General features: G+C 34.3%; 4 protein-coding genes, 2 long non-coding RNA genes, 2 other non-coding genes and 1 pseudogene across 12 annotated transcripts in view; 3 read left to right on the top strand and 6 right to left on the bottom strand.

The window, feature by feature from the left end:
- The first annotated feature begins 1,300 nt into the window (after positions 1-1,300).
- Positions 1,301-4,617, top strand: LOC128034081 (uncharacterized). Its single transcript, XR_008190151.1, has 2 exons — positions 1,301-2,379; positions 2,557-4,617. It is a non-coding gene; the product is annotated as an uncharacterized LOC128034081 (long non-coding RNA).
- Positions 4,618-17,163: 12,546 nt separating this feature from the next.
- On the bottom strand, positions 17,164-24,210 carry LOC105777501 (probable sucrose-phosphate synthase 3). 2 transcript variants are annotated; one of them, XM_052622327.1, is made up of 13 exons: positions 23,493-24,210; positions 22,304-22,536; positions 21,631-21,694; positions 20,842-21,540; positions 20,362-20,496; positions 20,147-20,278; positions 19,896-20,072; positions 19,763-19,816; positions 19,605-19,667; positions 18,439-19,374; positions 18,238-18,365; positions 17,442-17,746; positions 17,164-17,300 (listed from the first exon to the last, which is right to left on the bottom strand). In XM_052622327.1, exons 1-12 carry the CDS (start codon positions 23,766-23,768, stop codon positions 17,470-17,472), a joined length of 3,174 nt encoding a protein of 1,057 aa, XP_052478287.1. In that variant the 5' UTR covers positions 23,769-24,210; the 3' UTR covers positions 17,164-17,300; positions 17,442-17,469. The 2 variants fall into 2 exon arrangements, with proteins under 2 accessions (XP_052478287.1, XP_012456267.2); XM_012600813.2 differs by having other exon boundaries at positions 17,164-17,746; positions 23,493-24,209.
- Positions 24,211-58,822: 34,612 nt separating this feature from the next.
- Positions 58,823-61,046, bottom strand: LOC105776129 (WD repeat-containing protein LWD1). Its single transcript, XM_012598626.2, has 2 exons — positions 59,863-61,046; positions 58,823-59,588 (listed from the first exon to the last, which is right to left on the bottom strand). Exons 1-2 carry the CDS (start codon positions 60,895-60,897, stop codon positions 59,583-59,585), a joined length of 1,041 nt encoding a protein of 346 aa, XP_012454080.2. The 5' UTR covers positions 60,898-61,046; the 3' UTR covers positions 58,823-59,582.
- Positions 61,047-67,270: 6,224 nt separating this feature from the next.
- LOC128034229 (small nucleolar RNA R71) lies at positions 67,271-67,381 on the bottom strand. Its single transcript, XR_008190359.1, has one exon. It is a non-coding gene; the product is annotated as a small nucleolar RNA R71 (small nucleolar RNA).
- Positions 67,382-85,483: 18,102 nt separating this feature from the next.
- LOC128033615 (uncharacterized) lies at positions 85,484-94,312 on the bottom strand. 4 transcript variants are annotated; one of them, XR_008189594.1, is made up of 3 exons: positions 94,107-94,312; positions 93,662-93,944; positions 85,484-92,592 (listed from the first exon to the last, which is right to left on the bottom strand). It is a non-coding gene; the product is annotated as an uncharacterized LOC128033615 (long non-coding RNA). The 4 variants fall into 4 exon arrangements; XR_008189592.1 differs by having other exon boundaries at positions 93,662-93,847; XR_008189593.1 differs by having other exon boundaries at positions 85,484-86,074; positions 86,208-92,592; positions 93,662-94,309.
- On the top strand, positions 91,971-92,077 carry LOC128034329 (small nucleolar RNA R71). Its single transcript, XR_008190457.1, has one exon. It is a non-coding gene; the product is annotated as a small nucleolar RNA R71 (small nucleolar RNA).
- Positions 94,313-94,499: 187 nt separating the features above from the next.
- Positions 94,500-100,716, top strand: LOC128033926 (pentatricopeptide repeat-containing protein At1g63080, mitochondrial-like; annotated as a pseudogene).
- An 879-nt stretch (positions 100,717-101,595) lies between these two features.
- LOC105776128 (beta-galactosidase 9) lies at positions 101,596-119,136 on the bottom strand. The gene is made up of 19 exons (XM_012598622.2): positions 118,742-119,136; positions 118,234-118,329; positions 117,998-118,110; positions 117,808-117,874; positions 116,866-116,958; positions 115,710-115,853; positions 115,417-115,505; positions 114,163-114,268; positions 113,885-113,972; positions 113,617-113,738; positions 112,563-112,766; positions 110,802-111,028; positions 110,027-110,142; positions 109,715-109,812; positions 107,212-107,322; positions 105,694-105,804; positions 104,230-104,438; positions 103,704-104,052; positions 101,596-102,009 (listed from the first exon to the last, which is right to left on the bottom strand). The coding sequence occupies exons 1-19, from the start codon at positions 118,928-118,930 to the stop codon at positions 101,869-101,871; spliced, it is 2,673 nt and encodes an 890-aa protein (XP_012454076.2). The 5' UTR covers positions 118,931-119,136; the 3' UTR covers positions 101,596-101,868.
- A 22,886-nt stretch (positions 119,137-142,022) lies between these two features.
- Positions 142,023-144,179, bottom strand: part of LOC105775394 (uncharacterized) — a 7,727-nt gene continuing 5,570 nt past the window's right edge. The window contains exon 4 of the mRNA XM_052622426.1: positions 142,023-142,238. Coding sequence (XP_052478386.1) covers positions 142,023-142,238 — 216 coding nt within the window. The remainder of the gene's footprint in view (positions 142,239-144,179) is intronic.

The raw sequence follows: 144,179 nt of genomic DNA, 5'->3' as shown, positions 1-144,179 counted from the left end.
AGTAACCAGGTAAGCCAGGAAATCTGATCGACACCATCACAACGCTTGGGTAAGCTTGTGTAGGGTCAAAAGTTAACGTCCATGGCTGAACCGTCAAGTATTGACCAAAAATGGTCCAAGGACCTTCAGAAAGAGCCTTTTCACAATCCAGCTTGTTTTGAAATTTAACCAGAAAATATCCATTTTCAATATCATCATATGTAGGGGCGCTGAGGATCTCCACAGATTATATATTTTATTCTGCAAAATCGAAAACTCAATATTACGACCAAGAAGTTTTAAAATTACGGTATTCTCCATACCTTGAATGAGGATTTGATGAATCCTATCCAAGAAAGTTATAGAAGACACTCCATTCACAAATGATTTCTGAATATCCCCGTCCAGGATATCAAAATCTTCTTTTCCTTCCGATCCATTAGAGGCATCCTTTGATGATTGACCGACGAGCTTCTTTCTCCACGAGATATGTTACTCCGAAGCCAGATCGATCATCATGTCATTATTCGAATCACCATTTTCCCCTCTGAAGCGAACCTTTTTAGGAATCAACTCATCCGCAATAGATTTTTCAGCACCAGAATTTTCACAGAGAGAAGACATACTTTACGTACTGTTTTAACCACATTTTTATTACATGTTATTCTTCAAAATTATTGATAAATTTTTATGGATTCAATTATGGTTTTCTGTTAAATTGGTTGATGGATGGTCATTGAACTTATTTCTTTTTATATGGATATATATTTAATTTTATGGGAGTTTTATGTAAATTCATGCTAAATTTATGCATGTTTAAGGAATTTAATTTTAAGTTTAGTTCTATAATATTAGGTTTTGACATCTTATTGTTCTAAATATTTGATTAAATTATGATGATATGGTTTATTGTATGAATTGTGGAATATATAAACTATTATGATATTGTTTTTGAGATTTATTAGCTTGAAAATATTTTCAATTATTCATGCGAATCTCTGTTTAATCATAAATATAATTTTGGATTTACATGGTATATGAATGGTAAGTTTTTCTATTTGATTATGAATACACGTATAAGCATGAATTATTTTGGTGTTTTGTCTATGCCAAAATTATGAATACATGTGCTTGTTAATTATTTGGTCTTGTACCACTGTTTGGTTTTGACATATATGGTTTTAAAAATAGGTTAAAGATTAAGGTTTTTGATTTTATTGCACTATTTAGACAACCTTATTTTGGGTTATTTTGGAAATTATAAATCAATAAAAATTTTAGTTTTGACCATTAATTGTTATGAGAATTTTAAATTTGAATATTGATATATTGATATATATATATATTTTAAAATGACTTAATTGAAATAATAAGTTGTCAAGTGACCTTTGTTATTGAAATTATATTGTTTTAAAATATAAAAGGTTGTGTGCATGTAACTTAAGCTACGTTAATATTGATCGACTCAAAGTAAGGTTAATATTGAACAAAATTACATGTACAACTACGGTAATAAACATGTGATGATTATTTGGTTTTACATGTGATTAATAAATTGGCCCAAAGGAAGATTTATTATTCGATATGTTTTATTGTTAATGTTTGATTACTACAATAAGATATCACTTACAATTTAATATTTTTGTCCAAAGATGAAATATTAATGGAGTGTCCGATATCTTGAGATGAGATTTACCTTTATTCAAATTATTTTGGTTTAAATTTGAAATATTTTGAAACAAATAAATTGATTTTGGCTTTATGGTTTAATTAAGGATTTCTAATATTTTAAATAAATTAGTTGAAGCAAAATGTCACCAAAGTGACCTTTTGTGTAGATTAGTTTAATTAAAATATCAAGATTATTATATGTTTTTGGATTCATGCGTTTATTAATGGACCCAAAGGTAAGTTAATATTTGGTAAAATTTCAACATCTATGGTGATAAATGTGTGACAAATATAAAGTACTTTATGTGAGCAATAAGTTAGTCCAAAGATTGATTCATTTGTTTGACATGATTTATTGATAATGTTTGATTGCTATAATAAAAGTATCGCTTACAGTTAATATTATTGTTCAAAAACTTGATATTAATGTTGTGTTTGGCATCTTGAGATGGGATTAGCCACTATTTTAAATTTATTGTTTACTTATTAATATTGATGTGAGCTTGTTTTTATCTATTTTGTTTTATATTCAGCTAGTTCATCTTCTGTTGTCACAATATCTGCTAATATAAATTCTATACTTATGCTTATTAAGACTAATTTCAAGGAATGGAAAAGACATTTACTTATAGTGTTTAACTTTATAAACATAGACATTTCACAAAGGGAAGAACAACTTGCACCTCTCACTGCAGAAAGCTACCCTGAAGCTAAAAGGGATTTTGAGAGGTAAGATCGTTTAAATTGTATGAGTATAATGATAATTAAGCACAAACATTCCAGAAGCCTTTAGGGGCACAAAATATGTAGAGATTACTCAGGCCAAGAGTTTCCTTGACGAAATTGAGAAACGTTTTGCTAAAAACGATAAGGTTAAGATGACATCACTTCTGAAATCTTTGATAGCCTGGTCGAGGGTGACTTTATTGCTGATCAAGAGTCGCCTACTGTTGAAGAGGATGTTGATGTGAGAGAGGAGGAAGTCCGTGTTGTAGTTGTGAACTAGAAGACGAGGAAGAAAATACTGAGAAAGAAGTTGCAGAGAAAGAATCTGCTGAGAACATTGTCAATACATCCGAGTTTGTGGGTGCAACTACTGATAATCTAGAGCAGATAGAGCTAGGCCGGCGGAAGCTATAGAGGTAACCAGTGAGTAACATTACAATTCATTGGCAATAGTGGTCTATACCGGACCACTCAAGGTGACCCCTCCTACATAAGAAGCAGCCGATGATGCCGAGGCAGCGCTGAAAACTGAGGAGCTATCCGAGGACCGTGTGAAGCCCAAAGAAAAGAAAAGAAAGTGCTCCAAAGATAAAAAACGCAATGAGGAGAAAAAGATGAGGAAGAAGAAACATCATGCAACCATATTGATGGCCAAGGAAAACTGAGTTAGTTTATTTTAAGTTTTACCTGTAGTATTCATGCATTGCATGTAGCTGTAATTTTCATTTTGTTAGTGCAGATTGTCGTTGCATTTTTTTTGTCAGTGCATTTTAATGTTAGTGTATTGGGGGCAATGCAAACTTTAAGTTTGGGGAAATGCATATGGGTTTTCGAAATACACCCACATATATATATTTTGCATTTAATGAAGCATGCAAGGTTTATTTTTGGTTAATGCAAATGTGTTTGAAAATTTTTGTTACATTCGATACTTAATTCTTGAATCATGTGAATTATCGATGAATGAGTTGGATAAATTTGACTGAATGTTATATCTTTAATTCTTTGATGAATGATTTAGGTTGCATTAATAATGGATGACTAGTAGCATTCGTTGAATCTTGAATGAATCTGCCTTTTACAACTGTTTATATATATAGTTATGAATAAGAGACACTCCAAAGTGGGTGTATTGTGAAATGTTAAAGAGGGAACACTCCAATGCAAGCATTAGAAAAATGAATATGGCCAAAGGCTGTCACTGCATGAGTGTGTGTCGGCACAATTACGTACTCCCTAGGGGTTTGTTTCACTCCATCGTTACTTCTCAGGAGCAAGGGTACAGTAATGCAACGATATCCCTTATTCACAAAAAAAAAGAGACGTATATTATATAATAAATGTTGTATTGGTAACTAGAATTTAGGATTTAAAGCATGATACTAGTTTTGATGAAGTTGCAATCTTATTCATTCATACTTATGTATTGTCAATGCAATATTCTATCATCTAAATGTGACTCATTCATTGGGATTTTAGGTAATTTAAGTTGCTAGAATGATCATTTGCCTTAATGAATTCTTGTGTAGCCTTGCCAGTTTCTGTTTTACTTGAGAACTAGTAAAAACTCAAGTTTGGAGGTGTGATAGTACTAGAAAGAACATATATTTTCTCCCTACTTATTGGTTAATTTGTCCCCATTTAGTTATCTTTAGCACATATTTAAGAATTTTCAGTTCAGTAAATTGCATTTTATAACTCAGTGGATCTTAGCCTATTTATCCTTAATTTTGTCATGTTTTGGTACCAATGTCGCTGCATGAATATTTTCAGATTGTGCCCAGAATTGTCGCAGCATCTGACAGTTGTCCGGATAAGAAAAAAATGTGTGTTGTCTAGTCTAGTATAACCAACTTTGTACGTACAGAGGCAGCATGATTATGATGAAATGTTTGGGAAGAATATAAATATTCACGTGAAAAGAAAAAAAAGAGGCTTTTTGGGAGAGTATTTTTGTCAACTTATCTTTTGAAGCTTTTCAGTTATGGCGGCTTAAGCTTCCTATGGGTGAACTGACGTGAAAGGGATGCAGATCAACTCCTGACGAGGAGCCTAATGTGCAACACAGGAGGGATTTGAGAGATCAAGTCGAGATTTTCTAGAAATAGTACTTTCCACTTGTTTCTTTTATATTTCTTTTCTAAACGCTGGTGATTACTTTCTATTTTATGTTTGTACGGAAGTATACATGATTTCTGGGTTAAATGTTATTTTATTTAATATTACTTCTACTATTTAATCTTTGGGTTTCAATGTTTTTAGCATAGAAGTGTTATTGCGGTCATTGACACTGGAAAGTACAGCGACAATTCAAGCTAACATGCATGACAACAGAAGTTGATTGAGGATTAGAGGAATTTAATCCCCTTGTTCTTAATAGTGTTCCATTACCATCATCGGGAGATGTGATTAATGTGCATGTTTAAATCTTAGACTAAATATAGAAGTTAAGCTTGATAAGATATTAATTGCAATTTAATGCATCAACAATCATCTATATTTTTATAACTTGTGAGCACTTAGTATTTTGTTGAATATTCACGTTGAGGATCCCAATTTATCATTATCATATTTATCTTATTGTTTTCAAGTTATTGCTTCGACAAATACTCTCACAATTTATCTTATTTCTATTTATTTTTTGGACTGACATTGATAGACAAAAGACAACCATCCTCATGGGATCGATATCTGACAGACTCATATTTGTCTACTATACTTGCATCGACAGTGTACACTTGCACATTGTTGCTGTGATGTTAAACAGTCGATCAATGGTCAATGTGTCTGAATTTCCCGTGTTGAGAACTTTACTGTTGGGGCCGCAAGAGTGTAGTTGGTGCCACATCTAGAGGGATACATTTTTAAGTATTAAATGCATGGTAATATTCAGTCGACAAAGGGTCGTACCATTAATGGTTCCTCAAGGTTGTAACCTGATGATTATATGTTGTGGCATTGGGTCCAAGTGTTCAATGGAGGAATGACCATAAATAAGACTACACCAACGACTGAGATGAGACCAAGTTCAAGTTTATGTCTGATGCGCATTGGATGGATCATAACCTTAGGCCTTGAAGGCCCAAGAGGGACTTGAGACTGAATTGTTGACTCGACACAACAAGTTTACTAAAAGTGTGGCTTTATGTCAATGAGGACATCGACATAGTAAGTGGGGAAAAGTGTCATGGTTCACAAGTTACTATGCTATCAAGGTTAAACTTTTCCCAAATGATTTTGAGTGAAATTAAATTACAATAACTTGGAAGTTGGAATTTGTTAGATACTTTGCAGTCCTAAAGAGATATTGTGATGCAAATTAGGTAATTGATAAAGTTAGCTCTACAAGTGGGTATGTCTTTATTTTAGATGGAGTAACTATTTCTTGGAAGTATTCTAAACATACATGTATTGCTCACTCCATGATGGAATCAGAGTTTATAACTCTTGACTACGTTAGGCAAAAAGTCGAGTAGCATAGGAATCTGATTGCAAAGATTCCTTTATGGGGGAAACCTACACCTCCTGTGTCCTTATTAAATGATTCACAAGCTGTAATTTTTGTTGCTCAAAACCATGGTTACAATCGTAAGAAAAGACATATACGAATAATACATGAATATGTGAGACACTTAATAAAGAATGGAGTACTCGCCATGGAGTACATAAAATCTGAAAGGAACTTAGCTGATCCACTAACCAAAGGGTTATGTAGGCAAATGGTTATTAATCCGTCGAGGGGGATGGATCTTAAGCCCACTGGTTTAGGAATTCATGGAGGATACCCAACTTAGTCTTCTAAGTTCAATGTGGTCAAACAAAACCATGGAAAGAGTCATAGTGTATATCTTTACCAATCCCTGTGGCGTTCAATGTACATGCATAAAGATGAGATCCTTGCTCTTAATGAGTTCATAGCCCAAAGTTTGTTTGGCCCTAGTGAGACGGACTTGATGAATTCACCGACGTGTGAGGTTGAGTTTCTTACTCTTAATGAATTCATCTCCTAGAGTTTGGGTGGTTTTATTGAGACGTACTTGATAAATTCATCAAATTATAAAACTAAGAGGTTGAGCTTCTTAAATGCTCTTAATGATTTCATAACCTTGGTCTGAGTAATCTATATTGAGATAGACTTGATGAAATCACCTACACAAGTGTGAAGGATTAGCCACATTCTATGAAAAACATTGGGCCATTTTTTTAGAGCACTTACCAGCATTCCAATGTATATTGGCTAAATTGTTGATCTATCGTGGAAGGACCTAAGATTAGTCGTGTGTCATGAGTTAACCCCTATCTTAACAAGTTCAAGATTCGTTCACTTGTTAAGTAGAAGAATCACTTATTTCACTACGTACTAGTTCAAATCCACAAGATACTAGTGCTTAAGCGGCTAATTTCGCTATTATTCTTCTCACATTTTACCTTTTCGTATGTTTACAAAAATTTTCAATTCTTTTGCATTAGTGGGGGAATTCTGGTAATGCAAAGTCAGAAATATTTTTTCAAAATATTTTTTGTTGTAGAATATTTTTTGTTGAGGAAAATCCTCTACTATTTTTGAAAATTGACACTGTTATTTTACCATTTTGCCCATTCTAAAAAAAACATAAATAGCAGACTATTCCACTCATTTTTCACAACACAAAAAAAATCAATTCTTTCTTTTCTCTCCCGTTCTTGCTCTCTAAAAATTATGGTGTTTTATTAGATTACATTAGTGCAATATTTTGTATAAGAGATCGGGTTTTAAGTGGAATTGTTTATGACCCCTCCAATCTTTCTTTGAAATTGAACCTAGTGTGGTTTACCGAGTTTCTTCCAGTTTATTTCCTGGCTTTTACAATAAGAGCAATCCTTTTTAGTTCCATCTTCCTCATTCGGGTGTACGAATTTGGAAGTGCTTTGTTAACCTTAGGGGTGTTAACCTTGGGGGGTGATGTCCATTTCCGATTATACCAATCAAGTCAAAATCGCTTCTAAGATAGTAGTTCTTCCATGTCACAATGATTGCTTTGTTTATTTACACTTAGTTTGATTTCCTGTCAGTACTAATGATTTTGTTTGTAGTAGCATATTTCCAACACCAATAATTCATAAAATGCTGATATTTGATCTATTGTCATTTTCAGAGAGATTATTAAGACAAAATTGAAGTTGATGTATTGCATTCTTTATATATAAATCAATCATATAAAATTTTGAGATCTATCTTTTATTTTATAAAATCATAATAATTTCCTTTTTTTTTAGATTAATGATTCTCACTTATATTTTTTCAATTAGGACAAGACAAATTATTTTCACTTTAAAAATTCAACTGCATAAGTTTTAATCCTTGAACTTCAAAATTATGCTTTCATTTAAACTAACAAATTTTTGTTTAATAATCCCTAGACATAAGTTCTGTACTTTTTTAGTAATTGAAAAATAATATAACCTCAACCATTAAGGATGTTTTATCTTTTAAAATAGATTAAAATATGTCATGAGTCTTCGTGTTCTTTATAAATTTGAAATTTAGGTTTTGTATTTTTATTTTTAAAGAGTCATTAACTTGCTTTTAGATTCAAAATTCAGGTTCAATTGTTAAAACATATAAAATTATTTTGTCAAATTAAGGTTTATTATAACGTCATTTTTAGTTACGTTATTACTAGCGATTACTTTTTTTTTAAATTTCAAAATTTCACACCAACCAATTTGACAAAATAAATTTAATAGTGCTAACAATCGAACTTGAATATTAAATTTTAAAAATAGAAGAACTAAATTTTAATTTATGAAGAGTACGAAATTTACGACAAATTTAAACCTTTAAAATAAGTTTATAATATTTTTCCAACTATTAAATAAAATAAAACATAAAAAATATTATATCTTCATCATCAATCAAGCTAAATATAACTCAAACTAATTAAATTATATAATAATCTAATCTAAGTTAAATATGTACGAGATCATAAATAAATAAAAAAACAGTATATGAAAAATATAAATGAAATTCAATAGCAAAACAAATTAAAATAAAGACAGGTTAAATTAAATAAATTAAAACCAAATTAGTATAAAGTATGGAAGGACGTAATAATAAACTTTACAAATAAAAATAATCTTAAAAGTAATTATTCACAAAATAAAATATTCAATCCCTGCACATGGAACATGACGAGAGTGAATTCAACTTTATTTTCTTTTTCTTTTATTATATTTAAGGTTTAAGGTGTAAAAGCTTTTAAATTTTTAAAAAATAATTAAACCCTTGCTTTTCTTTTTAAAGTCATTTAGGTACTTGAACTTCTAAACTATATTAAAAGATCCTCAAATCTTTTAAAAAAGCAATTAAGCCCCTACCTTTTTTTGCACTCAATTAGGTACTTGAACTTTTAAAATGTATCAAAAAACTCTCAAACTTTTTTCAAAAAAGCAATTAAACCACTGCTTTTATTAAAAATTTAAAAAATTATAAAATTTAAAATCAATAAAATCTATAAATATTATTAAATTTTAATAAAAATTCAAATATTAAAATTTATTAATAATTAGAAAAATATAAAATTGTAAAAAATAAAAATTGTAAAATTTCCTAAATTGTAAGAAAATTATACAAAATATAAAGAAATATAAATTTAGTAAAAGAATTATAAAATTATAGTACCAAAAGAAGTAATTTTATAATTTTTCTATAACTTTTATTAATTTTATTTTTATCATTTTTCGCCACATGTCACTTATTGTGTTATGATACATGATGACTTTAATTGAAAAAAAACTAGAGGTCGTTAATTTTTAATGATTTTTATAAAATTTTACAATTTTATTTTTATTTTTACGACTTTTATAAAAAAATTCTATTTTATATTTTTATTAAAATTCAATAATTTTTCTAAAATTTATTATTTATTATATTATATTTTTCTAATTTTTAATAAGAGTAGGACTTAATTGTTTTATTAAAAGTTTTTAGAGTTTTTTTGATGTATTTTGAAAGTTAAGAATTCAATTGAGTAAAAAAATAAAAATTTAATTGTTTTTTTTAAAAGTTTGAAATCCTTTTGACACATTTTAAAAGTTTAAATGCTTATTTTAAAAAGTTTTTTTAATAAAATTGTACTTTTACCTTTATTTATTTTCTTTCCTTTGCTTGTGATAACCAGTTTAATGGGTTGAGCAAAATTTTCTGACATGTTTAAGGATCGAAACATATGATTTCAACCCTTAATCTGCTTTTGGGCTTTTAGATCCCACTATAATGAATATTTCTGTAGACACCAACATGAAGAAAAAAAAACAATTTTAAACAATCTCTTATATGATGGCTTTTTTACTAAAATGTTACAAAAGAAATAAAAAAAATACCAAAATAATATACAAAAAAATTATTTACCAAAATATTATAATTTTTTATTTATTTATCAAAATATACAAAAAAAAAACAAAAAATAGAAAAAAAAAGCCTGCACCGATTGAATAGGACCCTAGTGGAGGGTTCTTGATTGGCGGCACTGATGGTGCCAAGGAGATTGGCAGCACCGATGGTGCCATACTAAGTGGCGGCACTACTCGTGTTATAAACACGAGCTCTGTCCAGCTGAAGGGAGAAAAATAAGAAGAAAAAGAAAGGAAGAAGAGGTGCTGCGGAAAAAAAAGAGAAAAAGAGAGAAAGAGAAGAGAAAAAGAAGTCTTTTTTTAAAAATAATTGATTATGTTGTTGTTATTGTTTTGTATAATTTGTATTATTTTTTGTTTTAGTTTAGTTATTAAGATTAATAAAACTCAAATTGATAGTTTTAGTTAGGGTTTTTTTACCAAAATATTACAAAATAAAAATAAAAAATACCAAAATATTATAAATTTTTATTTACCAAAATACCAAAATAATTTTTTATAATATTTTGGTATTTTTATTTTTTGTAATATTTTGGTAAAAACCCTTTAGTTAGTATTATTTTAGTAAAACCCTAATTAATAATTTTAGTTAGTATTATTTTGAGTATAAAATTATTAATATTATTATTGTGTTAGTTATTAGGATTAGTGGTTAAACGGTTTTCATGTACAAAATTACATATTGAAACATTAATTTTTTTATTTAATTTATTTATTTACCGTTCGAGATTTTTTATGAGATTTTGTTTATTTTTTGACAGATTAAATATTGAAGATGGATGCTAAGTTTTTTGTATGCGTTTATTTCGATGGAGTCATCTTGACAACAAGTGTTGGATGTATATTTGAATGTCGGCAACAAATAGCAATGAGATTTAATAGAAATGTCTCGTTCGATGAAATGAAGGCAATGATTAATGCAAAAATTCTTAGGCGTTGTGGGAGAAGGATAGCAAAAATTTTCTACAAGTTTCCGGTTTGACAAATCCACCAAATTAAATGAAATGGAACTTGCGATTTACAAAAACGTGGAGACAATGGTCGATCTCTACTGTGGGAATGGGAGTGACAAGAATGCACCGATTCACTTATTTGCTGAGTTAGCCGGTATGGAGCAAAATAAAGATGTCAATGCATCTGATGAAGAATACGGAGCTCAAGAATCGTGGATGGTGGCTCCAATATCATACGTTGATAGTGAATCGACTATGGGTGGGATCGGTATCGACCTGAATATTACACCGGATGTTGATATGGTTGGTGGTGAAGAAGAAGGTGGTGGCGATCATTGGGATGAAGAGGTCGATAGTGACGGTGATCCCGATGTGGACGATGTACCTGATGATATTGACGATGAAGACATTAACGCTTCTTCGATTGAGGAGCAGATGCGACGTATTTTGATACACAATAATCCTTGGCCACACATGTCACTCATAGACCCCGACACAGCGTATGTAGCTGAGTTCCCAGAGTACCTTGAAATAGTTCATCGTCACGGGCTGGCCGTAACATCTGATGATGAGGAGTTATTCATAGGCCAGAGATTCAGCTGTAAAGAATAGTGCATATATGGCATCAAACGGTACAGCATGAACATATAGGTTGATTATAAAGTCGCAGTGTCTACTCCGACAATATATGTTGGGGAGTGTTGGAAGGCAGCGGAAGGCTGCAATTGGCAGGTGCGAGCTGCATTCATTAAAAGTTCTCAGATATGGGAGATACGAAAATTTTTTGGTCCTCATACATGCACATCAACACGTATGACAGAAGATCATGGAAAACTTGATTCCAAAACAATCTGTACGTGTATCATGCCAATGGTAAAGGATATGCCGACCATTAAAGTTTCGGTATTGATTGCTGAAATGCAAGCACGATTCCAGTATCGAGTCTCATATCGGAAGGCATGGATTACTAAACAGATAACGATAGAGCAACTGTATGGGGATTAGGATTCGTTGTATAACGAGCTTCAAGGTTGGATAGCTACTATGCGGGAGTACGTACCGGGGACTGTGATTGAGTTGCAGACAAGGCCATATTACGGCCCGGACGACCAGTTACAGCCAGCAAAAAGGATTTTCCATCGGATGTTCTGAACGTTCGATCTATATGTGCGGGCATTTCCCTACTGCAAGCCACTTATGCAGGTAGATGGGACCTAGCTGTATGGAAAATATACAGAGATCTTACTTATTGCGGTTGCTCAAGATGGCAACAGAAACGTGCTCCCGATAGCATTTGCTATCGTAGATAAAGAGAACATGGAGTCATGGGAATTCTTCCTCACAAACCTGCAGAGGTATGTTATTAGCAACGACAACATTTGCATCATCTCTGATAGAGGGAAGGGTTTAATTGCAGCAATCAGGCGTTCTGGTGTGCCGTGGAGATCCGTTTACTGCATCCGTCACATTGCGGCTAACTTCTACAAAGATTACAAGAATGCAGACTGGAAGAGACAAGTCGTGGCAATGGGTAAACGATAACCTTATATTTTCAATATAAGTTGTAATGTTTTATGTTATCGAGTTACTAAAACTTATTTTTTCTTAATACGTATGCAGCGTACGAGTTAGGGCCACAAATGATCCGACTTGAAAGTGATATGGAGGGGCAGACAAACACATCTTTCCGACAATGGTTAGGCACAATGGACCCGTGGCAATGGGCTCAAAGTTTTGACGAGGGCTTTCGTTATGGCCAAATGACCACAAACTTAGTCGAGGGGATCAACGTTGTCTTGTTGAAAACACGTCATCTTCCAATTGCATCTATATTTTCTGCTACTTTCTACAGTCTGGCTACTTTGATGCCAAGAATGGGTCAGCAGCAAGTCGACCAGATTGAGGTGGGACACCTGTTTGTCAAATATGTCAGGGATGCAATGGTCGCAAACTGTCGGTTGGCGAGGTCAATAAATGTAGAAATATATTCACGATGACTGGAAACGTTTCGAGTTACTGAGACCATCAATCGTCGACCTGGTATACCAACTAAGTCCTATGGAGTTGATCTCCGGAATCGACGGTGCGAGTGCAAGAGGTTTGAAACACTTCATTATCCCTGTGCGTATGTCGTGGCAGCGTGTGCTAAAATCAACCTTAATGTTGAACAATATGTCGATGATGTGTACACGCTGAAGCGCACATTACGTGTCTGGGAAAATAAGTTCCCCGTCTTGCCTAACCTATCTACGTGGGAGGTGCCTCCGACGACTTTCGAGCTTCTCCCAGATAGAGGGCTGCGGAGGAATCCAAGAGATCGTCCGCAGTCAAACAGAATCCGTAATGAAATGGACATCAGGGAGAAGTTTGACGAAAAGCGTTGTGGAATATGTAGGTTAATTGGTCATAGTCGGAATAAATGCCCTAACCGAAACTTTCATGTTGGACAGTCATCCGGATCAGGTCGTAATTGACCTAATACTGTAAAATTTATATGTGTAATGATAAAAAAAGTATAAAATAAGTATACCTCTTCAGCTTATGATTATGATTACATTGTATCCAAATTAAGTTATAAAATAGTATATGACGTTTGGAATTATTAAAATTATATCGAAAATGGAGGCATATAACCTTAAATTAAGCTTTAATATAATGCAAATTTAAAATAATTAAATTGGTAAAATGAAGTTGAACAATAAGCATAATAACTAAAACTAGAATAATTAAATTAGAATAATTAAATTGGAATAATTAAATTTATACAAAAAAGTACAAACGTGTTAATGTACAAAAAATGTGCCATGCACCCCTAAAATTAATGGTTCGATGGTGTAGTCCTAGGGGTATACCTATTCGGAGGTCGACGGTCACGTTCTGGGTGTCCGCGATGACCAACATTATTATTTGGCACAGGTGGAGATGTAGTAAAAATAGGGAGGAAATCATTTAGAGCAGGTCCCTCGTTCGGCATCGACGAACTTGATGCTGCGGAGGGAGTCCCATAATGCTGTGGATATGGGCCGGGTGAGTAGGATCCGAAGAGTTCAAAGTTGTATGCGTATTCTACCCCTGAGATGCTCGGTAAATAGTCAGTGCCCGACAAATCCGGATGATAGCTATCTGAACCGACATGTGAACATGATTGTTCCGGATCTGGCTGGGGCACTGGCTGTGGCTCTGGCTGGGGCTCTTGCTTGGGCTCTGGTGGTTCCGGAGAATAATATGCCGTAGGATCCGGATCTATCGGGGCCACTTTGGCCGATCCCAGTGTCGTTTGCGACGTCGAGGGACTACAATGATCGCCTCCAAGTATATATGGCTTCCCGCAACTATAGTACCATTGTATATACTCTAATGATGGTTGCGAATCGGTAGCCATAACCATCTGAGGTCTTCGACGCAATCGATCATTCCACAGCGCCACAAATTTTCGGTGTTTAATTCCCCAATCCAACATCGATTTTCCTCTCTTATTCATGCCGTGAACTTCCCCCTCCTCACACGGCAGATCCGGGATAGGTTGGATGCAGTCAAACTGTCGTAGCACCCGATTTTCGTGATACCACTCGACCATATTGAAATTTATAATTGGTGCATTAGTGCACAATATGTAGGAATGCACGTATGCAGACGAGGGTACCACATCTGTAATTTCCGGTGTACGTTATGGCGTTCATATAAACTGCATGATTAATAACATGGTTATAATTAGCCATAACATGTGAGTAAGATATAGAAAGTAAGATGTCATGAATATTAGAATAGCAGCTTACCCCTTCCCGAGCATACTGTTCGATCATGAGGTGGTATATCGGGACAATGTACGACTTCTCGATACCCGGACGAACACTCCACCTACAAAACACAAATATAGGGTTTAGGGTTGGTAACATTAGTCAATATATTATGACTACAAATAATGAGAAGTTATATTTTATCACCTGTTCAGCAGTGGATAAACATACGGTTGGTGACTAATCGATGCCAAAAATGGCATCCGATACAGCGCCCAGGACTGCAGCAATGTGAGGCATCCGTCGATGTCTACAACATCCTGGTTTGTCGCCCGACAAAACTCCCGATACAACACTGCTAGCACGGCAGAGCCCCAGCTATAGGAGATAACACTGGACAAATCAACTAATAGGGGCAAGTACATCAAATGCACCTTGTCGAGCAGCGCACATCAACTCACCTTTAGTGGCAGTCGCTGATAATTGTCCAAATTTGGCTTTCAGCCATGTAAATTTTAAGCCCGAAAAATATAACTCACCGTCCTCTGGCGAGTCTCCTAGGAGCTGATAACAAAGTGCAGCCGGATCGGTAAATGAAGATACTCCTGTTACGGGACTCCCGTCAATTGGGAGCCCAAGCTGCAATGCAACATCCTCCAAGGTCACCGTGCATTCCCCGCACGGAAAATGAAAAGTGTGGGTCTCCGGGCGCCACTGCTCCACTAGCGCAGATAATAAATCAAAGCGCAAGTCGGAGGACCGGATCAATGCTACTGACCCAAATCTGGCTTGCTCCAAGTACGACATCAATCGTGCATCCGGAGCTTTCTTTAAAACACTCACACGGTCGCTTAATACTCGGTACGAGTCCTGATAGTGTTAAATTACAGAAAAAATATTACGATAACATGATTTATTTGTATATACTACGTATATCCTTTTTAAATAAATAGAACCCGTGATTAACAAATAATAAATCATACCGAGCTATTAGCCGCGTCAGATATGTGTTTATCGGTTCGAATCAATGGAGCCATTGCGATGCCTGCAAGTTGAAATTTATTAATTTAGTGTGTTTTTTAAATTAATTTGGTGTAAGAAAAAAAAACCTTATCCCTGCCCTTTGCTCGTATTATTTTCCCGATTTTTATTACTTTCAATAAAAATATATTATTTTCGTATTTTTATTATTTTATATTATTTCAGTACATTTTGTTTGAAATATTTTGTATTAATTATTTCTGAATTTTTAAAAAAGTTAGTAATACACTCTTACTTCCGCCATTTGTTCGTATTTTTCTCTACATTTTATTATTTTAAAAATATCATAATTTTTAATTTTATAATTTTACATTATTTCAGTGCATAATGTTTGAAATTTATTAATTTAGCGTGTTGAAGGGGAATAAAAGAAAATAATAAATAAGGAGGGCTTAGAAGACAATTAGCCACATTTTGGTGCCGCTTTTTTATTCCCCTCCATTGGTGCCGCCTTTTTATTCCCCTCCATCAGCCTCTTTTTTTTTTCTATTATTTTGGTAAATAAAAAAAAGTTTATAATATTTTGGTATTTTTTTTATTTTTTTGTAATATTTTGGTAAAAAACCCAAAAAAACCCTTATCCCTGCCCTTTACTCGTATTATTTTCCCGATTTTTATTACTTTCAATAAAAATATATTATTTTCATATTTTATATTATTTCAGACATTTTGTTTCAATTATTTGTATTAATTATTTTGAATTTTAAAAAGTTACTAATACACTCTTACTTGACCATTTGTTCGTATTTTTATCCGCATTTTATTATTTTAAAAATATCGTAATTTTTAATTTTATAATTTTACATTATTTCAGTGCATTATGTTTGAAATTTATTACAAATACAATTTTTTCGCATTTTATTAGTTTCGTGAATATATAATTTCCGTTTTTCTTTTCGTATTTTATGTTTTCTTAAATATATTTCTTTATCATTTTACTTTTAATGCTATTTGCCTAAAAAACTAATCTCAACATTCTAAGTAAATTTCATAAAAAAATTCCTAATCAACATACAATGTACATACCATAAATTTTTTATTCTAAATATATTTCATAAAATATATATGCTAAATACAATAATAAAATACGTATAATGTATATAACATAAATTTTAACACACAAATATTACAAAAAATTAAATTTATAATAAAAATATTTTTTTTCTTTTCTTTCCTTCCTTCCCTCTTCTTCTTTTTTTTTCTCTTCCTTTCCTTTTCTTTCCTTCTTTTTCTTTCTTTTTCTTCTCCTTTCCTTTTCTTTCCTCTTTTTCTTTCTTTTTTCTTCTCCTTTCCTTTTCTTTCATTCTTTTTCTTTCTTTCCTCTCCTCTCCTTTTCTTTCTTTTCCTTTCTTTCTTTCGCTCTCCTTCTCCCCCCCCATCGATCGGCCCCATTATAATACTGGTGCCGCCAATGACTTTGGCACCATCGGTGCCGTCAATCACATTGGCGCATTTGGTGCCGCCAATCTCTTTCCCTCCACCAGGGAGTTGTCAAATCGATGCAGACTTCTTTTTTTTTTACCTGCTTTTTTGTTTTTGGTATATTTTCGTAAATAAAAAAAATATTTTGGTTATTTTTAATTTTTTTTATAATAATTTTGTAAAAAACCCATACATACATTTATCGATGCTCATTATCAAAATTTAAATAACAGACCTTGAACTGTATTGACATGATACCATAGGTTATTAATAAATGCAAGTAACATCAACAATGGTGGTTACAATTTTATCTACATCAAATAGAAGAAATTAGATATCAGTAGTGGCCATTGTAGACCCTGTTTGCACATGTATAAACCTGAAAGACAAAAACCATATGAAACTTAATCTAGCTATACTAAAGAAATGGAAAATTACCATTCCTTCATAGCATTCCAAAAAATTAAAAAGAGGAGGAATTTAACAATAATTTTTATTAGGAATATGGAATTTAAACTACCATTTCATGCTCTAAACACCAGCAGCTGTCAGAGGCTTGCTTTAGATAATGCTTTTAAAGCTTCAGAAATCTCTTCTGGCGTTGCTCCACCTTTAATACTGGCAATCAAGAGGCTGTCAGAAGGGACAATGTCATTTCTCAAGTCGGTTGTTCGAAGCAATGCTTCGGAACCCTTTGTCACCACTTCCTTCATGATCAATGTCTTATGAGCTCCAGCTATCAACTCCTCGTAATCGGTGTCTCCGGTTTCGCCAACAATGACAAACATGTTTGCAACATTCAGTCTCCAACGCACAAAAAGGTACCTGGTTATCAGAATGAAATAAGTTATGATCTGATAGGTGATGATAATCAAGTCATGGTACAGTGATCAGTTAAATGCACATGAAATCAACAATTAATTTGTTGAATTTAATTAATTTTCTCATGCATGAAAGTCTTATAAGAAGAGAGCTTCTTACTAGATGAAATGCAACATCTCGATATCAATTGTCTTGAAGTTGACATACAATCATTTTACATGTTACAGATATGTCCATATTCACCTTTGATTTTCTCAAAAGAATGACCTTTAGAGCATTTAAACCTATGATACTTGGACCTTGGACTTGAGTGTGAGTGTCAAATATGAGTATGGGTATGTCACAGACATCGGTATGTTCTTCCATGTATTTTGAGGGTGTCAAACATATGTACCTTAATAAGAGAAATAAACAGTTGGGCAAGCATAGATTTAGACACCAAGGGTGTTTCAATTCCTGTCCAAGAATCAAGGTTCATCTTAATACAACTTTACCTGAGTGCCTGAGCTCGAGATGCAAGGAGAGGAACAACTTGCATTCTAGTTGAGTTCCTGCAATACATTGGATGACAACGGAGACCTCGCATCCTGAGCTTCTGCCTCAAATCATCAACTTTCTTGGCCTGTAAAAGCAGCCACCATAAGATTCAAACAAAAAATGCTATTAGTTCTTATGTTACCAATAGGGATATATACCTTACTCAGCTCCTTTACAAAGTATGCAACACAGTGGGCGTTGCTCGATTTCACATCTTCCTCAGCACATGGAGATTTTTGTTCACCTTCAGGGTTCATCAACTTCCAAATTGTCTTCTTTAGACCCTCATAGCCCCAATGAAAGGCAATATGAGAGGCATAATCAGGATCAGCAAAAAGCTTTCCATCTTCTGCTGTGTAAGTTCCAGGGTAATACACTTCACTGCCACTGCCACAGATCAGAGCATCAAACTCATTTACTTGAATCTTTGCTGATTTCAAGAACTCCATTGTTTCTGAGACTGGCATAGCAGTCGATATAGCAAAACCTGTGAATTTTGCATTTTGAGTGTCCAGCCGAACAGCCTTAAATATGTCTTGTATAACTTGAGCCATCTTCTTCTCAGGTAACCCGTTGCTGTCATAGCAGTCAAGTATTAAAACAACCAATCTATGCCGCCTCCTCAAAATCGGATACTTGCTTGGCACATTTTCAAGCTTTACTCCTTCATTTTCTTTCGAGTTTGTTTCTGGCTTTTTTATCTTGCTTAGGACTCGTTTTACTTGGTCTTGCACATCAGGCTCACCAGAAGATGAAGCTACAGGGTCGAGAGATCCAGTTAGAGAAGCTTTATCATCAACTGAAAGCCTAAGGGACATGTCGTGCACGTCTTTAAGTGAGTCATTTAAAGATGACACTTCAGCAGAGACTTCATCCCCCGGTGTATCTGTTTTCCACTGAGTATGTCTCATTCGACAAGCTGCCACCTTTGTCAAGTAGGTACGGCAGTGTTCCGGCCATGAGTATAGATGTATGTTCTTCCAACCATTCCTTCTGCAGTCATGCCACAAGTTTTTCTCCGATACCAACTTCAGCAGGGCATCAGCAATTGCTTGCTGATCATGGGGATCCACAAGAAGACCATTATTTAGTGCCTAAAATTCATTGAAGAAAAGGAAATATTAAGACTTGGAATTATTATACAATTTTGTATAAGAAACGTATCTAGACAATTGGAATATTCAGAATTTTAACATTTTCAACAGTCTCTATGATGTTTTGTGTCCATTGTGCTCAACCTTCCTGGTGAAAGTTTATAATTGAAAACTTGGGAAGTCCCACCAGGCAATATCTTACGATTGAGAGAGACATTCATTTTTCTTACCCGCTGGATGTCAACTGGTCCACCATTTTTGGTTGCCACCATTGGCAGGCCATGAGCTGCTGCCTGAATTATATAAAAAAAAAATAGAGATCAAGATTCTATCTCGTGGAACTTAATAAAGATGGAATCAAGATAAACCTCAACCAATAGAAACCAACCTCTATCAACGTAAGTCCAAAAGGCTCGACCAGAGCAGGATTTATGAAAACTCCCTGAGTAATTACATCCAGTTGGTTAATTTAAAAACAGAAGCACATGAACTAGCTTCAACAATTATGCACTCTAACTAACCTTTGTTTTTGCTGCAAGTCGATAAATATCAGGAACATCAGTCTGTTTGTGATGCTTTGGATAGGCAACTAGTCCATAGAGGTCATACTTATCAATGAGTTTCAATACTGTTATGAGGACACTAGCATTCCCACTAGTCATTTCATCAATATCATCCCTGTTCCCCATTATAAGTGTCTGCACGAAAAACAATCAGTATTAGTAGTCTTTCTTCCACTCTGTAAATCAAAATTGTCGCACAAATAACTTACAAGATTAGCAAGCTCTCGTAAAGGACGACATTCTCCAAAGGCTTTCAAAAGAGTGGTAATGTTCTTCTTTGGATCAGGTCTAGATAAGGCCAAGATCATTGGCTTGTGGGGATTTGTAAGAAACCTCATTACCTGCCAAGCATAATAGGAAGAATCAATAACAGATATCTCAGGATTTCTGAACCATGAGTGCATAACATAGCCGACCTACTTACTTCTGACCATATTGTTGGAATTGCTTTTGGAGATGACCCATCAGTACCTCCAATAACTGTGGGAAGTTCTCCATCAACCTCAGAGGCATCTTCTTGAACTACAACACTGCTGAAGTCCATGCCAGGAGGAATAACCTGCATATAAATTGTACTTCAAAGCCAAAAGAAGAGGTGCAAACAAAATGATTCATAGTCTTTTCAAACTTTTTACAAAATGTGAATTCATTGCAGTAGCCCCTAGTTAATCAGATCCTTAGGTTAGTTTGCTTAAAACATCAAGTTCCATGTGGAGTTAACAATATATTTCAGCACAGGAGGAATGAAGGACATGGATTATGTTTCAGAGTGAGGAGCACGGACAAATACACTTCTTTCTTCTCTTTTCACATTACCCCTAAAACCCATATCAAGAAAGCAGTTATCAATACAACAACTTGAAATAGGGGAAAAGACGGAGCAAAAGGGGAGAAATATTCTTACCACCATCCTTGGCATATACCGACCATGACAGTTTACCCCTCGTCTAGCACGGGCACGTAAAATTTTTTCGAGCTTGACATCAAACCCATCATAAAGCCCCCACTGCTCTTCAATCTCTTGCTGGGTACTAGTGATAACTAGTTCTGCAACATCAAGGGAAAGTTCTTCTGCTTCAATTCTTCTCATAATCTTGTACATCGAATTGATGTCTTCTTTTGATTGTCGTCCTTGTTTAAGCAGTTGCTCAAGTTTGTTTCTCCCAAGAGAGTGTCCTGTTAAAACCATGGGGACATTTAAAGCACCTGAGAGAAGAGCAGCACTGTCCCCTGCATCAGCATAATGACCATGGATAACATATGGCCACACAGGTTGGCCCCCACCAACTTGTTCACCGAGAACTTTTGACATGTTAAGAATGTGAGCCAGAGCACCATCTACAAATTCCTGAATATATGGCCATAATAATTCTTTATGAAGGTACTTATCACGTGGACCAAAAGGGATCCTTATAATGTATGCCCCACTACTCTCTCCAACATCATTTCCATCTGCATCTTCACTGGCAGTTGTTAGCATTTCTGTAGGCTCGCCATAGCTCCAATCAACTTCAGGTGATAAGACTTGTCGAGTAAAAAGATCTACTCTATACACTCCCGGCATCTTAGCAAGAGCCCTAGAAAGCTCTACCACATATTTGACCTGAGGATCATTTTATCTTTCATGAAAACAGAAAATAATTGGAGGCCAAAATATGAGAAATATATATATGTTTAGTAATACAACATTTACCTGTCCACCAGTGTCAGAATCTCGACCAAGCTCCATGTTTTCTCCTCGGACTAAACCATGCAAACTGGTTTACAGAGAAGAAATGAAACAGTGCTTCAATTGAACTGTTAATGGAGAATTCCTTACAGAATTTCTGAAGTTGCTTTTCCATTATAATGCATGGAAGTCATGCCACTTGGAGTAAAATCATGATGGTAACTTTCAGGGATGTTCATGTCACTTTACATTCTTTTTTAATTCTATGGACAATGAAATGAAGAAATTCAAGAACTACATACATAAAAATTTTCCCTTAATGAAAGATGTAAATCATTGGGAAGATGAAAAATACACATGTAAGTTGAAAAGATTTTTGCCATCTCTTCCAATCACAAATCATTAGTTTAACCGAATAACTAAATAGAGTAGATAAGTCCTTTGTCTTCATCTCAGTTCAATGGATGTTCTCAACTAGAGGATGGGGTTAACCATTTTAAATTGCAATGGCTATCATTAGGCAAGTAGGCACTTCCTTTCTCTTCTAAAGTTTTAAACGAAATACGACACAAAAAATGGTTTTACCAAACTGTACATTGAATCTATGCACAAAAACTAACTTATGAAGTAGGCTTAAATTGATGGACTAATCTAAGATGAACTCAAGATTGATGTATACTAGGAGGGAAAATGATACCTGATAAGGATAATGTAAAGTTTTTTTTCCTTCTTGTCATCTGACCACAGTTCCAAGCTGGAAGCGTTACTATGGAAAGATACCCTTGGGGTCTCAGCATGTATCAACTCGCTCACAGTATCTCCCTTCTCTCCTTCTGACAGGTCTTCGGCCAAGTCCTCAGTGGCATCCTTGCGCACTAGTTCACGTTCCCACCTCCGCTTTGCCAATCTTTGCAGTTCTTCCCATTCCAACTATTTACATAACAAGATTGAGATTTGAGTCCTCTACTCATTTTCAGTAAGTAAAAGCTTATTTCAGGTTTCTTGGCTCTCAAAATATATTATTGTACTTAAAAGGGGAAATGTCAGACCCTAGAACTATTCTAGCAAAACTCTCATTTAGTCGAATTAAACAGGAAGAAGCACTTACAGAATTGTCCATTTTACAGAGTTAAGTATCTTCAACAAGGAATTTCTTCAAACTCAAGGTACCATATAGTAAAATGAGCAGATATAAATATTCAAGCTGTTAACCGGACTGGATAATCGAGAAAGACAACCTAACTAGTCCTCACATACGTACATGGACATCCAAAGACACATGCCTATACAATTATACACGTATTCATTACTAATATTTTTCATGGTTTCTTGCTAACTTCAGTCAGGCTTATCATACATACTTGTAGATTTATGCTGCATTAAAAGGAATCAAGGGCTATTCAGGCTGATCAACAAAGTACCGAATCTAGATTAATCATAAACGCATAAGGAAAAAAATAAAAATAAAAGAAGAGCCAATACAATTCAAGAATGCCAATTGCTCAAAATGATTCATAATTTTTCTCTCTTTACCAAAGGGTGTAATTGCAGTCACCTACTTCTTGTGGAAAAGGCCTAAAAAAGCCTACTAACTTTTAACATCCATCCACAAAAGGTCAAATAAGTATGCTTATTATACATGTACTTTTTCCTTCACATGAATCACTAAGGTCAGGTACTTTTTACTACAAACAGAATACATGTAACATGTCCTTGGAAATTTGCATTTTAAAACTAAGAACTGGAAGCCATAATTTCAACAGCTTTTCATGGTGATGTGTGTATACACGCACATACATACATACATATACATATATGTGTGTATATATATATATATATAAATGAAAAAGAATAGAAAGGTAACAATGATAGAAGGATAGAGGGACCTGCTTCTTTTTACGGGTAAGGTGCCAAATGCGCCAGCACATGTTCTCGAGCCTGGAACTACGTTCTCTGGCATTCCGGGTGGCGACAACCTTGATCCATGTCCTATGTAGATCGGTTTCATCAACACCTGTCACCACCTCTTCAACAAAGTACTTTGTGGGATTGAAATGACCTCTTTCTCTCAAATCCACCATTGGCTTTTGTTCCTCGATAGCTGCTGCTCCACTGTCCAATATTGCCTCCAAGTACCCATTTATCCACTCGTTCCCTGCCATTCTTTTTCCTTCACTTTCTCCCAGAAAACAAAACCAGTTCTACAGCTTTCTTGGCCTAAGAAAGCATCCTGATTTTTCAATAACAAAGCAATTCTGTGAAAAAAACTTGTCAACACAACATAAGGCTGCCTTGTGTTTAGGGCTCCAGGTACAAGGGAAGTGTTTTTATGTTTTTTCACTTAGAACTCAAAAACAAAGTATGAATACACAATTGTTGAATTTGGAAATAGAAACAAAACAATAATGATAGGAAAAGAAAAAGAAAAAGAAATATACAGGGGAGTGTCTTGGTTTCTACATTGAATTAGTAATGAAAACGTTAAAAGAACTTGGGAAGAAAGTTTTGAAAAAAAAAGGTTTGAAAAAGGTAGAGTTCGTTTAGGGTGGAAAGAGTCCTAGGAGAGAAGGAAAGGCATTAATAAACAAGGAGAAAGTGAAGGGAGAACAACTTAATAAGAGAAGCGAAGAGAAAGGGAGAGAGGTCCATGCAAAAAGGAACACATGGCTACAGAATGGTGGGTTAACTAGATGACGACACGTATACATAAAATAAAAGAATTGCATGTAAAGCTTTTGGTTTCACACAGTTCGGATATGGAATGCAAGGTGTGGGGTGTGGATTTGGGTGTATTTGTTTTCCTTTCTTTTCCTTTCCATGGATTGTCCGCTTCTCGTTCCTGTTTTTCCTTTTAAACTCCACAGATTTGGGTGTTTGTGTTTTTATTAAATACCATGATTATTATAAATTGATTGTTAAATTATTTAAATATTATAAAAGTCACTGATAGGCATTAAATGTGGGGAATTATTAAATTTACAATTTAATCACTCTCAACATAATTAGAACAATTAAATAAATGATACTATTAAGTAATTTTATATTCTCTCATCCAAATAAAACATCAACTAAACCAAAAATAAATCTATCATTCTCAATTGTGTATTAACGAATATAAAATAGCCTAAATATTATATACAAAATTTGAAGCAAATTAACAAATTTGACTTAACAATATAAGTTTTGTCTTGATTGATTTGATTCTAGCCATTAATTTTAAAAAAAACTTATTCACAGTGACTAATTTCCTTCTTGTTTACCAACTTATTATCTATACATCACTTTTATCATAATAACTAAAGAATTGTGCTACTTGATTGTCGCGTAAATAAAGACATTATTTTATTACATAATTCATCAACTCTTCTTTTCGCATTTGATTTATTGGCTACTTAAAAGAAAAATTAAGAGAAAAAATTTGGTTGAGAGAATATGAAATAACTTAATACCACATTATTAAATTGTTTCAATGAAAAAATTTATTAGATTACGTTCAAAGTGACTAAATTATAACTTTATTAATAGTTGAGTGATAAAATTATAATTTTACCCATTCTCATAGCTAATCTCAATTAAGAACTTAACGGATCAATGATCAATTTGTAATTTTAAATAATTTAGTGACCAATTTTTAATTTTAAAATTCAGTAACCAAAATATAAATTTACTAATAATTTAATGATGTTGGGTGTAGTTTTTCTTATTTTTATTTATTATTTTACAAACATTTTATTCCTTCCCATATCAATATTTTTCCTAAAAATCAGATCATTCATTAAATTTTTTAGACATTCAATTGAATAAATTTAAAATTATTTTATTAAATAAAATTTAAAGATACCCTTTTATTAAATAAGGAGAGTCATTTATCTACACCAATGTAAAATTAATTTGGTTTTATATTTTTTATAACTTTTCTATGATTGATATTTTAACAATCCAACATTCGTTGGATTTATCAATATAATTGTATTTATCATTATGTAAAATTTCAAATCAATTCAATATCTCTATTATTTCGATCTAAAACATTGTCTATATTATTATTTAAGGGTTAACAGTTTTTTATATAAAATATGTATGAATATTTGGTACACCAAAGAATACACTTTTTAACTCCACACCTAGAGTTATAAATTTCTCACGTGTCTCATTTTTTATAATTTTTACTATATTTTATATACACTTGTCATCAACCCAACTCTAGATATACCAAATATTTTCTCATTAAATAAATAGTTAACAAAATTTTCTTTACTCCAAACTTGACATGCATTATATACATGAATGAAAAATGAAAAATGATTGTTGATGTTGGGATGAAACTAAACATACAAAACACTACGCAGGCATAATTGATGTTCTTTCACTCCCCAAATACTAATTCGGTAATTATGAAAAAACTGTAACATAATATATCAACAATCAAAGTAAATTAACCACAATATAGCAAGCAAAAATAATAAAACTGAAACATACAATTTTTATGTGTAAAATCTCTTTAAACCAAAGAGTAAAAATCACGAGACTTAAAAGTACACCAAAAGCTCGAGTATATAAAAAAGTAGATTACAATACAAAGTTACAACAAGATCATATAACTCCAACAAAGGCTATCAACAACTTAAGAAAATTAAAGAGAAAAGTTGAGAATATCACCCAAACAGTGGCTAACTTTGAAAATTGAAAACCCGAAACTACAATACCCAAACAGAAATTGGACTGTACACATTAAAGATATTTGAGTCTACTAGTTGTTGTAAAAAAATCAACTTCAACAGATATCGGATGGACATCTGATCGAAGAAAATACGAAAACTGGTCTGGGTAAAAAATAAGTTGTCAAACTCGCAATTTTTGTAACACCCCTAAAATCGTTGTTATAAAAGTTGTATTAAGTGAGAATCGTGCATAATTGATTCTTCGGTAAAATAAAATAAGGAATATAAATGATAAAAGAGAAAGGTTGATGGATATCAAAGGAAGTTGAATTAAGAAGTATGTTGTGGTATATTAATTTAAGACAAGGACTAAATCGTAAAGAAGTGAAAATTTTTGGGGCCTAAGTATTATTATTCAAAATTTGAGGGGTTAAAATGTAAATATGGAAAAATTTGAAGTACCAACATTAAGAATAATTTTAAAGTTCTTGTGACACAAAATTGGTAAGTAGCAACCAAATTGAATAAGTGGAGAAAGATGAAGGACTTAATCACAATTTTATCAAAAGTGAATAGTAATTCAATGATGAAATTGTAAAGAATTTTGAAAGGCAAAATGGTCATTTCTCAATTTGGATAATTATCAATTATTGAGGTGTAATAATTAAAGATTATTGGTGTAGAAATCTTATTGGTTAAAATATTTTATTATTTTACTATTATTTTTTTTTAAGATATTTTTATATTGATTAATGATTAAGTAAAAGATGGAAAGAAAATAATTCTCTCCTTCTTTCTTTCAAGTTCACGCCACCACCATCCATGGAGAAAATGAGTTTTATTTTTATTTTTGCAATGTGGTCCTTTTTTTGAAATTCAGAGAGAAATCCTTGAAATTCCATTAAAATTTTTAGTAAAATCAAGCCTCCAACAATCTAGTGAACTTAGATTTCAAGGAGGAAAATTGTATGCTCGTGTTCGAGGAGAGAGAAAATAAAGTTAAGGCTTGAAATCAAGAGAACAAGGTATGAATGCCAATGTTTCATCATGTTTTTAAGTTTAATATTGTTAGAAAAGTAAGGGAGTGATGTTAAAGTACGGAATTCTCATGAGAAGTTTTCTGTTCTTAACATATTATTGAAAAGAGTGATAGAGGAAGTGATTCAAGTGACAAAAAAAAAAGAAGCAAAAAAAAAGTGATTTAAGGTTAAAGAGAGGTAAGTACCTTTGAATTCTTTTGTTACCTAAGGATTAAAATGTGAATTTTGTAAAAGTTGTGGTAAATTAGTAGAATAAAGTGTAAAATAATTTGATGTGTGAAATAGAAATTTTAAAATAAGACTTAATTGAAGTGAAATATGGTAATGAAATAGACATAAAGTGATGTTGAATGAAATTATAGTAAATATTGTATGTTTATGATGCTAAGGACTAAATCATGAACTTTGTGAAATTTATTATTGAAATAAAAAGTGAATTACATATAAATTCAACATGTGAAATTAGATATTGTGATGAATTAATGGATTGAAGTGCTATGTGATAACAAATATTGAATTCGTGGTAAAAGGACTAAATTGAAAAGTATGTGAAAGTTTTACGTGTTATTATTTGATAGTGAAAATGTAGAGAACACGAAATATAAGGTGTATTCTGAATTAATAATTTACTAAATAAAGTTTTGTGATTTTTATAAATGAAATTAAAATTGTTCTTTAAATCATGGAAAATTAGGACTAAATTGAAGAAGTGCAAAATGTAGTTAAATTGTGAAAATTGTGAAATATATATTAATATGAACAAAGATTGTGGTCATTCTGAAATGGAACTGAAAAGCTAATGTTTTTGAAAATCTTAATGTTTGAGATTATATGTTCATGTAATGTTAAATAATAAAGCCAATGAAATGAATAAGAAAGTGTAATGAAATTGCGATAATCCTGAAATAAAGCATTCATGATTAATTATTGTAAATATGGTATTGTAAAATGCTTGTGTAGATTATTTTTGAACTTTGTGGATATAGTTTGTAGGAAAATATCTGAATCTAAAACAGTTTTCTAGCACAGTAGAAAATTAAAATTTTGAAAACCGAGTCGATTTGTGATATTTATGAAATAAAGTTTACTCCAAATCACACCTGTGTTTTTGGCTAGAAGGATCCTTGTCGTTCCCGACTTTCAATCAAACGACCTTTGCCGCTATTCTCATACCATAAATTGCTTCGAGTGTGGGCTCAAATGAATTCGAGTCAAACACAGAACTAAAAATTATTTACTATACTTTCAGTGGGAAAACAAATGTAACATCCCAGAATAGGGCCTAGGAGTTTGGGGCCAGACGAACCGAGGTCACCAATGGGACTGGCCAATTGAGGTCGCTAGTGGACCTAGTGAACAGGAATCACCAGTGGGCCTGGCGAACTGAGATCGATGGTTTGGGTCAAGTGTGAAAGGGCAATTATACTAAAGTTAGGAAGTCAACTTACTTTCCTCTTCACAACACTACTCATGCACGTAACTGTTTCTTGCTTCTAATATGACTAGGGTATCATAAGAACACCAAAACACTTAAGTGCCTATAAAATAAACTATAATACCTTCGACCTGACCTGATCTATCGGATTTGAATCTTAGGTGTTATGTCCTTCTTATAGATGTAACTTAAAATTTTCATTTTTTTCATTGATGTAAACGTCTATTGTTGTATAATAGAATTTCCTATGGCTTACATTGTATGGTTACTTTTACATTTCGCCTATGTACAAATGACGATCTATGGATACTACGAATTTTCTTCGAAAAATACAATGTATGGCTATTATTTTGACTCAATAAAATTTCAGACTATCTTGCTTTATCTTTTAAGGCTAGTTTAGGAATGCTTCTCAAAAGTGCTTTTGGGACAAAAACATTCCTAAACAAGCTACTTTTTGAGAGAAAAATGCTTCTCTAAGCTAAAAATTGGTCCAAAAACACTTTTTTCAGAAGCTGAAAATCTAAGCTTCTCCTTAAAAGTACTTTTTCCCCAAAAGTAGTTTTGAGAAAAGCACTTTTGAGAAGCATTCTTAAACTAGGCCTTAGTCTCCTAGGTATACTTTGGGATACTATTTAATGAACTTCAGTGCATACTTTGACATACCACTTTTTTTTCCTCTATATGGATAAAAGCCCATCTCACCACTTCCTTGGAATAGCACTGGCATCGTCTCTCGGTGCATATTCTTTACAAACCTAAAAACAGAAATAACTTTTGTAAGTTCATAAGAACTTAGTGAGCTAAACCTTATAATACATTTTTCATCCATTTTGTGTTGCATATGTTATTTTGCATATCTTTGGTGTATTTCTTGACCTTACTTCTTTGAAAGGTACCATACTGAGGCTACCATATTTTTTTTAGAACCACTTTCCCTTTTCTTTGGCGTACTATACTTAACATCTTTTTACTTTCTATAACCTTTCTTAAATCTTACCTTTACATCATCTTTAACATATTCACTTATCTTATTATCAGACTTAATAGTTTATTCCATACTCATTTGTCTATCATTGCCTTTGGGCGGTGTAGACTGCGCCCAATACTTAACTCAGAATTCGCTCAGATCTTCTTTACTTCAGTGCACTCTCTATACTTAACATTTAACTTGTATATTTGTCTTGCCACGTACTCTGGTGCACACTAGCCTTTCTATTCATCCATTGTAACTATACAAGGTTCGCCATTCATTCGGTGTCCATCTAAAGGTGTTGTCTTCATATAGTCATCACGAGATCTGCTCTTCAGATTTCTCCACAAGGGCGCTCCTTTTGAAATATTGCCACAAAGGTTTTCCTTTAAGAGTCTCACCAAGAAGGTGTTCCTTTTAACAGAGTTTGCCACAAGGCATTCATTTAACTAAGATAGCCACAAAGCTATGTTTTTAACAGAGATAGCCATAAAGGCATCCTTTTAACAGAGATAGCCACAAAGGCTTCTTTATAATAGAGATCGCCACAAAGGCATTCTTTTAACAGAGATAGCCACAAATGCTTCCTTATAACAGAGATAACCACAAAGGCTTCCTTATAACAGAGATAGCCACAAATGCTCACTTATACGGAAATTGAAGTTTTTGACAATAGGGATTTGCCTAAACTCACCGTCGTGAGGTTTGCCCCTCATCGCTGGTACCACCCAATCGTCCTTTAATTCTTTTCCATATGATGCCATAGCCCAACCATGATCTTACACTATATGGTCTTTAGAGTGCCATGGACTTTTCCTTTCAGAGATTTGTGTTTTTAGTCCCAATGGACCCATTTAGACGACTCCGGAGATAGACACAGACTCACCATTTAGGCTCAGACTTATCTCTTTCGGACTTCATCATGACAAATACATTCATGCTTCTAGACATGTAACACATTCCCTTAAACTTCATGCAGTGACTCATACTTGACAAACTCATTCACATCTGAGTTACTCATGACATGCTCTTTCACAACAGACTTATTCATGTCATCAAAACACACATTTGCACACTTTACATATTCAGACACATTAACCATTAACCTTAGAGATCATATCTATATTTCATACAAATCAATCATGCAAGTTCATTAGACAGACATTTCTTATAGAATCATCACGTCATGCATTCTTAGCTTATTTCCATAGAAGGTTATAACATGCATAATACATTTGGAAGAGTCAACTTAGAGACTCACCTGACTTGCATCTTTAACAGCTCTAAACACCAGATTCAGGCTTCTATTGAGTAGATTGATAACCCCTATTTGACAGAACATGAAAACTCACCAAGATCTATACAGTTAACTCATTTTCTTTCACTTTGAGCATAAAAAATCTTTAAATAAGACTCTACCATGCTTACTTTACCCAACTAAACTGAACTGCTCCTTAACAACTTAGTATGTAAGGTTGTAGATCTTACCTTAACAAGGGGCATCTTAGAGCCTAGATCCATATCTTCAACTCAGCTTGAAGGATGATGGGGATTCTCTTACTTTCTTCCCTTTTTTATAAAAAAAGATTACTTCTTGAAGAAGAAGGAGAAAGGTCCCCCATTTCTTACCCAAGTTACCTTGATATTTTACCTTTTTACCTATGGATGTTTGACACACGTCCTAGTCTACCTGCTAAATTCTTGACAGCTGTAAAGAGACGTGTACGAGAGTACATGTATTTACATAAAATATCCTTATGCTTTAATCCATTCTCTGTCCTTATTCATTACGTTAGAGCGTATCTGGTATCTTAACTAATCACACTTGGCATGTTATCCCTTCTTGGCAATGGCCCTATTATCCGAGTTTCCTTAATACCTTACTAAACCTCTTTTTCCTAATGATTTACCCATTTCTAAAGCAGTTTCTTACCTTAGTCTAATATTAGTTACATGGCCACTTAACACACTAAGAGCATCAGTGGGGTAGACAACACTTCACCCGTTGAAGAAATACTTAGTTTACTTATTAAGTTTAGAGGTCTCCCAATTACTAGGCGTGACCCTACGTTTAAGGAAATCTTGTTCAAACATCGTGGTCTCAGACTTAGCTTAGAGGAGTACGTTACCTTTCTTCTAGTCCTATTATCTCAAGAAAAAGAAGAGAGAAGATATTTTCTGATGTGATTTCCCGAATTTGATTCGAACCTCCAAAATAAACTAACGAGACTCAAACTTGAAAGTTAGGAAAATTGCTTAAATTGGAAGGATCATCATGGAAAGGAACAAAGTGGATGGAACCTTGATCCATAGTAGTTAAAGTGTAAGGAACTGTAGCTATAGAAGACTCTGACCTGTTTAACTCACAAGTTACTAGAACCTCGGTATAGTGAAGTTGCCACACACCATGATGGGAAACGAAGTGATAAGACAATGTGAATGCCACAAAATTGAAAAGTTTTATAAGTTGAAAAGTTCAATGAAGAATCAGAGAGAAATTCTCACAAATATGTTTAATATTAGAAAAGTTATAACCTTACAAATGTCCATTTACAGACTATTTATAGGCCTTCCATATGACTAGTCACATTCGGCCTTAATGACATACATGCATGAAATTTAATCAATATTAAATACGTTCATGTATGGGTAGATTCATGGTTCAGTCGAATTTAATCACATCCTTTCCCCCTTCAACCGTGTAAGAATACTTAACCAAGAAGGAAGCTTTAAGTTACTTGAATGTTCTCTAAAAGTCCTCTCCATCCCCCTTGGCTGAATGTACATTTGCATGGGACATGCATATTCAATTAAGGGCACATTAATGAGTAGGAATGTTCATGAATTGTGAAATGAAACTTGAAGATCTATTCCCTATTTTCAGTGCATAAATGGTACAATACATTGTGCCACTTTTATGGTTGCACATTCTCCCTTGACATTCACGCATATGGCCATGCATGTAGGGAGATGACCAGTCACATTGATCCCCCTTCAAGCCACTATCCATGCATCTCCTTAATGCAATGAATCTTTCCAATTAATGACATGTATGAATACATGAATTCAGCCACTCCATGCGAACGGTCATTTGCACCAAAATGATGGCATGAATTTTAAAGATTCCTTAAACTTTCTTGTACATGTATTCGGCTTAATGAAATAGCTTGAAGAGCCATGCAAGGTTCAACCGATCAACCACCTACATATATGTAACTAGGAGTTAAACACTTGGAACAATTCATACTTGAATTCGACAAATACAGTTCTAATTGAACTTAAGCTATACGCTAGACTATTGACTTGATTCAAGACACATACGCATATAACAATCAACACGCATAAACATATGATAGAACTTAGCAACATAATATGAAAACATATACACACACACACACGCACACGCACACACAAACTCACACATATAAATAATGATATTATCAACTTAACAAATTAGACACAAGATGACATATGATAACATACATAATAAAATTTGTGAAATTAATTGAAATGCAAACTTATTAAATTAAGAAAAACTTAAAATAATTAAAGTCTTTAAAATGACCGAGTAATCAATTAGGCCTATCAGGAATTTTGTCCATCACTTGGATCACTTGGACCAGTATAGGAATTAGGTTCGACCCTATTTGGATATGATTAGCTTGGGATTGTTCCCAAAGTCCACAAGTCCACGCATAAGCCCAACAAGAGCTTCTTTGAAGAGTTTGGCTCGAGCTTTTGTGATTGGCCCAATTGACAATTCCAATGGATCAAATAAGGACTTGGGTGCTTCTTGAAAGTTTAGGCCATGAAAATCCGATCTATAAACTTCATTCTTCATTCCATTAGAACTTGAATCGATGTTGGCACTAGAAATCACATCATTTCCCTCTTAACTTATCTTAAACACTTAACTCAACCCAAGTCTTTATTGAAACTTGTTGAACGTCACATCCTTCATTGGATGGTCTTATCTAAATCTACAATTTTCAAGAAAGCTAATCGAGTACCTACCTTTGGTCCTTTACTATCTCGGTTCTCGTTTGGTTGGTTCCTGACAGTTATTCCTTCCTTCATGACTGGCTCAAAGCCAATCTTATAGGATACTCTACAGTGCTAACATAAACTCACATCATAAATATCGTTTACCTTATCTATAATAGAGTCCACCCACTCTGTGTACCATCAAAGCTTTTGCGCGAATCTTTCCTAACCAGACACATTTCTTGATCACTATGTGCCAACCTAGTGCTCACCAACATCAAGGCCTCATAGGCGCACTGAAAGGGTTCTTATACTTAGTTTAATTCTAACACAATACCTATTTAAAACTTATTTCATTTTCCTTGTTTACCAAGACGGTGTCCAGACACAAAGTCTTCGCCGGGCGGGATGTTACATAAGTTTTTTTCATTAAAATCTGTTGAACAACAAAAATTTTTCAAATTTCTTTGTTGGTTATTTCTTTCTCTTGTGGTAAAGTTTCTACTAAAACAAGAACCCAGAACTTAGCTCTTAGGATTTAAGGTAAGACTCTATTTTTTATTAGGTTAAGACACTCGCAAGAAAGGAAACTAGGTCTACTAAAAAGACTATCATGTGTGAACCTAGGATCTTTTGTATTTATGTATGTTTTCTAATGTACTATTAGTGACTTGTGTATGTTTGTGAAATTACAAACTTGACAGAACCGTTTACAAGCAAAGAAAAGGGATAAGCAAAGCTTGTTTAAAGCTTTCAGCAAATTTGTGAGTGTTTAGGGATCAACACATGTATGTACGGACCATAGCGTTAATTAGGAGCTTAGACCTTTATCCTATGTTTTGAGAGTAAGAATTCTCTATATCCCTATTTTGTGATTTGTGATTATATATGTGTTTTTATGAACAGTGATATGCGAGCTTATTATGAGCCATGTTTTGCGAGCTATGTATAAGTAAATGTTTTGGCTCAATAATCTTTTGTAATTGTTGGATATAATGGCATGCCATAGCATTGTAAGTACTTACCTTTATGTTTTCTATTTTTTGTTCTGGGCAAGAGGCCCTGGGACAGGTCTGGAGAGATAAGGGAATGTTGAGCTAGGTTCCATTTAATGGGATATGTTGGTGTGTTTGGAGAGTGTTTAGTTTTACACTACACTTATGGACATGTTAAGACTCTTTGAGTCAAAGTGAGGAGTTATAAGGAGATCGTTTATCCAATAGAAAAGAACATGCGCATAAGATTGTGTTTTCCAAAATATTATGTTTTATTGTACTAAGCTAAGTAATAGTGAGAATTTACGAACCAGGGTTTGCGTAAGTATTGTGAACCCAGTTCGCAGTATAGTAACCTTTCCAAAGCTTTGTTTAACTTATGTTTTGTGTGTGCTATGTGATTTTTCTTTCCCGTATATTCATTGTTCTCGCAATAGCTTACACACTATTTTCTAAACACTGCAGACAACTAGATTGCACGATGAGTAGTGGCAAAACGAGTGATCCAGGTGAGGCATAATCTCTGAAAATATGGTACAAATGAACTCTGGACTTAATGGCAGTGTGGGAATTTGCTTGGGCTTAGAGCGATCTCTCTATTTGTTGATTTTTGCTGATTGATTTAAGACTTAGCTATTATGTTTTTCTTCTACTTCAAAACTTGCGAACCTATGACGCTATTTTTATATCTAAATGATAAGTATGTTAATTCAATGTCAGTATGAATTTAATTCGAAACCATGTTTGATATTTTTTTAATTTATGAGCCCATATTCAAGTATAATAAATTTCTAATTATTAGTGCTCATGATAAGTTAGAGTATGAAGTATCCATGATTTTTTAAATTATATAGGGGTTACTAATGTTGCTATGAAGTGAAAAAGTTAACTAGCTACACAAGGTGTGAACACTAACTTTTACGAATTGTTTCCTGCGAACCCTTAATAAATTACAATATGCATAATAGGAGAGACCCTATGAAGCGAGTTCACAAAAATCTAAATGCAAAGAAATCATTCGCAAGACCAATCATGTTTAAGAAGACTTATTACCTTTATATGTATACGAACCCTCATATGTATGCGAACCTTTATATGTATGCGAGCCCTAGAAGTTAGTTCAAGTGTTTTGATGAAAATACTTATATGTTATTCCGCAGCATATTAGTAACTTAATCATGTCTTATGTTTTAACTTGTGGTGTGTTGGAGATTCGAATGGTTTTTAATGGAGAGTCACTTAGGTGGCTAATGTGACATTCCATAGCTCGGGTCGGGCGACCAGACTTGGTTTGGGGTGTTATATTTGTGGTATCAAAGCTAGCCTGGTTTGGTTGGTTAATTTGTTAGGACCATTAGCTTCACATGTTTTCCAAGTTTGTAAGTTATTTGAAGTGTCACGTATGATTGTTTGGGGTAGGATTGGAAAAAACACATTGCCTTTGTTAAACTGTTTGTTTTTTAGGATTATGCCTTGGATCTCTTTTCGCTACTTACATTCTTAATGGTTGTACTCATGGATATGTTTGGCGAGTTGTGCTCACAGAAGTAGTGTGCGAGCTAGGCTTGTAGATGTGTTTTGGTGACCTGTGCTCACAGATGTGTTTGGACGAACTATGTTCATAATTGAGTAGTCAAACTTAGGATGCATGGTTGTACATGCTTATTATTATTTCTTAAATTTTTGTCTTATGTATGTTTAGAGTTAGTAAAATGCCTCCCAAAAGAGTAAACGATAACGAGAACTGTGTTAATGGAGTTACGGACCCCCCAAAAGGTGACAGGACTTCGGTGTCACATGTATCACCTTGCCGAAAAAATGGTTTGGATAAGAGTGTTGAACAGTTGGTAAATGCTATGATGGGGAATTTCCAATGAATCGCTGGTGCCACTAGAGTGTTTTTGAGCTCTGGGTGGTAAGGAGTTCAGTGGGGTCAAGGGAGCTAATCCTACTAGGGCAGAGTATTGGCTTGAAGGTGTTGAAAAGATCCTTGAGTTAATGGCTTGTACTTGGGAAGAAAATTTGGAATGTGTTGTGCCTTTACTCATTGGCGAAGCCCATCGTTGGTGGAACACTGTGAAGCAGGGACTTGTTGTGAACCGATTGACTTAGGACTTTTTCCTAGAAACATTTAAGAAGAAGTTCATGGGAGAGCAGTATATGGAAGCTCGCAAGCATGAATTTATTAAACTGGTACAAGGCGAAATGTCTATAGATGAGTATGAGGCAAAATTGGTGCAACTGAACTAGTACGTAGCTGAAATGGTCTCTCTAGAAAGGGATAGCTGCAAAAGGTTTTGCTTTGGGTTGCATTGCGACATCCAAATTTATCTGGTAGCACATGACATGTGAAATTTGATGAGTTGGTAGATAAAGCGGAGGCTATCGAGGAGGTTAGAATAGTGACTCTGCAAATTATAACGGGGTCTGTGAAACGAATGACTGGACAGTCTGGATGAATATCCAAGAGGGATCATGAATCACATAACTCTAGCAAAAATGTCAGATGCTACTTAAACCTAATTATTCATTCAAATAACATAAATTGTCAAATAAAAATTTATTGTGTTACTATATTTGACTCGTAAATATTATTATATATTAAATAATAATATTTACGGACTCACTCGTCAGATTTGTGACCCCGAAACCACTGTTTCCAACACTACTGAAAAACTGACTACTACATAGTGATCCATCAACATAAACTATATAGATACGTAGAAGACATAAAAAACGAATCAAAAGCATTCATTAAGCTAATTTAAGCAAATAAAAAATGTTGTGTAAAGGAAACGTTTAGGTCACATAGGTCTTCTAGGCTTGGAACATTTAGAGGCTTAAGACGATTTGGATTTCAAACGAAACAATAGCTCAAAAGGATTTCAAGCATTAGAAACAACAAAGTACATGACATTGTTCCCTATTCATTCCCAAACTAGTCATTAAGCTGACCACCTTATTTTTCCTCCTCTCACCTTCTTTATCTCTCCAAAGAAATGGAAGAAATTATTTAATATTAGTGCATACAAAAAGCTAGCGAGTACTTGTGAATTATGAAATGAAAGATTTCTTTTAAGCTCAAAATGGGTTTTTGTTTGTAGTGTTTTTTTTTTTTAAATTTCACTCTTTCACTCACATAACTTTTATCACTAACCATGCTTTTGTTCCACTCATTTTAATTTTAACCCTCACATTGCTTTTATTCACTCAATTTTTTTATATTTGGCAAGAGTCTATGCACACCATATTAAATAATCTCTTATCTTTTCTCTCAAGAATAATGTAAAACGACCAAAATTTCTCTACCTAACCTTTAACATCCATGGCCCAACGTCCATTTCATAATGCATTTTAAGATCAAGGATAGAGAATGGTTGAGTTTTTAACTTAGTTTTGACTCAAGGTTTCAAGAATATAGGTTCATCAAGAAAGAATAATTTAAGGCTGAAATCATGATAACTAAGGATAACATAGCATCAAGGTTAGTCATTTAGGCTCTTGCCTTAGGTCATCCCTAAACATTTCACCAAATACAATTTCAATCATACTTACATTTACCCTAATGAATAACAATTTATTCAAGCATTATTTATCTACAAGTATCTATACAATCTATCTATCATTTGACACAAATCATACATATTTACATAGAGCATAATTACCACTAGTCTATTATACAATATAACTTATTGAACTAACTAATCTACTTTTAAAAGAACCAAGTCTAACATCAATCGAAATTTACATGCTCAAAATTAAAAAAATACATCATTCAATATCAACAACCAATAGTCCCAAAACCAACATATTTCAAGCACCATATAAGCATAATTAAAAAAAGAATTAGAAAAGAAAATTTCAAAATTTTTATAGATTTTTAAAATTTTTTTTAAACAAAACACATAAATTAAAATTTTTATATATCCCACCACACTTAAGTTACACATTATCCTTAATGTGTCCCTAACTAAAGATTAGTTTGAGAAAACTCACCGTGTTTAAAACTATGTGCAACCAAATGGTGGAATAGTCCTCAAACTTTGTTAAAGCTCTCAATATTGTGTAGCTCCCAATGGGTAGACCTACATAGAAAAATAAAACACACCACCAAAATAATCAAAATATACAATAAAAAGAAATAAGAAAAAATGAAACTAAAAATTAATTAGGTCCCCAATAATCAGGGTGATTCGTGTCACCACCATAGGAGAACTTGCATGAGGTCCTTGAGACTTTGAATCGAAGTTTGTTCTTTATTGTTGAGATAACGACCTCCCAGTTTGATTGAAAACATTTCTTCTGTCTTATCTTTGAACATCAAGACAGCCACACCACGAGCCATTTCTCTCTAAAGCCTAACCAACTCCAAAATTCATTCCAAGGTATTATAACTTCAAGAAATATGAACTCAACATCATATAAAGTTGTATTTTCTCTAACCATAGTTCCCACATCGAAAGAAAAATATATGTGATCATGAAGTATGTCAGTTGGATCCTCTAAAAAAATGGTTGGAAAGTGTGTCGGCTCCTCCACACCTACACTCAGTTGTAAATTTAGCTCTTCTTCTACATCTAACTCTACTTTTGCTCATATGTCAATCGGAATAAAACGCCATCTTCATTTTTCACAATCTCGTCACGATCTCCAACTCTAAACACTTGCTAAAAACCTATGTTCAACTCATCATGTTTAATAACGGTGGAGTAGCCTTCATCCTCGAGCTTGGGAACATCATGCTCAACCTCTTCCATCAGATCGCTCATAGTGGCTCGGCATTGGATGGCTTCCAATATTTGCTCCAACATCTTGGACATGGAGGACATAGTAGCTTGGCACGAAGACATGGTATCCTCCAACATTCCAACCTATGTAGCAAGGGATGGGTCTTCCTTGTACTCATCAATCTCTATATTAACTTCCAGATAGTAATGTGGAGAATATGATTCTTACTTCAGATAACTAGTCAACCACTCAAGGTTGTAGCTATTCGTACCATTTGGATGCTCATACGACTCATGAGGATGCTCATATGAATACTCATGCCATCTATGATCACCATAATAACTTCAATGGTTCATCAATTCTCTATTCGCTGAACTCGACGTCTCATCATAGTCATATCGATCTTCCGACCACCTATAACCATTATTATTAAACATGATTAAATGAAGTCTTCAACAAGGTAAACAAATAAAACAACAAGAAAATACAAAACAAGAAAGTTAATGAACTATTTAATCCCCTCGTCTTTCGACTGATATTGCTCTTTTGAAATAACTAACTTAACAACACATTTACAGTACTACAATCCTAGGCAACAGCGCCAAACACTTGACCGTCGCCCCAGCGTGCGTGCACCGAGGCGAAGAATCAACACTAACAAAAATCTAATCTATGTTGTGTACTGCAAGTGTGACAAGTTAGTTGTAATATTTATAAGTGTTACAATAGAACACTTCGAGTATTCCAAGGATCGAACCCAAGGGATTGCCAAATTCTTAAATGTGCTATCAAGTTAATTACTGGTTAAGCAATTAATAATCTAATTGAGTCAAAAACTATTAGTGAAAATTCAATTATAAATTGTTTATAAACTAAATTTAAATTGTCAATTAAACAACTAAGCTAAACTTTCTTTCTATTGTTTTAGATAATGTAAATGATAAAATAATGGTCGATTGATTAATTAATTGCTAATTAAACGAATGAACCTATCTCAATTATATTGTTTGCTACTATTAGCTAGGAATCTCATATCGGTCTTATCATAGACTAAAAGATACCACCTAAGCTCTCCTCTCGTTCTCACCTAGGCATATAGATCTCTTTTCGGTCTCACTATTCGACATAATTATATCAAACTATCTAAGGATAAACTCTCCTCTTGGTCTCGTTTATCTAGATTTTTCACTAGAGGTGTCAATTATAGCATATTAATGATTTCGATATAACCAAACAATCAATTAATCAAGAATAAACATTAACTTAAACTAACAAATAGCAATCAACCATCAAACAATTTAGCACATAATAAAGCTTAACACCCAAATAGACATTTCATCGAACAATTTATATGCACAATATAAAAATAAGGTTAAGAAATGCTAATTTAGATGTGGAAACCAATGGCACCCAATAGCTTGATCCATCTTAATTTACAAAAATCTTTAACAAGAAAGAATAAAGAAAACAACAAAAATAAAATCTATTATAAAAGAGAAGGGAAAATCTAATCTAAAAATGAAAAGAATAGAACTCTAACCTAAAACTATGAAAACTAGAGAAAAGATTATCATCCAACAACATTTTTAAATCCAAAGCTTATAATGTAATGTTTATAGTCCACTATCATTTATCCTAACAATGACATTATGCCCTTAAATGAAAAAAAAAACTTAAGCTTGTTGGACATAAAATTGTCCCTGTAGTTTTTTCACCCGTCAGGCAGTGATATTGCGATACCCAAGCTTCGGTATCGTGATACCCAAAATAGACTTGAAATTGGGGGTCTTGGGGGGGTTTCGGTATCATGATACCTATCCTTGGTATCACGATATCACTGGAGTTGGCCTTAATTCTCTTCACTTTAGGACTGTTAAGGGTATCACGACTTACATGCTTCAATATCGCAATACCCCCTTCTAAATCACAATTTCTTCAAATTTGAGCTATTATCGACTCCCTACACCACTCAATCATATCATTAGGTCTCCTATGGCACGTTTAGCCAATTTGGGTCTCAAAAAGGGTGAAAACTAAACAAAAACATTTATTAATGCTTAAAATTAAAAATCGATAAAAACATATAAAAGACATTTAAATTGCTTGGGAATCAGCTCATTTAGTGTATTGGAGAGCTTAATTTGATGTATCAAATTATGGAAAATCAATTATGAAGGGGCCTTCCTTGAGACATTTTTGCTTATTAGTTGCAAGGGAAGTGGAGTGATTGGAAGGTGAGGGAACAGATGATTGGGAAGATATAAGTGGTATGACACTTGAAGATGAAGAGTTTTCATAAAAAATTCTAGAACACTCATCATTGATGCAAGTCTAAATTGACAAAACCTACAGAATAGAGGTTATGGTGAGTAGTAGGTTGTTAGTGATAAGTATTGAGTTTCCATTGGCCCTAAAGTTAAAGGATGCAACAGTGCGCTTTGAAGAGAACTCTATATAAACTGTGTTTCTTTAGTTTTGGTACTATTTTTTCATTGTGATTCTTGAGAGTTCTTTGTGCATTATGTTTATATCGCTATTCTTGGTCATTGATTTCTGCATTTTCTGGGTTTTTTCCTGAATATGTCTCATATTTATTACTTTAGAGCACTTTGTTTAAGTTTCTTGTTATTGTGCCACCATGTTCATCTTTTTTCTCGATATTTTACAAAATATTAGATGTATTAAATGGCTAGAAAAGGTGGTAGGTCTATTAGGGCTCCACCGCAAAGAATGGTCGAAAGACGATAGTTGATTCAGAAAGATCTGTGGATGGGGGAAGATGAACCAATGGTCAATGCTTCTTATCCATACACTGCTGAAGACATGGAAATACGAAGGCTATTAAGGTGTTGCGAGATACATGGGAATCAATACAAAAATGAGTTTATTGTTCCAGATGGATCATATCCCTTAAGCTTAGTTTTTAGGCCCAACTATGGTGTTAGAATGTAACACCCCAAAACCCGGTCCAGAAGTTTTGACCCGATCCTAGAGGTCACGTTGGCCACTGAAATGGCCTTGTACAAATTACCGTTCAAATTTGTTAGTAACTTATTCAAAATCCGCTTTTGCTCACATTTTACTAAAATTGATAGTGAGCTTTACTTATGTTTTGAAAAAAAAATTTTATTGTCGCTTAAATTAACTTAAAGCCAAATTGACAACTTGTGTATCAACTTTGCAATCAAATCGTTTAGGAGTTTTTGAAACTGATGTTTCAAAAACCAGTATTGCAATGGAAAAATCTAACATTTTACTTTTGATTGGAAATCCATAAGTTTAAAAAAAAAAGTGTTAATAATCCATAATCTGCCATTTAAAACTTGACTAATTATTACAGAAAAACAACAGTCTCGATAACTAATGTCCATGCACGAAAGTGCTAAAACTAACCAAAACCAAAAAACCCATACCATAATTCACTTAAAATTTATTTACAAATCCAATTAATCTTTAATAATTTTAAATTAGGAAAACTTTATTAAGAACAAACCGAGACGTGAAACTCTAAGACCTCCGGTTTTCTAAGTCTGAGACCTAACCATGTTGATTACCTGAAAAGGTTAAACTAAGGGTGTTAGCTTTGAAGCTCAGTGTGAGTCTAAAACAAATGTAAATAGGCAGTGTCAAACAAACATTCAAACATATGAAAATCTCAAATAATTCATGATAGCAAAACACATCAAATAAGAAATTCAATTCACAAATATTACAATCATTCGTATATGTAGTATATTCTTGAATGCGTGACAAATACAAGAAAGTCTCACCCAACCATCCAATCACACCAACTCCGTCCATCCTGCACACCAAATAGGGTACATTAGACCCTTCCATCCTCTACACACCAATTTTGGGTTATGGTGGACCCATCCAACCGAAACACACCTTAAAGTGGTCATATGCCATATGAATGTTATGCAGTCAAGCCGCCTATATTGTTGGGGATGTACCACCAAATTATATCAATGCAGGTTAACTGCCAAATGAAACTTCCTTCTCTTCATAATCAAATCTCAACCATAATGCATATGCAAAACACTCAATACATATAAATATACCAGATCAGATATGCTCATATTCAATTTCCAACATTCCACAACATACTTGTAACCAAATACAAAATAGTGGAATCAACAATATACATAATTTTTTATTATCACATCCAGACAATCTCATATAAAAAAAATTATTATAATAAAGTAACATTAGCAACATATACGGATAGCTGAATTAAAACACATGTATTCATATATATAAATTTCCTTTAGGAATACACTCTTCACAGTCATTCAACAATCAATAATCGTGTTCCAATCACTCCTACAAAGGCTTAAACATGCAAGGGATCACTCAAGGACTAAAACAAATCAATTTGCGAAAAAGTGGAAAAACTACAAAAAAATAGGGCCATATGGTCGTGTGGCCAGGCTTTGTGGAAGGGTTTCGACCGTGTGTCAGGGGTACACGGCCGTGTGGCTAAGGTACACGACCGTATGGGCAGACCATGTAACACCCTGTGCCCGTGTGACAAAGTTTACAATTTAGAAGCAGGGGAGACATGACAGTTTCTTAGGCCGTGTGAAAATTCCCCAAGCCATGTACGGTTGACAAAATCCCCGATAGAGGTCACACGGCCGTGTGTCAGCCCATATGACCAGAGAATTAACCTAGTTTCTTAAATGACACATGGTCGTGTCAACCATCCATGTGTAGCACATGCCCATGTGGTCCAAAAATCACACCCAAACTTGCTGCAAAACACAAAAATTAACATCAAAATCACCCCCGATTATAGTAGTTAAGAAAACACACCTGGAAATGCAATTCGAAGCACCAAAGATTGACCAATGCGCCTATACTCTACTGATCTGAAAACTCAATTTAACAAACATACTAAACCTATAAGAATTCATGTCTAATCCATACAAAGGAATCAAAGAAATCAATTTAAATCTAAAAAAGATGGTACTTACACTAGACCCATTTCAACACCTTTGTTGAGCAAAATTACTAAAGAACAAACAAGACCAATGAGACTGCACAAGATTACTAGAACGTTGAGTATAGTAATAGGGAACAAAGAAAATAACTAAGAATAAGATAGATGGTGAGGAAAAAGAAAAAAATACAATAGCCAAAATGGGGAAAAATCTGAAATTGAAAAAAGAAACAAAATGAGAAAGAGAGGATGTGAGAACAAGTGGGGAATCATGAGAGAAATTTTATGGATCTTCTTTCTTTCTTTTTCAAAAATTAATAAAATAAACTAAATAAAATAAAATAAACAAAATCCTATCCTATCTGCAATTTACATTTGAATTCCTTTTGTATTCTCTTGCTTAGTTAATTCAATAGCCTTTTTCATTGCCTTTCGAAACGAAACTTGATTCTTTAATTGTCCGGCTATAAATTCGGCAAGAATATTAGGGTGCCCATAAGGATTTCCAAATTTTTTTTCCAGAGTTGAAACAAAAAAAAAACTTTCACTAAACAGATATGGGGATTCAAACACAAGACCTAAGGGTAAGCTAACACCTTACCACTGAACTAGTAGACTCATTCTTTCTCTAAAACGCAAATAAAAAAATAAAAGTCTTTCCGAAACCACTAACTCATCCTACAACTCGTGATCCTTCTAACCCAAATTTTGAGATGTGACATAGAAGACCAAGTTTCAACCTTCCGCTGCATGTTCTTGAAGTAGGGTTGACACTTCCTCATCTTACCTTCTTCTGTGATCTATTGAACACGTATAACATTGTACTTGAGCAACTATCCAGGGCCTCCTGGTGCGCGATTATAGGGTTTTACATCTTGTGCCAAAGGTATAACATGTTGTGGATAGCTATTTCAATATATGTATTTCTGGAAAAAAATGGATACGGATAGGTACCTAGGTTTGTTCAGCGTGGCCCTAAGGATGAACCATCCAAAAATCGAGAATATATTTTATGTTAACCTTAAAAAATATATTCTCGTTGAATTAAAGTATGGCAAGGATTTGAGTGGAAGTTACCATCCACTACTAAGTGCACCTTCTGGCCTCAATTGTCAGATGTTCATGGGGGAAAGCATCAACATTCCACTTTAAATCAAAAGAGGATACTGGTAGTTCCTCGGGATATAACTCTTCGAAGTGTATTCAAGTATTACCTCTTAAATGCCTCCAAATGTAAAAACGTTTGAAGTAAAAATCATGCAAATAAAAAATATATAATAAAAGTGTGATATCTAATATATTACGATAATTAATGCTAACAATTAAGATTATAAAGTAAAAATTAAATTACTAAAACAAAATTGACAAACGAAAAACTCTCGAATAACAGGAAGAAGATTAACTTACTTTAGTGGTTGCAATTAACTTCAAAATTCAATTTTATTAGTGAATTTGTTATTAACTAACCATTATTACCTCTCAACCTCTACTAATTAATTAACCGACCAGTACTCACTTATCTCTCGACCTCACTTTCTTGACCGAGATAAATCACAAATGACTCGGCAAACTTATCTCTCAACCTCGTTTAACCTAGATTACTTCCTAGGGTCACCAAACCTTGGGTTTAAGCACACATAAATTTATACAAACTAATTTGTATGGGAAACCCTCATTATTCTGTTAATCACTCCCAAATCTAATTTTCAATCTCCCTAAATGACTTAGCCACTCATCGATTCAATAATCATCTTCCTTAAAATTAAATTAATCATACAAGAACACAAATTAAATTAAAAGAGAGAAAGATAGTCCATTTGAGAATCTTGATGTGCTCAGATCCACAAAATCCTTTAATAGTTTTCGAGATATCGTTGTTTACAAAAGAAACGTAAAGGAAAATTATAAAAATACTTAACAATTAAGACTTGGACTCAAATCGAATCCAAGTAGAAAAACAAGAAAATAAAACTTTTTTTAAAAGAAAATAAAACTAAATTAAAATCCTAAATCTACTAACTAAACCCTAAAAATGGCTTGGCCAAAAGTCCCAAGCTTAACCTATGTTTAACTATATATAGGAAAATTTAGCTACTCAATTTAGGTCAAATATAAACCTTAATCACAGTAAATATGTGTTGTGCGGATGGAAACACCATTAATGAATTTTTGCCTTCTGTCAGACCTATGTCGCAAAACAGGCTTATATGTGTAGCGAAATACAACTTCGAATGTAAATTCTTGAGTTGTCTCGATTGTGTTGTGATTCTAGAAGCTTGTGTTGCAACTTAGCTATCGTTCCTGATGCTTTGAGGCCTAAAAATAGGTGTCATGCACACTCAATTAAGGCCGATATTGGCCTAATAGGTCAACTAGTTCGAAATATTGTGTAAAAATGCTTATTTTGTAATAATTGAACTCTAAGATAAGAAAATTGAAATTCAATAAAATACTAAAATGACTAGAAAACAAGCTTTTTAAGTGCCAAAAAGTACTTAAATTGTCACTAAGATTTGTGATAGGTCACCTCTCCAACAAGAGTTCTTGCAGCTATGCAAAAAGAGATGTTGCAGATGGTTATCGAGGTACCAAGTGTAGCATGCTAGTTGCTTATGCTTGGACTGTCATTTTGAAAGACTCTATAGCTAAGATTCTTCGGGGGCTAAAGATAGAGTTGTGGGACTGCATTACCGCTTACGCTAAGTTACTAGATCGATGGTGGAAATATTATTATGATATGTTGTGTGGGGTGCCACTTATCCTTGTGGACTGCTTTGCAACTCCCGCTTCTCTTAGGATGGATCTTTCTAACTTTGATTTAGAAGAAGATATTTCAATCATATTACCTTCTAGCACTCGTGTTAGACAATCCTCTGATGTTCATGCTAGTCTATTGTCCGATACTCTTTCTAAATTTATATCAGGTAATGACGTCTACAACATTTGGTTATGGTAGGATGTTTTGACTAAGTGTTCATCTTTGTTCTTTTTTCTAGTGCAGATGATGCGCCACATGTTGACGATAACTGATCTGATAAGAATCCTACAGGGTTGAGTAAAAGATAGAATACTTCGATGTCAATGAAAGGATGAAGGTTATCAAAGTCGAGGGTATCTCTATCTAAGATTCAAGTAGTTATCCTCTAGCCCATCGGGGTACAATTGTAGCGAATGGAGATCAAAGGAAGGATACTCCTTGTAACCATTCCATAAATGCTTCGACTATACGACCCAGGGTTAGGCCAAAATGTTTCAAATAGGCTTTTTAGGACTGCATATCAAAATCCTTCGACTAATGCTCCATAGGTTGTACCTCTTGCCTTAATAGCAGAGACCCTGATTTTCATAGTTGATCACCAGGGACCATCTGATCCTTCAAGGCATTTCTTGTGAAATTGTTCATTCATATATATCAAATGCTTACAAACTATTTATAGACTATAGTATGCCCTTTAAAACAAAAACTGAAAATATTAAAATCTAATAATAGCCATAAACCAATGACTCTTGACCTTTCATTCTCCTAAAAAAACTGCTAATTTAAACCCATTAAAAAACATAACTCTTGACCTTTCATTTAACGTTTATTCAACAAAACTCCCCCGTAAACTTAAATGCTTTTGCCATCCTTTATGCCGATTATTTTCTTGTAGTTGTCAAAAAGTACCATCGGTAGCAGTTTTGTGAAGATATCCGCGACTTGGTCCCGACTTGCGACGTGCACTAATTTCACACTTCCTTCCTTTACATGATCTTGGATGAAATGAAAGCGAATGACAATGTGTTTGCTTCTCTCATGATTCACTGGGTTCTTTGTCAACTCAATCGTTGATTTATTGTCAACTCATATCTCAGTTGCATCGAGTTGTTGTTGCTTCAACTCGCCCAACAAATTTTTGAGCCATATAGCATGACACACACACCAAGATGCTGCCACATATTCAGCTTCACATGTCGAGAGTGTCATGATTGGTTGCTTATTTGAAAGCCAAATAAACGTTGTATTACCCTCAAAGAACACATATCTCGATGTACTTTTCCGATCGTCTAAGTCTCCGCACCAATCACTGTCGGAGTACCCAATCAACTTGTAATCTTTCATATTTGAATAGAATAACTCGAGTGACACTGTTCCTTGGATGTACCGTAGGATTCGTTTCAACGCATTCTAATATGAATAAATCGGCTCTTCCATGAACCGACTTACAATGCCAACACTTAGCGAAATGTCAGGCCTTGTGCAAGTGAGATAGCGAAGGCTTCCCACTAAACTCTGGTATTTGCTCGCGTCGACTCATTCTCCTTCATCGAATTTCAAGAGTTTTACACCTGGTTCCATTGGTTTTGATACCGAGTTGCAATATGTCATCTTGTACTTCTTCAAAATTTCCTTTGCATATGCCTCCTGTGACACAAAAATACCTGTCTCTTCTTGTCTTACCTCCAAACCAAGTTAAACCCAAATCTGTCATCTCAAATTCTTGTGTCATTGTGTTCTTAAAATCTAGTATCATCTCACCATTGTTCCCCATAAAAATGAGGTCATCAATATAAAGAGCAACAAATAACATATTACCTCCATTCTTCTTCACGTAAAGGGTATGTTCATAGGGACATTGTTTGAACCTGTTCTCCTTGAAGTATGTATCGATACGAGTATTCCATGCCCTACGTGCTTGCTTCAACTCGTAAAGTGCCTTCTTCAATTTCAGCACCTTCTTCTCTTCTCTATTTTTTATGTACTCGGGTGGTTGTTCGATGTAGACTTCTTTTTCGAGCACACCATTCAAGAATGCCGACTTGACATCCATTTGAAATATCGACCATTTAAATTGAGTCACTTGTGCAAAGAGCAATCAGATTGTCTCCATTCTTGCAACAGGAGCAAATACCTCGTAATAATTGATTCCCTCCTTTTGCTTGTATCCCTTTGCAACAAGTCGCGCCTTGTACCGTTCTAACTCGCCTTAAGCATTCATCTTTCTTTTAAACACCCACTTCAAACCAATGGGCTGACTTCCTTTCGGTAATTCCGTTAACTTCCATGAATTGTTGCGGTCAATTGCTTTAATCTCCTCGTCCATGGCTGTTTGCCACTTCTTGTCTCGCTTTGCCTCTTCAAAACTTATATTCTCGGAATCTGATAAAAGAAAAACAATATGTACCTCATTTTTTGAATTATACAAATCTTGCAAACTTCGCATTTTGTGTTGTTGCAGTTCATCTTCATCATCGGTAATTTCAAGATTTGTCCGTTGAGTTATTCCAATCCTACTAGCTTGCTTCATTGAATCGTACATCAAGACTTACCACAACCTTCTTGCTTATCGGGTCGAGTAGCTTATATCCTTTTGTTTTCTCATCATACCCAATAAAAATAAACCTTTTGCTTTTATCTTCGAGCTTCGTTCTTCGTTGATCCGGCACGTGTGCGTAGGCCTCACTACCGAATACTTTGAGATGAGAAACTATTGGTTTTTTTCCACTCCATGCCTCTTGCGGTGTTTGATCATCCAACTTCGCATGTGGACATAGATTTTGCACATAGATGGCACATTGCACAGCTTTCGCCCAAAATTTCTTCGGCATCTTCTTGCTCTTGAGCATTGACCAAACCATGTCGAAAACAATTCGGTTCTTCCTCTCGACCACACCGTTTTGTTGGGGAGAGTACGGTGCAGTTCGAAATCGTTTTATACCTTGCTCCTCACAATACTCCATTAAAGTCGTCGAAGTATACTCGCCACCTCTATCGGATCATATAGATTTGATGTGTTTACCAGTTGCTTTTTCGACCATCATTTTGAACTTTTTGAATACCTCGAACGCCTCAAATTTTTCTTTCAGAAAATAAACCCAAATTTTTCGTGAGAAATCATCGATAAAAGAAATGAAATACCTTTTACCGCTAAAAGGTTCGGGGGTGATTGGTCCACATATGTCAGTATGAATCAATTCGAGAAGTTGCTTAGACCGATATTCTGCCTTCTTTTGAAACGAATTTCTCGTATGCTTGTCGAGCACACATTCTTCACAAAATTTTCCCTCGTAGTCCATGTCTGGTAGCCCGTGCACCATGTTCTTCTTCGCCAACTCGTTTAGACCACCATAATGTAGGTGGCCAAAACGGAGATGCCATAGTGACATCTTGTCTTCAACGTCGACTCGCAAACATTTTTCTCACACGCTTCTCAAATTCAACTTGTACATGCGATTTCTCCCTATTTCAACTCGAGCGACCAAACGCCATTGCTTATCTTTCAAGTGTAACACCCGGTTTTTCATAAGTACCGAATAAATTTTTTCCATGAGTTGCCCCATACTCAAAATGTTGCTCTTGAGGTCTGGTACGTAATACTCATCTTGGATTGACCTAACTAACCCATCCTTTTGTAAATAACAAAAGGTACATTGGCCTTTTACCTCAACCTTCGATGCATCTCCAAACGACACATGTCCCGTTTCAATCTGTCACATCTCTTTGAATAGGTGCTTGTGCCCACACATATGGTTGCTTGCACCCGTGTCAAGGTACTACACCATGTTGTTGTTGGTGTTGACTTTATTGTGTGTCATCACATTTTTCGTGGTTAGGTTGGTTGTCTCTTCTATCTTTTTCGAGACTCAACATTCTTTCGCGAAATGCCCCGCCTTACCACAATTGTAACACTTATCAGAGTTACAATCCTTCACATAGTGACCATATTTGCCACACTTGTAGCACTCGATGTTGGAATAATTCGACCATCCACCTCTTCCACGACCACGTCTTCTTCTACGCCAATTTTGTTGGTTTGATTGCTCCTCCTTAATGCCCTTCTTGACCGCGACCTTTTCCACAACGACCATTTCCTCGATCTCCACGACCACGACCTCTACCTCGAAAGCTTTAAGAATAGAGAACCTTTTTGTCTTTGATTGATGCCTTGGTTTGAAGTGCTTGCTCGAGTGTCTCCTCTTTCTTCTTCTTCTTACGTTGTTCATGTGCCTCGAGAGAATTGGTGAGTTCATCGACTGTGAGTATTGCTAGATCCTTTGACTCTTCTATGGCACATATGACATTCTTAAAACTGTCAGTTAACGACCTTAAAATATTCTCCATTTCGGTTGAGTTGGTTCACCACGATTTGAACACGCGTGATGTAGTCGGAGACACCTTCCGATTCCTTCATCTTTATGCCTTCCAACTCACCGCGACGAGTTTGAAGGTGGACTTGTTTAACTCGATCGACTCCTTTTTACACCTTCTCTAAAATGTCCCATGCTTCTTTTGAAGTTGTCGCACTCGTAATCTTCTCAAAGCTTGACTCCTCAACAGCTCGGAATAACATGTACAATACCACCTTATCTTTCGATCGTATTTCTTTCAACGCCTTGTTTTGAGCCGTCGTATATCCCACAGTAGTTGTCGATTCTACGAAACCTTCTTGGACTACCTCCCAACCATCTTGAGACCCGAGAAGAGCTTTCATTTGGCTGCTCCAATTCTCATAGTTCACCTTTGTTAGTTGAGGCAGCGACATATTACTGGTCACACTCTCTATAGCTCGGATACCAAATTGTGAAATTGTTCATTCATATATATCAAATGCTTACAAACTATTTATAGACTATAGTCTGTCTTTTAAAACAAAAACTAAAAATATTAAAATCTAATAATAGCCATAAACCAATGACTCTTGACCTTTCATTCTCCTAAAAAAAATGCTAATTTAAACCCATTAAAAAACATAGCTCTTGACCTTTCATTTAACGTTTATTCAACATTTCTTTCATTCAGCAAGGTAAAATGTGTTAATCCTTTTATCTAAGTCGGGCGATTATCTTTTTTACAGGTACTTGCTAGGCAATTGTTCCCTATGCTGGTCCAAATTAAGTTGTTGGTATGTCTAAGTTTCCAGAGAGTTCTTTCATGACGGATGATCGAGTCATACATGTGAGACTTTCCAATATAAGGGAACAGTATGCCTCTCTCTTGAACAAACAATAGGAACATAAGGATTTGTTGCAAAAAGCCTGGGAGAAAATTGCTCAACTGCAGCAATGGATAGAGCTTGCAGAGAATGATAAGGCATAACTCGATAAGGAAAACCAATGGTTGAGGGATGCCTTTGAGGAAAAAGAGTTAGAGATGAAGGATAATATCTTGCAACTAGAGGACGTTTTGGCTTTCTAGGACAGGGACTTGTAGAGTTTTGAAAAGGCTAAAGTGACCATTCCCACCATTACTGTGGATGGAGTTATAATGGCCATGCTTTCTATAGTAGAGCCCTAATAGACCTGTAACCTCTTTTGGCCATTGAATATAAAAAAAAATGTGTTGTAAAATATTAGAAACAAAGACGAAAATGGTGGCACAATAATAAGAAACTCAAACAAAGTGCTCTAAAGCAAGAAATATGAGACAAATCTAGCCAAAAAAACCCAAAAAATGCATAAATTGATGACCAAGAATGGAGGGTGAGCGACTATCTTCAAGTATCCACTTGGAACTCTCTAAGCATGCCATGTTTCTACTTTGGATGGTGGTATAACATGATTAAATTCTGAAAAATAAAAAAGTATTTTGAGAATAGTGATTAAAGTTTGATTCAATTTGGATGTGTACACTAATAATATATAAAATTTAATTATGATTTTAATGTATTAAAATTATCTATTCAACTATTAATTTTAAATTTAATGTTAAAATATTAGATTCATTTTGGAATAATATTTGGTACACTAAGAGTGAAAATTTTAAACTCTACAAGTAATGTCGAGGTTGCCAAATGTCTTATAGGGTATAGTAAAATATTAAAAGATTAAAAAGAGACACATGACATTTTTAAGGTTGTTTGTGGAATAAAAAAAGTACATTACCCGTGTATCAAATACTAACCCTCCGTTTTTTAAATTTTAATATTACAAACTATTTTAGCGTTTCATAATTATTTATTTATTTTCTAATTTAAGACCAAATATTATTGATATTACTTAAAACGTAAATCCAAGTTGTATCATAGTCAAATTAAATTTATGAAATTTTTCAAAATCAACTTATCTTAATATATTTTCTAATTTTCTAATATTTTATTTTCATAAGCAAAACAGACTAATTGTATGATGACAAATTAAAAATTCAACTTCCTAAAAATTAAAATAAATATTAAAAATATATTCAAATTTTGTATTTTACTCTTTTGCTTCAATCTATTATTCAGGTCATCATCTTCTCTTTTCATATTCTTTTCAATTTATAATCCACATTATCATCTTCTGTAAACATTGAACTTTTAATGTAATTAATTACTTTATAGTTGCAAATTACACAAACAATTATAAAAATTATAATAATAAGATTTTATTGTTCTAAATTGGAATTTTTATAAAATTATAATTATCAATAGTAATAGTAATTAGAAAATAATAATAATAACATATTAAGCAATACAATAATAAGGGGAAAGTAAATAATGGTGAATTGGAAAAAATTAGTATAATATGTATAATAAACTAAATAAATGTGATGAAAGAATATCATGATTTTACTTCATAATTCATTAAAATAATCTTTCATCTCTCTCAAATAACAATGTTATTTGAGTATGACTTGAAAATTTCTATTCGAATAATCATTACTTTATACTCCATTAATTTTGAGGCACTTATCTTACCAATGCCAATAATCTCCATTTTTATGATATTATTTAGATGCTATTTGTTTGAAGATATTTAAGTGTCGAATTCTATTTACATCTCCATGTTTGAAGATGTAATTAGAGTTTAACTAGGAAAAGTAATCTTGTTGAGAGTCTAATACGTAACTGCTTTAAGTTTGGAATTTGTTGAGTCGTCGCAACGTCCTAGGCTCCTTGTTGCAACATTGTCTCTGCTTTGCCCCTGTTTCGGGCGTCATCGCATCGTTACAACATCGTGTGATTCCTTGTCACGACGTTGCCTCTACTTTGTTTTTGGTTTGATAAAAAATGCGAGACACTCCACACTTGTGATTATATATATACAGATACAAGTTCTCAAGTCATGTAATGTATTTTTGTATATTTTTAAAAATATATATTTGCTAATTAAATAAGAATTTTTCTAATTCATAATAAAATTATATTACTTATGAAAATAATTGAAAGAATAAAATAGCATTATAAAAATAATGAATGTAAAAAGTAGGAAACAACCGGTAGTAAAATATTTAGTAATTAGATAAAATAAATTGTCATTTGAATATGAGTCAAAATTTCAATTACAAAACTCATTATTTTAATATTTCATTGTCATTGACATAATATTTCATAGCACGATCTTTGACATAATATTTCTTAACACAATCATAAATAACCTTCACAATTATGTAAATATTATTAAAATCAAATAATAGTAAAATTATGTAAAATTAAATAATAATTACTAAATATATCAAATAATAACCAAAAATTCTTACCTCTGTGTGATGCAAACAAAACCTATTAAATAATGTTAAAATATGATATTTTCAATGACTCTACTTGTTATTTTGAATGAAATACATTGTTAATTGCATATATTTGCAGTAATAAATATTAGTTTTAATCAATATATAGCTACAACACTAATTTAATTAATAATTTATTTAAAATAACAAATGTAATTTAATATACATTTAAAGTCTAATTATAATTATAATTATAAATTAATAATTGTTATCAACATAATTTTATATTCAAGATTTAATATAAACATTATTAATAAAATAATTATAATATTTTATAGATTCAAAACTATATAAAAATTTAGATAATATCTAATTCTTAATTCATCGATTTTTTTTAACTTAATCTTTCAAATAAATGTGAGAAAATGTAAAATAATAAAATTGTTATTTTCAATGGGTGTATTGTTTAATGGTGGTACTACTACTAAATTACGTGAAAAAAATAGATTTACAGAAGTTTTATTTTATTATTTAAATATTAACTAATTATTTTAAATTAATTTATAATTATATTTAAATTTCACTTTAATAATATGATAGAAAAGGGCAAATGTTAAATAATTATTTTAAATTAAATTATAAATATATTTAAATGTCACATTTAGTAATATTATAGAAAAACAATTTCGTCCATTTAAATTTATTGTAGATTTGATAGGTTAATTTATTTTTATATAAATTTTGTTGACTCAATCAGTTTAAATTTAATGTGAAGTATAAGAATAGCCACTCAACTATTTAATTTGTTTTATTTTGATCACTCAACTATTATTATTTTTAATTTAATCACTCAAAATTTTTAAATTAAATATTTTTGTCACTTTTGCAGTTAATTTAGTAATGGAAGTCTAACGTGGACTTTTTATTGCCCTAATAATAAATTTAGCCCCAATGTTTATATGTTCTATCAATTTGATCCCATATCTAAAAAATTCAAAACAACTAGCCCTCAATATTTATGAAATTTATCATTTAAGTTCTAATTCTAAAAATTCTAAAATATATTTAAAAGATTTTTATATTTACTTTTTGAAAATTTTAAATTTTAAATTTACATTTTCCCATCAACCATGCTCATTTTTTCATCAACCATTTAATCCCTCTTTTCTTTTGTTACATCATTCATCTCAAATGCTTAATTAAAATCCAAAGAGAAGCTCAAAATTAACAAATTTTAAAAACCTAGAAAAATGATTAGGTTGATGAGACTAATTCTAATGGCCTTACTCTTTGCTACGGAGGTAGAATCAATTTCAAGCTCTATTGTCCTCATTTATTTATCATTTCTAGCTCAAACATTGGAGAGAGATTGCAGGTCAAGACCATGTCATTTGATATTTTCAACTTTGTCTATTGAACGAATGCAAGAACAAAGTGAAAAATAATGTTAAAAGTCATTTCGACTCAGTCCGATATAGTTAATAGGGTTTAATTTAACTTTTTAAATACAACCAAAATTCAATTATCATATATGCACACATAGATATATTCATTTCAATTCAATAATCAATACATTCATAATATATATATCAATTCAATCCATTCAATTAACTTTAATTCAATTTAATGTCAAAGTGTCAAATACTCACCTCAACACTTACCATATGCATTAAATAAAAAATACAACAATTAATAACTAGCTTCGAATGATAAAAATACAAACCAAAAATTCCGAGCTATTTCATATTAACTTTTTCTTTTCTACATTTTTCAAACTTCTTGTTTTCGTGAACAGAATATATAATCCTTCGGTCATCTCAAGTTCATACTCGAATTCCCAATATCATAGCCGTCTCATTGGTGGCCTAAGTCAGAAGAGAAATCTCAACTTTCAAGCGAACGGCACCATGGGGATTTGCACATCCAGTGAAAAATTCGTACAAGAATGCCGTTACAGACATGCCGCCATGAGAAGCTTGGCGTCCTACTTGTGAATATTGTCAGCGACAATTGGCAAAGTTAATATCTATTCTTGCTCCCAAAACCAAACAACGGTATGCTGCCATTGGTGGTGGCTTACCTTTGCGTTGAATAACTGATGAACAGGTAAAAATGAAAATCCCTTAATTCTAAAAATTTGAGACGTTTACCTTGTGCCGGTGCCCGAAAATTTTGTTGCACGCAGGCAGATGCTCTTAGAACGGCTTTGGAAGCTAAGAATTTACATGCCAATGCATATGTGGGAATGCGATATTGGTACCCTTTCATGGAGGAGGCAATTCAGCAGGTTCGTAATCATATCTTTTGATGGTCGAACAAGTTTTCAATCTTCAAATGCATTTTTTTTCTATATTTCTAAGCATTGAATGGTTAAATTTATTAAATTTTTTAGATTTAAGATTAAATTGATAAATGTATAAATATTGAATGGTTAAATTTATTATTAGACCAATAAAATGAAACCCACGCTAGAGTTCCTTTAGACAACTAGCAACAACTAACAAAAGAATAACTTTCGACTAAAATAAAAAATAATAATAAGGTGACCAAAATAAAACTAATTGAATAGTTGTACTTTACCCTTAAATCTAAAACTAAGTAATATCTTTTAGGATGTAAATATAGTCATAACTAAGACTATTTGTAACACCAACATATATAAGCTATAAAATAGATTTACAACCAACATTATTATTTTCTTTGAAGAGTTCCTATTATCCCTAAACCTCACCATTCTCAGTTCAACAGCACAGCAATCCTTCAACAGGTCATTCAACATCATAAGCTATAGCCTTGCTACAAAAGCTTTAAGCAGGCAACCAAATCATGCATACACCATATTGCTTTAACTTTTCAGTTTTTTTTAACTATCTGTATGACACTCACAGACGGATATGGAAACATGACCTTTAAGGGCCCTCCAAATATATGGAAAAATTTACAAAAGACTAACTAAGCCCAAGTCGGATGCATATTCTTATTCAACACTCATACCTAAATCAGTAACATAGTACATTCGTGTATTGAACAAAAAAAAAAAAAAACATAATACATTCGTATCTTTTCACATTATATCGATCAGAAATTAGATCTCTGAAGCCAAAAAGGTGGGGGTTCCTCAATCCTCCCCACCCACATGAACCTTTGCCCACTTCTCTCTAGTTCAACAGCTATTGAACTCAGTTGCTGCATTAAAAACAATCACAAGCTACCAAACATGGAAATACTACACTTTTACTAGGTTGCAAGTGTAGCCAGTTTAAGCACTAAGGAAAACTATTACCACCAGCAAACAACTGACATAACTAACTAAACTGATTTATTTCGGTTCAATGATTTCAGTTCCTTCCAAAGAGTTCAGTTGGTTCGGTTATTTTGAAAGGTTTAAATCCATCAAATGCTCACCCCAAGCTGCAATTACACTAGTGGCGATTTTATGAAATACAGCCTACCTCATTTGAGTCTCCGAAAGAAGCATCACTCATCATCAGATTAATTAAAAATCCCAACAGTCAGCACAGATATTAAATTGAGACATTTAAAAATTTAAGTAAATCATGAAACTATTTATCATTCTTTACATATGTATGCTTCTTATATAACATGTATGGAACTGATGAATACTGAAAAAGAAACTGAAAGAGGAATTTCTCTAAGATCAAGATTATAAAAGTAATTCATGCTAACTAAATGAATGCAAGGTAATTCATTCTTCATGAAAGCGAGCTGGTTGGAGCTTGTAAGACCATACTAACTAGATTTGAATTCTTACCTGCTATTATATATATATATGCTAAACCACTGGAACAAAGACTAAAAAATGTTATCAGAAGCCTATTACCGAGTAAAGAAAAAAGAAAAAAAAAGTGAAAGGACAATTAATGGCATCCTATTTGCTATTTTATACTTGAACTGTGCATGATGACCTAGGTTGAGATACACTAATAAAGGCAAAGCAAGGATGCATGTAGTGATACTTAAATTCTGGAAACTTCCCAATTTGAACTCTAAGCAAGGATGCTGCAAACCATTAATAAGAAAATGACACTGTTAATATTAACCATATGTTCTGAATAGAAATGAAAATGATTAGCCAAAGTTTATCATGTATCTAGTTAAATGCAATCACAATGAATTCTCCAAAGTATAGACATACTAAAAGTTTTTAGATACTTTCTCTGCAACCGTCCTCAGAGTACTTAACAAAAACAGGGGACAGAAAATCAACTTGTGAAACTAAACCAACACAACTGCAAGAGGTCAAAGACGCGACATGACAACAGATATTTTATATTGCTCTACTAACGACCACTCGTCCCCATGCCGCCACCCTTTACAATGTTTCTCCCTTAACAAAGATTTCACTCCACATGAACCAATTGGTGTCCTTCAGTCATGTAGTTGGCCATTGATGCCATTGCTATATTGCCTTCTAAAGCACTCCTTTCACCTATAAGGTTATAACTGATTTGGTTTTCCATTGATCAATCAAGAACTTAGTCATTCTCATAACAATTCTATGGCTAAAGCTAGTTTAACATTATCACAACACAAGCATCTGAAAGCAGCCCAGGGTAAGCCACCCATATCTTCGTGCCCATCATTTATCACATTTATGGTAACTAATCAAACTTATCAGACAACCAAATAAACTGAAAACACACTCATCTTGTCCAACAGAACGACAAAGATTATGTTGCATAAACCAAACGGCAAAGAGTGGTCGTCTTGATCTTGTGTTTCAGTTCAGGGTCCATAAATCACTGCTTCCCATGCGTTCTAAAAAAATGAGTCTGCAGCTCTTTTGCTCTCACAACTACAATAAAACAGGGAAAGGTTTGGATGTAAAGGAATGGGAAACACTAAAATAAGTACAGAATAAAGAGATCGGTGTTCAATCAACTATCCAAACATGTTGAAGACAAACGAAACAACAGGAAAACCAAAACAGTTTTGGGATTTTTAGTCAGCTCAGACACAACGACAGCAACAATCTTGTTATTCCTATAGATCTGAGTACAATTACTAGACTATGAATTAGCAATTTAGCATTGAATACGACCCAATATACCAATCCCATTCACTCATACCCTGAGAATCTGAAGCTTGGTGGAGAAGGCGATGGCAACCCAATCAGGCTGGGAAGATGACCACTGTAACTGCTCGATTTCAGCTCCAGCGGTGTAGGCAAGGATGGGGTCAAGCCCGCCCTCCACAGGCTGACTCATGGAGGACAAGTCCCAAATCAAGGCCTGGGAATCATCCCCGGCGGTGCAAATGTGGCAAGAGCTGTGGGGTGCCCATGCGATGGCATTGACACTAGCCTGGTGCCTCTGCAGCTCAACTACCGGCAGTGTCGGGAAGCGGATATCCAAAACAACAACCTTAGCACTGTCCATAATTATAGTAGCCATATATCTCGGGTCCTGCTTGTTCCACCCCAACCGTACAAGCGGAGTATCGGGCTCCGAACTTTCATAAATGATAGTGGAGTGCTCCTTGTCGCGCAGGTCGAAAACCCTAACGGACCCATCAGCAGAGACGGAAGCAAAAACACCGACGCCGCCCCAGGCAATATCATAAACCTCCTTATCGTGGGCGATAAGCTGGGTATCCACCGTCTCCCTCTCGATATCCCATATAGTACAAGTCGTATCAATGGAGGAGGTGCCGATTCGCTTGGGCTCCGCCTCATTCCAGTCGAAGGAGGTAAGAGGACCGCAGAATTCACTGTTCTTATTGCCATTAAGGAGAGACTTGAGGTCGACGCGGGAGTGGTCATCGGAGATGCGCCAAATGCGGAGGAAGTCGGAGGAGGTGGCGAGAAGGTCGGGTTTCTGGCACTCCTTGTCGGGGATGAAGATGGTCTTGGTCGGGGGATAAGGATGATCGAAGGAGAGATTTGCGTCCGATCGGATCTCGCCATTGGAGTCATCGAGCTGGACAATCTCGAGGCGGTTGTTGTAATGCTCGAGCAAGCTGGCGATGGCGAGACGGTATTTCTTGTCGCGGCGGACACTCCAGTTCATGGCGTAGATATGCCAAGGGGCCTCGTAAGTGTATATCTCGGATCGTTTCTGCTGCTCATCGGAACCCTCCGGGTTAGGATCGCTGCTAGCGGCCATCTTCCACTGCCACTCCCTTTGGTTTCTTCTTCCAAGGCTATACCACAGATATGTTACTACCGGATCAAATGAAGATTATAGAAGATAAAGCCTGCCATTTTCGTTTTTTTTTTTCCTCTGACTTAAATAATATTTTAAAATTGTGAAGGACTGAAAATGCGTTTGAAATAATGTTATCTCCTCATTAGTATTTTCCATTCACGTGAAAAAAATATGGGTCTTGTATTTGAATATAACAGAATATTCTTTTACATAATATTATATTTGAACAGATGTAGTTTTATAAAATATTTAATGTGGTAATTGAATCATCAATACATATATTTTTATAAAATGGTTAATATTGTACTTGAATTATCAATATGTATTTTTATATTATTAAGAGGGATAAATTAGCCAAAAATGCTGAAAAAATTATTTTCAAAATACGCCGATTTTTAGAAAATTAGGAAAATAGGTTTATTTTAGAGAAAACTAGACGCGTTTTCTGTACAATTGTCAGGAAAACGCGTCCAGCTGAATGACCTTTTCTCCAATGGTAAATTCCAAACGGTCAAATTTCAAATCCTACAATAGTAAAATTATAAATAGCCCAACAGTAACTTTTTTTCCCTGTATAAACCTAGGCTAGTTTTCATTATTTTCACTCAAATTCAATTCTCTTCATTCTCTTCGTTGTATTTATTCTCTCTATTCTCTCAAGATTAGTTCCAAATTTTCCAATAAATTTCTATAAAAATATTCTAGTTTTACTTTATTATTTTGTAAATTATTCATTTTAATTAATTTCTCACGAATGACAAGTTCTCTTATTCGTTTTGATGACAAGCACACTCCTGCCATGCAATTGGCAATAATAAGGAAAAAAATTTACTTTATTAATTTTAATTAAGTTAATTTTAAAGTTTTTAAAATTTTTAAAATTATAATTTATTTTGTTGATAGAAATAGGCGGATGATTGGGTTTTGGAGGGGTTCATACACAATCTATCAAAGAGCGAACCCAATGCAGTTAATTTTCATTTGCAATAAACGAGATTCTTACATATGCCTTGTATGCTCGGGGCCTATAAATTAGATCCCACACTTATCAGCGCACTGGTGGAAAGATAGAGAGACCTAAGACACAGACATTCCACTTTCCGTGCAGTGAGTGTACGATCACACGAGAGGACGTGACTTTACAATTGGGCTTACCTGTGGATGGGCGAGTCATTACGAGGCCAGTTATCATTCTCATTAAGGAGGACCTCTGTGACGCACTATTAAGGAAGGTTCCGAATAAGTTTCAAGGTGGTTGGATAGAGATCAAATGGTTAGAAGAAAATTTCAATAAACTTGATGAGCACGCGACTGCCCTTGAAAAAGAATAATATGTTCGAGCATTCATCCTGAGGTTAATCGGGGGCCTTCAAATGCCCGATAAATCTTAAATTATGGTGCAATTAAGGTGGCTACTACATCCAGTTAACTTCAAAGAATGCGATCAACTCAATTGAGGATCAGCCGTGTTAGCCATGTTGTACCAGGTGACAGAACCGAATAAGATGTCAATCAGTGGTTGCATGCTCTTGCTACAGTTATGGGTGTGGTGGTGGCTACCATTTTTACGTCCCTAAATCGACGCCCCTTATACATTTCCACTGGTGACAAAGTAAAATTCATTTGATAATAATATATTTACCATAGTAAATGTTGTTTATTTTTTATATGTTTGAATTGACACATTGTTTGAGTAGGTGGAACTTTCGACTGAGTTATGTGGGACTACCGGAGCAGCTTGAAGATATTCGGCTATTGTTAGATCAACGTTCAAAAGTCGAGGTTAGTTGTTGAATTTTTCAAACATATAATAATTATGTAATTATTTGAAATTTAATATTTTGTAGAAAACAAAATTTAGAATTGTGTACTATAGTTTGTATAGATGTCATACGTCTATCAGGTAATCGTAGAATGCATCCCTCCCGAAAATTTCACCAATCGCAATATATGAGACGTGAATGTGCCATTGGTAACTTACATGAAGGTGGAGATACACGAATCAGATTGAGTGATGCGGTAGTTCGGGTGGAGGCAAAATATTTTGCCACCATCGCAAGACATTGAAGCACTGCACAAGCTTGATTTGTGGGGAAAATTGACGAAGATTGACGGTAATTCCATAAGGAATATATTGACATTTGGGAAAGTAAGAATGATTTCATACCTATGCACGAACCTTTTTACGCACCGAAAATGGCAACCTCTACAGAGTACATGCCATGGTTTAGATACCACAGGATGTCATATCTACTATTAGTGGAGGTAAGGAGGAGGCAAATTCATTCGAAGAGGCCAAGACAATCACCCTGGAATCATAGGTCTGGACCATGTGGCGCAACTAACTTATGCCACACTATACACTTATCTGTCGATAGTGTCGCAAACACCGCCTGTGTACTTGTTTTACCAATGTGGCTTATCTTCGTGACCACCAAGTTTTGTGTTGCAACTCATATTTCACTTTGTTAAATTCTAATGTATATTGTATACAAATTTTCCATCCATAATATTTGATATCAATAATTTAAAATAATTTTATAAAATTTTAAAGGTAAATTATTAAAATGTAAGTTTGTGAATAATTTAATTGTATTAAATAAACTATACCCAAAAGAATGAAAAAAAATCTATAAATAAATAAATAAATTTGTTAACAAGGTATTGCCCTCAATGCATCCCCTAACTGTTGACATGTTGCTTTAGTATGCCTTGGGTTCTTACAATAGTTGCATAACCTCGGTTGATTGGTCCTTTCCCAAATTTATATATTGCCACGTATCTAAGTTGAATTCAGCTAACCTTTTGGGTGACAACACAACGATATATTTGGTACCAACTCGAACAAGGCACTCGACACAAGCGGCCACATACTCTTATCTAGGATCGGTGGGAATTCAAATTTCCATACATTGTACATGCATTCTAGTTGTACACTTCATTAATATATGGTGTGTACTATATTCGTGCCTGTGGACATGCAGCAATTGCATGTGTGTATGGGAATCGAAGTGCTTGGAATTTCCTACAATCGCAGGTCCCTCGTGTTAAGGAAACATGGTACACTACCCCAACAATATCTTAGTCGGGTCTAGTGAACTCCGTGACCCAAAATGATAGGTTTGGATGCGAGTGACACACTACATACATAAATTTTAATGTCTTTGCATTTTGTTTACTTTCTTTCATCACATCCTTGCACCAAATGTGACCGCTCACTATTTGTCTGACATATTTTTACACCTGCTTTGGAAATAAGGCTACTTAGCAAAACTATGTTTCTTTGATAACCGAGGTTATTGAAAAATGATACGCCTCCTTCAATATGAAATTGATGCATTTCATTAGGTTCGTTGTCATGTGCCCATATTGTAAACCCCCATCATACGATTGTGTCCACTGATCGAAGGAGTATTTTAGCGAAGTACGTCATACTAGCACTGTTGGTGGCACACAAGTTATCCAACATTTCATGGAAACAATGTTGGACGAGCTCGTACCTTATCAAATATTAATAAATAATATACCCATGAATGCAAACACTATATATGGTATATCATGATTTGGAAATAGTGTCAACTACATACCCATGTCAATGAATTGTTGTCACTGACAATTCGAATGGTATTTTGTCTTGTAGTTAATAACAATATGTCTTATACAATACTTATAGTGGGTACGATCCCAAAGGCTACCATGTTGTTTAATTGTGGCCAGAATTTCAAGTCCCTTTTCGAAGATGATGCATATATTAGGTTGCATGACGACATAACCGGCTCGAGAAGAAATCCCAATCATCTATCTTTTCTCCCAGCGTTATTACAAATGCTATCGAAAGAAATATCTAATTACCATCTAAGGCAATAGCCAATAACAACTGATGCTCATACCTTTTATACAACCAAGTGCAATAATTTTGTACCAATGGCTTAAGTACCGAAAAGATTCTCTACGTTGGTTGAAAGTTCAAAAGAATCGATAGAAAAATCTTTTTTTGAGGGACCAAATGATCGCGAAAATACATTGGCTTCATTTCCAGATTGGTTACAGAACCTAGTACATACTGATATAGTACTTGGCACCATTGTCACAAATCATTATAGGACTTGTCCCATCCGTTATACATCTTCTCCAGCTCTAAATGTAGGGAGTAAAACATTAATTCTTTTATACCCCATGTTACGATCAAAATCTCCATCGGATTTCCAATTGGTGTAGGTTGATGGCATACTGATATAAGTGTTTTTGACCTAAGACGTCAGATAGTGGAAGTTGAAATCGAATGCACTGACTGAATGATATGCTTGAGTGTCGAAATTTTGGTTATCGGGATACCCTGATTGATGAACAGAATGGCCACCAAAGTTGAAATAGGTGCCTAAAACTGAAGAATTTCTTCTCATTCATGATTTTGAGACATCGTAATGGGAGCTTTGTAACAAAGTAGTGAACCCACCGCATGATTGTTGGATCTGGTGCCCTAAGAGTAGTATTTTCATCTAAGAACACTTGTAAATTTATAATTAGATTGGTTAATAAAACAAATTTATTGATCACAATTAATATACTTTGTATTATTGTCCTCAAATGGTTTTTGCACGCAAAGAAAAATGGAAACAAATGTTGCTCACTAGTTTTCTACTGTTTAACTAATACTAAGCAGTATTACGTAGTCGAATCGTAGTATAAAAAAACTTGTATTAGTAGACGAACCTAAACATGTCCTTAGTCTAATCGAGAATGAGCAAATCAATTGAAAAACTAATATGCCATCTATCAAGTCCAATTGGGGAGATGCCTTGTCTTAGGCATCGGAGCGGATGGCTCCCTAAAGATAAAGGCATAGATGTGACTGACTTGACTAATAGTACATTGGACACGACCTAAGTAGAATAGTTTCTGAACCCGTTTATGAATTTATTCACTTGTGATGGTCATAATGTGACATACCTAAATCCTGAGTGGATGGTGGACTATGTATGCATGACTTATACACTTTGATTTAAGTAAAAGTCCGAGTTCAAATAAATGAGGAACTGAAAACTAGTGCTTTGGGTGTACGACTACTGTAGTCTGTAGCGTCATTTACAATAGGGGAATTCATAACCTAAAACATGATTAAATGATATCCTCTCATTGGCACTACATGGTTAATGAAAATAAACGTGGTTAACGGTCGTCCGTCTTTGTGATGGATGACTTGATCTTTATTTGATAATGATTGACTTTTCATGAAGGAAGATGTAATGGTTTCCATGAGATAAAATAGGACCAGATTGGGAGAACGGATATTATCCTAAAGAGATCAAAGATATCCTATGAGGGTAACACACTTATGACAAGGTCAATGGACGAGCACTGAGTAGTTGCTTTCGTAATGGTATGTCGTTGGGGAGAGCTTAGTTACAAAACTATAGTGGAATGACTTCATGACTAAATAAGTTTATAATTAATAGGTGAAAAGCTAGAACTTAATTATAGATCATTTGAGCCTCAACCATATATGTCCAATCGGTCTCTCCGCTAACTCGTTAAAACCATAATGAATTGCATGTTTGAATAGAAATAAATGGAATGGATAGGAAAAGAGAAACGTGAAACATTCATGAAGGATTATGGTTTTCTTCGAAATGAAGAAATGGAATCATTTGGAAATTAATGTAGGTTTCCATAAATGGAAATTTCTTAGCTATAGATACGCTATTATTTTCTTTTAGTATTACTAATCTATTCTTTCTGGGTTTAGTGTATGACTCGCATTAGGGGCACAGTTATTGTAGCAGCCACAGATCCAGAGAAAATAATCTGAAAGAACCGCCGACATGAGCAACATCAGATGCAAGAACAACTACCACCTGTTGAAGTTAACGTACCACGTGACAATCCATTGTTTGGCGACGCTGAAGATAACGCCTGAAGAGATCCACCAACACAACAATTACTTGCAAACGTGCATATGGCTCAGAATGAGAGAAATTTACGGGACTATGCCTTACCAAGTCTAAAATGGTTTAGAAAAGTATATCAAGACCGACGATTACAACTAATAGTTTTGAGATCAAACCGGCGATGATACAAATGATCCAAAATAATCTGCAATTTAGGGGCACTATGATAGAGGAACCTAATCAACATTTGAAACGATTTCTTAACTTTATGATACTTTTAAGTATAACAGGGTCACTGATTATGGTATTCATCTTCGATTGTTCCCCTTTTCTCTGATTGATAATGTCTTTTCTTGGTTAGACTTGTAGGCTCTAAGATCCATCACAAATTGGGATGAACTTGCTGGAAAATTTTTACAGAAGTTTTTCTCGATTAGTAAAGTAGTCCTATTAAGAAGAGAGATTGTTGTCTTTAGACAGAATGAAGGAGAAAGCTTTTATGAGATGTGGGAATGCTTCAAAATGTTGATTCAAAAATGTCCCCACCACGGATTTCCTGAGTGGATGAGATTGCATATATTTTATAATGGGTTGGATGCAAACTCAAGATCTAGATTAGACGGAGCAGGAGGAGGAGCCCTTATGAATAGGACATATGAGGATGCGTATGAAATTATTGAAAATATGACATTAAACTCCTTTAAATGGCCAACAGAATAATTCACATATGGCTAGAAACCCGCTACGGTCAGAGCCATTCAAGAGTATGACAAGTATTAGCAAATAGTAGATAGATTCAACTGTATTGAATCTGCTTCTACAATGTCTATGCATGGAGGAGACAAGCCACTCTTCCATTATATTAATAATATTGCTGAGGATATAAATTACATTGGGAATAGGGGTGAAAACCCTTATTCGAATACAGACAATCTTGGCTAGAGAGATCACCCGAATTTGAGATAGAGAGGAAACTAAGGAGGAGGTAATAGTTCAAATAAGGTTAAAAATACTAACTACCAACCTTCTTACTTGAAGAAACCACAGGATAGAACCAACCCAAGTAAACATATTGCATGTGGATAACGTCTACATAGAAATGAGGGAGAGATGCAGTCAATGAGAACAGATGTCAAGCAGATGCAATATGAGTGCACTAACTGAACAAGAACATTGACTAAGCCTGAAGATCAAATGAGCCAATTGATAAGCATGATGGGTGACATTAAAAGACAAATTGGCACGTGTATTCCTAGCAATACAAAGGATAATCCACGAAGGGAAGGTAAAGAGCATGTGAAAGCTATAGCACACTAATCGAGCAAGGTACTGAGTAGCCCAGAAATACCTACCCAGGAGGAAACTGTGGATAATATTGATGAACCTCAAGACAATTCCCTAAAAGTGGAAGATGGACCTGAACTAGAGGAGGAAAATGCGCCAACGGCTGAGACAGGAAATGAGACACCTAAAGATGCCAAAATCACAAAAAGTCTCATTTCCATCATGATTAGAAGAAAGACAAAAGCGAGACAAGGATGAATTTGTAAGTTTTTTGAATTTTTTTAAAACCTTAAATGTTAACCTACCTTTAATTGAGTTAATTGAGAAGGTTTCCAAGTACTCCATGTTTTTAAAGGAGATGATGGAAAGGAGTAAGAAAATCAAGCTACAAGAACATGTTAATTTAAGTTTTTCCTATAGTGTAATTAGTTTTAGACAAGTATCGCGAAATTTGAAAGACCCGGGCAATTTTACTATTTCCATAGAAATAGGGAGTATTCACTTTAATAGAGCCTTATGCGATTTAGAAGCTAGTATTAATTTAATGCCCCTATCAATTTTTGAAAAACTCGTGTTAAGGAATCTTAAAGAAACTCAAATAATTTTGCAATTATCTGATAGGTCTTCAGTACACCCGAAGTGGGTACTAGAAGATGTGTTAGTCAAGGTGCGAAACTTTATTGTTCCTATGGATTTTGTAGTACTTGATTTCAAAAAAGATCATGAAATACCGATCTTATTAGGGAGACCCTTTCTAGCCACCTCTATAACCACCATTGATTTAGAGCAAAATGAATTAACTATGAAAATTAATGGTGAGACTGAAACCTTTAAATGTGGCCATCAACCGAGCGAGGAAGATAGGGGAGCAATGTAAAAAGATATTTATTCCTAATGTCCCTGAGTCAAGGGACACGCTTTCTTTTATGCATGCAGAAAAAATAAATAGGTTTAAAGAAAGCGACAAACGGGAAGGGACGAAATGGCATGACGGACGGTATACCAATACTAATAGACTAGAAAGATTGTCCATGGGTGAATTGATAATATTGTTGGATAAAACAGGCAGTATAACTTAAAATTTGTGAATTGATGCATGATATTTGTAAATTACTATATATTTAACTAACCACATAGTTTAGATTTTAACTTTTATTTGATGTAGGTTTTTCCTTAGATCAAAACATCCTTAAGATGGAGTTTTGGGTTGAAACAGAGTCGATGTCATGACATCACAACAGCAAGTCGAAATGTAGCAGATAGTCCTTGAGGATCTCTAAACTGATGAATGTGTCACGACATGGAACCATTGTATCGCGACATTGATATCCTGTGAGGGATGTTGTGACATGGAACCCTTGTGTCGCGACATTGCTGAAATTTTTTACAGGGTTGACCGGACCCATTGCGCAACCTGGTGGCTTAAACATTAATTTTACCCGATTTCTAAACCTTTAAAACCCTATTTTATGACCTAAACTCATATTTACCCCTAATTAACACTCTTTAAATCCCAGTCCCTCAAATTCTCTCAAATCTCTCAACATTTTTTAAACCTTAAACCCTTAATTTTTGTTTTCAAATTTCCTGTCACAAACTTCTCAATCCTACTTGGTGCAACAAGGAATGGGAACATCGTGAAGAAGCAAGGAATTCAAACAAACTTTGGCTATACTTTCAAGGTTAAGGGTTCTTAAGCTTAAAATTTTTACTGTTCCATGGAATCATTGATTTAGTAAGTCATTAAGATTGAAACATCATGCCTCCTAGGAAAGTTAGACGAATAATGGAAACGAAGCCATCGATGGTTCAAAATCCCTGTACGTTTCTAAATTCAAATGTTGAAAAGTATTTTAATGAACATCAAGGAAAAGCATTCATTCAAGGAAAGGGATTTGATCCATCGATGATTTTGTGTAAAGAAATTTGGCATTTAGTTAGATGTCATCAATGGGAACATTTTTGGGTGATCGTGGTCATCGTTGTCTAGGAGTTCTACGCATCTCTACAGGACCACAAATCCGAAAATAATGAAGGTCATATATGAGATACAATACTTGTGCATGGAACAGAGGTGCAAGTAAGCCCAAGAATAATTTGCGACTTGTATAATGTTCCATACTATGAGAATGATTTCATTGATGAAATTGACTTAGAATATTTTAGAGACATAGATATGGATAATATTATAAACTTTTTAACCAAAGGAAGGGGTGAATGGAAGTATCACGCAGTTACTAATATTTTAGTATCTTTTCATCAAGCTATTATGTTTTCTGAAGCTAAGATGTGGATTCAATTTGTTTGCACATGAATTGTACTTACTTTAAATGTTTCTAACGTTAATGTTTTTAGAGTAGTGTTAGTCTATGCTATTTTGCAGAAAAAGGTATGTGTTGGCAAATGGATCCACCAGAACATGAGAAGATGCATTAGTAGCCAGAAGGTGGGAGTATTCTTTCCCCATCTAGTGACAGCTTTATGCAAAAAGGCGGGTGTAATTATGACATCCACAAAGTAGTCATTGAAACCACCCCGAAGCATTATCGGGAACACCTTGTTCCAACAATACATCGAGCTACGGGCCAAAAAGATAAAAGATTGGAACAAGCGATAGCAAGAAACGAAAACTACACCCACTTCATCAAAAAGGTTGGCACGAACTCAACAAGACGTTGGTGAGAATATTCATCCAAAGTTAGACTGGATGATTCAGTGGATGAAAGAATTGGGACCAATTTTTTAAGAGTTTGCTAGGAAAAATAACATCTAAGTCCCCAATTATACACCAGATATGTTCGATCCAACGAGTATAAAACATGAAGAAGTACTGAAAAATGAAGAAGAATGAGAAGAAAAGAAGGATGAAAGGGATGAGGAGATGGACGATAAGGAGGATGATTGAACTATTTTTAATTTTATATAGATTTTATTAATTTTTGGGATAATTTTAATTTCGACCTTGTAGGAGTAAGATTAATAAGTAAATTTTAGTATGTTGCAGTCTGTTTAAATATTTTATGTAGGAACCTAACATGTAGGAGACACAAACAATTCGAGCTAACATAATCAAAGGAGGAAGCACCTACCATTAGCAATTGGAGCGACTACAGTCAATCGGGTAACTTCCTTCCATATCTATTATTGGGTTACACATTGAGGAAAATGTGTCAACTAAAATGTGGGGGGTAACATAGAAAATTTGCTTCAAATTTTTACATTTTTTTTGTTTTTCTTATCTTTTGTGTGCTTGAGCTTTTAGAAATACAAGTGATTGGTTAGGAACATGTACATAGGTTACTTGTGTTTAAGAATAAATCTGGCATGATGATAGGTGATTTTAAACCTTTGATTATTAGACTACTAAGTTCTATATGTTACACTGTAAATAGGTGTTAAGTTATCATTGGAACCAAGTGGTATAGAAAATACAAGGAAACAAGCATGCTAGTATGAATGCTAAATGGTTGAATTTGTGTTTGTTTGGTTGATTAAATTTATACATGATGAGATATTTAGAGATGACCTAAGGCATTATTTGGAACACATCCAAAGCCAAAAATCTATCCTATTTATACTTCACCTTTAGTACCAATTTTGAGTCTTTTGACACTTCTTAATGAACCGTATTACAAATTCCGAGCCTGAAAATGTTAATTTGTATATTCCCTTTTTCTTTGGTCTTGTAATGCACGATTATAAATGTCTAGCCATACATATTGAGGGTTAAGTAGAAACATCATGGCGAACATTGTAAAAATAGAGTGAAATAGGAAAGATTAGTGTTATATGGGAATTATAGGTTAGCCTGAAAGGGCAAAACAAGAAGAAAAAAATACGAGTAGAGAAAGTACCTGAAAAGCCAAAAACCATTCTTGGGTGAGAAAAAAAAATTGAAAACGAACAGTGAAAAAGTCACAACAATAGAAAAACTTGTTCATTAGTGCACTTAAACTCGTAGGCTAGTCGTAGTTACTATGTCATACTATGATTTCCTATATATGGAGAGACAAGGAAGGTGAGAGAAGGAGAAATAAGGCGGTGAGCAGGTAAAGGTCAGTAAGAGGGTAAGAATAGGGATCAATACGATGTGCCAAACAATTTTCGTTTTTGTAACCTTTTGATACTTAATTTTTTGAATTTCATACCTGTCTTAAGCCGCAGAACGTTACAAACCGAAAAGCCCTATGTGACCTAAGTATCCTCATACATGAATGAACATCATACTAAATATATGCATAAATGACTACTTGTATTCTGCTCAGATAATCAAAGTACTTATATAATTTGTTGATGGATTTCTATACGTGAGAACCTTTATATTAGTACATTTTGTAACATACTGAACTTAGATGTTTGTGATCAAAAGTGGTAAGTTGACTACTCATCATGTTGAAATTGTTAGTAAGCATGAAATGCCTAAGTCCTATGCTCCAAAATTAATACTTATACCATACTTGTTCAAGGGTTGTCACTTTTATTTTGTCATATTATTTTTTATGTTCCTTGAGGACAAACAATGACTTAAGTGTGGGAGAGTTTGATTTGTTGTGATTCGTTGTAGCAAATTAAACTAGTTTTCACATTTAAGGAGCTTTAATACAAGCATTTTTGTTATGTTTTAATTAAGTTTCTTTAGTTTTATTTACGTTCAATAAAATTACACATTGAGTTTTTTATTAACATGAAGAGTTGAATGAGGCCTAAGAGAGAGCTAACATACTTCGTAAGTTTGTATGAGACCATTAGAAGGCATTTCGGGTCAATATTGGATGCTATGTCGAAACATGGGAGATCCAATGTCGCAACATAGAGAGCAGGATAGAGAAAGTGTGAAACTGCCTTCAATGTCGCAACAGAGGCTGAGGGTGTTGCGACATACCCTTGAAGATGGCTACACATGAACATACTGGTTGCTATGCTGTGACACAGGTCTTGGTGTGTCACGACATTGACTCTGAGACGAGAATAAAACATGAAGCAGAGGCGTTTTGGTTTGCACAATCAAACTTTAAGCTCGGGAATGTCAGCTAACCTAGGGTTAAGGATGACAACCACTTGAAGGCTATAAATAGGCCCCTTTAGCCCATGTTAAAGACACCGAAGCATTAACCTAGTTTCTTTCGTCAAATTTAGACTTATTTTCTTTCTTTTTTAGGTCTTCATACTTGTAGTTATTTGTTTTCTTCAAGAGATCTGATTGTAAAGGAGATCAACTCCTGTGGATTCGCACTATTCATCAATATCAATCAAGCTTTCTTAGACTCTCTATTTCAACCCATTCCTTGTGATTAATTCTTCTATTCCTTCCATAATATTTATGAAAGCCATGAGGAACTAATCCTTGTATGGGGAATTAACAAGTGGAGACCTGATCTCTTACCTGTTTTGTAGGGTTACTAAACGGATCAACTGTTTGGAAAAGAAAGAACGTGAAACAAACCCTAGGCCTGGTAACCTTGGGAAGTCATCAAGGTGGGAATTAACCCAAAATTGGTATTGTCCATTTGTGAACACCTTTACCCTAAGCCAGACTAAACTGTGAGGTCAGAAGATAAGTAGTTCTTGTTGGTTCGTTATGTTAGTAGAAGACCGAAAGATCCTGCTAGGGTAGTGACTAGTTGGTTGATGAGGAAACCAAGACGACAGTTAATTGGAATTGTCGAAGTGAGCTAGTCACCCATCCTCAGATTTGATTTACTTTATTTATCTCTATCTCTTACAATTTTATTTCTTTTTATGATAATTTATTTCATTATTTTACAAACCATAAAAATACTTCTTATTTTACTATCTTACTATAACTAACTTAAAGTATTAGTTAATATTTAATTGTTTAGGTTGAGATTGATTTAATACTTGTCTCCCTTGGGTACGCTCGGAGTAGTCACCTATTTCGTTGTAAAATCTATATTACAACTAGACCTGTATACTTGTCGATACTACCTCATAACTTTCTATTTTGTTGCAGTATTCACACTCTAGACGTTAGTACATTCAGAGGCAGTCACTTATCTATGTTTAAACTCATTTGGATATGATTATGTTGGTTATACCTATCTAAAGCGGTAAGTTGTGATGGTATAGATGGGGATGAAATGGTCTTTTAGTATTCATGTTATATGATTGAAATTTGGTGTTGTAAATTAGTTCTTGAATGGTTTTGGTGTGTAAATTGTGGTGCATTTAAATGACATATTGGTTAGAACTTATAGGATGATTGATTTTTTATGTTTTGAATGTTTTTGGAGTGTGTTTTGGTCATAATAATCTATATGGAAATGATGTGTCTTGGTGTGCAATGATAGGTTTTGAGATGGCTTGTTTGAGGGGATAAAAGTAGAGCACACAACCTAGGGCACGAGTTGTCACACAACTGTGTGTCTTTATTATTTTAAGTGCAGGATTCATGCAGTCTGAGACACGGCCTGTGACACGGCCATGTGTCTCAAGTCAGTATGTAGCATGATTTGGCACACGGCTTGCGACACGATCGTGTGACCCAACATCGAGTTTACACATGATTTGGTACACAACTGTATGGCCCCATTTCGAATACCCACACGAGCGGACACACGAGCTGGGACACGGGCGAACACATGGGCTGGGACATGACCATGTGTCCATGTTTCAAATGTCCACACAGTCTAGGCTATGCCACACAGCCGTGTGAACCCTATTTTCCAAATTTTCATGTTTTTCCAAAATTTTCTATTTTGTTTCAATTTGTTCCCAAATTGTTCCCAAACTATTTTTAAGGCCCCATAGGCTCGATTTAAGGTCCATAAGTGGATAGTTTCCATGATTAGATTCAATTGTTATATGTTAACATTAATTTTGTATATTTGTTTCTGTTATGAAATCAAATGATCTGTTTTGCTTGGTAATACTCTGTAACCCTAATCTGACAATGAAGATGGGTTAGTGGTGTTACACACTCACATATGACGAAGTGATGCAAAGTGTTGATTCCAAGCTTTAGGAAATAGCTATGAAAGCTGAAATGGATTCTATGGATTCCAACTCAATGTAGGAACTTGTAAACTTACCAATTGGGATAAAACCCATAGGGTTGATTATAGTAGAAAGAACATATGTTTTCTATCTACTTATTATTTAAATTGTTCCCATTTAGTTACCCTTAGCATACATTTTAGCATGTTCAGTTTATTAAATTGCATTTTATAACTCAGTGAATACTAGCCTATTTTATCTTTAATTTTAATATCTTTCTACACTAATGTCGCTACATAAGTTAATTCCATATTGCGTCCAGAATTGTCACTGTAGTTGACAGTTGTCTGATTAGAGCCAACCATGAGTGAGCTGTCCAGTCTGGTGTAATTACCCTATCCGAACAAGGATAGAAGAATCCTGAAGGAAGGATACTTGTACTGTTGAGGAGAACATAAAAGGATATTTTGAGAAGAATGAAAAGGAATTTTGCTGGACCACATTTCTCTTACCCTATTTTTAAGCTTGAGGCCATGGCATCTTGAGCCTCCTTTGGGTGAGCCAACGTGAAGACTGATGCAGATCCACTCTTAACGAGGAGATCTAAGTGTAGAATAAGGGGAAATGGATAAATTCAATCGAGTAGCTTAGGAATAGTATTCTCCATTCGATTCTTTCTCATTTCTTGAAAACGCTGGCGATTACTCTATGTTTGCTACTGTATGGAAGTACAATGAATGCTTTGTTAAAATTTATCTTATTAAATCTTATTTTTGTTGTTTAATCTTGGGGGTTTGAATGTACTAAACACGGAAGTGTTATTGCAGTCACTAACAGTGGAAGGTGTAGTGACAGTTTAAGCTAATGAGCATTTCAGCGAAAGTTGAGTAAGGAATAAAGGAATTTAGTCCACTTGTTCCTAATAGTGCCATATTGCCATCACCAGAAGGTAAGGTTAATGTGCATGGTTAAGTCCCAAATTAAACAAAAGAGTGGCATTAGGTAAGATAAACATTAATTTTATTGCGTCGACAATCACCTATCTTTTATATTGTGTGAGTACTTAGTATACTACTGAAGATTCATGTTAGGGATCCCAGTTTATCCATAGCATACTTTATCTTATTATTTTCGAGTTATTGCTTTGACAACTATACTCACAATTTACCTCGTTTCTATCTAGTTATTTCACTGAAATTAATAGACAAAAGACAACCACCCCTGTGGGGTCGACATCCGACAGACTCACATTTGTCTATTATACTTGCATCGACAGTGTATGCTTGCATATTATTGCTGTGACGTTTACAGCCGATCAAGTTTTTGGTATCGTTGTCGGGGATGGCGTTTGTTTGATGTTTATTTTTGTTCTTTTGTGTCTTTGTACTTTGTTTTTCTTATATATTATTTAGTATTCACTAACTTGTTTTCTCTTTGTTGCTATTTTTCAATTTCATCTTAGGTGTTTTATGACCCGAAGTAATTTAAATTTTCTTGCCGACTTTGATCCAGAAATTGAAAGAACTATTCGGTGAATACTTCAAGAACAAATAAATATGGATTTATCAGGGACAATACAGCCATACCCTCGATACAATAACAAAAATTTCATAACCCATTGTTGCCACAAAATGCTTACATCTAGAATAGAACCATATGAGATTTGTGTACTATTTGTATGGGAAAGATGAGAAGGGTCGGCATCCCCATACGACGAGGTCACGACAACCCCCATTAAATTCAAGGACTGATCAGACGGGTCCATCATTAGCGCCCACGTAAGAACCAACACTGATGGTCGTAGCATCGATGCTCATACCATTCACCAATCCAAATAATTTTTCTTATTCTAATGCGTATTCTAACCCTATCATCTTCACACAAGCACCATATATTAGACCATATTTTTTTGCTTCTAGTCTTATGTCAGGTTGGACTTTTGGACATCTGTCCCCAATGTATTACATGCCCAGGTCATCTATGTTTCAAGCACCGATGAAGAGTTCACTCATTATGCCATCGGTGTATGGGGCTCAACATAGTTATAATCATTCGCGGTTTGTGATACAAACACCTCCGGGACTTTTGTTTTACCAAGGTGGGTCATCTTTCCAGCCAACTATTCTTAGACCAGAGGATGCACGATGGAAGCCGATGATGCATAGATTGTAATTGACTGAAGGCGGAGAAGGTGACCTACCAAGACCACAACCCCAACCAGACGCTTAACCAAGAAGGAATTTAGCGCGCAACTGTCGACCACCCTGATGTGGAACAAATTCTGACTTGCATTTGAATTGATTTATTTTATCATTGTATTGAATGTTTATATTGTATCAATGATTTTTATTATTATGTTATCATTTGACAAGATTAAAATTGTAATTTGTTATCATTCCACAAAATGAAAGCTGATATTTCCAAGTGTTGATTGCTACTAGCTGCAATTGCATGAGAGCATGGAAAATAAAGTGTGTCAAATCTCCCACAATCGCAATTCATTTTCATCAGGTGTAGACTGTACATTCTCCCTGTAATTTCTTGGTCCAATCTATCAAATTTTGTTGCCCAAAACCATAGGTCTTCACGCGAGTGACACACTAGATGCATACAGTTTGCTCATGTTGTACCCTTCATAATTTCTTTTAGTACATTAAGGCTCTACACGTGGCCTCCCTATAATTTCCTAAAATAACTCGCCACTCACCTTGAGGAAAGTTTAGCCAAACAGAAGTATGTTTCTTTCACAATAAAGGTTATCGGCAAATGACATGCTCCCTTTAAAATGAAATTAATGCATTCTGCAAGGTTTGTCTTCATGTGGCCATATCATAGACCCCTGTCATAAGATTGTGTCCACTAATCGAAGGGTATGTTAGAGAGGTATCGTGCTGCTGCATCGTTAGTTGACTGTAATATTTCCAGCATCTCATGAAAATGACCTTCCACGAGCTCGTACCTTGTCGATAAAACTAGATAGTGACAATTACATACCAAAGAATATAAAATTACCATAGAATATTTAATTGTTGCGATTGCATACCCATGTTGTAAACTTGTGCTTGCTTAGCGGTAGAGGGATATTTTCCTTAGTAGTTGGACGCAACATGCTTTAGATAGTACCAATGGTGTGTGCAGTCCTAAAAGCTTCCCTATCGTTCAATTGCGAACAGTATTCCAGTTCCCTAATCAGAGATGACACATATATCGGGTTGAGGTTAGACATGCCTCCTTAAACTAGATAGAAAGAAATCCCAGTCGTCTATTTACTCCCCCAGTATTATTGCAAACCCAACTGCAAGGATTCTCGGATTGCCATCCTATGCCACAGCCAACAACAACAGATAGGTGTATATCTAACATACATAAAGGTACTGTCTATTTGTACTAATAACTTGCAATATTAGAATGCTTGTGAGCATTGATTGAAGGTCCAAAACAAACTATGGAACACTCTGCATCCGCGGAGCAAGTAGTCGTTGTAGTACGCGGGCCCTATTTCCAAGTCAGTTCTATAATCTAGGACGTACCTTTTCAGCATCCGACACCACTGCCATACCTCGTTGTATGACGTGCCCCACCCGTTATGCATATTCTCTAATGCCTTCTGTTTTTCTATCCACACCTTGCGATACAAAAACGTGTAATCGAATTGGCTACGAATGTTTACAATTAAAATGACACAACAATCCTGGGACTCACTGTCACCATCAGTAGTATTATGGTCATGATCATCTCTGAATCCAACTTCGAATGATCCCAAGAAATACCTACAACGGTATGAGTATGTTAAATTTAGGAATTCAACTATGTCATAATATATATCGGTATTGATATAGTACCCGTGACAACACACGTATATCGAGTGGTAAACTTTTTTATCATCTACAACCCTGTCTTCTTAATAGAAGCCATGATTTTCCATGCGCATCTACTATCTTGCATTGCACACTTGGCCTCAAACTTCTCAGATCAGGATTTAGCCACGTGGAAGTTAACCCCGTTCTTGATGTTATATCGCTTCACTACAATGACAAAACCATCTTTACTGAAAAACTCCTTGCCCACTTCCAAGTCACCCGATTCCAACGAGGAACTTGTGCTGTCTGGCCTCCTGTGTGGTATTTCTACAAACTCCAACCCATCCTCTATTGATAGGTCGACATTATGCATGTGGGTTGGAGGCGAGTACACCGTGAACCATGGATCCTCTTCTACATCTTCACCCTCTTTACCATATTTTGGTTCAATTGGAACATGCTCCAGTTTAGAAATTAATGCAATTTCTAAATCGTCAGCATCGGGCTCTCAGACTGGATCGACATCAGATTTATTTCCATCTTTATTCTCAAACCCACCAACATCTATCGTGTTGGATGTCCCCTCGTCGGTGGATGTTGTAAGGAGTACATTATCCTTTCTTGTGTGGTTTTTGAAACGCCCAGAATCATTTGTCGATTCCCAATAGCTAGAAGTTGATGCCATTCCCACGTAAGTATTCCCAGTGTTGAACACTCACTGGCCGAAGTTCATGTCAAACATGCTAATTGAGTATCATGTAGGGGTCGTGTATTCTGTTTTACCACCAACACCCAATTGTTCTGTGTCTTGCCTCCCACAGTTGAAATCTAAGGCCGAGACGGATGAATGTCTTCCCATTGATAATTCCAAGATATCATAATAGGAACTTCCTAATAAAGTGGTGAACCCACCACACAACTGTGTCATTCGACTATCGACATTTTCAACCGTTCTGGTCTTTCGAACAATAATAGTTGACGTCTAAGGGCCTTCATCTGGCCTTGAAAATTCCACATATAACTTGAGAAACGGTGATCCACTGTCAATATGTGTTTGCACCATCACCTCCAAGCCCTTACACCTTTGATATCGAAAGTGTCATACCTGACGGGGTCGACCAAAGCATAAAATCGATACTTAAGAGACGATACTCTCATCTGGTTGGATCCGATGATTTTTCGCCTAATTCTTATTCAGAGTTCTAGAAACTGTATGTTCTGGTTAAATGCCAACCGCTCTATGTTCTCCGATAAAAAAACCATCCCGTTCTCAGTGTCATACACCTCACCATCATAATAAATAATAGCATTAATCCTTCCACTCATTTTGAACCAAATAATCTATCGAAAGAAGTTCAAAACAAAAACAATATGCGAAAAGAATGTGTCATTGCTCTAACTTATACCTTCCCTACGAACTTCTATTCTTTTGAACTTCTTAAAATTTTATTTCCTTGTAAAGGTCTTATGCCACCGGAGGCTGAAATATGTTACATTTATAGCCCAGGGGATGACCTCCTATTTGATTATGAAAAAATTCCCCGATTAGTGGGGGGTTGAAATTTGTAGAGATAAAATGCTCCAAGTAAGACACTGTCAGCAAAAGTACTAAAAACGTATTCAACTTGAAGCATTTTCAGTGCCAAGTCAGCTAAAAACGCTTCCCAACTGGATGTACTTTCAGTACTTTTGCTGACAGTACATCCTTTTTAGAGCATTTTGTCTCTACAAATTTCAATCCCCCACTAACCGAGGAATTTCACTTCATATTTCAGATATCCCGGGATTCTCGGGATATATTTTCAGAACCCATCTCATCAAAAATAATGCACTGGATAAATATTTTAATGAAATATCGAATCAAAATAAGATTAAAAAAATGAAAAAAAATTAAAACTAGTTTTACATCCAAATCGAGTACTCCGAGTTTCAATTATAAATCATTATGCATAATGAAATTCGAATATATGATTGGTGTAAATATGAATATTTTAATTTTCAAATTTAATAATTACAATTATTATTATTTTAAACACTTTCACAATTTAAAATTCTCAACCCTAAACCCTAGAATAACTCCAAACACAAAAACCTTACTTCAAAACCCTAATCCCAAAAAACCCTAAAAAACCAACCTTAGAAAACCCTAATTGAAAATGCTTCCAACTGGAAGCATTTTTTTACATTTCACATGAATCAACCTATTCTAGTAATTATTCAAAAAATCGGCCTAATTTGGTAAATTTAAAAAAAAATCAGCATTTATCAATATTTAAGTCGGTTTTTCAAAACAGAGGCAACATAAACTCAACAATCAAAAAATCAAACACAAATATTTTATTAAATAAATAGTCTAATTAAAATAGGAGTAAAAGTGAAATTTGTTTAGAAAAAAATAGGGAGCAAAAGGAAAAAGAAAAAAATGATGGAAGAAAGGGGTAGCTTGGAGGGAAAAAATGGGTTAGAGTAAGAACATGATAAACAATAATAGAGGTAAAAAAACTTAAAATTGATTATATGGCGTGCATAGTCAGGGGTTAGAGATTTAACGGTTGGGTAATCAAAATGATAAATTATTATAATAGTAGTGACCAAATTACAAGTTTTTTATTTAGGTGACCAAAATGAAAACGTCTAAAAAATTAGGTGACCAACTAGGTATTTACCCATCATTTAATTATATGTGTTTGAGGATCAAATTGATAAATTTATAAATATGAAAGGTTAAATTTATTGAATAATTTAGAATTAGGACCAAATTGTAGGTTGTGTACGTATCAAAACTGAATATGTTATTATACCAATTAGAAAAATGTCACAGTTAAGTTAAATATTTAACAAATAGTGACAAACAAAAATGATTTAAAACGTTAGTGATGAAATTGAAAATTTTATAGTTTTGTGTCCAAAGGAAAAACACTAATAGTTGGGTGTGTAATTGTATAATTTTCCAAATTTATTATTGATAGAATATTTAGTTGTTATTATTATTATTGGACATCCAGTGTACTTGAAAATAACATATGAAACGTATTATTCGAAATAAATTAATAATAACACATTAAATAATATTAATAAATGAATCTTGTGTATTGGCTTGATGGTTAAGGGTGTTCACTACTCTAGGTGTGACTTGGGTTTGAGTCGTGCTAATCGTTGTTTGTACTTCACAAAAAAAAATATTAGTAAATTATTATTAATTTTAATCTTATTAAATAAAAAATAATATTCCAATATTTAATTTTTATAATAAACTTTATTCTTAAAAAATATTTGGATTAAATATTTAATAAGTAAAATTATTTCAAATTTAACTTGCATATATTTTATAAATATAATAATGTATATATAAAATTAATTATATATAAATTTGTTTTGGAATAAATTTAAAAATACTTGAAATCAAGTTTTGTTTTAACTAAAGGTTAACCTATAAGAATATAAATGAAAGTTGATTTCATGTATTGCTATGGAGTAAAACTATAAATAATTTAAAGATAATAATGTAAAAAAGTTATGATTAAATCAGTGAGCTAAATCTAAATCTAATTTTTTTTCTATTTTTAATAAATATTCATGACTGTAATTGGTATATTATATAAATTTACTTAATATTTTGCCATGTTCATGGTAGACTTGTTCATGGCTTGGTCCGAATGTCCGCTCAAAAAGTGGGAGAGTTTGGGCAAAAATATAGGCTCGAAAATTAAGCTTGGACAAAAAATTAATGCCTTTTTTCTAAATGGGTCGGGTTTCGGGTAAACGTTATTTAGTCAGATTCGATCCAGCTTGAATTTGCAAAAAAAAAAAAAAGAGATTGTTCTAGCTTTTTTACCGTTTTGTCATTATTTTGCTATCATTTCACTATTATATTACTATTATTTTGTTCTTATTGTTTGAATATTGTATAATTCTTGTTTTATTATTAAATTTGCTACTATTTTAGATGTATTTGCTTGCTAAGTTTCACTTATCTTAGTGTTATTTAAGTATATTTTTTTTAAAAATTTCTCATTTGTTGGGAAACATTTATTTTAATGTTGTTAGTGTATTTGATGTATTATATTTTTAAATTTATTTTTATATAAAAAATATAAAAAAATTTTAACATAGACATGCTAGGCTGGACTCGGATTTTAACATTTTTATCCGAATTAAACATTGGTAAAATTTTAGGTCAATTTTTCGTACTAGACCAAACCTAGAAAAGGTGCCTAAATTTTTTCGTTGACTCGGCTCCAACCCGACCCTATCCTATGGGAGACAAAATTTGATTCAAAAAATGTGAATAAAACTTAGATACCAAATATTGGAATCAAAATTACTACTAAGTTTCAAAATGGTCTCTCTGATCAACCATCGAATCTGGGGAATGGATCTCAGGAAGGGATTTGTAGAGGCTCGGGAGTGCGATTGGATCCCATGTTAGTGTTGAAAAAAATGGTTTTGAAAAACGCATCAACAAAAAAATTTAGGAAAATCTAGGGTTTTATAATTTTTTCCAAAACAAGATCTTGGTTGTGATATCTAAAGTAATAAACACTTAATCAAAATTGTATCTTTTCAATTCGTCTAGAATGAGCGCTTCGACCGAATAGTCTTCTCCGCTATTCTTAAGCTCATGTTTGCCAAGTGTGGCCTCTCTTCGAATCAAAATTTTTTTTACAAAAATTACTAGTGGGGTAATTTCATAATTTCTCTAAACTTTTGGGTCAAGTTGTAAATTAGAAAAATATCTCTAGAAATTTTTTGAAATAATCTCTTCATAGAATTTTATCTATACAAATTTCTCTTGAATTCAAATGTGTGTAAAATAATGACCCAAGGTTCTCTTTGTATAGTGAGAGTTTAGAGAGTTCAACTATGATTAAATTTAATCACTTTAATATTAAATTTAATCTAATATTTATAATCTTATTAAAATAATAGAATGTTTATCTACAAGACAAACATTAAATTAAATTTAATACTAAGAAAATCACTTTAATATTAAATTAATAAAATATTATTAATATAAGTATTAAATTAAATATTAATATATTAAAATAATATTATTTTTGGAATAGTTAATCTGAAATCAAATTCTCTGGTAGAGTCTCAGTAGGAGTGTAACTCTTCCACTGCTTAACCACCAATGACCAACCTCTACTAGTCACCGGGACATCGCTGTGGCAGCCGCTGGCACCATTGTGTCCAGTGATGCAGGTGTGGCACCTTTATGGCACCCCGACCCGGTTCAGTTGTTGTCGGTGCGATCCTGGTAAGTGACAACCCAACTGGTCTAGTCTAGCCACCGTTGGGAGTGCCAGCCTAATTTCACATATAGGGCCCAGTTCGACCAGTTTTCAGATCTTAGTCTCGATTTTGGGCTCTCGAGCCCAATTTACGATCTTAGGTCCAATTTTCAAGTTCAATTACCCATTGAGCCAATTGTTTGACTTGAAAATTAATTTACAAAAATATCATATTAATTTTAATTAATTTGATTAATTTAATCTTACTTGATCAAAATTAATTTTTCAAAAGTCACTTAAAATTTTCAAATTAATTTTTCTAGAAAATTCTTTAATCAAATTATCTAGTTGAACAATTCTCATGACCACCTAATTTAATTCTAGATTAAATAAATCGACTCAATTAGATTATTTTCAAAGTCGTAGAATTTTCTTCTAATTTAAATGCAGTCCGATTGAGTTTTTGTTGAGCTAGTGGAGGGACCAATCGGACAAATACAATTATGCTCTAGTGATTGCAATTATTTCTAGAAGTATCATTTTGATAATTCACAATAACTTAATCATGGAGTCAGTCCACAAGAAGTACAATGATTGAAAACTCATTATTGTATACTTTTTACGAAAGCAATTCATCCAACTGCTTTGTCCAATGACCTATTCATGTGTGTGTTACCTTCATATGATATCCTTGATTCCTTTGAGTTAAATTCGTTCACTCAATACAATACTATTTTATCTCATTGTCACCATTATGTCTTCTTAATAATTAATATGATCACTGTCAACAAATGACTGTGATAAATTACTCGTTCGAGAAAAAGTAACCCGTGGTCACTTTCTATATTTATAAATCCACACAATGTCAATGAGAGGATATCATTAACTCTTTAATTGAGTTATGAATTCCACTGTTGCTAGTAAATGCATGCCATACACAAGTCATGTACCGAACATACCAACTATGGCCTCGATCATCTTTAGAGAACAGGCCTCTACTTATAACAAAACACAGGAGTTGCATACGTATAGTCAGCGACTAACTTAGGAATTAGATAAATCACATCATGAATGTCACAAGTGAATTAATTCACAAACGAATTAAGAATTAATTCATTTTGGGTCCAGTCCAATGTATCATTCTACCAATGAATACATTTATGTCTCTACTCGTGGAGTCAACTTCTCCGATAGCCAAGACTAGCCATCTCCCTAAATGGAATTGTAGACAACTGTAATGATTTTTTTGTGCAAGTGTACATAGTCATTCAAATAATAAGTAAACTGAGTTATCGTCTCCACAGGAACTGTGTATGTTAATCAATTATTTGCAAAATTATAAGTTAACAATTCGGTGATAAAAGCACAATAATTTGAGTGATGATGATTAAAAAAAGTTAAATTAACTAGATGCAAAATTGATCCCTAATGCAAATTAATCTAAATACAAAGTATGATAATTAACTAAAATGAATGAATGAATGAATTTAGCAGCAGAAATACAACTTCAACAATCAATAACGCGAATAGGCTAGGATAATTACATAATCAATTTCGTCAATTTCTGGTTCGGTTGGTTCATTCGGTTCAACTGGGTTCAACTCATGGACATTCTCCACTAACCTTTCAAGATCATGGGCTGTGATGCAACCTTGAACATACTAGCCCTTCAGGTTTGCTTTTGATTTAACTTGGGCCCTTAAGCAAAGTAAAGTAATCAATGATGGAAAGTGGATACTTCTTATCTTTTTTTTTAGCTCAATCATGGATCTCCATGAGAATAATTTTTCCAACATTGATAAACCTTGCTGTCATAATTGCATTAAAAAAATCATCCATTCCATCAAGATAGTAGAACTATATGAGATAGGCATGAAGTTATATTGAACAAAGTAAAGCCATACCTTAGCCACCGATTTTAGATATTCCCTTCGGCAAGAATAACTACCATACTTTCTTATAATCCATTGGGATCCTAGATTTGTGACAATATTAAGTACTTGTTAAAGAAAATCCCAATTTATATTCGTCATCATGGCAAAGTACTCATCCTCTTCAACATCAGGCAAATAAAACAAATCATTAATGGATTTAGAAGTTAAGGGTACCTTCTTTTTGTGAACAATAAATTCCATAGCATTTGGCACAGTTACGTTGGCATGAAATTCTTGAACTAACTCCTCTTCAGGAAGTGTTCGCGCATTACAGGAATAGTTCAATTGAGGACATCAATTTTTTTTCGAATTGGCAAAGGCACCACCATTTTGTCATTGCTCTCTAAATTGAAACCTTTTTCTAGCATCATATGTTGATTTTTTAAGATAGAATCAAACCTTTCTCTCGCTTCCTCATCTTGAATCACGATTAGATTTTCGGCATTGGTCTTGAAAGATCTAGTTCTTTTACTAGACATGGTATTTTTTCTGAAATATAGGCAGAATTTTGGCAAAAGGAAGGGAAAAGAAATCGACAATGGATGATAGTAAGAGGTTTGCGACGGTGGAAAAATTACTCCAGCAAGAGCTATGTGGCAGCGATAATAGGGTTTTGCAACAAGGGAAAGAAATTGGGGAGATTCTTCGGGATTTAAGACTCATGGCTAAGAGGAAAAAGAATAAGTGGCTAGGGTTTAAGCTAATTTCTTGAATGGTTATGAAAATATATAGTGGTAAAAAGGGGTTTATATAGTAATAAATCAAGGTAAAGTTGTAGCAAAATTTTAGTTACAAAGGTTACTTGGACAGTAAGGTAAGATGGAAAAGAAAGTGGCGGCAAAATTAGGGTTTTAAGAACTCTTTGGTCGGCAATATGGGGTAAATTTTCTCCTCTTTACTGTTTCAAGCATTGAGCCCAAACTGTATTTACAAATTGAACTACTTAAAAAACAAAATAAAATGATTAGTACTTGGGCCAATTTGACCCCCTTATTAAACATAAACAATTAAAATTAACATTAAAAACAAAGATTAAAATGAAAATAAAAATTTCGAAGTTAATTAGAAAATTTCTTCTCAAAAGATTACATTAAATCAATTCCCAGGAAAGGTTGGAGAGGTTACAAATGGTCCTACTTAAGTTCCAATATCCTTACACAGAATTAATTAAATGTACTAATTCAAGAAAATAATTTCTAACTAATTATTAAAAAGTAAAAACATGAAAAATTAAGGGTCTATTAATTTGAACGAGGTTTCAACTTGCTCAACTTCACCATCCTAATAGTGTTTGAGACGTTAACCATTAACTTTAAACGTACCTCCATGGTTGTCGTACAATTCTACAGCTCCATATGGATAAACTTTATAGATGGTATAAGGTCCTTTCCATCGAGACTTGAGCTTCACAGGAAATAACCTTAGCCTTGAATTAAACAACACCTTCTGACTCTGAATTCACAAGGTTGTAAACAATTTTCATGCCATCTTTTAGATTTTTCTTTACATATCTTGGCATTCTAGTCTGAAAATAACCTCAACTCTTCCAACTCATTGAGCTATAGCATTCTTCTCTCATTTGTTTGCTTAAGATCCAAATTTAATTGTTTCAAAGCCTAGTGAGTCTTATTTTCCAACTCAAGCAACAAATACTAACCGATACGGATTCATTCCTAACGACGTCTTAAAAGTAGTTCGATTGGCCCATAAAGCATCACTGGGCCTTTGAGACCAATATTTTCTATTGAGGTGCACTACCTTTTCAAGAATACCTTTTATTTCACGATTCACCCTTTTAACTTGCCCATTTGACTGTGGATGATAGGCATTAGCAACTTTTTGTTTCACATCATACTTGTCAAGTAACCACTTAAGCCAATTATTTACAAAGTGAGATCTTTCATTGCTAATTATAGCTCTTAGAGTCCCAAATTGTGTAAATACATGCTTATGTAGGAATCGCATGACTACCTTAGCACCATTTGTTGGGTATGCCTCAACTTCAACCCACTTGGATACATAATCTACAGCTACTAAAATATTTTTGTTCCCATAAGAAGAAGGAAACGGGCCTAGAAAATCAATGCCCTATACATCGAATAATTCAACCTCTAAAATATTTGCCAAGGGCATCTTGTTCCTCTATGATATATTTCAGTCTTTTGGCATCTACCCTAGTTTTTCACATATGCATATGCATCCTTGAATATTGTAGGCCAAAAGAATCTTGATTGTAAAATCTTTGCTACAGTACGAGAACCGCCAAAGTGTCCCCCACTCGGAGATGAATGGAAATGGTAAAAGATCTCTGCAATTTCACTTTTAGCTACGCACTTCCTAATTATGTTATCTGCATATTGTTTAAACAAAAATGGATCATCCCAGAAATAATACCGACTATCATGAAGGAATTTCTTCCTTTGTTGGTATGTCAATTCTCGAGGAATTATTCCACATGCTAAATAATTTGCAAAATCAACGAACCCAAGTGTTTCATGAATTCGACTTACCTCAAAGATATGTTTATTAGGGAAATTTTCATTAATAAGAAAAAGTGAAGGGGTTACCTCATTTTGTTCCAACCTTGACAGATGGTTAGCTACTTGGTTTTCAAAACGCTTTCTGTCTTGAATCTCAAGGTCAAATTCTTAGAGTAAAAGTATCCATCAACTTTGTTTCAGTTTGGCATATTTCTTTGTGAGTAAGTATTTTATGGCCGCATGATCGGTAAACACTATAACTTTGTCAAAAGAAAAAAAAATATAGCAAAGAGTTCTTTTTCAGTTGTTGTATAATTGAACCGGGCTCCTATCCAAGTTATGCTTGCATATTAGATAGGATGAAACACTTTGTTTCTTCTTTGACTTATCACAACTCCAACAGCGAAATCGCTTGCGTCACACATCAACTCAAAAGGTGAGTTCCAATCAAGAATAATAATTATTGGGGCTGAGATTAATCAATTTTTCAATTCATTGAAAGCTTCTGAACATGCTTTGTTAAATAAAAAATAATATCTTTTTACAAAAGCATACACAAAGGTTTAGAAATTTTTGAAAAATCTTTAATAAATCTACGATAAAAACTAGCATGGCCTAAGAAACTTCTAACTCCTTTCACACTAACTGGAGGTGGTAACTTTTCAATTACATCCACCTTAGCTTTATGAACTTCAATACCACTTTTGGAAATTTTATGTCCTAAGACAATTCATTCCTTAACCATAAAATGGCATTTCTCCCTGTTAAGGATAGGATTCATCACCTTGTATCTCTTTGGCACCTTAGCCAAATTACTCAAACAAACTTCATTAGTGTTACCAAAAATTAAAAAATCATCCATGAAAACTTCGACAAAATTTTCAACCATATCAGTGAAAATTCCCATCATACATCACTAAAATGTGGCAAGCGTATTACATAAGCCAAAAGGTACGCGTTTAAAAGAAAATGTATCGTACGTGCAAGTAAAAGTAGTTTTATGTTGGTCTTCTAGGGCTACAACTATTTGATTGTATCCCGAATATCCATCTAAAAGCAGTAAAATTCATTACATGCCAATCGATCTAACATTTGATCCATAAAAAACAACTGGAAATGGTCCTTCCGAGTAGTTTTGTTCAACTTTCTATAGCCAATACAGATTCTCCAACCCTTGGCAGTTCTCATCGGGATTAACTCGTTACGTTCATTCTAAAAAATCGTGATCCCACCTTTCTTTGGTACACACTATACCGGACTTACCCACGGATTATCTGATATGGGGTAGATAATTCCCGCATCTAACCATTTGATCATTACTCCCGCACTACCTCTATCGTGATAGGGTTAAGTCTCCTTTGCCCATTGATTCTACGTCTTTCACCCTCTAAAATAATTTTTTGCATACAAAAGGAAGGGCTTATACTTCGAATGTCAACTATGGTCCAACCAATAACCAATTGCTCTTCTTGATGTTCTGTTAGTTCTGCTGAAACAATCATAGGTAAAGTAAAATTGTTACCTAAATAAACGTATTTTAAATGGGAAAGGAGTACCTTTAGTTTGAGCTTAGGTGGTTCATTGATTGATAACTTGTGTTGTGTAAATTCTCGAACTTTCAACTCTAATGGTTTAAACCGCAGTGGTTGAACATAGCTTCTCAGATTGGCTTCCATCAAACCATATTTTCATTACCTTTTTCATCTTCCAATGGGTCAGACTCTAAAGTGTTCTCTAATGAGTCTTCTTCAAGATTACTTTCCCATTCCATAGAAACTAAGGTTTCTTACTCCTCCATTACTGAACATTCCTCCATTGGATTTGGATATTTCATTACTTTCAGAACATTAAATGTTACATGATCGTTTTGAACTCTCATTATGAGTTCGCCTTTTTGCACATCTATTAATGTTCTTCTCGTAGCTAGGAAAGGTCTCCCAAGGATGATCAACACTTCCTTATCTTCTTCAAAGTCTAACACAATAAAGTCAGCAGGAAAAATAAACTTATCAACTCTTACCAAAACATCTTTGATCTTTCCTTCGAAATATGCTAAAGACTGATTCACTAGTTGAAGTGTCACAGTAGTGAGTTTTACTTTACCTATTCCCAAAAACTTAAAAATAGATTTGGGCATCAAGTTGATGATTGCTCCAAGGTCGCACAAAGCTTTACCACAGTAAGATTCTCTGATGTTACAGGGTATAGTGAACTTCTAAGTTCCTTCAATTTTGGAGGTAGCTTGTTCTGTAGGAACGCATTGTACTCCTTTATTAAAGCGACAGTCTCATACTCACTAAGTCTTTTCTTCTTGGGTAGGATGTCCTTTATGAACTTCACGTAATTAGGAATTTGCTCTAAAGCTTTCACCAATGGGATGTTGATGTGAAGTTGCTTCAGAACATTCAAGAACTTCTTGAATTGCACCTCTTGTTTTTTCCTGTGCTGCTGGAGTCTTTGAGGATATGGAGGTGATGGAACTTTAGGTTGAATTGGACAACTTTTCCGAAGAGATAAATCTATAAAAGAATGTGTTAGCGTATCGGAATTCACTACTTTAGATTTTACCTCATCAGATTTCTCAATATCTGGCTTTTCCAATATAAGAACTTTAACTGTTGGTTGACTTTCCTCCTTCTCATAGGCTCATCCTCAATCACAACCTTCTTGGGTTCCAAAATCTTATCACTTCATAATGAAACTACCTTGCAATGTTCCTTACCAAAATTCCTTGGATTTTTTGTATCACTCGGCAAGGCTCCTTGCGGTCTATTACGAAGCTCGGTAGCTAACTGACCCATTTGGTTCTCTAAATTCTTTACTGTTACTGCTTGACTTTGGATTAATGCATCACTTTTCACCATGTACACCTTCAACAAGTCCTCCAAATTGTTTGATGATTCAGCTTGAGGTGGTTTTGGAGCTTGTTGGTTAAACCCTTGAGATTGGTTAGGTCTATGCTAGATGTAGGTGTTGTTCAGCCCATTTCCTTGGTTACTCCAAGAAAAATTTGGATGATTGTGCCATAAAGGATTGTAGAAGTTGGACTGTGGTCCTTGTCCACTTCTATTTTGAGACCAATTCCTTACATAATAAACAAACTCAGGGTTGGAAGGGCAATTCTCGAAAGAATGGTCATCCTCACAATATACAAAGGAAACAACATTATACTAACTTAGAGATTGAGCTACAAAATTATTAGAACTATTAATAGTAAACTGTTTCAACATTGAGGAAATAGAAGATACCTGAGCAGAGATTGATGTAAGTGCATCCACTTCGTGCACTACGGCTACTCGTCTTCCTGAAGTTGTTGTTGCTAGCGATCCTCTTGATGATCTCATAAGCCTCATTATAAGACTTAGACAAAATCGCGCCTTTCGCAGAAGCATCTACCATCAATCTTGTGTGTGCATTGAGGCCGTTATAAAACATCTCCAACTAGATGCAATGTGGAATCCCATGATGAGGACACTTATGAAGTAGCTCATTGAATCTTTCCCACGCCTCGTACAGGGGCTCATCACCTAATTGTTGGAAAGTAGTAATGTCATTTTGCAACATTACGTTCTTACTCAATGGAAAATACTTTACTAAAAACCTTTTTGCTAACTCTTGCCGAGTAGATATTGAACTTGGTGGTAATGAATTCAGCCATGCTCGTGCTTGATCTCTCAATGAGTATGAAAACAGCTTCAACCTTAACGCATCTTCAATCACACCAGCTATTTTAAACGAATCACTTATCTCCATGAATAATCAAAGGTGAAGATTAGGATCTTCCATGGGCATACCACTGAACTGGCCCATTGTTTGAAGTATTTGAAACATCACTGGTTTCAACTCAAATTGGGGTGCCTCGATATTCGACCTCCTAATTCCCGGATTTAACTCATTGAAGAATGGCACAACATATTATCTTATGGCATGATCCCTATCATTAGTAATAAGGATTGGGTTGTACACATGATTGACTCCATTACCTTGTCCATCATTCTGATTTCCAAGGTCCATCTCAGTTTATCTTTTAGCTAACCTCTCGCGTCTTCTCTGTCTAAATGTTCGCTCGATTTTAGGGTCTACAGGTAATAAATCGATAATTTAATCAATGCTTATAAACACCAGACAAATAAATCATAAAAAATAAAGAATCAAGAATAAATTAGTAAAGTTAGAGGTTAGATAAAAATAAAATAAAAACCAAACTATAAAGAATAATTTCAACAAAATGATTAAGGCAACAGTCCCCAGCAACAATGCCAAAAACTCGTAACGGTATTTTTGTGCAAGTGTACATAGTAGTTCAAGTAATAAGTAAGTAAAATGAGTTATCGTCTCCACAGGAATTGTGTATGTTAATCAATTATTTGTAAAATTACAAGTTAACAATTTGGTGTTAAAAACACAATAATTTGGGTGATGATGATTAAACTAAGTTAAATTAACTAGATGCAAAATTGATCCCTAATGCAAATTAATCTAAATGCAAAGTATGATAATTACCTAAAATGAATGAATGAATTTAGTAGCAGAAACACAACTTCAATAATCAATAACATGAATAGGCTAGGATAATTACATTAATCAATTTAACTCATTTTCATCATGCTTAATAGTGTTCGGAAAATATTCCATGGAAACTCGATCTTTCATGAGTTTGGAAATCGACTTAAGTCCTCTCGAAATATTTTACTTAGTGAAACATGTATTATATTGATCATATTAAACTAAGGGTTTCTTAGTATTTATTTATGTGAGGTAACAGGGATGGGTTAGGTTTGAAACTGTTTAATCAAATAAACCTAAAAACTATGCAAGATAATAAAGCTCGTTAAAGTTATTATGAACCTTCAATTTAGTCGAGTTAGGATAAAAATTAAGCATGCACTTTTCAATTATTATGTCCACTAGCCGTCATCTGGTTAGGATCACTCAACTAATTGTATTGCATCCAATATGAAATACATGCTTGAATTTAATTGAAAACATGATCGATTGAGGCACAAACATTTTAAACATGAATCAAACAATCTAGAGTGCAAAGAACAAAGTAATGCATGAAAGGAAAAATAGTTCTGGGAGGGAGTTAGTGGACATAATAACCATATTTGTGCAGGAAAATGATGTTATGAGTAATAGAAGCCTTACCAAACATCTTTCTTTTTTAGAGTGAAACCCCTAGAGAATGAAATCGTGCGCATCAATTTTGACGCAGTTTTTAACCATCGTCACTTCAGATCTGCTGTGGGGTTGGTGGTCAGAAACGATAGGGGGAGGTTTTGGTCTTAAAGTCAGTGGTGGAGAATCGGATTGCCTCCTCTTTTGCCGCAGAAGCTGGCATATACGCTCATGCAGTTAGGTTGGGGTAACCATGTGTGTGGACGCAGTAGAAATCGAGGGATATGTGTTAACAATTATAAAAAATGTTTGGCTGATGTTGAAGACAAGCCAGAAATAAGAGCTTATATTAGAGAAAATACACCAGAATAAGGGTCGATTTAACAAGATATGGTTTAAGCATATTCCTAGACGGGTAAATCAGACAATTCATATTATTGCCACATAGAGTTTAAAGAGAAAAGAGGAGTTTTACTTGGAACAGAGTGTGCCTTTTTACGCCGTCGCTTTGCTAGGACTGGGAAGGCAGCGGGAATGTGAACTCGATTGAGAATCTCAAAGGTCTTTCATATTATCGGAGAAGAAGATAAAGGGTTTTGATGAAAAGTAGTTTCTTTTTTCCAATTTTGATGAAAAGTAGATTTGGGGAGTGGTGGGTGGCAGTTTCATTAAATTCGACTTGACAGGGGACTTTTAGTTTCCTTTTTCTGATTTCTTTTGTGTTTTCTTTTTGCCTGGTGGGTCTCGCTGCTGGGCTTCTGTTATTTGTTGAACTTTGTTGTTGGGCTCAAGTGTCTGGGTCCAATTCATTTTCAATAAAGACCAGCCCTATTATTAAAAAAAAAGTGGTCTCTCCGAACCAAATATAGTTTTGTCTTGACTGATTCAATTGCAACTGTACAGTGATGATATGGAGACAGTCGTGAAGACGAAGAGAATAACCTCAACGATTTTTGGTTTTATTCTTCCTAATTCTCTTCTTTTTCCTTTTTCTAAACTGCCCATACGTGTTTTCTTTCCAGTTGTTCTACTACTTCTGATGAAAATGTCAAGATGGGTATGTCCAAACCCACCTCTCTCGAGAATTTAGTCATACATAAGTGTAAATCAAGATGCCTTGAGCTTGATGAAGCTCTGGGTTTTTTCAATTCCATGATTTCAATGAGACCCTTACCCTCAATTTCGGCTTTCAATTATCTGCTTGGAGCAGTCTCCAAGATGGAACACTGCATTTTTTGTTTCCATGTGTAAACAGATTATGGGTTGTAGTGACTTCCAACCTAATATCTTTACAATGAACATTTGGATCCTTTGTTTGTGCAATTTGAAGAAGGTGGACTAGAGGTGCTCATGAGCCGGGCGGCCCGGCCCGGCCCAACGGCCCACCCGAAATATGAGAGGGTTCGGGTAAAAATAGAGGCCCGAAATATGAGTTTGGGGAAAAAAATGAGGCTCGTTTAGAAAACGGGCCGGGCCTCGGGCACTACTTTTTTGGCCTGGGTCTAGCCCGAATATATAATAAATATAATTTTTTTTAATTTTAAAATATTTTTAAAATAATGGTTTTTTTATTTTTTTATTTTTAAAATAAATTTTTAGTGTTTATTAAAAAAATGGGCCAGACCGGGCCGGGCTCGAGCTTAGTAATATTTTCTCGGGCCGGCTCTGGACAAAATTTCAGGCTCATATTTCAGGCTGGGCCCGAGCCTAGGACGCAGGCCGAAATTTTTTATGGGCCCGACCTGAACCCGGCCCGGCCCATCCCATGGCCACCTCTAAGGTGGACTTAGGTTTCTCTATGTTGGCTATGATTGTAAAACTTGGTCTTCAACCTGACGATTATACCATGAATACTCTGCTTATTGGACTGAGCGATGAGGGTAAGATTAACAAGGCAATGGGAGTGTTTAGGAAAATATTGGACAATGGATATCCGCATAATCACTACACTTTTAGTATTATTATGAGGAAGCTTTGCAGATCAGGGAATTCTCGTTTTGCTGTTCTTCTTCTGTTAAAGATGAATGGAAATGGAAGCTTTCAACCTGGTGCGGAATGCTATAGTGCAATTATTGATGGAATCTGTAAAGAGAATCGCATGGACAAGGCTTTGATTATCTTTCGAGATATGTTAGATAGGTGAATTGAGCCCGATGTTGTTCATTCAATTCGTTGATTAATGGATTTTGCAGCGTTGCCCAGTGGGATGAAGCAAAAGAATTATTAGTTGACATGGTTAACAAGAGGATTTCCCCTAATGTCTATACCTTAAATACTATAATTTCTGCTCTTTGCAAGGATGGGAAGATCCAAGAAGCAATATTTGTATTTGATTTAATGAGCCAAAGAGGCACAAGGCCTGATGTTATCACTTATACTATGCTAATTCATGCCTTATGCAAGTTTGGCGAATGGAGATTGGTCAGGAATTTCTTTGCAAACATGATTGCATCTGAAATTTTACCTTCCGTATTAACGTTCAATTCCATGATATATATTTTATGCAAGGAGGGGCAGTCATCAGAGGCAATTGAAATTCTGGAACTAATGACTCGTAAAGGCGTGAAACCAGATGTTACCAATAATCCTCTTATTCAAGGACTTTGTCATTCTGGGCAATGGGAAGAAACAACAAGCTTGCTCAATAGAACGATGAATGAAGGAGTCCATCCTGATGTTGTGACTTTCAATTCTTTAATCAATGCTTTATGCAAGGAAAAGAGGACTTCAGAAGCCTTTACTGTGCTGGAATTAATGATACAGAGAAATGTAAAACCTAACGTTGTCACAAACAATTGTTCAATATATGAGTTTTGCAGTTCGGGCAAATGGACGGAAGCAACAACCGTGCTCAATAGAATGATGAATGCAGGAGTCATCTTGATGTAGTAACTTTCAATTCTTCAATCAATGCCTTGTGCAAGGAAAAGAGGACTGAAGAAGCCATTACCATGTTGGAACTAATGAGTCAGAGAGGTGTAAAACCCGACATTGTCACCTACAATTGTTTAATACGTGGATTGTGCAATTCAGATATATGTGCAGAAGCCACAAGCTTGTTTAGTAGGATGTTGAATGGAGGAGTCCAGCCTGATATGGAAACTTTAAGATCTTTAATCAATGCTTTGTACAAGGAAAACAAGAATGAAGAAGCCATTAGCATGTTGGAACTAATGAGTCAGAGAAATGTAATACCTGACATTGTCACCTACTGCTTTTTAATACTTGGATTGTGGAGTTTAGGTAGTTGTGCAGAAGTGGCTAGCTTGTTTAGTAGGATGTTGAATGGAGTCCAGCCTGATGTGGAAACCTTAAGCTCTTTAATCAATGCTTTGTGCAAAGAAAAAAAGATTGAAGAAGCCATTACCTTGTACAAATTAATGATTCAGAGAGATCTGAAACCAGACATCGTCACCTACAGTAGTTTAATACATGGATTATGCAATTCAGGACAATGTGGAGAAGCAACAAGCTTGCTTAGTAAGATGGTTGCTGAAGAAATTGTTCCTGATGTTGAAACTTTTAACATTTGTTGGATGCTATCAGCAAACAAGGAAAAATAAAAAAAACTCATGAAGTACTGAAGGTGATGGATCAAAAAGGCATGAAGCCGAATGAGTTTACTTACAGGATAATAATTGAAGAGGTGTAAATGAATTTACTTACAGGGTAATGATCGAAGAGGTGTAAAGCCATTACCTAGTTTTGTGCCATAGAAAGGCTTTCCTTCACTCTGGTTGATTTTTGTTTTCTTGTGCTTGGTTTGTAGACAGCCTTTTTTTCCCTCCTCCTCCATAACACACTTTTCATCTGGCTTTGCTTGCTTGTAGTTGTCTGGTTTACTGCCATGATAATGCTTTTCTTCTCGTTTTGATTTAACAACATAAGGCTTTTCTTTTTCCTCACAGTTTTCTTCTTGTTTAGGCTTGTAAATGTCATAGTTCGGCATATCATCTTCATCGTCTGGCTTTGCTTGAGGGCTGTCTGCTGTTATTCCATCTAAACCATGCTTAGATGAATCATCACCATAACCAGGCTTCACTTTTCATACTGGCTTCTCTTTTTATGCCATAATCAGGCTTTGCTTGAGGGCTGTCACCCCGAATTCCATCAATGTTAGAAGTAAGGAGAATGCCAAGGAGAGGTGAGAGAGCCATGACTGTGGCACTATTAATTCTATCGCTCTGGAATGTTATGTAATAATTATTATTAGAAGGAAATATGAGTGGATGAAGAATACGGGATGACACCGTTGCGTTTTATATGGGATTGGTCAAACTTAATCTTAGTTTACTAATGGCTAAGACTGTAGTTCTGAAACAAAATAAACAATGATTCTGGGTTTAAAATTATATGAGGAGAGGCTGACTTGAAAATTTGTGGACAGACCTTAAGCATTGGTTATACTTCATTAGTGTTTTCCTCGTTGGTGAAATGTACATGACTCGAACACTAGTTTTTTTACCAGATTCTTTCACCAAAATGCAGTCTGATTGTTTCTTAGACTTTTAGTTCAGCATTACTTCTCAAAAGTGTTTTTGGGCCGAAAAGCACTTTTGAGTAAAAACTAATTTTTTTTGGTTTTGCTTTTGGTTAAAAAAGTGCTTTTGCAAAGCATGTATTTTTACCCAAAAGTATTTTTGAAAAGCTCAAAAGTATCTTGTGTAGCAATGTTTTTATCGCAAAAGTGCTTTTTGTCCCGAAAATACTTAGAAGCAATGCTAAACTAGCCCTTAATGAAGTTAAAATCAGTTCTACTATGCATATTATACAGTTGTGCTCTTGACAGAAACAATGCCATCTAAGTATGGCATTTTAGTGATCTTCTCTATACTTTTCTAAAGAGCTAGACAAGCTTTGGAAGGTATAGTAGTTGGAAATACATTGTTTGAGAACCTAAGTTATAGTAAACTATGTTACTCGGACTCGTGTGCTACGGTTGGATACAGGTACGTGTCCAAAATGGTTATGTTTAATTTTCTAAAGTTGGAGGATCCTCTGCTTTTCTGGCCATTGCTCAAGCCATGACTGATCAACCATGTGTACAGAAAAAGAACGCTATTTCTCTTGTTAGTGAGTACCTATGACTTCCATTTGGAGCTCCATAGCAGGAAACTGGAATTGACCTCTTGAAAGCTATTTCTTGTTAGGTTTTAAGTGATGCATTAGGCTACTAATGAAAAGGAAAAGATCAAGGAAGCAACCTATCCACGTTCTCAAAAGTATTGTTCCTTAGAAAACTAAACAAAATCCTATAGCTGCAAATATCTGGCCAACAGAATAAAATGACAGCTAGCAAAAGGATACTACACTATCATTTTAGTCCTTAAAAACTTAGTTCTAAAAGGAGGGAACATGATAGAAATATTTAGCAAACAGAAAAGGAAATTCAGTATTTTCATAGCTCAAATCGCCATCCCTTGAACGAGGGATTCGATCCACTGATTTGTTACTTATAATCAAACAAAGCCAATTAGTAATTGAATTTTCACGATTGGATAGTAGAATATAATTGGAGTACCTAAGTCAATTTAAGCGGGTAATTACAAATATTTATATTCAAATCTGATTATCTTATAGCTTTTCAAATAGACTTGTATCCTATATGGTTTAACTTTAAAAAATTATTTTATACAATAATAATAACATTTTAATTTGGTATATATATTAATTTATTTTTATACTTTGCAAGTAACGGAATTTTCGTTTTGCAGTCGTTTTGTTGATAAAGATGAATGGAAATGGAAGCTTATGCTATAGTACGATTATTGATGGATTGTGTACGGAGAAACGCACGGAGAAGGCTTTGACTATATTAGAATTGAGGCAATAATTAATGGGTTTTGCAGCATTGGCAAGTGGGATGAAGCAAAACGATTATTAGCTGATACGGTTAACAAGGGGATTTCTCCTGATGTCTATATCGTAAATGCTTTAGTTTCTGCTCTTTGCAAGGATGGGAAGATCCAAGAAGCAATATCTGTATTTGATTTAATGACCCAAAGAGGCATAAGGCCTGATGTTATCACTTATACTACGCTAATTCATGCCTTCTGCAAGTTTGGCCACGAATGATTGCATCTGAAATTTCACCTGCCATTGTTACTTTAGATTCCATATAGATATTTTATGCAAGGAGGGGGAGTCATCCAAGGCGATTGAAATTCTGGAATTGATGACTCGTAAAGGCGTGACACCAAATGTCTTCACCTATAATTCTTTCATTCAAGGCTTGTCATTCTGGGAAATGGGAAGAAGTGACAAATTTGCTCAATAGAATAATGAATGAAGGAGTCCATCCTAATCTAGTGACTTTTAATTCTTTAATCAATGCTTTATGCAAGGAAAAGAGGATTGAAGAAGCCATTACCATGTTGAATCTAATGAGTCAAGGGAGGTGTAAAACCTAATATTGTCACCTAATTCAGGTAGATGGACAGAAGCAAACAGGCTCGCTGAATTGAATGATAAATGGAGGGATCCATCCTGATGTAGTTACTTTCAATTCTTTAATCAATGCTTTATGCAAGGAGAAGAGGACTGAAGAAGCCATTACCATGTTGGAACTACTGAGTCAGAGAGGTGTGAAGCTTTATGGGGTTACATACAATATAATGATCAGATTGTATTGTGGGCAAGGTGAAATGAATAAGGCAAAGGATGTCTTTGATTCAATGGGAACCCAGGGCTTATAAGATGTTGATCAATGGGCATGCGAAGAGTAAAAGTAAAGAGATTTTGAGGCTTGCTGACGAAATGCTCCAAAAGGGATTTACACTTAATATGGAAACTCACAAGATGCTTAGAGGCTTGAGAAGGCTATGAAAATTAACATCTCATTATTTTTGTTATTTGTTCTTTCAATTTTCTTTATAGAAATGGAGAAGGATGCAAGTAGATTAGGTGATTTTATATTGGTCTAACATCGAATATGCAGAGATTGCACTCTACTGATGAGGTATCTCCATGCGATTTACTGTCAGATGTATGGATTTGCACACTAACAATATATCAAATACAAACCCACCAATAAAACATCATCAAGCAACAATGTTCCGTTCCAAAAATAAAAGAGAATCAACTCGAGTTGCTACCTCCAACATCAAAACAGAAGATCAAATTTTCAGAACACGCAAACACAGAAAAAAGAGCACCTTCAATGGCTTTGTTGACATTAGTGGGAAAATTGCAGGCCTGCAATGGAGAGCTTTTGCAGTCTCTAAGCTTTTCTTTCTTACGGTTTTGTGCCGTAGTAAGGCTTTTCTTCACGTTTTGGCACTGTTTTAACAACATAAGGTTGTCTTCCATATTTAGGCTTTTCCTTTTCTTCTTTCTTGGTTTTGTAGACAGGCTTGTAGTTGTCCATGATACTGCTTTTCTTCTAGTTTTGGAACGTCAGAGTTTCTGCAGTAACCAGAATTTTCCTTTCTAGGCTTCTTTTCACTTCATATGTGGATGAAGAAAACGGGCAGACACCGTTGCCTTTTTTAGGGAAATTGGTCAAAGAATAAACATAATTTACCAATGTCTATGACTGTTATGAAATAAAATAAACACCGATTCTGGCTTTGAAATGATATCAGGAAGCAAGAACGAGACCCCAAACATATTGCTTCATTTGTTTGGGACCGTAACAAGACTAGGCATATTTAACAATCCACCAATCCAATTTCACACTCGTTACCTTGCCCCATGGCCGGTTTGTGTGTAATACCAACAATCCAGAGCAGAACTTGAAAGAGATGAAGATGCGATGGGCGACAGTTTCTTCAACTAGCCATGCTTATATACCATCCTCTCACCTTCACTCAATCTTGAGACTCCTATTGTGCTTGGCAATACCCTGAAACTAAATTCTGTATGCCATTTGAAACAATGCTCTGAAACTGCTTGTGCATCAATTTCACCTCCATCCAATTCGTGTTATCAAAGTATTATTAGGGAAAGAAGCAGGAAGGCCAGTGTTTATTGTGTTTCAGATTGCCATGATATAAACTATATACAGTTTATTTACAACATTAAAACTTCAGATATAGAGTTCACCGCATTATTACATACATATAGTACAGGAATTGCTTGATACCGGTATTATTCAGAAAACATGTCTGAACATACAAGCTTCTGAAATCTTGTACAAACGATGTAACTGAAATGCTCATTGCAACTGGTTTGCAACTAAGCAGAGGTAGTTACCCGGTTAACAACAACTATCTTCATTGCATCACCCTCCTGTCGAATTAGAACTGGGAGACTCCAATAGTTGATGTTGACACACATCTAGCTTCAACAGCCAATGTCTTGAGAACACCCCGGCAAGGGTCACTTCCAAATCCAGAGTTTGAAACTTCAACGGAACAACTGTTTCTTCCTACACAAGCCTGTAAAAGTTGAACAACGAAGACATTATTAACATCAGGAATGGGAAAATAACATACAATGTTAAAAAATGGTAAGAACCACAGTTCCAATATTTGAGCAGTATGCAAGAGTCATACAACTTAGCACCGGCAAACCTTTTCACATAAATTCAGTGAACTAAAGAGTATTTTCTTCCATATCAGAAACATTCAGGTCACTCAGTTCAATAAGTTTATCAACATTATCGAAACTATCAACAAAGTTGTTGAAGAAACATGTTTTCAGAGCCCATAATGCATTTGCAAAACTGCAAGTCTGCAAATCCAAGAGTATTCTCACAAATGAACTTAATAAAGCTCAGTAATTCTCCTAGTCATATTTCTGCAGTTTGCATCTCTGGTTATGTCATCCTTTATTAGCGTTTAGGAGGAATGAATATGTAGCTCTAACTCCTATTGAAATATCTTAAAATGATTTCAATCACAGTATCGACCAGACGCCTTTCTAAATAAACAGCTACCATGTTTTTCTATACCTCAAACCTCTATTGCTACAACTCCCTATTTTTCTTGATATACCTGTGTTCAAGATCGTGTCTGATGCATATAAGAACAAGGGTATGGGAATATGCCCCTCCAAATAAATGGAAAAACATGGAAAAAATGGGCAATACCTGTGTAGAATATTTTCTTCCATATCAGAACCATTCAGGTCACTCAGTTCAATAAGTTTATCAACATTATCGAAACTATCAACAAAGTTGTTGAATAAACATGTTTTCAGAGCCCATAATGCATTTGCAAAACTGCAAGTCTGCAAATCCAAGAGTATTCTCACAAATGAACTTAATAAAGCTCAGTAATTCTCCTAGCCATATTTCTGCAGTTTGCATCTCTGGTTATGTCATCCTTTATTAGCGTTTAGGAGGAATGAATATGTAGCTCTAACTCCTATTGAAATATCTTAAAATGATTTCAATCACAGTATCGACCAGATGCCTTTCTAAATAAACAGCTACCATGTTTTTCTATACCTCAAACCTCTATTGCTACAACTCTCTATTTTTCTTGATATACCTGTGTTCAAGATCGTGTCTGATGCATATAAGAACAAGGGTATGGGAATATGCCCCTCCAAATAAATGGAAAAACATGGAAAAAATGGGCAATACCTGTGTAGAATACATACCCATACCTGACAGATACCTAAGTCTTAGCCTCCAACTCATTTTCTCATCTACAGTTTATTCATTAAAGTCACCCCTGTTTCACTGCTCAACATCTCTGATCTCTCTTCACTAAAAATGAATTATCTCATTGTACAGAATTCAGGTGATATTTCCGTTTCTTTCCTTTGAAAATAGACTCATTAAGGATTCTAAGCATATAAATTATAACTCATAATTATTTTTGTACAATTTTTAATGGATTCCGAAATCAATCCGACCCTACCTCACCAAAATTCAAATATCTCAAAATGTATAACTCTTTTGCTTGCTCTGTTTCTTTTATGTAAAAATAGAGTCATTAAGCTTTCATTTCATATCTTATTCACTCTCTAATTCAATTTCCACCATTTTAATTTCATACCTGACAGATACCTAAGTCTTAGCCTCCAACTCATTTTCTCATTATGATCATGTTTCAAGTTAATATTGATCAATTAAGAACTTCTTAAAGATGTAACACTTTTTTTTATTAAGTAAAATATATACCTCGGATATCACAGACAATGAATTTGGAGAGTGGCAATTGCCATTAGAAAAATTCTGGCAGCTTCCATGAGGAGTTCCATAGCTAGCAAATTCTATAGAGGAGATTATATGCCCATCTTCACACTGCAAGTGAATCTGTGGTTTCATGTCACTTATGGAGACTTTTCCATCAATAAGATCTAGATGAAGCCATTCTCGAAGAGGTGGATAGTAGGACTCGGACATTTGAGCACAGAGAATTCGAGGCACACGTAATTTGACTGAAATCTCAAATGGGTTCCCACCAATTTCTTCAAATATCACAAGTAAATTGTTTGATGCCTGTAACCATGATCTTGGCACATGGTACCTGGTGATTGAACAATAGAACATGTATCACAAGGTGGACGCAAAATGCCATTTCCCGTAGCAACTATCCAATTTAAATGCATAAAGGGATTAAGCACACAATTAGTACACCAATTTTCAAAATGGGATACTAGTTAACTTTCCATTGATTTACATATACTTTCAGTGGAAATAATACCAGGTTTGAGTGGGCTTCCCACAATTTGTCATGCACTTGTTGGAGCCATATGCTCCACGATAATCACAGCTATCCGGACATCCATCTTTTGGGGCTGTCAGATTCCAGTATCTTCCAATATGATGGCCATTGACCCAAGCTTGGCCCTTTCCCATGCTTCCTAAGTCAATAGCAATGGGCTCTGACCCATCGGGAGAATCAAAGTATGCCTGCTTGAATTGGGGATAGAAGGGATGCATGTAAGTAAACTTTACTTCAAAGGAATAGAAATGAGATGGATAATAGGGGAAAAGCTAAAATCAAAATAAAAAGATGATATACATTCAGATATGTGCAATAGGAGCACAAGCGTTCATATTAACAGGAAAAAGTATTAGAAAAACAATGATGCCACAAACAATATGCTGCCAGTGATGAACTCTAATTGAGATGAGCAAAATGGTGGTTGTGGTTCCAATAATTTCTTTCCCAGTCATCAGATCATTGGGATATCATGATTGCCATATAGCCATCAATCAAGAACGCAAATATAAGAAATGAGGCAATGAAACAAAGCCATTGAGAAATTCCCCTATGATATTCCAATGCTTTGGAGCAGTGAAAAATGACATGGAATGAGGTCAAAAAGGAGGGAAAGAAATAATTCTCTATCATACTGGTTAGGCAAGAAAAATCGTTAGGAGTCTCGTGTGACCACAATTCCACCAAAAGTTGATGGAAATTTTTATATGACAGAAATAGAACTAGCAATGTCATGAGGGACTGAATGTTAGGCAATTAAGCATTAAGACATGCAAGAAAAAAGCATGTCTACGATGAGAATGCAACATTTGGTATGCGGTTATACAAGGAAAGATAAAATTAAGAAAAAAAATGCTTAAGAGAAGGTGGGTTTCATTTAATAAACAAAAAAAGGAAAACACAATTAAAATGGTTTCTTATGGACAGCTTCAAACGAACCTGAGAAGATGTAAATTTTCAAATACCGCTAATTTTAAGAGGAGAGGAGCGCCAAAAATACCCTGGATGGAAACTATGAAAAGAACCTACGTTTTACTAAACTTACTGCACATATTATTTTAAATAGAGCTCCTTGTTGCAATATGGTCCACATAGCCATTCCTACATGGTGGGAAAAGTGTAGTTTATTGTTGTTGGTATAGGTAATGAGAAAAACCAAAAGAAAGATATACAGAAGAATGGACATCTCTACTTAATGTGTTTGAATGTTCAAAGAAATAAATATATAACCATTTATTTTAGCTTTAAACCTTTTATTTATGCATAAGTTGTATATTTATGTCATAGCACATTCCAACAAAGAAAAGGAGGATATTTTAAAGGCCAATGTCATATGAATTAACACCACTACTTTTGATAGTACCTATGACGAAGAAAGCATGTAATAATATCCCATCCTTGTAAGCACTATGTTAATTGAAACTGTTCAAGGAATAAACTTACCTTGTACCAAGTAAATGTGGAGGGAGTATCATCAAGCTTCAAGTTTGTCCATCCTGCTTTCTCATTTTCTTCTATGGTGAATATTTTCTGGAACTCACCCTTCAGGCCAACCTAGAATAAAAGAAAAACAACCAGCAACTGAATGTTTTCCTTGCCATTTTCTTCCTTCAGGAGAAACAAAAAGGTAGAAGAAATATCCAGTTCATAATTGCAGAAAAGAAACCAACCACAAATCAACATTGAGTTACATAGTCCGCAGAGTTTTAACCATTTGCAAATATATGTTCAACTCTATGATCATCTTTGAAACATTGAGCTTCTATTAATCATAGAGGCATTTGTTCATTTCATATTCAAAGAGAATTCATGTATAAGCAAAACAAAGAATGAGGCAGGCGTCAAGAGTGAAGACCATACATCCCATGATTTTCATTAAAATACATCAATGAAGAAGTCAAATGGAAATGAATACAAAGCTAATAAATTAGCTTTTTCTTATGACAGACTGCTCTAGCAGAGGAATTCTTCAAGCAAGATTGTCCCTTCTATCAAAGTTTCTTTAAGCCAAAAGTCAAGTTCTCTTCTTTGGAAAGGAGAATATCCTAGGTCATTGATTTTATTGAGATGCAATCCTTTTGTCGAATTTAAGTACTAAATTCAGAATATTTCCTAACATCTGTTTCAAATTCAGTGAGCTTCCAATTCTAAAGAGCACGTTAAAGAACTCATGCTACGTTTGGTAGGAGAAATATTTTTTCACCATATTTTAGTATATCAGTCAGCAATAAACTAATTCCAACCGGTAATATTTAACCACTCCCATGACTTATTTTTAGCAAAGGAAAGGAAAATTTTTTGCTTATTTTGAAGAGGTCTTAGTTTTTACAAGTATTTTTACTCATCCTTCTAATTTCAAGTTCAAGCCTGGAACTCCAAAACTTAGGTAGACAAAAAATGCAGTGAACAAGCTCCTATATTGTTGTAACAAAAATAACCTCTTATATACTATAAAAAGGATGCTTTTTTCCCAAGAAAAGGATAAGCTTCCAATTCATCATGACTTGTCAAGTAGCTGTTTAAGGTCAACAGAGCTCACCACAAAGCTATCTCAAGTTTAAAGCCGTCCTCCATAAGTCTCACCTTCTGATGTCTGTCTATTTGTATTTTGTGTATTTTTGTGCTAACCCGTTGTCACAAAGAAGAATTGATACTTTTGAATACGTTTTAGGGCTTACATTCTAAAAGGATGCTGAAGAATCTGTTTCCAGTTTCTATCAATCTCACCCCCTTCTTGGATTGCTTATTATTTTTGTTTATCAGAAAACATTGAAAACACATGAACAGCATCATAGGAAAAAGCCTAAAAAAACCTACTACCATTACTAAATAATCACTAAAGGTATGAAACAACAAATTAATTTTATGTATATCTACAATAAACACATAAAAGATGACTAGTTGAAAACAGTTATAAATCAGAAGAGGTGAAAGAGTAGAGTAAAATTATTAAATACAAACCTGGTAGATCCATGAAGCCTTAGAAAGGTCAATATCCCCATTTTTAAATCCAGTAAGCTTAATTTGTCCTCTAAACCCAGCACCATCCTTCTCTAGAAAGGCACCGTAGTTCTGTATCATCATTGCAAAATTTAGTGCTATGGCATCAGAAATCCACAATCACCATTCCATTTTGACAAGTTCGTAAATAAGAATACAAAATTGAGAAACCATATAGACTAAAAACATTGTGTCACTGAAGTGACTAGAAATCAACAAAACTAATATATTGCACATCTCAAATGACCTACGGCAATGAATCTGCTTCAGTCAAACAGAATATGATTCATATTGTAAATCAGAAGATAGATTTTCGATGCTATCAAATTTTATATTTCTTTTTTGTGAGCACTATGGAACTCTCTTAAAATTTTATAAACCCCAACATGCAAAACATTAGTGCACAAAATAAACTTATAAACATAAAAACCTCCGTTGCGAATAGTTCCAGACACTTAACTTTAAACCGTGCACAACACTACAAATACAATTTAGAAACATCCCAGAGATTTAGTAGTTTAACCATTTATTTTACTGCAGCCAATGTAACAAGAAAATGTGGAAGAAGGATTAGAGACAAGCTTAATATCCATCAATCCTTCAAAATGATGTATGATTAATGACTGGGAATAAAAAATTTGAGTATCTGTAGATGTCAATCAAAAAGCCGAAAGGAGGATTTTGGCTTCTTTCAAATATTGATTTATAAATCATACATAAGTTTGAAGGATTGACTGATGGTCAATCATCTTTAATTTATAAATAGGCAATCAAATATTGAATTCCAATAAATGATGGTCAAAAACCATGAGGTTTTTATAGGCAAGTTGGGCTTCTCTACCTATAGTCAATTGGTTTTAGTTTGGAAGATTAAGATGGTAGCAAAGCATGTCTTCCTGCCTAACCCCATGTGAGGTTGACCATCCATTGTGAAGTTGTCCATGTGTAGGCCTTTGTTGAGATACAAGTTAGGGAGGAGTGTGTAGTGTTGTCCTACATCTATCAAGTCTTGGGTTTCTCATGGTCTTATTTTCAAGTTGGACCTCTCCACCTACGAATTGGTTTAGATTGGATGCCTAACAAAAACCTTTGACCAAACTCCAGTCTTAGAAAAGGACTGGATCTTTCTTGTCCAATTACTTATGCGTCCACCATATTACATTCTATACAAACAACTAGATGCAATAATATTACCACTATCACTTTATTACACTTCAATACCATCAATGAATTTTCTCACATTGATATTGCAACCAACAACGTCAGTCTTATGATATGTTTGAGGGGGGGAAAACCAGCAACAACTCATAATATGCTGCTGGTAAAAAGGTGCTTCCTTCAGTTTTCTACACTAATAGGAAATAAGTCAAGAAAATCTTCCTTTTTTAAAACTATTAATGACATGAACAAACATAACATATTTATTTGATCACTTTACATGTGACATGCAAAGAAATAGGGTAGAAATGTTATTTCCTTTAGAAGGGATAAAATGGATCTGGATCCTTTCAAAGAAACTCATCACAAAATTTTGAACCATAAATTAACAAGTTATTTTGCAGCCTGTAGCATATGGTAAAAGACAAATAGAGAGGTTATAGAGGGAAGGAAATGAAGCAAGAAAGAGTAAATAATGTGGACAATAACTTAAGTAGAATGGACACTGAAAAAGAAATTTATTTGGAGTACCTTGAGAATTTTTAATTATCAAGTGTCGTCCAAGTAAAAGAAAGGGAAAAATGAAGAGAAGAAAGGTATAGACTGTATTAAAAATGCAATAATTTATAGCAAACTTTTAAAACATAAAAACAGCTTTACCACACAACAAAATCAATAATTTATACATTCATGCAGATTAGTTACTGAATTAATCCACTACATACCTCTCCTTAGAAAGCAAGCTACTTGCTTCTTGAGGTGACAATATTAAATTCATTTCACACTCAGTTACACCAAAAGTAGATGAACCTTTTGTAGAAAATGAGGCGCCAGATAGTGTTATGCTTTTGTTTGGGTGCAGGGAGAGGGATAAATGAGATGCAAGAAATAGAACATCAGATTTTGTTCTGGTGTTCTGTATTTCAAGTGCAAAAAATCCGGATGCAAGAGTTTCTAGAGCATAGATTCCAGAATCAGGCAGTGAGGCATTTCTGTTTCACTTTCAATTGTAGCAATAATCTTCTAATTGGGCAAATTTCTCCTTTCTCAGCCCCCCCTTTCTCTTTAAATGACAATCTCATACGATTTAAGTGGCATCTAAAACTTGAAAGAACCTATCATCTACCCAAATCAATAGCTGCAAGTTCACAACTACATCGATCTGAACACCAGATTTGACGTAAGCCTTTGTAGCATCCTAGTAAGGTTTTACCATTAGGCTAGGCATCACCTTATAGACAAGCATATGCCTTAACCATCACATGATTTTATTCAGATATTGTGGACAAACATAACCAGTTTTTACCTGCAAACCAACTGTCTGAGATAACAGCATTAAATCACTGTAACCTTGTTGAAATTGGACAGGCTGCAACACCTTGACCCAGTGACCACTTACGCTGCCTTCAGTTCCAGAAGCATAGAAGCAAACATATTAGTGAGAACTTCAGTTACATAGTGTATTTAGAACTTAAAAGGATAAGAATTTCAATAAACGCATTCTTTTAAAACGCAATGAAGTGCATAAATGGAAATAAAGAGCAAGGGGCAGGGAGAAGATACATGATCATGCATTGACATGAAAGCAGTTATATACAACCACATTAAGGAAATTTACCTATAAGCTCCCCATTAATAAATATCCGCAATACATCACGCATGCTATCAATTACAAGAGTGGGGCTAACTTTATTTTCCTCCCAAAATGCAACATCGTCATCAGAAACATATATTCTGCATCCCAGATATAGAATAAAGAGGCATCAATGAGGAATTTAAGATGCACAGATACAAGAAAGTGTTTAGTCTAAAGTGGTTACCACCAGCAAACTAAAATCCACCACATTTGTGGTAATGCAAAAAATAAAGATAAACCCCATGTTCTTCCTCCCAACCCTAAAAGAGATATATTAGGCTACTAAAACTTTCTGCTCATTTAGGAGTCCCAAAACAAGATTCCTTCATAAAAAATACTTTTTCGGTACTCTTGACTAAAGACCATTAGTGAAATCAAATTTAAACTGTTAAGTTGAACATCAGTTTATTAATAAAAGGTAGAAATGAGTAGATTCAAGAAGAGACGGTACAATGACAAAGATTGTGACTTATGAGATTTTTATTGTTTTACGGAAAAATGGTGAAAACAATAGTCACATAACCCCATCTCCCAATTTATTAGGGGTCAATGAAAAGGAAAAGATGAAGGAAGCAATTTTTTACTGCAAATATTTGGCCAACAGAATAATAAGACAGCTAGCAAAATGATGCTCGAGTATCATTTCAGTCCCCAAGATATAGGTTCTAAAAGGAGGGAACTTAATAGAAATGATAACCAAACAGAAAAGGGAAAGATGAATTAGGGTGGAGTAATCCAAGAGTAGACCATAGTTAACCTGGTCATATGCCAGAGATAATCAGATTCATCCTTTGTCACTTTCAAATGCTCCAACAAGCCTTGAACGGTAAAATTGCTCTCACTCCATATACCAATTGGCTCCTCTACAGACATCCAGGATTCTGGGATACTGGAAACCTCATTTTTGGTCATGACAAGTTCAGGTGCAGATATTTTTGGAGATAGGGCATTCTCTACCAGTTTCACAGAAGTTTGTGCTCCAACCTGTTTAGAAATATGAAAGATAATGGAGGAGTTACAGAAGTTTAGAAATATGAATAAGAAACAAACTTGTTTGAACCGGGAACTAGAGCCCTGTCTAGTCTAGCAACTATATAAAAACTGGAAATAATAGAAGTTTAGACATATGAAAGATAAAAGAGAAGTTACAGAAGGTGAAAAAAAAAAGCAAAACTGTTTGAACCAGGAATCAGAATCCTGTGTCTAGCATATAAACTGGTAATAATAGAAAAGGTCAAAAACCGCATCAAGCCACAGAATTTTATTTTGTATTAACGAGATTTGTACCTTTAACCTCTCAGTTTCATGTTAAGACTACACCATTAAGCTAAATACAGTTTTCTGTTAATTATCAAATATATGTAATATTTATTTACATTTTAATGTTTGAACTTTGAAAAACAATTTGGATTGGCTGATGCAACCAATTGAACAAGTTGGATGGAAAGCACTTTTCAAACCATAAGTAAGGCTAAACAGATAGCTTTTTTGAAGTTAAAAGTGTTTTTCAAACTGCAAAAAGTACTTTTGGAAAGGTTAAATTTCTAGCTTTTGGCTTTTGAAAAATCACTTTTGAGCTAAATTATTTATTTTCCCTCATTTATCATCACCAAAATTAAGTTCCTTTCATTTACCCTTTTGAAATTTATTTAAAATATATAGCATTAGATATTTGAATTTATAAGGATTATTTTGTATGTCATTTAAATATCTAAAATAGGATTTATATATTCAAATTAAATTTTAAAAATAAATTATATTAATTGTTTAAAAGCATTTAACATGTATATTTCATATATCAAAATATTAATAATGAGTTACAATAAAGTATTTTTATAGTTCTATTATAATTTAAGTTTATATATTTCATATATCATAATATCAAAATTTTGATTAAATTAAAATGGATATTTTTTACTTTACAACATCATATTTAAAATGAACATTTTATCTTCTCAAAAGCACTTTTTGACAGCAATACTGAACACTTAAATCTTAACCAAACTTAACAAAAACACTTCTTCACTACAGATTTCAAAAACAATACTAAACTAGCTCTTGCTCATTTCATATATCTCAATTGCAACCATAACACAAAGTTAACCTAATTTGTAAAAGAAAAGGAGGAAGCTCTCTTAGCATTTAAGGAAGAAGCTAACAAACTAAAGCACAACTTTTTTTGTCAAAGCAGACTATTTTAGTAGAAGCTATGTGAACATGTATGAATGTCAGTAATTTGAGACAAAAAAGGAAGCAGCAATGGCAGCTTCCAGGAATTTGATACAGATGTGATTGCCAAATTTTTTTACAAAGGACTATAATAAAGATACATGTAATTTTTGAGCACAGAATAAAGAGGTAGAATTTGAGTCATAAAGTGAGATAATTCATAGAGTAGTACTATATCAGTTGGTTCCTGCTTTCAGAACTAAGCACTCAAATCTAGCAATTAGAACAAACAGATTACAAGCATCAAAACAATCAAGATAACTCAAACTTCTAAAGTTGAAAAACAAACCTTTGCAGTGTTGAATGCCACATTACTGCAGTCAGGTAAAATGCTTACAGACCACGGTGGCAAAGAGTATGATTTACCACGGAATATTACGGTCGCAGTATTATGCTCATCAATGTTTGCAAGAAAAGCAGAGCATGCACTTTGACTTTCAGAAAGGGTAGTGTTCAGAACAGTACTCTGGGTATTTTCCCAGTATACATGTGCCTGCATGTTGTTACCGACTGACATTAAACCAGACGTAAAATTAGAGAAAGAAAATTTTCAGAAAGAGGAAACAATTTCAGTTGATTAGCATGATATGATAACATATTTAGAAACATAGAGGTTTGATAGTGCCCCTCTTTTTTGTGTTTTCTGTTCTTGTCTACATGCCTTAGCCAAAAGGATGTCAGTAACTTCTATGCTGCAGTACTAGTGTACTGCAAAATTTCTAGCATCACCTGTGCAACCTTATGGAGAAACATTGTCTCATATGTCTAGTAATTTATTGATAAGTGATATTTTTGTATAGGATGTTAAGTTGTACATTTAGCTAGTTGACGAACCATAACCATTTCCTTTCCTAACTTCTTTAACCAGATCGTATTGGACAGGAATAGAGGTGGCAAAAGAAGACCTCAGTCAAACAGTCCATCCAACTCAATGCAAGACTCAATAAAACCAACTGGTTTCCATCTCTAGCAGAGGGGAGAGCAGCAAAAAAATAAAAAAAGAGAGAGAAAGGCTTACTCAGAGAAGTCAGAGAAGTAAACAATCCAAATTGGATTTGCCTCAAACTAAAATAACTCCAATCAGACCAACCTACCTTATCACCACCTCTAACAAACAACGCAACCTTACTCCAATGAGAACACTACTAATTGCAAGCTGAAGTAACTCGCATGGAAAAACAGGATATATTTCTTTTATGTAAAGTCCAGATGGACACATTGACTTAGAAACAATTTATTTAATCCAGTATTTAATTGATACATAACACAGTGGAGCAAGAAGTTAATAAAAAATAAAAATAAAAATAAAACAAAATAAAAAAAAGAAACCTCCTAGCACAAACCTCCTGCCTTGGTCCCAATTTCATATACTGAGGTGAATCAGCAGCCACTAGAGCACGTTCACAGAGCTTAATAGCAGCATGAAGATCTTTCAAGTGTCCCCATTTTGGCTCACTTCGTAAACCTAGAGACAAAGGCATCAGTCAAGTTTTGGGCTTAATGTCCCGGCTATATTTGATCTTAGAGTTGTAAAGTTATGAGCCAGTACTTATGCTTCAATCACTAAGAGTTACTGATTAATGATTTTTGGCATTTTCCTGTTCTACCTACCATACTCATCAATTGGAGCATCATAATCGTAACTAGTAATATAGAAGGGCCCACCGGAAGTACGGCCAAAGTTTGTCCCACCAAAATACTGCAACCATCACCAGGCTTGTCAATATGTAGTATTGGACCAGATGACCTAATAATGTCATATGCACTAGACCATAAATATTGCTATTTCTAGAAAGATCCAATCATAGCTCTTACCCAGCCTTATAAATGCTAACTGCATACTAGAAAGTGAGACTTTTCTGACAAAACTCAGTTGTTAACTAGTTTACCATATAATAGTTCATCAAGCTCCCTCCACGCTGGAAAAAACGTGCTACTGCAAATGCAAGATCTTCAACTGGTCTGTGAGGCAATCTTCCTCCCCATGAGGTGTACCTACAAAGGTCAACTAAAAATAAGAGTGGATTGCAAATAAACTTACAGCAGTGCAAAAATATGTTAGTTAACAAGATATAAAGCATCAGAAATAAGATGGAATAAAATAATTTGGTGATGTTAAAGAAACCTAATGGCATATAGGTTGAAATGTCTAGATTGTAGTTGGAAATGAAGGAAAAAGACAAGTAGTCCAAAAGCATGTTTATTCCATCTTTACTTAAATCAAAGAATTCAACCTAAAATCAAATGCAATAGGTATAGCAGCTTTACTTAAATCAAAGCATTCAACCTAAAATCAAATGCAATAGGTATAGCAGCCCAACATAAATAAAGTCCACGCAATACCTATATTTCTATCTAATGCAAGACAACACGAGTTATAACTCTTCCACACATTACATAGGGATATATCCGACAGAATACAACATTAAGCAACAAACAAAGAACGAATGAATCTGAAAACTACTCAGTTATAAAGAATCAAAAGTAAAACAGAATGAGAATAGGTGGGGAAGTTTAAATGACTAAAGACCACAACAGACCACAAACTTAAATAATATAAGGCCATACCACTTAAAATACTGTGAAAATCAAGGGATGCGGACTACTGTTGGGTAGAGATATTTTAAGAGTAATTTGTGTTGATTGATAGTTTGGAAGTAATTGCATTTTGCATTAGTGTCCATTATTAGGGTCTAACATCATGCTTTGGATAATTTCTTGTTTTAGGATTTTAGCATGAATATATATAAGCTACTATAACTAACAAAAATACAAGACAAAGAATAAAAACTCTTTTTCTCTCAAAAAATACCGATGCTACCAAAATATTTAGCCAACTTTGGATTTTTGGAACAATTAATACCAGAAATATTGTAGCAATTATCACCAATTTAAAAAACTCCTACATAAACAAAGACCAAAAGTGTAGTTCACTGAGCCACAAGGATGTGGCTATCAACTTTCCCTCTATTTTTGGCAAACCGAAAACATGTCCTTCATAGGTGCTTGACAAAATTTCCTTTGCCTCCTCCACATGCTCCCCTTCTGGATAGAGGGAAACGAAAGGAAAAGAGTGCAATAAAAGAAGAAAGGAACAATAGGGAGTACAATGAAACAGATAAAAGCATTAGACATGATCATACCATCCATCCCAATTTTCTGTCCAGATTGTTGGTTTGTTAGGGGAATTTGGTTTATAACCATCACAGTAGTAATTATTGCAGGTATCTATCTGCAACAGAAAACAGAGGAAGACAAACAAAAGAAGGTAAAGCACAATTAAAGAAAGAGTAAACACAGATTTGTTGTTTCAGATCTTAGTGTTGTAAAAAAATTAGAAATTTTAAAAATGAAAAGATCAAGGCATCTTCCATGATTAGATATGCATAAGCAATGCATAGAAACTCAACCATAGAATAAAAGGTAGGGACCTTACTATATCACCCGGAGCATCAGTTTGCTTGCACATCACCCAGGGAACCCCAGCACCTAGACCCAAAGCCATGTTAGCAGCCCACCTGACGTACTCTTTCCCCTTCTGGCCATATGAACCCTCCATATTTCCATATTCGTTCTCAATCTGATAAAATTATCCGAGTTAAGGAAATCTTAGGGAAAAAGTAATTCTTGTTCCAACCTTTGGATGCGCATGGATTTAAGAGAGAATTAAAATCAAATGAGTTTATTACCATATGATATTCTTCTCCATATAACTGAAGGTCAGAATTAATAGATGTGAGATATGTAATTGATAGATTTCACAGACTAGAGAGTTCAATCTAACAATTGTCAAGAGGTAAAATGGCCACTAGAATAGCTATAATACCATATTTTGGGCAAGGACAATTTTTCTTTTGGGGATAAACAACTAAGTTGGTCCCTTAGAAATGGAATTATTTTTGTTGTGATATGTTCCCTTGCATTGGGTTTTAATTCTATTTTAGTCTCTAAAAGTAAATTTAAGCTTTCTATGGTACAAGTAAGTTAACCGTGTGTTTACAACCAAAAATCTATAACGGATTATAAACATGAGCAAACATGCATATCTAGTACACAAATATTTTATATGTAATACTTGTGGCTCTGATACCAAATCAACCAGAAGATGATGATTAGAACCAATAAAACACTTACTTCGTTTACTGATAAAAATTTCAGAGTCTTCACATGATATAATATATTCAACTATAGCCAAAGTTGTTCTAATAAATCGATAATGAAATAAATAAGACCTTGGATAATTTTTGTTTACTAATAAATTACTTTATAGTAAACAATATGTTAAACTTTACTTATAAAGTAGTATTGAGAGACAAGATAATACTAGACATAGCACTGTGGCTGTTGTTGAGGATCATTCATCGCTAAGGAATTATTTGATATCTAATGTAGCTTAGGAACTTCCTACATATTTTCACTCCTCAAAATGATATTTTCTTCTATATAACGAGTTCAGATTTAGTTTAAAAGTGGCCGGAGTGACAATTTGATTCCAATGTTGCGCTTATCCATGCTAGCAATTAATCCCTATGTCTCATCGAAACAACTATTCTATTTAACATATAAAACAGAGGTCTAGATTGTAGTACAACCTGCAAGAGGATAATAGGACCACCCTGCCAGGAAAAGAGCTTCTCCTCCCGCATCAAATCCACAATCTTCGTTACAAAGCGCTGCATCTCCCTCTGGAGAGAAAAACAAGAAAATATGAACACGCAAAAGAAAGATTGAGCTGTTATGGCCACTGATACAAAGTTAAATCTCAATTTCTAGCATCCGATAGATGACTAAAATTTTGAGAAATTCACTTGCCAACCTCCAGAAATCATTATAATCCTACCAATATTTGATCAAGATAGTAAAAAGCACTTTGATATATATATATATATAGTCAAACATAAAAGGAAACTTAAAAAGGATAATTCCATAGTATAATTAGTCAAAGATTAGAAACATGCCCCCACTCAAACACTTCAGACTAAATAAATAAAAGACAAGAAAGAAGAGAGTATGGGTGACCAGCAATTTGATAGATATTAATCTGTTAGCACATGTGTTCACACCCTTCATGAAAACTGAGTTGTGATTAACTGGATATAGAAATTGGTAAAGCTTTGGCAGTCAAATATCATCAGAAAGTCCATATTAAAGTACAACACTAAAGGTGAAAAAATCTCGAAACACAATGAAAGCATCTGCACTTTAAGGCAAAGGCTAAAAAAGCTAAGAAAACCACAGTTTACATGATGAATACATTTGTGACAGACAATCGATATTTATCATGTGTTTGGAACACATCTTTTGCTATATCCTATTTCAATGGGAACTAGGGGCTGAAAATAACTAAAATGCACAGAAAATGTTTTGATTCGATAAGAAATTTCAATATGCTCTAGTTGTTACATGCGGAAATTAACCTAAAATATTCAACTTAGAGGTATAACAGATTTTTTTTCAAAAAGGAAAACGTTACATATTTCAGAATTATTAGGTGAAACAACAAATAGTTTTCTTATCCGCACAAAATCCCATACCTTAAAAGGTTCATTATCTGTTCGAAACTCTATGCCAGGGATATCTCGCAGCCAGACAGGAAAGCCTCTGTAAATAAATACTATTTTGGTTAATATGTATCAACCTCATTCAGAACGAAAATTAAACAGAAAGCAGCAGAAAGCAGAAAATAATTTTGTAAGTAATTAGAATGGGAAAACAAAGTCAGACCCGAAATTCCACTCAGCGCAAACATAAGGACCTATACGGAGAAGGAAATAGAGTCCATTGTCTCCCACTAGCTTCACAAACTTGACAAGATCAAACCTTCCTTCAAAATTATACTGAGCAAGCAATTCATACAAAAAATTAAATATTCTAACCAAAACCAAAAGAGTCAAAACTAGTACGAATTCCCAGTAAGTACCAATCTACCATAGATTAGACACAAAAGAGTGATAGCATACCTGCCCTCTGACTGGTTCATGCCCATTCCAAAATGTATAACTTTCAATAACATCTGCTCCACCCTCCTTGCTCTTTGCAATCAGGTCAGGCCACATCTGATGTCATTAAGCTACCATTGTGAGAAACGCAATTTAACAACAATATATGACAACGATGGGAAATTTATATAGGTTTTAGAAAAAAAGGAGAGTAAAATGTTCAGCCATGGCTTAATTTCTCATTCGTATATAGCACCGATAAAGACACAATTAATAAATTTCTTTCTTTCTAGAGGAGAGAATCCCACATGCAAACTAAAGCATGCGTAACAGACTTATGCTTATCTAAAAACCAAGCTTTTACACCTAAAATTTCAAATTTTAAAAAACTTGATCTTCCAACTTGAAAAGCAAAACCCAAGTTGGGAAAACATAAGAAATTCAAAAACTGGAAGAAAAAGATAGAAAGAAAATCACTCCATTAAGAGTTGAAAAATGGTTGGAGGAGTCAAAAGGAGAAAAAGGGTACCTGAGGAGTAGCACGAGGGTAATGAATTCCACCAGAAATGAGCATACGGCGTTTACCATCGATGATCAGAGCTCTGTGGTCGTACGTAACATTGAATGGTTGGAAGAAATTAGCAGCGGAGACTGAGAATTGGACGAAGAGACACACTAAAAGAAGCTTAGGAATAGCTTTGTTTTCAAAAACCACCATCTTCAATTACTGGGAGATAAAAGGGAATGGATCAATTTGTTGATTGATAAAAAGATCGAAGAAGACAGAAAGTTGAAGAGAAGGAGAGAAGACAAAGAGTGAAGCATGGACGAAGGTGCCACCACTTAGCAACTACCGATCAAATTGTATTTTAAAAGCAAATTTGGTTGTTTGAGGATTAGGACAGTTTTCTACATCGGCTTCAGCTTTGTGGATTGGGTCTTTGCAAGGTGTCCACTAAGCTAACGTAAGAAAAGGGATAAGTTTGATATTTTAGCTCCTACTTTTCACTTCAAAAGCTTTTTACGTAAAAAGCTACTTAAATAATAAAAGCACGTGTGGGTATGCCTTTTTTCTTTTTCTTAAAGAATGTGTTTTTTCCTCTTTGTAAGTAAACAAGGTGTGATACAAGCATGAAAGTGAAAAGTTACTAGAGTTAATACATCATCAACCTAAATCTAAAGCTGGAGCAGAAGGATGCCCATTTTTTACTTTGAAAGGAAGACATTATCTCGTTTTTTTCTTTCATCAAAATAAGAGAATTAAAAAAAAAAAAAACCCTACTAGATGTTGCAATTGAGCCCTGAACAAATAATACTGGCCAAATAGGCCTTTGATTGATGTTAACTATTAGTATTTAATGGCAAGACTGACATGGTCTTTAATAGATGCCATATCATCATCAAGGATTGACATGGCAGTGCCACATTAGCACCAAATGTTTATGTTGTAGTGCCATCATCTATTATTAACACTTAAGCAAATAAAAAATAAAAAAAGAAAAAAAAGGTAAACTACAAAATTGTAACAGCTCGATTTGCAGTGGTGTTGAAAAGAACGATTTCGAAACCCCATTTTTGTAAACCAAATCCATAAGGATGAAATATAAATATTAATGAAGTTATCATGAAAATATATTGAAATTCAGTTAAGTAATTTAACCGAGAAAATAGTTAATTAAAGCGTAGGGACTGAATTGTAAAAGTTCAATAGCTATTAAATTTTAATTTAGAAAAGGATTGGGGACCTAGATAGCAATTATCCAAAGGACCAAAATGGTTATTTAACCATTTTATCATAGATGATAATGGCGTATCCCATTTAGTTTTAATTTATAATAAAAATACATAAAATGTCTTAATTAATTAATTAATTAATTAATAATGGTTAATTAAGTTAATCAAAGTATAAATATAAGCAGACTGGAACGAAAGATGAGAATTCATCATATTTTATGCTATCCTTGTTGAGAAAAAAAAGAAAGAAAACTCTAAGGTTGAAAAACAAACATTGGGCCATCCAATTCATAAGGTAATTAAGCTAGTTTTCTTTAATTTTTATAGATTTTTTATCATTAGAGCTTGAGTTAGCCGGTCCATGTATCAATTTGTTCTGTTGTTAAGTTTTTAGCAAGTTTCCATTGTAGAGAAATTGATGAATTAGACTTGAATTTGATAGTTAATAAACTTAGATCATGATAAAGACTAAATTGTAAAGCTAAATAAGTTTGTTAAATAACTTGGTAACATTAAAGAATAAACTGAATAATTTGAAAATTATCATGAAATTATGTCATAAACAGAAAGTATAGGGTCCCTAATGAAATAATGTGAAATCGAATTTTGTTTCGATGTTAGACATAAAAAAAATACAAGTAGCTTAGATATAGAGACTAAATTGAATAAAATGCAAAATATATTTGACTATGTATTTGAATGTTAATTAGATGTAAACCGATGTTGTTTCTATTATTGAATTACCAAACGAAGCAAAAAACGACGTCAGACCATAGCGAGAGAAGGGAAAGACGAGAGTCATATACGAGTGACGAACGTTTCAGTTTGTACTTTTATGATTCGAGATCATTCCATTTATATACATACATATACATGTTTGTTGCATATTAAATATTAAGGTGAGATGTAAATTGGTCTGAGCATAGTAGAAACGAGTATGATATGAATTGCTAAATGACATGTGATATGTTATATGAATTGTTGATGGAAATGGTATGGAATAATGATATGTGAATTGGTTTATAATATGAAATTGAAACATTGGATACCCTATTATTTGTTCGAGCTTTGTCAGATATAGTTGGCATCCCATAAGGTCAGTATAACGATTAGAAGTCATCGTTCTCGGGCAACCCGGAATGATAGAGTAATAAATCTGTGTATCCGTTCTTATTCTGTGTCGAGTTAATAGGGTTTATAAAACATGAATTGGTTATATGATAATTGAAAAAAATGTGATTGAAATTGATATACTTTGTATATATAAGAAATGTGGACGATAGCAAGTGAAAGATCATGCAAACCGGTTTATACAATTCCTGAAGGCCTAGATGGAAACGAGACGAATCAATAGATTCTAAACGGATGAGATTATAAAACAAATAGGTAATATGAATTGAAATGAAATATGATTATGTTCTTGATATTTAAAAGGACAACATGATATGATTATATTACTTATCAATGTAGATAACATATATAATTGACATATGAGCTATGAACCTATGAAATGGATTGGTTGTGACTAATTATGTTTTAAATTGTATTAGTTCATAATAATGCTAATGTTATTTCACTTGAACCACGGAAGTGCCATTGAGCTTTATCATTCAGTGTGTGGTTTGTTTATTACATGCGTAAGTATAGGTGGATCTCAAAGCCCCAAAAGGTGATTCAATATCCAATCTACAACCCTTGACTCAACAATGTTTGTAAATTTTTTTATGTCTGAATTTATGGTATGTACTATAACACCCCTAGCTCGTCCCGATCGTTGGGATTGAGCTATAGAATACTACAGTACAAAACAGAACCGTTACAAACCTTTAATGGATAATTTGAATATAAAATCATTATCTAACATAATATAAGTCATTCAAAACAAATTTAAACTTTTCTCGAGCTTAATACGAGCTTTTGTGAGCTCTAAAGTTGACTTAAGATCGAACAAGGAAAAATATAGGGTTGACTTTGTAACGAGATTTTCTCTACATCGTGATGTCACCTAGCAATATGTCACGTCACAACATCAGACCACTTGATGTTGGAACGTTATACACTGTTGGCTGACAGAGCGATGAGGGAAGATCGATGTCAGGATGAGAAGTTTATTTTTGGCAAAATTTGACCATTTGGTACTTGCTTCAAACCAACCATCTAAATAAGCCAAATAGTACTTTTGACCTCATTTAAACCTGTTCAAAACATACCAATTCCATGTCAAAACACTTCTTAAACATAACATTATAACACACTATCTTCCAAATATCCAATATGTCTCAAAGAACACCATTTTCACAACAAAACTGTTAAGATCAAAATACACCAAGAGGGGGGTGAATTGGTGTATTAAAACATTTTAGGGAAATGAAAAAAATAAAATGACTCAAGTATTTATAGTGGTTCGGCCTCAATTGCCTATCTCCAGTACCTTATCTTTCCTCAACTAAGGATTTCCTATATCCGCTAGATTTGAACCTTTAAGAACAATGTTTAACCTTACAAATTCCTATATTTTCAAAGGTAAGATAGAACCACTTCCCCTTAAGGTTTTCTACCCAAAACCTTGAGTAACACCTTACAAATGAGAGAAAATAATGATGAATAAGATGAGACCTTTAAAAGGTAGATAATAAAAAATGTACTCTCACACAAAGTTACAACACTTGAAAGAATGATAAAAAAACTTAACCCACAAGTGTGTACAAGAAATATTTAGTAAAAGATTAAGAAAGATTGGAAAATTGAGTTCTTGGAATTTAGGCACTTTTTTTATGAGGAGCCTTGCCCTTGTATTCAAGTCCTCTATCAACCTTGTGGACGTTTGTAGCTGTTAGAAACAAAATAGAGTCGTTGCAGCCATAAAAACTAGCCTTAAATTCAGTTTGCAACTTCGTTGTATCGATGGAAGGGGATTGTATCGGTAGAAGTCCTTCCAAAATATGAACATTGGGCTTGTTGCATTGGTAGATGTCCTCTTGTACTGGTAGAACTCTGAGGGTTTCAACTGGTATCGGTAGAACCCAACAGTGTACCGGTAGAAGTGTAATGGAGGCTGAACTTTGGCTACTGTCTTGACTTGTCTCAGTAGAAGTCCTTAAGGTATTGGTAGAATAATGGTTGTATCAGTAGATCAGACCAGGGTATTGGTAGAGATTCGAAGCCAAAACTACCTTGCAGACTGGAGTGCGTTCTACTGATAGAAGTCCGAGTTGTATCGATAGAACCCAGAGTTGTATCGGTAGAACTTACAGTTTGATCGTAGAATTCTATAGCCTTTTTAGGGTCTTTTCATCTTGAGTTCTACCGATACTTGTCCACCTAAGTATTGGTAGAAGTCCTTCAGACTTCAAAAACTCGTTAAAAATTAAGTTAATTCAAGGCTTTTAAAATGTTTATTTTGTCCAACACTTTGAAAATAATTTTAAGGACTTATAAAAAAAATTCAAATTTAAGTAGAGGATTTTTAATATACTTTTTTATATCAAAATACTTGAAAAACTAGAGCTAAAAATCTCCACCTTTTGATATAACAAAAATATTTAAAAAAAACTTGATAACTCTCCTATCTTAAACATTATTTTAAAATAAGCTCCTTTTTGAAAAGATATTTTAGATGTCATTTCATTTAATTTTCCAACTTAAAATTTTGGCTTTAAGATTAAGTTGAAAATTATATTATTCAAATTTTGCATTTTCTCCCCTTTTGTAATATAAAAAGAATGCATACTTGAAAAACTAAATAAATAAGTGTACAATACTTAAACATATGGAGACATAAGAATAAAAAATATAAACAAAAGAAAAATGAAGCATGTAAAGAAGTAGATAGAATAACAAAGAAAAATAAAAGCATCCAAAGGTAATGAAAATAGAAAACATCCCAAAGAAACCAAATATACAACCAATATAAATATCCCAAATATCTAAAGAAAGACAAACAAACAACCTAAAATAGTGATATAATCCAACTAAAAAGCATATAAGAATCAACCAAAAAGTGAAGTCATAAACGTCCAATGGCGGAGGAAACTGAGAGGCCAACTCATTGATGTGTTCGTCTAATTGATTGCAGCAATCGTCGAAATGGGTAGTCAATGCATTAAATCGTGCATCGACTTGCAATGATAGCCCATTGATCGCATTGAGTAAATGTGCTGTGCACGAGGACGACGAAACAAGGATGTAATAACCCGTTTTTAGTGTTGTCAAAAATAGTGGTTTCGGGACCACAATTTTGACGAGTGAATTATTATTTTAATATATATTTTATGTCTACGGGATTATTTTAAGGTCGTATTAAAATTTCGTTAAGAATTTTTTAAGTTTAAATGGTTAATTAGGTAAAAAGGACTAAATTGTAAATGTTGCAAAGTGGGTTTCTATTAGTTAAAGGGGTCAAATGGCTATCAAATCTTAAAATAATGGACTAAGATAGTAATTATACCATGTAAAGAGTTAGTGGACAAATATGGACAAGGTTTTATTGAATTTTTTATTAATAATAAGGGAAAATGGTAAATTAGTAAATAAACCTAAAATTAATTAAGTAAAAGCTATCATCTTCCCAATTTCTTCAAGCCTTGACCAAAACCACCATTAGAGGGAGAGATTGGAGCATTCATTCACTTATGTTTCATGCATGGTAGGTTTTCAAGCCCTTTTTTAATGATTTTTATGTTTTTGAGTTCATTTTAGCTTAATCTAGCTAGCTCAGGGGTTAATTTATAAAATTGTTAAAGGTTGAGGGACTTACCATGGTTGTTTTTGAATAGGTTTTGAATTTATTTGATAATTTATTAATCTTGGTTGTAAAATAAACATATTTTGTTAAGTGATTTTTGATGAAATTGCATTTAAGGATTTATTTGTGAAAATAGTAAAATTTCATGGTAAAATTATGAAATAATGATTTAAGTAGGTTGGCATTAGTCCCTAAGAAATTTGGCTAGCTTATATGGAGGATTAAAGTGGTTAAATTTCAAGTTATGAGCTTAAGGACTAAATTGTAAAAAGTTAAAATATTAGGGGTAATTTCATAATTTTACATAAATATGAATTATGGATTAAATTGAATACTAGGAGTACTTAATTGAATGAAATTACCTATTTAGATCAAGCGAAACAATAGCCGAACTTAAATCGGGGGAAAGCTAAAGCTTTGGAATAAACTTCAACTCAACAATTACGACCCTCGAGGTAAGTTCGTATGAATTATAAACGTAATAATGTTAGTTAAATTGGTTATCTATTATATTATGTTAGTTACAAATGGATTTGAATATACATGTATCAATGATATGAATAAATGACGGATAACGAATCTCGTTTGAACCTTAAGAATTCTTAGGATACGAATGACATGTCATTAGGGATTTCATGTTTTGGGTGCTGGTCTTGAATGTCCTACCGATGGCTGAGGTCCTGCATTTGTTGCGAATTCTCCATAGCTCATGTGAGCAATATCGTGTAGCTAATATTCTGACCCACAGCTCATTTGAGCAGACTCATTTCACAGCTCGTGTGAGCATTATTAAAAAGAAAAGGGTACGGTTATATGGAAAGGCACACTATGTGTGTGAGCATTCCTGATTATTTGATGTAATTCTAGATGGTTCAACAAGTAAGTAAAGGAAATGGCATGGTAAGTATACAAATGAAACGGTTCATGATCATATTAAAAGGTTGACGAGTTAAATGATATGTATATGAAACTTATTTACTATATGATTGAATTCATTTGTATCATGGATAAGCATACTAACTTGTAAGTTTGATAGTGCTTGTATAGGCTTATACTAAGCTTATGGTCTTGGTAATGACATTATACATACTTTATAGTTTGTGCTAAAGAAATGGTAAGCTATGTTTGAATTTGTATGAGCTTACTAAGCACTTATTGCTTATGTAGTTACTTTCCTTTATTTTATAGATTATCGGAAGCTCAATTGGTTGGAAGCTTGTCGGGGATCAATCACACTATTCAACAACCATTTTTATAATTTTTTTGTGCATTTTGGCCAAGTTTATATATGACATGTATATGACCCTTTTGAAATGGTAGTTCTTGAATGTGTAATGGTTGATTTGGTGTGTAATGGTTGATTTGGTATGTATATGCTTGTGAAGTTTATGTTTGGTTTGGTAAGCTTTGGAACCTTGTCAAGTTAGGTCATTATGACTATTTTAAAGTGCTTGTAAATAAGACTTTTTTTGGTATGATTTTGATGGCATGTAAATGGTCATGTATGATGTTATTTGGTAGTTAAGGAACTAGGTTTTGAGCTTGGAATATGGCAATATTGTCTCGTTTTGGTTAATGATGTTATGGTATAAATGTGGTGCCTTTGAATGACATATTGGTTAGATTAGATAGGATATTTGAAATGGTATGTTTAGATGTGTTTGAATGATTTTTTAAGTCTCTTGAATGTGTGCACAAATGGTATGGTTGGCTAGGTATGGTTTGGCCTTGAAATGACATGTTTTTAAGGTCAAAATATGGATCACACAGCCTGGGACACGGACTATCATACGACCATGTGACATACACGACTTGGCGACATGACTATGTGTCATTTGTAAAATCCTAGTGTTTTAAGTCAGTAAGTTACACGGCCTACGACATGGTCGTGTGTGGTAAGTCAGAAAGTTACACGACCTACGACATGGCTATGTGACCCTACTTAGTGAGTTACACGAGTGAACACACGGGCTGGGACATAGCCATGTGTCCCTTTGTTCAATTGTTACATGGCCTGGGTTATGTCACACAGCCTGGTCACAAGGCCGTGTGGCCCTTGTTTTCTAGTTTTTGCAACCTTTTTTCTTAAATCTTCTGTTATGTTTCAAATTAGTCCGAATTACTTCTAAGCTATTTTTAGGGCCTCAAAGGCTTGATTTAAGGATCGATTGCATATGATTGTTTTTTTATAAGATCAATTTATTTAATGTTATGATGTTAAATGTTTTTCGATTGATCGATAATGCTCTATAACCCTAATTTGGTGACAGAGACGGGTTAGGGGTGTTACATTTTGTGGTATCAAAACTACGGTTTAGTTAGTTCTCAGACTGAATGTAGCATATATGGATTCTAGAAATACATGCCATTATATAACCTGTGATAGTGTGATATCTCCTAACCCAGAAAAATGAATTATGTTTTCATATAAATAAAAGATGTCATCCAACCGAGCTGATTCTGATGAAGTTGATAGTAATGCGCAAGCCTCCGTACATGGGGCAGCTAGTTGTGGGCCCGCAGCTGAGGGCCAGAGAAGTGAGGCGAAAGAATCCTTCTTCCAAATGATGTCTGAGTGATTCTCTAAGTTCGTTAGAACGAACCCTATGGCTCAACGACCTCCACCTCCTCTCGTACCTCAACCTATCTCCGTTATTCCTCAAGGTTTGGAACAAGCATGTATAAACAAGCTTCTGGTTGATAAAATTTGTAAGTATGGGGCTAAAGAGTTTCATGGAATAGTTGAAGACGACTTTGGAAAAGCTGAATTTTGGTTAGAAAATATTGTGAGGGTTTTTGATGAATTGTCTTGTTCTCCCGTTGAATGTTTAAAATGTACAGTATCTTTGTTGAAAGACTTAGCGTATCACTGGTGGAATACTTTGATTGCTGTGTTACCAAAGGATCGTGTGAATTAGGGTTTTTTTTTAAACAGAATTGAGAAAGAAATATGTTAGTCAACGGTATCTCGATAAGAAGCGGAAAGAGTTCCTTGAATTGAAATAGGGCCATATGACTGTAGCCGAGTATGAAAGAGAATTTGTACGACTTAGCAAGTATAATCGAGAATGTATACCATCAGAGGCTGTTATGTGCACTTGGTTTGAAGATGGTTTAAACGAAGATAACAAACTGTTAGTTAGAATTCTATAATTGAAAGAATTCGTGGTTTTGGTAGATCGAACACATAAAGCTGAAGAACTTAGTAAAGCTAAAAGAAAGGCAGATTTTGAGGCTCGTGACACTGGTAAACGACCCATGGGAAAATTATTTTCATCTCCATTAAAGAAATCAAAAGAATTTCACAGTCGTACATCAGCTTCAGTAGGATTCTCGGGAAAAGATAAATTGAAGCAACATTCGAATTCTAGACCTTAGGCTATTTCTGTAACGAGTGTGGGAAGTGTTCGAAATAATAAACCTTAATGTCAACAGTGTAATATACGACATTTTAGGGAGTGCAAATTGAGAGATGGATCGTGCTTCAAATGTGGTTCTTATGACCATTTCCTTGGAGACTGTCCTGAAAGATTTAATAGCAGAAAGGTTCAGATGACTCATTTGAGTAACAGGGCTGCGAGAGAGAGACCATCCAGAAATAGTGGTAATACGTGTAATAGTCTAAGTGGAACAAAAGATTCTACTATTAGACCTAAAGCTTAGGCACCAGCTAGTGCTTATACAATTCGAGCCCGTGAGGAAGCTCCGGCACCTGATGTGAGTCAACCTTAGTGTCAAATAAGAAAATACCTTATGAGTCAACTGAATTTGTTATCAAAGTAACGAACCCTTTAGGTCAATATGTGTTAGTTGATAAGGTTTGTAAGAACTATTCTCTGATGATTTGGGATAGCAACTTTCCAATTGATTTGATGCTTTTACCATTTGATGAGTTCGATGTAGTTCTTGGTATGGATTGGTTGACTCTGCATGATGCTATTGTGAATTGTAGACAAATACAAATTTTGTTGAAATGTTAGAATGGTAAAATAGTTCGAGTTGAATAAGATAGATTTAATAGTACAACTAATATTATTCTATGTCAGCTCAGAAATATGTCAGAAGTATGTTAGCTCAGAAATATTTGATTCCAGGGCTTCAGAATTGAAATTAGAGTCAATTCCAACTGTTTGTGAGTTCTCGGATGAATTTCCAGAATAGTTACCAGGGTTATTGCCAATCAGAGAGGTTGAATTTGCTATTAAGTTAGTACCTAGAAATTCTCTGATATTGATAGCTCCATATAGAATGACACCCATAGAGTTGAAAGAGTTGAAAACACAGTTGCAGGAATTGACAGACAGAGGTTTTGTTCGGTCTAGTTTTTCTCCCTAGGGCGCTCATTTGCCACGTATCGATGATTTGTTTGATTAGCTGAAAGGTGCGACAGTTTTTTCAAAGATTAATATCCGGTATGGATATTATCAGTTACGGGTTAAAGATTCGGATGTGCCGAAGACTACTTTTAGAACTAGGTATGGACATTATGAATATTTAGTTATGCTGTTTGGTTTAACCAATGCACCTGCTGTGTTTATGGATTTGATGAATAGAATATTCTGACAGTATCTAGACAGATTTGAGGTTGTGTTCTTTGATGATATTCTGATCTATTCCCAAGATGAAATCGAGCATGCACAACATTTGAGAATAATGATGCAAAAAGTTGTTTGCACACTACTTAGGCACAATTCTATCGATATATCCCTACGTACTACTAAACAACTAATCAGAAAATGAAAAAAATACATGGAAAAAAGTACAAAAACAAATAGATAACATATGTAAAATCATATAATACCATGTTTAAACAAATATCTACAAGAAAATCAAGTAAAAACATGTTTGAAGACAATCGAAAGGTGGAAAATACATTTACTAACATACTCAAATTTTAATGTATGATTTAAAATACTATCTAACTTAATTATATCACATATTAACAACATTTCAAACATACGAGAATAAAGAGTAACACGGAATTTACAAGTTTACAAGTATAATCAAGTAATGTACACAAAGCATGCATAAAACAACATAAGTGTCCAAGAATGTCAAAAACATTATACAAGAAGCTTATGAAGGCATGTTCATTAGTCCTAAATCTCCCCTAATTATCCAAAATCTCTCTTTATCTAAAGGCTTTGTAAAAATATCGGCTAGTTGATTCAAAGTATCTACAAACTTTAGAACTATGTCACCTTTTTTCACATGATCTCTAATAAAACGGTGTTTTATCTCTATGTGCTTTGTTTTAGAGTGTTGGATGAGGTTTTTGGTTAAGAAAATAGCACTAGTGTTATCAAACATTATAAGAATGTGATCCATATCTATTCCAAAGTCAATGTAACCTCCCAAACTCGGCCTAGACTTTATGTTTAGATTGAGAAGACTACATTAGCCACCGAAATGGCTAAGCTAACTTGCGTTAGTTTTGAAGATTTTAAATAAACTTATTTTAGAGAAAATCGTAGTTGTACTTTGAGTTAGCTTAAAATCAATCATTCATTAGGTCGTGTATGCTTAGGCTTTATTTTATTGCTGATAGTACTATCTTAGAAAAATCGTTTACTTGTCGCTCTTCTTGAAAAAAAATCGATGTTAAACTAATGCAGCAGTAAAACTATTTTTCAAGTCATTTTGGAAACTTAGTTGCCTTATCGATTTGTTTTTCAAAAACGGTTCCTTTGTAATGCAGCGTAAACTAGGGAACAATATCAAATTTTACTTAAGCCCGATATCATGCATTATCCGATTATTATGCTTGAGTAATCCATGCATGCAAAAATCCCTAAAAGAAAAGTTACAAAAGCCACAGACCATAAATAATTAAAAACTACAAACCAAAACCAAAAAAGACTTAATAATACTTAATAAGAAAAATAATCCGAGGTCCAAGGTGATTCTTCGAAAGTCGAGTCCCGTCCTAATTTCGAGGTTTACTTGAAAAGTTAAACACTATTGGAGGGTGAGCTTATGAAAAGCTCAGTGTAAGTCAAAAAATTATTTAAACAGACAAAAACATCAAATACAATGAAAATATTAGCATTAACAAAAGAAAACAGAACCATCATAGGAATTTCATATCATTATATAGCCACTATTAAATTAATGTCAAACGGTGTATGAGTATAGGACATCATTCATTTGAGTAACAATCATTAATTTTGATACCATTCAACACAACATAATACAACACATATCATAAATCAATAACATTAGAATATGTCGTGAGCATGATGCAATGCAAAAAAGTTCCTACCCATACCATCCGTTACACACCACGAATTCCCCAAAAACCTGTCATCCGAACTCCAAAACATTATAGGCTCAAGATCGTTGTGGTTAAAACCACCGATGACAATATGCAGAAAATTTTGCCAGTAAAAGTGCAGACAAGCTGTCAGTAAAAATGCAATAAATCACCATTCCCCTTGGTACTCCAGGTGTAGTGCACTGACTATGAATAGTGTAGACTTAATAGGCCGCTGGTACTCCACGGAACTCCTCCGTCAACCACAAAATTCTAACCTAATGCATATGCAATATGTCACACAATCTCATACATAATCATATATCAATACTTTTCACATTCATTTGACATACTCAACATGTTCTTAATAATCACATACTTTTAGTAAATGGAAACAGTGTTCCAATCTTTCAAATTACCATTGTGTAGGTAGTAATCAAAATCGTTCAATTTCACATACTTTACGGATTTTTATTATGCATAAATAGCACCATCTTCAGTACACAATATAACAAATATCTCATGCATTTAAATCATACATAACCTTAATATCTCAACACATTATATCATTCAGTCAAACATTCTCATATCTCATAAATCAAATATGCAATTACAAACTCAAACAAACATTCATACTACCAAACTATCAATTTTGCCAACATGTCAATCTTTTAAGGCTCGAAACATACCTGGTTTGACCACTCAAAAAATCAATAATTTGGATATTAATCCAATCCAATTAGCAAGCCAATTTATAAAATATAACATTATATTTAATATTTTCAAACAATTTTATGAGTTTAGGACCCACACCTTATTTTCCGCTTCCTCGTAGCACACTAGTGAATCTTCCAAATTTTCTTAATAATTCCTTAAACGAACCTAAACCAAAATTCAATATAAATTCAATAAATTTACTATTAAACGAGCCCCAAACACCAACTTATGAGTTCAAACAAATCCTTGAAATAACTATTTTATGAATCCAAACTAGTTAGATTCATTACACTGTATCGATGCGAATCGTACGTACAATCGTTCATCAACTTTACGGATAATTTGGGGGCGTTAAGGTCAACACCTAATTCAATAATATACTGGAAAATCAGTAGGTAACTAATGTTTTAATTTTTTTCATTTAATCAATTCATAACCTTTACCCAAAAACTATGTTGAAACAACAAACTTGTTATCCTTAATTGCACTTACGCTTCAAGATTTGTGAGATCCGATTGACTAATTGATCAAGAACGTCTCTCCCTAATTAACATATGATTAAAGGCTGATTAGGAGGGCTCAAGAACACAATTTAATGGTGGAAAAATATGGGCAAGACTTAAGAAACAAAACAACCCCTTTCTTGCACATAGGCGCATGCACCACCACTCATGGTGGCCAAATTTGAGGCTGAATTTTAAAATAGTTTGAGATCTCATTAAAATATGGAAAAATAAGTTTGAGATCTCATTAAAATCTGGAAAAATATCTTTGAAATTTTGGTTTTTAATTGACAAGATTAATCAAGAAATTGAAGAGAAAAGAGATCTTACCCAAACTAGTTGAGAGAAACGGTAATGTCACTTTCTTCACAATATTCAAGATCAGTCTTGGGATTCAATATTTCAGATTTGGGGCTGATTTATATGAGGATAAATGGTGGCAATAGATTAAAGGAGATGGTGCACAGTCTTGATGCAAAAAGAAGAAGAAAGAGATGGTAAAATGGGAGGTGTTGGAGACGGCATTAATGAAGGAAAGGAAAAATAAAATAAAATCAAAGAGAGGGAAAGGGTGAGGAGGAGATGAACGGCTGGGGTAATGAGGAGGAGGATTAAAGGCTAATTATTTGTGAAAAATTAACATTTATACCTAGGGTTATAAGTCTTGGGTAGCATACACATTAAAAACAAGGGATTTTTGCCAAAAATTAAATTATTTCATAAGGGAAAGGAATTGAACTTGGGGCCTCATTTAATTTCCATGCTTTCTCATAGTTCTTTTAACCATTAGGCTTTTTTTTCTCATCCTTGAAATAATTTTTCAATATTTATTTTAAAAGCAATGCATGTCACATACTAGGGTTTAAGGCAAAATTTGTAAAATAATAAAAATGGTGAGAAAAGGGATTTGAACTTGGGTTTCAAGGAACGTTCACTAACAGTTAACCAACAAACCAATACCTCATTTATTTTCTTAAAATGATAATCTTAAAAATTAAGGCATGATCAATCTCTCTCGATTCACAAACTCGATTCTACTAACCCCTAATTTTTGGGATGTTATAGTCAACTAAATGTAGTTTTAACCAAAGAATTTGAGCACAACAGCTACCTACAACAACATATTCCTCTTCAGTTGTGGACAAAGCTACACTATTTTGTTTCTTAGAGAACCAAGAAACAAGCATGTTTCCTAAGAATTGACATGTTCCGAAAGTGTATTTTCTATCTAACTTGCATCCTCCAAAATCCGCATCAGAGTAAGCATGCAAACTAAATGATGAATCTGCATTGGAGTAAGCATCCCAAATCCTCCAACAGCTCTTCGGCCTCCAGTGGTGGAGACGCTAAATACAGTGGTCGAATTTTTTTCCCAAAATTAAAATTTTCTTTAAAAAAATTATTATTTTCCTAAAAATCAAAACTTTATTTTGAAATAGTTGAATAAAATCAATTTTTTTAAAAAAAATTTAAAATTTTCCTTTAAAATGACTAGAAAACATATTTTTATTTTCAAAATCTAAACTTTCTCTTCTTTTTTTTTTAAAAAAATCACTATTTTTCTTAAAAATAAAAATTTTATTTTGAAATAGTTGAAAAGGGTCAAAACTTTGTTTTAAGAATTTAAATATTTCTTTTAATATGACTAAAAAACTTATTTTTATTTTACAAATATAAACTCTCTTTTTTTTAAAAAAATCGAAACTTTTCCCAAGATCAAGCTTTTTGAAAGGAAACATTTATTTTAGAAAGGGGAAAGAAAAAAAATGAGATTTTTGGGGCTCCTAGGGGTAGAGGACCTACATTCTAGTGACGTCCCCTTCATCGGAGCCCAAACCCAATCCCTCAAGATATGCGTATGGAAAAAAAGAAAAAAAAAGAAACTAGAATGCTTGTTGTTGTTTTTTTCTTTTTTACCTTTCCTTTTATGAACAAAATATGAAAAGCCTCCCACATTTTCTTTTTCTATTATTTCATTTCATCTATATATATTGTTTTTTTAATCTTGTTTATTTGTAAAAAAAGATAATAAGAATATTTAATAGTAGTAGTAGTAGTAGTAGTCGTAGTAATGATAATAATAATTTGGGCCCTTGAAAGACCTAAAAAGGAAAGAAAAATAAAAGAAAAACAAAGGTGTCAAATTGACCAAAATTGGGTGGGCCTGGAACGGCCTAAGAGAGAACAAAAAGTTAAATGGGCCTCTAATTAGGCTCAGACAAAAATGGGTGTCTACAACTGCCCCTATTTGTTCGTGGCTTGCGTAGCAAGGAACGTACAAAGACGTAGACCAACTAACCACTATTAAATCCCACTCAACATCGCAGTAAAAGGAATAAAAGATTTTTGCAATTACCAAAATCGAAACTGATCAAAACATATTACGTTATCCAAAACTAGAAAAGTAGATACCAAACCATCAAAACATAAAGAGTGAAACAAGATAGACCTCACAATCAAATCTTTGAAATAAGAATGTAGAAGAAATGTAAATAGACCTGACACTTGTGCCTTCATATACAATGCAATAAAAAGTAAATGGACCTCCATACTTGGGCTTTTAAATGCAATGGAAAGTAAACAGACTTCCACACCTGGGTCTCTAAATGCAATGAAAAATGAATGAACCTCCACACCTGAGTCTCTAAATGCAATGAAAAGTGAATGGACCTCCACACTTGGGCCTCTAAATGCAATAAAAAGTGAATGGACCTCCACACATAGACTTCTAAATGCAATGAAAAGTAAATGGAACTCCACACCTGGGCCTCTAAATGCAATAAAAAGTAAATGGACCTCTACACCTGGGCCTCTAAATGCAATGAAAAGTAAACAGACCTCCACACTTGGGTCTTTAAATGCAATAAAAAGTAAATGGACCTCTACGCCTAGGCCTCTAAATGTAATGAAAAGTAAATGGACCTCCACACCTATGCCTCTAAATGCAATGAATGTTTTCCTTTATTTCTTTCTTGAATTTTTCATAAAAGGTATTCATTTTGAGAATCATGTTTTTAGGTTGAAAAAGATCAAATCCATATCCACACACAATAGATCATGAAATCAAATTCCATGGGATATCTCCTTAACAAATTTCAAAATGATTTTATGACTCATAAATTAAATTCTCAAATGATAATTCACTTAACAACCTTGGTACTACAAATTTAATAAATCCACCCTTGAAACATAAATTTCTTGCATCGAGAGTCAACTCGTTAATTCTCATAAAGTCGAATTTCCTTTTCCTGGCTTTGGACTGTTCCAATCTGTAAACCCTGTACCATGCTCTTTTGTAAAATTGCGTCTTAAAATAAATATTCTTGAATGTAGTTTCTTTCTTTTACTCTCTCTATTTTTTTCTTTCTTTTTTTTTGGTTTCTTTTTTTTTTGGTTTTATTGTTTTTCTTTCTTTTTATTGTGTTTTTTTTTATTTTGGCAAAATCTTCTTTCTATAGACTCTTACATTCTCCAAGTAGATTAATTCGATCATGAGCAATTAGAGATGGACTTGTTCCAAGGTTATAGTGTCGGCTCGAGTTTGGGTGCCAAATAAAGGGCTAAAATAGATGACTTCAGGGCTTGTACTGAAGGATCAATTTCTTTTGAAAATCTTCATTATCCTCTAGGGCATCTCACATCTTCTTCTGCTTTTCTTTTTAGAAATCTCTCTAGACTGCTCATTTTTTAGTTTTCACCCTAGATTTTATCTCTCTCTTTTATGATCTTGAAGACATCACAGTTTCGCGAAGATTGACTTCTTGATTTGACCAAACATATTCAATTAAAATGGTCTTTTAAGGGTTGTAACATGGTCTAAGGGTTAAAGGTCAATCAGAGAAAAGTTTTCCAGGTGAATATATATTATGTGAAAGAGTATAAAAACCATGAGGAGTTATTTTGAATTTTTGATTGCTCCTTCCATCTCCCAATCACTTTTTTTCGTTCTTACTCCTTCCTATTTCCTTTATTTTTTTGTGTCTTATTCGCTTTCCTTATTTCTTCTTTTTTCTTTTTTTCAGAATGAGATCAAGAATTTAGAATTTTTATTTTATTTTTCATAATCTTTCTTGTTAATCCATGATGTTCGATGGATGACTTTAATTAGGGTTCAGAAAGAAGATACATCAAGCTTAAAGTGGGGTAGCGAGGGATATAATTTTCTTCAAGTGATGAGGAGAACAAATGAATTCCATTTAATATTTCAAAATATGGTTAATCTCATCACAAAGGTCATTCTTGGGAATGTGCCCATCTTTTAAAATTGAATTATGCACAATCTCATTTTTGTCTCATAATGTTGTAAAATCATCGATCCATACCCAAAACCTCACAAATTGTCCTCCAATGTGGATGGTGATCCTTCGAAAATGGTCAAGTTTGAACAAACAAGATGGCCCAAAGTGGTTAAGAGAGGATGAAATTTTCTTCAAGTGAAGGATATTTCAAAAATGCAATTCGTTACTTTGAACATGGCCAACTTACTAAGTAATTAAATTTAAGGAGAATGCAAGATTCCAACATAAAACGTAACTTCAAACGTAATGCACAAAGAAAAGAAAAATAGAAAAAGCCAATATTACTTAATGTGAATAACTTTTTAAGAACAATCAAGCTTAGTTTTGAAGCAAAGTAGTTTTTTTCACTGCATTAGAATTTACAGGGTTCGGCATCTTGTCTCCATTCATTTCAGTGAGAATCAATGCTCCACCAGAGAAAGCTTTTTTCACCACATACGGTCCCTCCCATTTTGGCATCCATTTTCCCCAATGATCATAAACATATGACAAGATCTTCTTTAGTACCAAATCTCCTTCTCTGAACTGCCTTGGTCACACCTTTTTGTTGTAGGCCTTCATCATTCTTTGTTGATACAACTGTCCATGACATAAAGCTTCTAATTTCTTTTCCTCAATTAAATTCAACTGCTCAGATCTCTCTTGCACCCATTCAACCTTCTTTAGTTGCACCTCCATTAACACTCGTAAAGATGGTATTTGCACCTTGATAGGTAAAATGACCTCTATGCCATACACTAATGAAAATGGAGTAGCTCCAGTCGAAGTCTTCACTGATGTACGATATATGTGGAGAGCAAAAGGGAGTTTCTCATGCCAATCCCTATACGTTTTTTGTTGTCTTGAAAATGATGTTTTTGATATTCTTATTTGCGACCTCGACTGCCCCATTCATTTTTGGATGATATGGCGCAGAATTGTGATGCTTGATCTTAAATTGTGTGCAAACCTCTTCTATCAGGACATTGTTCAAGTTTTTGGCATTATCTGAGATGATTCTTTTTGGTAAACCTACTGACAAATGACCTCTTTTTTTTAGAAATTTGCATATCACTGATCGAGTTACGTTGACATATGAAGTGACTTTGACCCACTTGGTGAAATAATCAATCACTACAAAGATAAAGCGATGCTCGTTTGATACTTCTTGTGTGATGGGACCAATGACATCCATGCCCCACATTGAGAACGGCTAAGGAGGTGCCAAGATATGAAGATTGGTAGGAGGAGCATGAATACTGTCTGCATAAATCTGGCATTTATGACATTTCCAAGCATAATTTAAACAATTTCGTTCCAAACTAAATAAGAAATATCCAGCCCTCATGATTTGTATTGCCATCATATGTCCATTACGATGTGCTCCACATACTCCATCATGAATTTTCTTCATTATCTGATTCACCTATTCTCTGTCGACATATCTCAATAGGGTTTGGTCACATCCCCTTTTGTACAAAAACTCACCGTCCAAAAAAATACCCATAGTCGGCCTCATAATTATTCATTTATAATTTTTTGAAGCACAATTCAAGTATTGTTGGTATTGCAAATACTACTTAATGTCAACATACCATGGTTTCCCATCTGTTCCCAATTCTACTCCCGCGTAGTGGGTTGGTGAGTCATTGACCTTTAGCTGTATAGATTGCAGTTCTGTTTCGGATCCTACTTTGAACATGGCAGCTAAAGTAGCTAATGCATCTGCTAACTGGCTTTCTTCTTATGGCAAATGACAAAATTGAACATCATCAAACTCTTTGATCAGTCCATGCACATATGCTTGATAGTGAATCAGTTTGGAATCCCTTGTTTCCCATTCTCCTCTTAATTGGTAAATAACTAATGCTAAGTTACCCAAAACTTTTAAAACCCTGATCTTTTTCTCAATAGCGATCTATAGTGCCAAAATGCATGCCTTGTATTCAACTACATTGTTTGTATAGGTGAACATCAGTATAGCTGTAGAGGGAAAGTATTGGCCACTTGGGGAGATTAATATTGCCCCAATCCGATGCCCAATCATGTTGGATGCTCCATCGAGATACACCTTAAAAATTTCTTATTTTCACTTCAAAACTAACATGATTTCTTCATCTGAAAAATCAAAACTCATGGGCTCATATTCCTCTTTTGCGCGATTCGCCAGAAATTTCGTGACTATGCTTCCTTTTATAGCCTTTTGGGACACGTAGATGATGTCATACTCAGACAATACCACTTGCCAAAGTGCAACTCTTCCTGACAATGATTGCTTCTCGAAAATGTACTTCAAAGGGTTCAACTTTGCAATGAGGAAGGTGGTGTGATACAACATGTATTGCCTTAGTCGACGCGTGGTCCATGCTAAAGCGCAACACATCTTTTCCTGATGGGAATACTTGGTTTCATATTCCGTAAACTTCTTGCTTAGATAATATATTGCGCGCTCTTTTTTTTTTGAACCATCTCGTTGCCCTAAAACACAACCTATAGAATTATTTAGCACTACCAAATACAAAATCAAAGGTCTTCCTAGTACCGCGGGAATGAAAATTGGTGGCTTAGCCAAATACTCTTTTACTTTCTCGAATGCTTTTTGATAATCTTCAGTCCATTCACCATCACTATCCTTACGTAAGAGCTTAAAGATGGGATCACATTTATTCATCAACTATAAGATGAAATGAGACACGTAATTTAACATTCCCATAAAACTTCTTATCTCTTTTTAAGTTTCAGGAGGTGTCAAATCTTGAATTGCTCAAACTTTGCCCGGATAAATTTCAATTCCCCGTTCACTCATTACAAAACCCAACAGCTTCCTCGACTTTACCCCAAAAGTACATTTTGTTGGATTCAATCTCAATTTGTATTTCCTTCATCTTTCAAATAGTTTGCGAAGATTTTCCACATAACTTTCCTCCCTAGCGGACATTGCTATCATATCGTCAACATAAACTTCAATCTCTTTATGCATCATGTCATGAAACAGTGTCACTATTACTCGTTGATACGTGACCCCAACATTTTTTAGACCAAACGGCATGACCTTGTAACAAAAAGTTCCCTAGGTCGAGATGAACGTGGTTTTTTCCATGTCCTCCCTAGCCATTTTGATTTGATTATACCCCTAGAATCCATCCATGAAAGAAAAAACACAATGTTTAGCAGTGTTATCCACCAATGTGTCTATATGAGGTAACAAAAAATTATCCTTGAGGTTGGCTCAGTTCAAATCTCTATAATCGATGCACATTCTAACTTTCCCATCCTTTTTAGGCACTGGTACAATATTCGCCACTCACTCTGGGTATTTAGCTACTTCCAAAAATCACGTATCGAATTGTTTCTTGACCTCTTTTTTAATCTTCAACAGCATCTCAGGTTTCATCCTTCTCAACTTTTGGTATACAGGCTTGCAATCTGATTTCAAAGGTAGCTTGTGTTCCACGATATTGGTGTCCAAACTCGGCATATCTTGGTATGACCATGCAAACACATCTAAGAACTCAATGAGTAGATCCTTCAATAATTGACTTTGCTCTGGCATAAGAGTGGTTTCAATCGTAATTTCCTTTCTTCCCTCATCATCACCCATATTGATTAAAATTGTTCCTTCTAAGTGGGGTTCTATAAGCTTCTTTTCTTGTTCAACGAGCCTCAAAAACTCATCTGGTACAACTTTCTCCTCTTCCGTCCCATGATCGTTATAGTGAACATAATTATGAGAATTTGATTCAAATATGTCATTTGGATCATTTATCAATTCATGAGGTATATCCCTAAAATAATAATGAGTATGTATATTGGTATATGAATGAAAATGATTGAATAAATAAAAGTGACTAGGGACATGATCCAAATCTAATTTCATTAAAGAGAAAACAGTTTTACATGGATTTTTGAAGGAAATTAAATTAACTGAACGATATTAAACTTTAATATAAAAATTCTTAAAAACGATTTCATCTCGGGGGACTCAAAGATAGTAGGTAACAGTATGAGCTGCCAGTTGTCCAAGGCAGGTGTTATACCGGTGAGCTATCCTTAGTCCTTTTTCAAATGACATTTATTTCCAAAGTTAAAAAATTATTTGGATTTTTCATAAAAAGTGTTCTTTTATTTTTTTTAAATAATGTTTCTGAATAAAGAAATGAGCGAATGAATGATAAATGAATAAATGATTGAAATTGGGGCACATTGTCACAAATATACTCGAATATAAACATTTTTTTTCATGGAATGTTAGAGAACTATTCGACTTATAAAGTAATTTTTTCCATTTTTCAATAATACTTAAAGAAAATCCTAATCGATCCTATTGCCATAGGACAAATCTCTACTCCCCGTTCTTCTTCTTCCTCCTCATAAGCTTGATAAACTTTTGGTAATGTGTTTGAGCCACCTCCAGAAGTTTCATTATAGCCTCGTTCCTAGTCACAAAAGGGGTAGATTCTTTTTTTGAGTTCTTTAATCTATTCACATATGTCTTTGGCTTGCTGAGCGAAAACCTGACCTTCCCTGTGTATTGTTACAAACACCACTTGTCAGCTTACTACCATTTGTTCCACCACGATAAAGCGCTCTGCAAGCTCCGTGCATTCTTTCGTGAACTCTTTGTTTTGCTCTTTTTTTGTCTTTAATTCTTTAGTCAGACGACAAATTTCCTCCTCCAGCACCTCCATTTCAGTAGTTTTCTCGTTAGACACCCTCCTCCAAGGTCGTTCTTGTTCTCGCGCTTTCTAGAGTTCCTTAGCTCACAGACTCGGATCCACCTCCAACCTCTAAATTTGAGTTAACAAGTCAGATCTTTCTCGTTGACGTCGTTCTAACAATATTCTTAGTTTTTCCTCTCTTCCCGTCATATTTGACCTGTGTTGCTGCTATTGTCTCTTGATCTCTTCCTCATTTTCCTTTACATATGTTTGATGCTGGTCTAGTTGTTATCTGACATCATCATCTCTCCCCCTTAGATGCATCTCTCAATTACGTATCTTTTCTGTTAGCTCAGTTACATCATCTGAGACCTTCTTCTTTACTTTAAACTATGCTGACACAAAGATTTTGCTTCTTTTTAGGTGCCACTAGATATACGTTTCTGAGGGGAAATGGTTGATAAAGGTTCCTAACTGCAAGCTCAAGGTTTGATCCCACTTGATTTGTATCTCTTCGAATTTCTTCCAAAACCCCGAGTCCTAAACCGAAGCTTTCACCTTGTTTAAACTAGTTGTAGTAGGTACACATTGATGATACCCGTATTGGCTCAAAACCATCAACGAGGAATAATTGATGGCTCTATATATGCCAATTAAGGAAACCCACAAATGACCACTGCACCTGATGAGTACTGTGCTCCGAATCATCCATGGAGCCCTCCATTCTATTTCTTGGTATGTTAATGTACTAAGGTTCTGAAACCACTCCTCAATCAATTGATTTGGAGGCCACTTACTTTCTAAAAATTCCTCTATAGGCCTGGTCGAAGGAACAAACACCTGATGAAAGCGCTTATAGAGGCACCTAAAATGGCTTTTCATCCATATGAACAAAAACTGTACGCATCCAAAGAAATGATCATCTCATTTCCTTCTAATGAAATTGATTGAAATGATGGTTTCAGCTAAGACTGCTGGAGCAGGATTCACCCCTTTTCCAATCTGAAACAGAAAATCAGCTAGCTCCACACTCACATATCCGAAAGCTTTTGGAAACACAATCAACCCGTATACAGCAAATGCAAACAGTGTTAAATGTCTATCACTGCTGGCCTTTCCCATAGCATCCCTAATGTCAGACTAGGAAATGCAGGGACCATTTTTATCTTTTAATCTTACTTTCACCATATCTACAGGTAATCCCATCAGTTTGGCTATGGGTCCCCGAAAATTGACATTTTACTTCCAATATATCTTGAGCGAATATCTAAAGTCATAGTGGAGAATGGTAGAATATTCCTCGATAGTCGATACCATATCCAATTCATTGAATGTAAAACACCTATAAGTGGGATCCCAAAAACGTACCATGGCCTTCAACAGGGCATCATCCGGTTTAATGAGCAGAAGTTGTGTTACAACGCCATACTTGTCTTGGAAGTGCGTTTTCTTATCTTTGTCCCATGATTGCTATATTCCCTTTAACTCATCTTCGCGATTCCTCCTATAGTCCATACAGACTACCTAAGGTAGGTTTGAGTCAAAACTAGCTATTTGACAATCACCTTCTCTACTCTGAGTATCCTCTGACATTCTCGCTATTATCTCTATATTTTCTACCCCATGCCGAACTACAGAATCTTCTCGAAGTGTGTTCATGTCGAATATAGAAGCGACACTGTGCCCCAGGTATTTAAATGATGCATGAATTATGCCATGGAGAGACACAGACACAAGAAAAACAAAGTCAGTAAAAAAACAATAAAGTCAAATGAAAAAAATATGAAATTAAATCATAAATCATTACGAAAAAATTCAAACACAAAACATACAAATAAATGCTCATGAGGTCCTATAGGGTATCATTATGAAAGGTAAGGTATGATTCTTATGTCTAGGCTTCACATTTAAAATGGTTATTACATGCTGGCTTACGACTGACTCTAATGCACGGGGAAACCAGGGCTTAAATACAACATCCATAGAGATGCGTTCCCCTTTAAAAAGGGTTGGCCCTTGGGTGGTATGACTTCCATAGGTACAAGGTAGCATTTGCTACACAAACATCTTTGTCCATCTTAACCATGAAGTAGTCCTTAAACTTATGCGATGACATATTGCTACATGAAAGCCTAAGGCTACTCCTCCTAAACGTATGGGTCAGGGTGTAGGACCGAAAGCAAGATACAACATGAGTGAAAATTATAGCCGCCCCACGACAATAGAGTTGACATACACATTAATCAATTTCATTGATAAAAGAATAAACAAACACATTGGCATACATATCAAAAAGGATAAGTAAATGAAATGAACAAATAAATCTAATATGCACAAATACTAAAAACCTACCTTTCAAACCTAATATGCACAATTAAATGACATTATACAATTAAATAAATTAATGCACGAATAAATAAATCTAATATGCACAAATACTAAAAACCTACCTTTCAAACCTAAGTCGACTCACTAACATCCCCAATAGAGTGGCCAAGGTGTTATAAAGTTTCCTACATAATAGTACGAGGGCCTAGTAAGCAAAGCTAGCCATTGAGGGCCTAAATTAATGTAGAGTCGCCATTAACCAATTAGGGTTAGGTTGGTTAGCCACCTATCGTCTAAAAATCTAGAATTAATACTACGAAAAAATCCTAAAAGTCTAGGCTCGATCTCATCACCAAATTTCGGGTTCGGGACTACGGTTACGTGTGGGGAAGGTTATAGCACCCTCACAATGCCTATCTGGGGATAGTCCTACGGGGTCTTAAGAGCTAGATTTTTTTTATTTAAGCATATTAATGTCTTAATCTAGGCTAAAATCTTATAGAAATCTTAAATAAAAACTCTAACGAAAATGCCTCCGGTTTACTTGTAACTCGATTAAGATGTGTTCACCAAACTTATCTAATTTGAAACTTAAATTAGAGATTTTTACTTTTAACGGGAACCCTAAAGGATACCTAAATAATTCTAGTAAGATACCTTCAATTCCTAAAATTAATTCTACTTTAGATTTCTAAAAAAACGAGAAATAACCAATTAATTAAGAGAAATATTAAAATCCATCTACAACTTATT

This window comes from Gossypium raimondii, chromosome 10, assembly GCF_025698545.1.
Source record: "Gossypium raimondii isolate GPD5lz chromosome 10, ASM2569854v1, whole genome shotgun sequence".
NCBI classification, from domain to species: Eukaryota; Viridiplantae; Streptophyta; class Magnoliopsida; order Malvales; family Malvaceae; genus Gossypium; species Gossypium raimondii.
This window is presented reverse-complemented; position numbering and strand designations above follow the sequence as displayed.

Coding starts and splice junctions, on each gene's coding strand:
- LOC105776128 (XM_012598622.2), bottom strand. CDS start 118,930: ATGGTGGTTTTTGAAAACAAAGCTATTCCTAAGCTTCTTTTAGTGTGT. Junction 115,854..116,865: donor GTCCTATTATCCTCTTGCAG/GTTGTACTACAA, acceptor TAATTTTATCAG/ATTGAGAACGAATATGGAAA. Junction 105,805..107,211: donor AGGCTTCATGGATCTACCAG/GTTTGTATTTAA, acceptor CTTTTATTCTAG/GTTGGCCTGAAGGGTGAGTT.
- LOC105776129 (XM_012598626.2), bottom strand. CDS start 60,897: ATGGCCGCTAGCAGCGATCCTAACCCGGAGGGTTCCGATGAGCAGCAG.
- LOC105777501 (XM_052622327.1), bottom strand. CDS start 23,768: ATGGCAGGGAACGAGTGGATAAATGGGTACTTGGAGGCAATATTGGAC. Junction 20,497..20,841: donor GGTATATGCCAAGGATGGTG/GTAAGAATATTT, acceptor ATTTATATGCAG/GTTATTCCTCCTGGCATGGA. Junction 18,366..18,438: donor TTGTAAAGGAGCTGAGTAAG/GTATATATCCCT, acceptor CTGCTTTTACAG/GCCAAGAAAGTTGATGATTT.